The sequence below is a fragment of the Eschrichtius robustus genome, chromosome 21, assembly GCF_028021215.1.
Source record: "Eschrichtius robustus isolate mEscRob2 chromosome 21, mEscRob2.pri, whole genome shotgun sequence".
Taxonomy (NCBI): domain Eukaryota; kingdom Metazoa; phylum Chordata; class Mammalia; order Artiodactyla; family Eschrichtiidae; genus Eschrichtius; species Eschrichtius robustus.
In genome coordinates this window covers 10,771,909-10,914,748 of record NC_090844.1, presented here as the reverse complement: position 1 = coordinate 10,914,748, position 142,840 = coordinate 10,771,909, and the positions used below count along the sequence as shown (strand labels likewise).

The 142,840-nt window shown below is 50.2% G+C and overlaps 1 protein-coding gene and 2 non-coding genes across 8 annotated transcripts; 2 read left to right on the top strand and 1 right to left on the bottom strand.

Annotated features, from left to right (window-relative positions):
• The first annotated feature begins 18,454 nt into the window (after positions 1 to 18,454).
• Positions 18,455 to 18,589, top strand: LOC137756131 (small nucleolar RNA SNORA70). Its single transcript, XR_011072187.1, has one exon. It is a non-coding gene; the product is annotated as a small nucleolar RNA SNORA70 (small nucleolar RNA).
• A 30,813-nt stretch (positions 18,590 to 49,402) lies between these two features.
• On the top strand, positions 49,403 to 136,329 carry ARHGEF10 (Rho guanine nucleotide exchange factor 10). Of its 6 annotated transcripts, none has more exons than XM_068531944.1 (30): positions 49,437 to 49,485; positions 58,644 to 58,763; positions 65,132 to 65,211; positions 70,624 to 70,812; positions 71,449 to 71,727; positions 73,247 to 73,310; positions 75,758 to 75,834; positions 77,473 to 77,529; positions 79,661 to 79,824; positions 82,091 to 82,207; positions 85,002 to 85,116; positions 87,947 to 88,053; positions 91,857 to 91,934; positions 92,162 to 92,341; positions 94,034 to 94,150; positions 95,945 to 96,037; positions 98,881 to 99,051; positions 100,560 to 100,705; positions 101,329 to 101,510; positions 109,130 to 109,245; positions 109,628 to 109,755; positions 109,929 to 110,029; positions 111,386 to 111,507; positions 112,262 to 112,348; positions 113,948 to 114,153; positions 114,758 to 114,915; positions 117,084 to 117,226; positions 124,473 to 124,647; positions 132,072 to 132,194; positions 134,590 to 136,329. In XM_068531944.1, exons 2-30 carry the CDS (start codon positions 58,741 to 58,743, stop codon positions 135,099 to 135,101), a joined length of 4,110 nt encoding a protein of 1,369 aa, XP_068388045.1. In that variant the 5' UTR covers positions 49,437 to 49,485; positions 58,644 to 58,740; the 3' UTR covers positions 135,102 to 136,329. The 6 variants fall into 6 exon arrangements, with proteins under 6 accessions (XP_068388046.1, XP_068388045.1, XP_068388044.1 ...); XM_068531943.1 differs by having other exon boundaries at positions 65,132 to 65,241; XM_068531945.1 differs by lacking the exon at positions 58,644 to 58,763 and having other exon boundaries at positions 49,403 to 49,485; positions 65,132 to 65,241.
• Positions 118,825 to 118,897, bottom strand: TRNAE-CUC (transfer RNA glutamic acid (anticodon CUC)). The gene has a single exon. It is a non-coding gene; the product is annotated as a tRNA-Glu (tRNA).
• Positions 136,330 to 142,840: the final 6,511 nt, after the last annotated feature.

Sequence of the window (142,840 nt, the reverse complement as noted above, 5' to 3'; positions counted from 1 at the left end):
AAACAACCAACAGGGAGGGAACCCAGCCCCACCCATCAACAGTCAAGTGGATTAAAGTTTTACTGAGCTCTGCCCACCAGAGCAACAGCCAGCTCTACCCACCACCAGTCCCTTCCATCAGGAAACTTGCAAAAGCCTCTAAGATAGCCTCATCCACCAGAGGGCAGACAGCAGAAGCAAGAAGAACTATAATCCTGCAGCATGTGGAACAAAAACCACATTCACAGAAAGATAGACAAGATGAAAAGGCAGAAGGCTATGTACCAGATGAAAGAACAAGATAAAACCCCAGAAAAACAACTAAATGAAGTGGAGATAGGCAACTTTCCAGAAAAAGAACTCAGAATAATGATAGTGAAGATGATCCAGGACCTCGGAAAAAGAATGGAGGCAAAGATCGAGAAGATGCAAGAAATGCTTAACAAAGATCTAGAAGAATTAAAGAATAAACAAACAGAGATGAACAATACAATAACTGAAATGAAAAATACACTAGAAGGAATCAATAGCAGAATAACTGAGGCAGAAAAACGAATGAGTGACCTGGAAGGCAGAATGGTGAAATTCACTGTTGCAGAACAGAATAAAGAAAAAAAGAATGAAAAGAAATGAAGACAGCCTAAGAGACCTCTGGTACAACATTAAATGCAACAACATTCGCTTTATAGGGGTCCCAGAAGGAGAAGAGAGAGAAAGGACCTGAGAAAATATTTGAAGAGATTATAGTTGAGAACTTCCTACCATGGGAAAGGAAATAGCCACCCAAGTCCAGGAAGCACAGAGAGTCCCATACAGGACAAATCCAAGGAGAAACATGCTGAGACACATAGTAATCAAATTGGCAAAAATTAAAGACAAAGAAAAATTATTGAAAGCAGCAAGGGAAAAAGGACAAACAACATACAAGGGAACTCCCATAAGGTTAACAGCTGATTTCTCAGCAGAAACTCTACAGGCCAGAAGGGAGTGGCATGACATATTTAAAGTGATGAAAGAGAAGAACCTACAACCAAGATAACTCTACCCGGCAAGGATCTCATTCAGATTCGATGGAGAAATCAAAAGCTTTACAGACAAGCAAAAGCTAAGAGAATTCAGCACCACCAAACCAGCTCTACAACAAATGCTAAAGCAACTTCTCTAAGTGGGAAACACAAGAGAAGAAAAGGACCTACAAAAACAAGCCCAAAACAATTAAGAAAATGGTAATAGGAACATACATATCAATAATTACCTTAAACGTGAATGGATTAAATGCTCCAACCAACACAGGTTTGCTGAATGGATACAAAAACAAGACCCATATATATGCTGTCTACAAGAGACCCACTTCAGACCTAGGGACACATACAGACTGAAAGTGAGGGGATGGAAAAAGATATTCCATGCAAATGGAAATCAAAAGAAAGCTGGAGTGGCCATACTCATATCAGATAAAATAGCCTTTAAAATAAAGAATGTTACAAGAGACAAGGAAGGACACTACATAATAATCAAGGGATCAATCCAAGAAGAAGATATAGTAATTATAAATATATATGCCCCCAACACAGGAACACCTCAATACATAAGGCAACTGCTAACAGCTGTAAAAGAGGAAAATGACAGTAACACAATAATAGCGGGGGACTTTAACACTTACACCAACAGACAGATCATCCAAACAGAAAATTAATAAGGAAACACAAGCTTTAAATGACACAACAGACCAGACAGATTTAATTGATATTTATAGGACATTCCATCCAAAAACATCAGATTACACTTTCTTCTCAAGTGCGCACAGAACATTCTCTAGGATAGATCACATCTTGGATCACAAATCAAGCCTCAGTAAATTTAAGAAAATTGAAATCATATCAAGCATCTTTTCTGACCACAACGCTATGAGATTAGAAATCGATTACAGGGGGAAAAAAAAACAAAAAATACAAACACATGGAAGCTAAACAATACATTACTAAATAACCAAGAGATCACTGGGGAAATCAAAGAGGAAGTCAAAAAATACCTAGAGACAAATGACAAAACACGACGATCCAAAACCTATGGGATGCAGCAAAAGCAGTTCTAAGAGGAAAGTTTATAGCAATACAAGTCTACCTCAAGAAACAAGAAAAATCTCAAACAATCTACACCTAAAGGAACTAGAGAAAAAAGAACAAACAAAACCCAAAGTTAGCAGAAGGAAAGAAATCATAAAGATCAGACCAGAAATAAATGAAATAGAAACAAAGAAAACAATAGCAGAGCTCAATAAAACTAAAAGCTGGTTCTTTGAGAAGATAAACATAATTGATAAACCATTAGCAGGACTCATCAACAGGGAGTGGACTCAAGAAAATTAGAAATGAAAAAGGAAAAGTTACAACAGAAACAGCAGAAATACAGAGCATCCTAAGAGACTACTACAAGCAACTCTATGCCAATAAAATGGACAACCTGCAAGAAATGGACAAATTCTTAGAAAGGTATAACCTTCCAAGACTGAACCAGGAAGAAATAGAAAATATGAACAGACCAATCACAAATAATGAAACTGAAACTGTGATTAAAAATCTTCCAACAAACAAAAGTCCAGGACCAGATGGCTTCACGGGTGAATTCTATCAAACATTTAGAGAAGAGCTAACACCCATCCTTCTCAAACTCTTCCAAAAAATTGCAGAGGAAGGAACACGCCAGAACTCATTCAATGAGGCCACCATCACACTGATACCAAAACCAAAGATACTACAAAAAAAGAAAATTACAGACCAATACCACTGATGAATATAGATGCAAAAATCCTCAGCAAAATACTAGCAAACAGAATCCAACAACACATTAAAAGGATCATACACCATGATCAACTGGGATTTATCCAAGGGATGCAAGGATTCTTCAATATATGCAAATCAATGTGATACACCATATTAACAAATTGAAGAATAAAAACCGTATGATCAACTCAATAGATGCAGAAAAAGCTTTTGACAAAATTCAACACCCATTTATGATAAAAACTCTCCAGAAAGTGGGCATAGAGGGAACCTACCTCAACATAATAAAGGCCATATATGACAAACCCACAGCAAACATCATTCTCAATGGTGAAAAACTGAAAGCATTTCCTCTATGATCTGGAACAAGACAAGGATGTCCACTCTCACCACTATTATTCATCATAGTTTTGGAAGTCCTAGCCATGGCAGAGAAGAAAAAGAAACAAAAGGAATCCAAATTGGAAAAGAAGAAGTAAAACTGTCACTGTTTGCAGATGACATGATACATAGAGAATCCTAAAGATGCCACCAGAAAACTACTGGAGCTAATCAGTGAAGTTGGTAAAGTTGCAGGATACAAAATTAATGCTCAGAAATCTCTTGCATTCCTATACACTAATGATGAAAAATCTGAAAGAGGAATTAAGGAAACGCTCCCATTTACCACTGCAACAAAAAGAATAAAATACCTACCTAGGGAGACAAAAGACCTGTATGCAGAAAATATAAGACACTGATGAAAGAAATTAAAGATGATACAAACAGATGGAGAGATATACCATGTTCTTGGGCTGGAACAATCAATATTGTGAAAATGACTGTACTACCGAAAGCAATCTACAGATTCAGTGCAATCCCTATCAAATTACCAATGGCATTTTTTACAGAACTAGAAAAAAAAAATCTTAATATTTGTATGGAGGCACAAAAGACCCCGAATAGCCAAAGCAGTCTTGAGGGAAAAAAACAGAGCTGGAGGAATCAGACTCCTGACTTCAGACTATACTACAAAGCTACAGTAATCAAGACAATATGGTACTGGCACAAAAACAGAAATACAGATCAATGGAACAGGATAGAGAGCCCAGAGATAAACCCACGCACCTATGGTCAACTAATCTATGACAAAGGAGGCAAGGATATACAATGGAGAAAAGACAGTCTCTTCAATAAGTGGTGCTGGGAAAACTGGACAGCTACATGTAAAAGAATAAATTTGAACACTCCTTACACCATACACAAAACTAAACTCAAAATGGATTAGAGACCTAAATGTAAGACCAGACACTATAAAACTCTTAGAGGAAAACATAGCAAGAACAACCTTTGACATAAATCACAGCAAGATCTTTTTCTATCCACCTCCTAGAGTAATGAAAATAAAAACAAAAGTAAATAAATGGGAACTAATAACTTAAAAGCTTTTGCACAGCAAAGGAAACCATTAACAAAACCAAAAGACAACCCTCAGAATGGGAGAAAATATTTGCAAACAAAGCAACTGACAAGGGATTAATCTCCAAAATACATACACAGCTCATGCAGCTCAATATTAAAAAAAAAAACCCAATAAAAAAATGGGTGGAAGATCGAAGTAGACATTTCTCTAAAGAAGACATACAGATGGCCAAAAAGCGCATGAAAAAAAGTTCAACATCACTAATTATTAGAGAAATGCAAATCGAAACTACAATGAGTTATCACCTCACACCAGTCAGAATGACCATCATCAAAAAATCTACAAACAATAAATGCTGGAGAGGGTTTAGAGGAAAGGGAACCCTCTTGTACTGTTGGTGGGAATGTAAATTGATACAGTCACTATGGAGAACAGTACAGAGGTTCCTTAAGCTAAAATAGAATTACCATATGACCCAGCAGTCCACTACTGGGTATATACCCAGGGAAAATCATAATTCAAAAAGACACATGCACCCCAATGTTCATTGCAGCACTGTTTACAATAGCCAGGTCATGGAACCAACCTAAATGCCCATTAACAGATGAATGGATAAAGAAGATGTGGTAAATATATACAGTGGAATATTACTCAGCCATAAAAATGAATGAAATTGGGTCATTTGTAGAGACGTGGATGGACCTAGAGACTGTCATACAGAGTGAAGTAAGAAAGAGAAAAACAAATGGTACAGATGAACCAGTTTGCAAGGCAGAAATAGAGACAGAGATGTAGAGAACAAACAGATGGACACCAAGGGGGTAAAGGATGGGTGGGATGAATCGAGAGATTGGGATTGACATATATACACTAATCGGTATAAAACAGGTAACTAATGAGAACCTGCTGTATAGCACAGGGAACTCCACTTAGCTGTACAGTAGAAGCTAACACAACATTGTAAAACAACTATAACCCAATCTAAAAAAAAAAAACTTAACAAATGAGGTATCACCTCACACTGGTCAGAAAAGCCATCGTCAAAAAGTCTACGAACAAGGGACTTCCCTGGCAGTCCAGCGGTTAGGACTCTGCTTTCCCAATGCAGGGGACACAGGTTCAATCCGTGGTCAGGGAACTAGATCCCGCATGCTGCAACTAAAGACCTGGCACAGCCAAATAAATAATATTAAAAAAAAAAAAAGTCTACGAACAATAAACAATGGAGCAGGTGGGGGGAAAGGGAACCTTCCTACACTGTTGGTGGGAATGTAATTCATTTGGTGCAGCCACTATGGAAAACAGTATAGAGGTTTCTTGAAAAAACTAAAAAGAGAACTACCATATAATCCAGCAGTCCCACTCCTAGGGATATATCCAGTGAAAATGATCATTCAAAAAGATATATGCAAAAAAAAAAAAATACATGCACCCCAATGTTCATTGCAGCACTATTTACAGTAGCCAAGACATGGAAGCAACCTCAATGTCCATCAACAGAGCAATGGATAAAAAAGATGTGGTACATATATGCAATGGAATATTACTCATCCATAAAAAAAGAATGAAATAATGCCATTTACAGCAAAATGGATGGACCTAGAGATTAACATACTAAGTGAAGTCAATCAGACAGACAAATCTCATATGATATCACTTATATGAGTAATCTAAAAAGATGATTCAAATGAATTTATTTACAAAACAGAAACAGTCCCACAGACTTTGAATACAAACTTATGATTACCAAAGGGAAAAGGTGGAGGGGTGAGGGATAAACTAGGAGTTTGGGATTAACATACACACACCACTATATTTAAAATAGATAATCAATGAGGACCTACTGCATAGCACAGGGAACTCTACTCAGTATTCTGTAATAACCTATATGGGAAAAGAATCTGAAAAAGAATGGATATATGTATATGTATAACTGAACTGCTTTGCTGTACACCTGAAAGCAACCCAACATTGTAAATCAACTATATCTGAATATAAAATAAAATTTAAATTAAAAAGAAAAAAAAGAAAAATGCCCCCAAACCAAATTATTATTTACTCCTTCCTTTGATATTGTTTTATACTTTTTGCTTATAAGTTTAGATAATTATGTTGTTTTACCTTCAGTAGCAATATTTTAGTTACAGTTAAAGTCATTCCTATGTGAAATAGTATTTAATGCATGCACGTTTGGAATTAACATTATTCAACACATTCTGTTACTTACAACTAGCAATTTATATTTTAATGTTGTAAGTAGTTGTGGAGTTTAGTCATTTTATGTACATTGAATTATTTACTGTCATTAAATAAGTATCTTTTTTCTTTAGTGGCTCAAAATATAGCTTTGTAAATAAAAAAGACATAGGGTGGCTGCCTGGATTAAAAAAACAAAGCTCTTCAATATGCTGTCTACAAGAGACTCTCTTCAGGGTGAAAGATGCACAGAGACTGAAAGTGAGGGGATAGAAAAAGATTTCACACAAACAGAAAGAAGAAAGCAAGAGTAGCAATACTCATATCGGGCAAAACAGACTTTAAAACAAAGGATAAAAAGAGACAAAGAAGAGCATTATATAATGATAAAGGGATCAATGCAAGAAGAGAATATTTGTTAACAAATACACACCCAATATAGGATTACCTCATCTATATAAAGCAAATACTGACAGAAATGAAGGGAGAAATTGACAATAGGAGTAGACTAACACCCCAGTGACGTCACTGGGCAGGTAAGACCAAAAAATAAAAAATTAAGAAGGCAATCGTAGTCTTAAATGACAGAATAGATCAGTTGGACTTAAATGATATCCATAGGATATTACATCTAACAAAGCAGAATACAAATCCTTTTCTTAATTAATTAACTCATTTATTTATTTATTTACTTTTTGTCTGCGTTGGGTCTTTGTTGGTGTGCCCAGGCTTTCTCTAGTTGCAGCCAGCTGGGGCTACTCTTCATTGTGGTGCGCGGGCTTCTCATTGCAGTGGCTTCTCTTGTTGCGGAGCACAGGCTCTAGGCACGCGGGCTCAATAGTTGTGGCTCACGGGCTCTAGACACAGGCTCAGTTAGCTGTGGCACACGGGCTTAGCTGCTCCACGGCATGTGGGATCTTCCCGGACCAGGGATCAAACCTGTGTCCCCAGCATTGGCAGGTGGATTCTTAACCACTGCACCACCAGGGAAGTCCCACAAATCCTTTTTGAAGTGCACATGGAACATTCTCAAGGATAGAGCACCTACCACATCACAAAATAAGCCTCAACAAATATAAGAGGATAGAAATAATGTCAAGCATTTTTCCCACTATTACATCAACTGAAGAAAAAATGGGAAAAGAACAAACATGTGGAGACTAAACATGCCTCTAAAAAAAATATCAATGGGTTAACAATGACATCAAAGAGGAAATAAAATACCTCAAGTCAAATGAAAATAAAAACACAACTCCAGAAAATCTATAGGATGCAGGAAAAGTAGATCTAAGGGGGAAGTTCATAGCAATATAGGCCTTCAAGAAACAAGAAAAATCTCAAACAACTTAACCTACCACCTAAAAGAATTAGGAAAAGAGCAAAGCCCAATGTGAACAGAAGGAAGGAAATAAAGATCAGAGAGGAAATAAAAGATTAATGAAACAAAGACCTATTTGAAAAGATAAAATTGATAAACCTTTAGCCAGACTCACCAAGAAAAGAGAGGACCAAGTAAACAAAATAAGAAAGGATAAATAACTGACACCACAGAAATATAAAAGATAATCATATTACTATGACTAGTTATATGTCAACAAATTGGACAACCTAGAAGAAATGGACAAATTTCTAGATATCTACAGACTGCGAAGACTGAGTCAAGAAGTAGATAATTTGAACCGATCGCTAGAAGTGAAATCGAATCTGTAATAAAAATAAATAAATAAATAAATAAATACTTCCAGCAAACAAAAGTGGACTGTTTCACAGGGGAATGCTACCTAGCGTACAAAGAACTTCTATCTATCCTTCCAAAACTCTTCCAAATAACTGAAGGGGGAACACTGCCAAAATCATTCTATGAAGCCACCATCATCCTGATACCAAAACCAGACAAAGACACTACAAAAGAAGAAAATTACAGGCCAGTATCTTTCATGAACAAAGATGCAAAAATCCTCATCAAAATGTTAGCACACAAAATCCAACAATACATAAAAAGGGTCATATACCATTCTCAATTTGGATTCATTCCAGGGTTGCAAGGATGGTTCAACATATGTGAAATGAAAACAAAAACACTAGTGTGATACTTCACACCAACAAAAGGAAAGACAGAAACCACATGATCATTTCAGTATTTGCAGAAAAAGCATTTGATAAAATTCAACATGATAAAAACTCTTACCGAAGTGGAGAGGGAACATGTCTCAACATTAATAAAAGTCATTAAAGCAAACCCACAGCCAATACAATACTCAATGGTGAAAAGCTGAAAGCCTTTCTGCTAAATTCAGGAACAAGACAAGGATGCCTACTCTCACCACCTCTATTCAACATAATATTGGAAGTCCTAGGCACAGCAAATCAGATATGAAAAAGAAATAAAGGGTATCCAGATTGGAAGCAAAGAGGTACAACTGTCCCTATTTACAGATGACATGACACTGTGTATCAAGAACCCATTACAGATGACATGACACTGTGTATCAAGAACCCTAAAGTTTCTCCACCTAAAAACTATGAGAACTAATGAATTCAGCAAGCTTGTTAATATACAGAAATACACTGCATTTCTATGCACTAATAATGAAATTTCAGAAAGGGAAATTTTTTTTAAAATCCCATTTAAAAGTCACATTAAAAAAAAAAAAACCCTAGGAATAAACTTAACCAAGGAGGTGAAAAGCCTATATGCTGAAAACTATATAAAACATTGATAAAAGAAATGGAAAGATACCCCATGCTCTTGGATTGGAAGAGTTTTAAAATGGCCATAATACCCAAAGCAGTTTACACATTTAACTCGATCCCTATCAAAATACTGAGGAGATTTTTTCCACAGAACTGGAATAATCCAAAAATTTGTACGGAACTACAAAAGACTATGAATTGCCAAAGCAATCTTAGAAAAAAGAGCAAAGCTGGAGGCATGACCCTCCCAGACTTCAGAGTATACTACAAAGCTACAGTAATCAAAGAGCAGTGTTGTAGTGGCAGAAAAACAGACATAGAGCAATGTCACAGAGAAGAGAGCCCAGAAATAAAGCCATGCCCCTACAGTCAATGAATCTACAAAGGAGGCAAGAATATACAATGGAGAAAAGACCGTCTCTTTCAACAAGTGGTGCTGGGAAAGCTGGACAGCCACATGTAAAAGAAAGATTATTTTTATATGTGGTATGAGAGAACATTCTAAACTCAAAATGGTTTTAAGACCTAAAAGTAAGACAAAAACCATAAGAGAACATAGGAACACTCTGACATAAATGGTAGCACTATTTCTTGAATCAGTCACCTAAGGCAAAAGAATTAAAGGAAAACAACAACACATAATAATAATAATAATAAAGACAAATGAGACCTAATTAAACATAAAAGATTTTGCACAGCAAAGGAAGCCATCAACAAAACAAAAAGACAACCTGCTGAATGGGAGGGACTATTTGCAAATCATGCGCATCAACAAAGGGTGAATATCCAAAATACATCAACAGCTCATACAACTCAATACCAAAAAAAAATCCAATCAAAAAAATGGGCAGAAAACTCAAATTGACATTTTTTCCAAAGAAGGCACATGGATGGCAAACGGGCCCATGAAGAGATGCTCAACTTTGCTAATCAATAGAGAAATGCAAATCAAAACTACAATGAGGTATTATCCCAAATCTGTCGGAATGGCTACCATCAAAAAGCCTAAAAATAACGCATGTTGGAGAGGATACAGAGAAAAGGGAGCCCTCGTACTCTTTTCATGGGAATGTAAGTTGGTGCAGCCACTATGGTCCTCAAAAAACTAAAAATACAACTGCCATATGATCCAGCAGTGTTACTCCTGGGCATATTTCCGGAAAAAACAACACTAATTTGAAAAGATACATGCACCCCAATGTTCATAGCTGCACTATTTACAATATGTAAATAGCCAAGACATAGAAGCAACCTAAGTGTCCATCAACAGAGCCATGGATAAAGAAGATGTAGTACATATATACAATGGAATATTACTCAGCCATAAAAAGAATGAAATAACGCCATTTGTAGCAATGTGGATGGACTTACAGAATATTACACTTAGAGAAGTCAGTCAGAGAAAAACAAATACTATATGGTATCACTCACACTCACACGTGGAATCTAAGAAACACAAATGAATGTATATGTAAAACAGAAACAGATTCACAGACAGACTTCTAGAAGACAGACTTATGTTACCAAAGGGGAGATGGAAGCAGGGAGAGACACATTAGGGGTAAGAGAGTAACAGATACGAACTAGCAGATAAAAAAATAAGCAACGAGGATTTACTGTATAGCACAGAGCACTACACTCATTATCCTGTCATTTGTAACAGTACAATCTGTAGAAACACTGAATCTGAATCACTATGCTGTATACTTGAAACAATGTTGTAGACCAACGATACTTCAACAGAAAAAAGAGGACCCATGCCCCAGAGTGGGTGGCCCACAAATGGGAGAAGAGTTACAACTGCAGAGGTGCTCCCCAAGGAGCAAGGGGTCTGGGCCCCACATTGGCTCCCCAGGGTGAGGGTGCTGCACTAGGAAGACAAGTCCCCAGACCATTTGGCTTTGAAGGCCGGTGGGGTTGCTTTCAGGAGACCCCAAGGGCTGTGGGGAAGAGACTCCACTCTTAAAGGATGCACACAGACTCTCACGAGCTGCAAGACCCAGGGCAGCAGCAGTGATCTGCAGGAGCCTGGGTCAGACCCACCTGCTGATCATCGCATCCTCCTGGAGAGGCTGGGGGCTCACCCTGCGGACACAGACACTGGCAGCCGCCATTTGGGAGCCCAGTGTACCACGTGGACACTCGCTGGCAACCAGCACTGTTGAATCCTCGCTCTAGCTTCTCAGCTTCAGGACCCAGCCCCACCCCTGCCCAATAGCCTCTAGGCACCAGTACTGGGATGCCTCAGGCTACGCAGTGAACAGCCTCACCCAGCAGACAGGCTGCTTTAAGAACCCCCAGCCCATTGCCACCCCTGGACACGCCCTGCCCACCAGAGGGCCCAGGACCTTGCCCCACACACTGGAGCCCAGGCACTAGACCAGGGAGCGCCAGGCCCTGCAGTCAGAGATCCTGGGACTCAGCCCTGCCCACCAGCAAGCCTACTCCAGCCTTGAGGCCACCCTCACCTACCAGCGGGCAGACACCAGCCCCAGGACAACTGTAGCCCTGCAGCCTGCTGTGACAGGACCCAGCCCGCTGACCAGCAGGCCAACACAAGCTTCAGGACCCCTGGACCCCACCCAGGGGGGTCAGTCTGTTCAGTCTGACACCAGCTACTGAACCCCTGGGCCCTACAGCCAGCCCCCAGGACCTGGCTCTGCCCACCCGTGAGGCAGCACTAGCCTGGGGCGCCCCCGGGGATTCTGCAGCCAGCCACCTCGTGACCTGGCCCCACCAACCAGAATCCGGCAGCCTCTGTGCAAGGCAGGGCCTGGCAACCAAATGGATGCGGGCCAGCCACGCCTACCAGGGCACCCTCAGTAGTCAGACCGCCACAGCAGTAGGACCTATGCAGCCCTCACTGGGGGAACCACTAGAGCATACAGCTCTGGCGACAGGAGGAGAGTGTGCTTCTGAGGCACTCAGGATGTCTCCTACAGAGGGCCACTTCTCCAAGGGCGGGAAACATAACCAACCGCCAGATACGCAGAAGTACAGCGATTTAGGCAAGATGAAGTGACAGAGGAACATATTCCAAATGAAGGAATGAGATAAAACCCCAGAAGAAAAACTAAGTGAAGTGGAGATAAGCAATCTACCTAAGGATGAATGATCATAAAGCTGATCAAAGAACTCAGGTGGAGGGGCTTCCCTGGTGGCGCAGTGGTTGAGAGTCTGCCTGCTAATGCAGGGAACACGGGTTCGCGCCCTGGTCTGGGAGGATCCCACATGCCGCGGAGCGACTAGGCCCGTGAGCCACAACTGCTGAGCCTGCGTGTCTGGAGCCTGTGCTCCGCAACGGGAGAGGCCGCGATAGTGAGAGGCCCGCGCACCGCGATGAAGAGTGGCCCCCGCTTGCCACAACTGGAGAAAGCCCTAGCACAGAAGCGAAGACCCAACGTAGCAATCAATCAATCAATCAATAAATAAATCTTTAAAAAAAAAAAAAAGAACTCAGGTGGAGAACGCATTAACGGAGCAAGAAGTTAGAAGTTTTAAAGTGTTAGAAAACATAAAAAACCCAACAGAGGTGAAGAATATAATAACTGAAATGAATACAGTAGGAGAAATCAACAGACTGATACAGAGGAATGGATTAGTAAGCTGGAAGACAGTCGTGGAAATCACTGATGCTAAAGAGAAGAAATAAGAAATGACAGTGTAAGAGACTTCTGGGACCTCAAGTGCACTAATATTTACATATAAAGGTCCTAGAAAGGGAAGAGAAAAAGGGGCAGAGAACACGTTTGAAGAAATAGCTGAAAACTTCTGTAACCTGGGAGAGGAAACAGACATCCAGCTCCTAGAAGCACAGAGAGTCCCAAACAGGATCAACCGACGGAGGATCACACCAAGACACATTGTAAGTAAAACAGCAAAAATTGGCGCGAACATTAACAGCAACAAAGGAAAAGCAACAAGGGAACTCCCATAACGCCACCAGCTGACTTTTCAACAAACTCTGCAGGCCAGAAGGGAGGAGCACAATATATTTAAAGTGATAAAAGGGAAAAACCTACAACCAAGAATACTCTGCCCAGCAAGACTTTGATTTGATGGAGAGATCAAGGAATTTACAGATGAGCAAAAGCTAAAAAGTTCAGCACCACCAAACCAGCTTTACAAAAAATATTAATAGGACTTTTCTAAGCAAAAAAAGAGAAGGCCACAACTAAAAACACAAAAATTACAAAGGGAAAAAGCTCATCAGTAAAGGCAAATATTTAGTAAAGGTACTAAATCATGTACAAAGCAAGTAAGAAAGTTAAAAGTCAATTTATTAGTGTGATCATCTACAAAACAGATGTAAAATATGACAAAGACAGTAATCATGAGGAGAGTAAAAATGCAGGATTGTTAAAATGCGTCTGAAATTAAGTGATCAGCAACTTAAAATAATCACACATGTATATTACTATATATAACCTCATGGTAATGACAAAGCCTAAATCTATAATGCTACACAAAGATACAAAGAACAGAGGAAATCTAAACACTAAAGATAGTCATCAAATCACAAAGAACAAAAGGAATTTTAAAAACTACAAAAACAACCCCAAAACAAATAACAAAATGGCAATAAGTACATACGTATCAATAGTTACTTTAATGTAAATGGACTAAATACTCCAATAAGACAGAGTGACTGAATGGATACAAAAGCAAAACCTGTATATACGCTGCCTACAAGAGACTCACTTCAGATCTAAACACACAGACTGAAAGTGAGGGGACGGAAAGTGGTATTCCATGCACATGGAAATCAAAACAAAGCTTAGGTAGCAATACTTATCAGACAAAACAGACTTCAAAACGAAGACTGTTACAAGAAACAAAGAAGGACATTATATAACGCTCAAGGGGTCAATCCAAGAAGATATAACTGTCGTAAATATATATGCATCCAACATAGGAACACCTAAATATATAAGGCAAGTATTTACATAAAGGGAGAGATTGGCAGTAGCACAGTAATAGTGGGGGACTTTTAACACCACTTACAAATCAGTGGAGGGATCATCCAGGTAGAAAATTCAATAAGGAAACACTGGCCTTAAATGACACATTAGTTCAGATGGACTTGATATATATATATTTAGAATATCCCATCTAAAAGCAGAATACAGTAAGTCTCCTACATACGAACCTTCAAGATGTGAACTTTTAAAGATGCAAACATGCACTCGTATGTCCAATCACATAAGTTAGTTCACACGTCTGGCGTACATTGTCACGTGCGTGCATCCTCTACAAGTGGCTGTGCTTTTGTGTAGTTTACTATACAGTACTGTATAGAGTACAGTAATACAGTACCTTTATTTCAAGCCCAGGATGTCCAGAAGCAAGCATAAAAGCAGTGGTGATGTAGCTGGTACTGCTTAGAAGTGCCAGGCGATAACAATTGAAACAAAAGTGAAAACAATTGAGAGAATGGAGCAACAAGAGGAAGAAGAAGTAAGTGAAGAACCAAAGAGATTCATGATGCAGGAAATGGCATGGGGACTTTCTTTATTTGAGGAGGCACTGTTAGTTTTTGAGGCACAGGACCCAAACACAGAATGGTAGACAAAGGTTGCAGCTGCCATTCAGAATGTAATTCCATGCTACCGTGTCATCTATGATGAGAAAAAAAGAGCTACTACCCAGACATCACTGGGTCATTTTTTCAAGAGGGCAGACAGAATTGAATCCAGCAAGGAACCAGAACCTGTGCCATCAACATCAGGGGTGACTGAAATTGCAGCTTGCCCTCTGTCTTCTATTGCTGACAATCCTTCAGCTCTACCATCTCCCACCTCCCCTCCCTCCTCCAGTCAGTAACTCTTGCCTGTTCACTTGATGCCAGCCCCTGTATGCCAGCTGTTGTAACGTACTACTGTACTTTTTCAAAGCATTGTACTGTAAGATTAAAAATGTTTTAATTTTTGTGTTTGTTTTTGTGTATTATTTGTGTGAAAAGTATTATAAACCTATTACAGTACAGTACTATATAGCCGACTGTGTTAGTTGGGTACCTAGGCTAACTTTGTTGGACTTACAAACAAGTTGGACTTACGAACGCACTCTCAGAACAGAACTCATTCATGTGTAGGGAACTTACTGTACACATTCTTTTCAAGTGCACATGAAACATTCTCCAGGATAGATCACATGCTAGGCCTCAATACAAACCGCAGTAAGAAAATTGAAATAATATCAAGGATCTTTTCCGACCACAATGCTATGAGACTAGAAATCGACAAGAAAACTGCAAAAAGCACAAACACATGGAGCCTAAATAATATGCTACTAAACAACCCATGGGTCACTGAAGAAGTCAAAGAAGAAATAAAAAAGATACCTGGAGACAAATGAAAACAAAAACACAATGATCCAAAAATCTATGGGATGCAGCAAAGGCAGTTCTAAGAAGGAAGTTTTAGGGATACAAGTTTACCTCAGGAAACAAGAAAAATCTCTAACAATATAACCCTACACCCAAAGGAACTAGAAAAAGAATAAACAAAACCCACATTTAGAAGGAAAGAAATCTTGAACATCAGAGCAGATATAAATGAAAAAGAATAAAAACCAGAAAGATCAATGAAACAAAGAGCTGGTTTTTTGAAGAGAGAAACAAAATAGATAAACCTTTACCCAGACTCAATCAAGAAAAAAAGGGAGAGGGCCCAATCAATAAAAATCAGAAGTGAAAAAGAAGTTACAACCAGCACCACAGAAATACAAAGGATCATAAGGAGACTACTATGAGCAACTATACACCAATGAAATGGGCAAACTAGAAGGAACGGACAAGTTCTTAGAAATGTACAAAATCTTGAGACTGAACCAGGAAGAAACAGAAGGTATGAACAGACCAATTACCAGTGCCGAAATTGAATGAGTAATTTAAAAACTCCCAACAAACAAAAGTCCAGGACCAGATGGCTTCACAGGTGAATTCCACTGGACTTTCAGAGAAGAGTTAATACCTACCCTTCTGAAATCATTCCAAAAAACTGCAGAGGAAGGAACACTTCTGAACTCATTCTATGAAGCCACCGTCACCCTGATACCAAAACCAGATAAATCAAGGAAAAAAGAAAGTCACAGGCCAGTAACACTGATGAACATATATGCAAAAATCCTCAGTGAATTAGCAGCTGAATCCAGGAATACATTAAAAAGATCATACATCATGATCAAGCAGGGATACAAGGATGGTTCAATATCCACAAATCAATGTGATACACTACATTAACAAATTGAATTAAACCCATATTATCATCTCAATAGATGCAGAAAAGCTTTTGACAAAACTCAACAGCCATTTATGATAAAACCTCAAAGTGGGTATAGAGGAAACCTTAACATAAAGGCCATATAAATAAGCCCACAGCTAACATCATACTCAATGGTGAAAAGCTGAAACATTTCTTCTAAGATCAGGAATAAGACAAGGATGTCCACTCTCGCCACTTATTATAGTTTTGGAAGTCCTAGCCACAGCAATCAAAGAAAAAGCAATAAAAGGGATCCAAACTGGGGAAGAAATAAAACTGTCATGTTTCCAGGTGGCATGATACCACATATAGAAAATCCTAAAGACGCCACTAGAAAACTACTAGAGCTCAATGAATTTGGTAAGGTTGCAGGATACCAAGTTTATATACAGAAACCTGTTGTATTTCTGTACACTAACAAGCTTATCAGATGATGGTACAGACGAGCAGACATAAATACAGCAGCTCTTCAAGCAATTCTGTGTAACCGTATTGGAGACACTGAATTTATTATATCAATAGCATGATTTCTGTTTAATTTACATGTGTGAGATCTGCAACAAATCTTCATACTTGACCTAAGCCACTCAAACCTACCTTTAATAGGACTTGTACTAGCCGCAGCTGTAAAATCCACCCAAATTGGTCTCCACCCTTGACTCCCCTCAGCAATATAGAAGGTGCTACCCCTGTTTCAGCCTTCCTCCCCTCAAGCACAACAGTTGTAGCAGGTATTTTCCTACTCATCCGCTTCTACCCTTTAACAGAAAATAATGAGCTTATTCAGACAATAACACTATGCTTAGGGGCTAGTACTACATTATTTACAGCAATATGTGCTCTTACCCAAAATGATATTAAAAAAATTGTTGCTTTCTCCACTTCAAGCCAGTTAGGCTTTGTAATGGCAACAACCGGTATTAACCAGCCTTATCTAGCATTCCTCCACATCTGCACACACACCTGTTTTAAGGCCATATTATTTATATGCTCTGGGTCTACTATTCACAGCCTAAAGGATGAACAAGACATCCGAAAAATAGGGGGCCTAATCAAAGCAATACCCTTTACGACAACAGCCCTCATTATCGGAAGCCTAGCCCCAACAGGAGTACCTTTCTGTACTGGATTTTATTCTAAAGACCTAATTATCAAGACTGCTAATACGTCTTATACCAACGCCTGAGCCCTGCTAATAACCCTAATCACCACATCCCTCACAGCTGTTCACAGTACTCACATTATCTTCTTTGCATTATTAGGACAACCTCGCTTTCCCACCTTAACTTTCATGAGTGAAAGTAACCCATTCCTAATCAATTACTATCAAACTCTTATTAACTGGGAGCATTTCGCCGGGTTTATCGTCTCCAACAATACGCCTCCAGTAACAGCCCCTCAAAGACCTACACCCTACTGCGTAACACAGCGGCCCTTGCTGTAACTATCCTCGGCTTGACTCTAGCCCTCGAACTTAAGCTTACTTCTCAAAACTTAAAATGTAAGTATTTCTCAGACATCTCACAAGTTTTCCAACCCCTCAGGACACTTTCCCACTCCCACACACCGTCTTCCACCCTACTGAAACCCGTCAACAAGCCAAAAATCAGCATCTTCTCTCCGAGACTTAATTGGCCTAGAAAGCATTTTACCAAAAACCACCTCCCTTATTCGAATAAAATTATCTACATTAGGATCAGAACAAAAAGGCCTAATCAAGCTACATCCCCTCTCACTCTTCATTACCCTCGCCCTGAGCACGATTCTAAGTTACGAGTAACCTCTATAACAACCACACCGCCAATGAGCAGTGATCAACTAGTAACAATCGCCAGTCAAGAAGCGCCGCTGTACAACGCTGCAATTCCCACAACCTCTTCCCTAGAAAACCAGAGTCACCACCTGTGTCGTAAGTTACCCAATCCCCTGGCCCACTAAACTTAAGTACAGTTTCTACCTCCTCATCTTTTAAAACGTAAAACACCCCTGAAAACTCTGTTATTAAGCCTGAAAGAAATATACCCAAGACAGTCTCATTAGGAACCCAAACTTCCGGGTACTGTTCAGTAGCTATAGCTGCTGTATTCCCAAACACTACCAACATCCCCCCTAAATCAATCAAACAGGCCATTAGTTCGCAGCCAGTTAAGCCAACCGTGTTCCATCCCCCGTGGGGGCCCGGTGTGCAGTGGCTGCAGACAGCAGCCTCCTCGGTGGTACATGCAGCCTGTTGCCCGTAGGGGTTGCCCTCAGGGACGCTGGATTCGGCCCTTTCCAGTGGACACTCGTGACCGGCATGCTGTCCCCAATCTAGGCTGCAGACAGGTATGCGAGGTGCCTTTGGAGAGCTCCAGAGCACAGGGGCCAGGGGCCACGATGGCCAAGTCATCATGTCCATCCACACCAAGCTGCAGGACGAGGAGCACGTGACTGCGGCCCTCTGCAGGGCCAAGTCCAAGTGCTCTGGCCTCCAGAAGATCTACGTCTCCACAAAGTGGGGACTTACGAAGTTTAAGGCGGATGAATTTGACGACATGGTGGCAGAAAAGCGGCTCATCCCGGATGGCTGTGGGGTAAAATACAGCCCTAGTCGTGGCCCCTGGACATGTGGCGGGCCCTGAGCTCAGGAGGGCCTTGGCGCCGTCCCCTCCTTACTCGGGCCCACCAATACATCCTACTTTCCTGCTTTTTTTAAAAAAGAAAACACCATTAAATCTAAAAATGAACCACCAAAAGTCAACACAATCCCACAACCAGCACCACCACCCACAATCAGTCCAAGACCTCCACAGACAGGGGAAGGTTTTGGAGAAAACCCCACAAAACCACAAAGGACTCAAAATAAATGCAGTGTATCATTATTCTTACATGCAATCTAACCATGGCCAATGACATGAAAAATCATCGTTGTTAGTTCAACTATAAGAACACTAGTGACCAACATCCGAAAATCACACCCATTAATAAAAATCATCAACAGTGCATTCATTGATATTCCAGCCTCATCAAACATTTCATCATGATGACATTTTGGCTCCCTGTTGGGGGAAACTTTGATTTTACAAATCTTAACAGGCTTGTTCCTAGCAATACATCACATCAGACACAATAACTGCTTTCTGATCAGTGACACCCATCTGCCGTAAATCATAGATGAATCATTCGGTATGTACATGCAAACGGAGCTTCCGTATTCTTTATTTGCCTACTTATTCATGTAGGACGTGGGCTACATCATGGGTCCTGTGCTTTTCTAGAAACATGAAACATCGGAATTATCCTATTTACAGTTATAGCCACAGCATTCATAGGCTATGTATTACCCTGAGGACAAATCCCATTTTGAGGAGCAACAGATATGACTAGCCTCCTCTCAGCAATCCCGTACATCGGTACAAACCTTGTCGAATGGGTCTGAGGCGGCTTCTCGGTAGACAAAGCAACTCTTTACACAATTCTTCACACTCCATTTCATTCTCCCATTCATCACTGCAGCGCTAGCAGCCGTCCACCTACTATTCCTTCACGAAACAGGACCTAATAACCCCAAAGGAATCCCATCTGACATAGACAAAATTCCATGTCACCCCTACTATACAATTAAAGACATTTTAGGTGCTGTATTACTAGTTCTAGCATTGATGGCATTAGTCTTATTCTCAACGGACTTACTGGGAGACCCCAACAACTACACCCCAGCAAATCCTCTCAATATACCACCTCACATTAAACAAGAATGTACTTCCTATTTGCATACACAATCCTACAATCAATCCCCAATAAACTAGGAGGAACACTAGCCCTAATCTTTTTGATCATAATCCTAGCATTTATCCCAAAGCTCCACACATCCAAGCAATGAAGCATAATATTCTGACCCCTTAGCCAATGTCTGTTCTGAATCCTAGTGGCAGACCTATTAACACTAACATGAATTGGAGGACAACATGTAGAGCATCCTTTCGTTATCATTGGACAACTAGCATCTATTTTATACTTCTTTCTAATCCTAGTGCTAATGCCAGTAACCAGTACTGTTGAAAATAATCTCCTGAAATGAAGAGTCTTCATGGAAGATACATCATCCTGGTCTTATAAACCAGAGAAGGAGAACAACGCATCTCCCTAAGACTCGAGGAAGCAGCTCCAGCTCCACCATCAGCACCCAAAGCTGAAATTCTACTTACGCTATTCCCTGAAACTTTTTATCATGAGACATTTACAAAATTATTGAGTACCATTTCAGTATTAAAATGACCTCATTTTACAATAAACTAGGGTGTACTTCGTGCATATCTGCATCACCATATCGATACATACATAAGTAATACATTTTAGGTATAATCATACATTATTTACCCCGTGCTTATAAGCATGCTATTATTGATATTACATAGAACATATACATTGTTAATCGTACACAGCACATTAAGTCAAATCAATTCAGGTCAACATGCATATCATATCCAATAGATCACGAGCTTAATCACCAGGCCGAGTGAGGCCATCGACCCACTTGGCAGGTGTCCCTCTTCTCGCTCCGGGCCCATGATCTGTGCGGGTTTCTATTGGTGAACTTTATCAGACGTCTGGTTCTTATTTCAGGACCATCTCACCTAAAATCGCCCATTCTTTCCTCTTAAACAAGACGTCTTGATGGACTAATGACTTGACTAATCAGCCCATGCTCACACATAACTGTGGTGTCATGCATTGGTATTTTTTAACTTTTAAGGGATGCTTGGACTCAGCTATGGCCATCTGAGGCCTTAACTCAAATAAATTGTAACTGGACTTTAATTGAACATCATTTACCATCATCATCAACCGTAAGTTCAGTCAATGGTTACAGGACATGATTACACGCAAGTGTGCAAGTACAGAGTTTAATCACCTACCCAAAATTAAACAGACGAGAAAATAACCCAATCGCACTGTTGACTTAAAAAAAAAATGCACAACATGAGAGTTGCGAGTTAAGTTTTATTTGGGGCAAAATGAGGACTGCAGCTCGGGAGACAACATCCCAGATAGCTCTGAGAAACTGCCCCAAAGAGGCAGGGGGAAGGTCAGTATAGATGTGATTCTGGTGCAGGGGGAATATATGCAATCAAGCACATATTTTTTACTGAAGGTTTCTGCTAGTCTTGTGCAGGTTACTGCTAGTCACGAAGAGCAGGCGTCGCCGTGAAGGATTTTAGTGCTTTTCTAGATATAAAGAGATACAAGAATTGGGCTCATAAAATGGGCTCCTGAAAATACTAACTATCTGAAGACCTGTTCTGCCAGTTTTCCCAGCACAGAGAGCCAGGTTTCAGCTCTCCACCCTGAACTCCTTTCAGGGGTGCTGAAAGCGAGCAGCTGCTGCAGCACGGGATTTCCTCCTTGTAGAGGGCGATGGCCAGGGCCAACCTGTCCTTAACAGTACCAATAAACTACTTAGATACTCACCACTTGTATAAACAGACATCTCCCTAGATCTATCGACCATTTTTATCAAAATTTTAGTACTAAATCTGACATAAGCCGCATAAAATAATCATGTAAATATTGATCCATCACATACATCAACTTGTTAATGTAGCTTAAACCCGAAAGCAAGGCACTGAAAATGCCTAAATGAGTTCATTAACTCCATAAACACATAGGTTTGGTCCCAGCCGTTATACTAAGTTTTTAATAAAATTACACATGCAAGCATCCACGCCCCGGTGAGAATGCCCTCTCGATCACTGAGATTTAAAGAGGCAGGCATCAAGCACGCCGCACCAGCAGCTCACAATACCTTGCTCAACCACACCCACAGGAAACAGCAATGATAAAAATTAAGCTACAAATGAAAGTTCGACTAAGTTATATTAACTAGGGTTGGTAAATTTCATGCTAGCCACCAGGGTCACACGATTAACTCAAATTAATAGAAATATGGCATAAAGTGTGTTAAAGAGTAATGCAGAATAAAATTAAGTTTTAATTAAGCCATAACTAAAATGAAAGCAGACAACGAAAATGACTTTAGTATTTCCTGATTACACAGCAGCGAAGACCCAAACTGGGATTCGATACCCCACTATGCTTAGCCCTAAACCCAAATAATTACAAGAATAAAATTATTCGCCAAAGTACTACTGGCAACAGCTTAAACTCGAAGGACTTGGTGCTGCTTCACACCCCTCTAGAGGAGCCTCTTCTATAATCGGTGAACCCCGATAAACCTCACCAGCCCTTGCTAGTTCAGTCTATATACCGCCATCTTCAGCGAACCCTAAAAAGTCATACAAGTAAGCATAACTATTATACATAAAAACGTTAGGTCAAGTTGTAACCTATGGGGTGGGAAGAAATGGGCTACATTTTCTGTATCAAGAACATATTTTCGCCACACGAAACTTTTTATGAAATCTAAAAACCAAAGGAGGATTTAGTAGTAAATTAAGAATAGAGTGCTTAGTTGAATAAGGCCGTGAAGCACGCACACACCACCCGTCATCCTACTCAAGTATAATGATGATTTCCTATAATCTATTAGCAAATACTAATCATATGCAAGGAGACAGGTCATAAGGTAAGCATGCTGGAAAGTGTGCTTGGATAAATCAAAGCATAGCTTAAATAAAGCACCTACTCTCCACCCAGGAGATTTCATATCCCATGAATGCCTTGAACTAAAGCTAGCCCAACACCCCTCCCGTTATATTAGCATAAGCGGATTAAGCATTCTCTCAACATTTAAAGTATAGGAGATAGAATTTAAATTACCCTCTGGCGCTATAGAGGAAGTACCGTAAGGGAATGATGAAATACTAAAAGTAATAAAAAGCAAAGTTTACCCCTTGTACCTTTTGCATAATGATTTAACTAGCAAAAATTTAACAAAGAGAACTTAAATAACCCAAAACCAAACGAGCTACTTATGAACAGTTTATTAGAACAAACTCATCTATGTGGCAAAATAGTGAGAAGATTCGTAAGTAGAGATAACAAGCCTAACGAGCCTGGTGACAGCTGGTTGTCCAGAAAAAGAATTTCAATTCAACCTTAAAAAGTACTAAAAACCGTTTTAAGTTTTAATGTATTTTTAAATGTTAGTCTAAAAAGGTACAGCTTTTTAAAAATGGATACGACCATAACTAGAGAGTAAAAAACAAACACCACCACAGCTGGCATAAAAGCAGCCACCAATTAAGAAGGCACTCAAGCTCAACAATAAATATATCCCAATACCAACAATAAACAAATCAACTCCTAGTCTTACTACTGGACCAATCTATTAAGTTATAGAAGCAATACTGTTAATATGAGTAACAAGAAATATTTCTCCTTGCATAAGTTTACATCAGTAACTAATAATATGCTGATAATTAACAGTAAATAAATACAACTCAACACTAAATTATTTATTAAATGCACTGTTAATATAACACAGGCGTGCACCCAAGGAAAGATTAAAAAAAGGAAAAGGAACTCGGCAAACACAAACCCCGCCTGTTTACCAAAAACATCACTTCCAGCATAACTAGTATTAGAGGCACTGCCTGCCCAGTGACAACTGTTAAACGGCCACGGTTTCCTGACCGTGCAAAGTAGCATAATCACTTGTTCTCTAAATAAGGACTTGTATGAATGGCCACACGAGGGTTTTACTGTCTCTTACTTTTAATCAGTGAAATTGACCTTCCCATAAAAAGGCAGGAGTAACAAAATAAGACCCTATGGAGCTTTAATTAGTTAATCCAAAAATATATAATTAAACCACCAAGGGATAACAAAATTTCACGAGTCAACAATTTTGGTTGGGGTGACGTCGGAGAATAAAAAAGCCTCCAAGTGATTAAAATCTAGACTTACTAGTCAAAACATAGTATCCCTTATTGATCCAAAAACTGATCAACGGAACAAGTTATCCTAGGAATAACAGCACAATCCTATCCTAGAGTTCATATCGACAGCTGGGTTTACGACCTCGATCAGGTGGTTCTGAAGAACCCAGGGGCAGGACAGGAATAAAGACGCAGACGTAGAGAGTGGACGTGAGGACACGGGGAGGGGGAAGGGGAAGTGAGAGAGTGGCATGGACATATATACACTACCAAATGTAAAATAGATAGCTAGTGGGAAGCAGCCGCATAGCACAGGGAGATCAGCTTGGTGCTTTGTGACCACCTAGAGGGGTGGGATAGGGAGGGTGGGAGGGAGACACAAGAGGGAGGGGATATGGGGATATATGTATATGTATAGCTGATTCACTTTGTTATACAGCAGAAACTAACACACCATTGTAAAGCAATTATACTCCAATAAAGATGTTAAAAAAAAAAAAGTTCTACGTGATCTGAATTCAGAGCGGAGTAATCCAGGTCAGTTTCTATTATATATTTCTCCCAGTATGAAAGTACAAGAGAAATAAGACCCACTTCACATAAGCACCTTCAAATAATTAATGATATAATCTTAACTTAATCAACAAATACAAAATAGCCACCCTAAGTATCTTTTCCAAAAATCATGTATAGTCTACTTTAATAATGCACCAAAGCTCAGCAAGTAGTTTCTTAAAGGTTAGTGAAATGTGGAATCTGAAATTATAACAATGAACTTTTTGTATTTGGTTACATTAAAATCCATTGGTCTGTATTGCACTTTGAATGTACCTTTTACCCATGCATGATTTTGTAGTTTTATGCCTTCGTCCTTGGTTGTTTGGAAAATATTGGTTTAGTGAATTAGGCAGATCTACTACATATTGACACATTTGAATATACAATATCAAAAAATATAACATTTGTTAACACCACCACCAATCTCATCTGAAAAATCTCTAAACTTTGGGAAATTGTCAATCTCACTGTGGCAGATATGTTTCAAAAATTCTAATATTTGCTTAAAAGCTCAAGTTTTATCATTGGCAACAAATATGTCTTTCTCAAAATGACAGACTCACTTGTGTTATTTTCAAGAAAATACCTGCCAAAAGCCAATTCTGAATAACTACAGTTTATCTGTTAGTCTTATTTCCAAATGGTGTTCCATGAGAAAAGCAGATATTCAGCCTGCAGTTGAAACAATCCTGTCGATGCTTTTCTTGGAAATAACCATCATGCTTTGGTATATCGCAGAAGTATGCTTTATGCATACTCCCATTTCATTACATGGAATATTAAAAAGACATGGACGCAAAAAAAAAAAAAAAAAATAGCCACCCTAGACCAGGGTTTGTTAAGGTGGCAGAGCCCGGTAACTGCATAAATCTTAAACCTTTATGACCAGAGGTTCAAATCCTCTCCCTAGCAAAATGTTTACAATCAACAACTTAATGCTTGTTATCCCTATTCTTTTAGCCGTAGCACACCTACCACCAACCGAACGAAAAATTTTAGGTTATATGCAACTCCGAAAAGGGCCAAATATCGTGGGACCATACGGCCTATTACAACCCATTGCTGATGCAGTCAAATTATTCATCACAGAACGGCCACAACCAGCTACATCCTCCATCTCCATATTCATCATCGCCCCAATCCTAGCCATAACCATATGAGTCCCCCTACCCATACCCTACCCCTTCATTAATAAAAACCTGGGAGTATTATTTATACTAGCTATATCAAGCCTAGCTGTATACTCTATTTTATTATGCCGATGGGCTTCCAACTCAAAATACACACTAATTGGAGCCCTATGAGCAGTGGCACAATTTTATATGAAGTAACGCCAGCAATTATTCTTTTATTGGTTCTCCGAATAAATGGATCTTTCACTCTTTCAACCCTCATCACAACACAAGAACAATTATGATTAATTTTCCCATCATAACCCACTGGCTATAATATTTCTTTCCATTCTAGCAGAAACGAATTGAGACCCCTTTGACCTGACAGAAGGAGAAACTGATCTTGCATCAGGTTTCAACGTAGAATATGCAGCAGGCCCATTCACCATATTTTTCCTAGCAGAATATGCCAACATTATTATGATAAATATCTTCACGACAATCTTACTCCTAGGAGCATTCCACAACCTATACATACCAGAACTCTATACAACCAATTTTATCATCAAAACACTACTACTGGGCTTCCCTGGTGGCACAGTGGTTAAGAATTCTCCTGCCAATGCAGGGGACACGGGTTCGAGCCCTGGTCCGGGAAGATCCCACATGCCGCGGAGCAACTAAGCCCGTGAGCCACAACTACTGAGCCTGCACTCTAGAGCCAGTGAGCCACAACTACTGAGCCCATGTGCCACGACTACTAAGCCTGCACTCTAGAGCCCACGCTCCGCAACAAGAGAAGCCACCGTGATGAGAAGCCCATGCACCGCAATGAGGAGTAGCCCCTGCTCGCCGCAACTAGAGAGCCCATGCACAGCAACAAAGACCCAATGCAGCCAAAGATAAATAAAATAAAAATAAATTTTAAAAAAAAACACTACTATTAACAGTCTCCTTCCTATGAATTCGAGTATTCTATCCTCGACTCTGATATGATTAACACATTTACTCTGAAAAAATTTCCTACCACTAACGCTAGCCCTATGCATATGACACGTCTTATCACCTATTATATCAAGCATCCCTCCACAAACATAAGAAATATGTCTGACAAAAGACTTTGACAGAGTAACTAACAGAGGTTTAAATCCTCTTATTTTAAGGATCACAGAAACTGAACCTACCCTTCAGAGTTCAGAATTCTTCATGCTTCCATATTACGGCATATTGTATAATAAGGTCAGCTAAATAAGCTCTTGGGCCTCAAAAATGTTGGTTTATACCTTTCCTGCACTAATAAATCCCATCATCTTTATTATCATCTTAACAACCATTATCTCAGGAACTGAACTGTAATTGTAATAACCAGCTCCCACTGATTATTAATCTGAATCAGCTTTGAAATAAATATACTAGCCATTATTCCCATTATAATAAAAAAATTTAACCCATGAGCTATAGAAGCATCCACTAAATATTTTCTAACACAAGCTGCCACATCAATACTACTTATGATAGCAGTTATTGTTAACTTGCACTCCGGCCAATGAACCATCACAAAAATATTCAATCCAACAGCAGCAACAATAGCCCTAACCATAAATCCAGGCCTATCCCCATTCCACCTCTCAGTGCATCCCGTTAATAGCAGGCTCAATGCGATTAACATGACAAAAACTTGCACCCGTCAGTACTATATCAAATCTCACCATCTGTCAACCTAAACATAGTATTATCTATATCTGTTATCCATCTTAATTGGGGGTTGAGATGGATTAAACCAAACCTCATTCAACATGCATGTAGTGGAGGGTATTTTGCAACCACATGGATGTAACGGAGAGTACTTTGCTAAATGAAATAAGTTAGAGAAAAACATACTGTATGAGTATCACTTAAATGCAGAATGTATGTAAAAAATAAAACTCGTGAACAAAAAACACTCAGAGAATGAACTAGTGGCTCCCAGTGAGGAGAGGGAGGAGGAGGGGTAATACTGGGGCATGGGATCAAGAGGTACAAGCTACTACGTATACAGTAAGCTTGAAGAATGTACTGTACAACACAGAGAACACAGGCGATGCTTCATAGTAACTGTAAGTGGTGTACAATATAAAAGTTTGGACTCGCCACACTGTATACCTGAAAGGAACGCTGCTGACTACACCTCAGTGCGGACACGCAGACGTGACCGCGAGGTGACGCTGCTGACCGACTACACCTCAGTGCGGTTATGCAGACATGACCGCGAGGTGACGCTGCTGACTACACCTCAGTGAGGTTACGCAGACATAACCGTGGGGCTGGGGCAGGGAACCCATCTCCCACACTGTTCAAGGTCACCTGCAGTCCCTGCTGTCCTGGCATTGCCGGGTCTTCTTCCCGTCTCTCCAGACTCTTCTTCCTGGGCGGGGAAGCAGTTCTGGTCTGTCTCAGGCTGTTCCTCTCAGAGATGAGGCGTCAGCCTGGCCTGAGCATCTGCAGGTGACCCTTCTCCAGCGTTAACGTGGCACAGCGGGCAGGTCCGTGCTCCCTGGGCTCCGGCCCTGGCCCCGCTCCTGAGGTGGACGAGGTCTAAGCACGGCCGCATGCATCTCCCGGCCCTGTATGCCCGCCCAGGAGAAGCGGGTGGGCGGCCTGAGAGCTCCGGCCTTCGCTCTGCCAGCCGCCCGCCCACCCACCGGGCTGTGAGGAGGCGCCTAAGACCCGCCCGGCCCAGCCCAGGCAACCCCCCGACTCGCGAGCACAGTGAGCATTATAACTGAAGCCGGCCAGCGAGGGGCCGGGTCTCTCACGGCGACAGGGACCTGGGGCCAGCCCCGGCCGTGTGAGGAGCCAGAGACAGTCCTCCGCCGGGTCCCTCCTTCCCTGTGACACGGGCTGCTGTAGGGCCCCCTGGGATGACCTGCTCCAGGTCCTGCAGCACCTGCTGCATAGTACGCATTCAGTAGGCACTGCGTGTGGAGGTGACGGCATCTGTCACAGCACTGGCAGTGGCAGAAGTGTCTCTGGAGAACACTCAGCGGGCGAGGAGCAGTAGTCACCAGCTCTGCGTGTGGTCACCTCGCTGGGGGAGGGGCAGGTGGCGGTGTTCCCAGGCTGGCCTCCCCAATCGCCGGCATCCTTGCCCGCGGAGCAGAACAGGAGGCCTCCGTGCACGTGTGTCTGCAGAGGACAGGACGCAGCCAGGACCTGCAGGATCCGGGCTTTCCCAACACGGAGCCCCACGGCCCACCCTCCTGCATCCCACCACCCTCCCCGCTCAGCTTCCCCCGGGCCCCGCCCAGCAGGGTCACGGAGCTGCCCGGCCTGGGGGTCATTCCAGGTGTCCACCTCCTGCATCACCCGGTCGCTTTCTGTCAGACTGGGGAGGTTGCTCAGGAAGCTAACAGACCTGCCCCATGGCCCCGAAATCCTGCTTCTAGGTATTTATGGATAGGACACAAAAAACAAGATCTCAAAGAGGTAAAGGTTTCACCGTGTGTACACGCTACTGGGTACACAAGTGTTTACTGTGCACCCGGGGAGTAGCCTGCACCTGTGTGGATACAGGCTGGGGTTTGGGGAGGACGGGGCAGGAGCTGGGACCCACCACGGTCAGAGGCAGATCAAGTCGGCCCTGTAAGAGGAGGGTGTCCGGAGGGTCTCGGAGATCAGGGCCCAGGCGGCGGGGAGGGGAATCTGAGCCTCTGCACTGAAGAGAACATCCAGATCTTCTCACCTTCAAGTCCACCTCTCCCGCTGCCTCGAGGGCCCCGTCCGCGCCCCATCTAAGGCCTCTTCGCGCTGGTGCCAGGGGCTGTCCAGGCCTTTCTCAGCAGCCGCCCTCCCCCTGCACCTGACCGTTTCCTCTTCTGCTTTATGACGGTCAGCCCACAAACATGCAGTGACAGCTCCCGACACTGAGAGGTCCCGGGAGTTCACTCCTCCAACCGCCACTGTCCCTCTTCACGGAACACCGGGCAAGGATCTCCCATACACGCGGCCCCCCGTCCCTAGCCGCCCGCGCCCTCTGCCCCACCCCCCCCATCAACAGGCCTGGCTCCCTCACCACCTCCCGCCACCCGTCCCATGGGCACCGGTACCAGACCCTGACGGCGTTCACTCGCTTGCTCCCCCTTCACGAGGCTCCTCCTGGGGGTCCTGGACACCACCCCATCTTGATCCTTCCATCCTCCCGCTGCTTTCCCCCGTCTCCCAGCCTCTCCTCCATCGTGCCCTCCACGGGCACCCCCCGGCCCAGCTTTCAGCCACATCTGTTCCCCACAGGCTCCCAGGTTTTACCTCCGCCCCGGCTGCACAGCCAGCTTCCCTCGAACATCTTGTCCGGTGTGTTGGGCAGGCGTCGGGCTCCACTCCACCCCAAACCGGCTTTGATTTTCTCCTCAACAGCCTGTCTTCCTTCAGCTTCATCTTTACTGCCTGTTTACGTCACAACTCCTGGCATTGTCCTCGATTCCGCCGTTTGATTCCTGAACATCCACTCCGTCAGCAGGTCCCGCTGGCTCTGCCTGCAGGATGTACCCGGAAGCCACACCATCACCTCCACCCACGTCTCCCCAGCTTCCCGGCCTCCGCCGTTGCCCCGTTGCTCCCTACAGCCTGGTCCACACGGCAGAGCGACCCTGTTGCTAGAGTGGCCACACAGCCGCCCTCAGCTGAAGGTCCCCCAGCAGCCCTGCTCTCAGGGTCGGAGCTGCAGACCTCACATGCCGGCCAGGCTGCCGGCGCAGTTCCCTGGGAGTGGCCTGGGGCCCCAGAAGTCACAGCTGGGTTCCCATCAGCCCCAGGGCATTATTCCCTCCGCGCTCACGTTCCCCCAGTTACGGGCCAGGGTTCCAGGCACTGGTACCGTTACGACCAACAAATGCAGAAACAGGTGTTAACGCTTCTCGCTTCTGTCAGTCGAGAATAAGATGACAAAAATGTATTAATTTCCTCTTCTCAGTAGAGGGTTGTTTTTGGAAAGCAGTTCTCATAAAACAAGAAATGTTATACGTTAGTATATAATGGGCTTACTATATTTTAGTGATTACCATAAATGAAAACTGAGACAACTATCGACACAGCCCACCAAATCCCAGCTCCACGCTCTCCTCTGTAAAGTCAGGAGTTGTCCAGTCCTGAGACCAAACACGTGAGGACACTGCCTGACAGAACGCACGGCAGCCACCCCTCCATCCTTAGGTCCCGTCGCTGTCCCACCCAACACTTGTCAAGACGGTAGAAGATCCAGGCGAGAGGGATTCATTCCTGCCCTGGGGTTGTACACGGGGACAAGTCGGACTCACCTCCCACTGCGGGGGTGACAGCCAGGAGCAGGTGGTGCCACCAACGGGAAGTCAGAGAAAACAGCAGGGGTGGAGGTGTCTGTCTGAGCTGCTCTAACAGGGCTGGACTTGGGGCTTAAGCACGAGTCAAGTCCTCACAGCCTAGAGACTGGACGTCCAGGATCAAGGTGCCGGCAGATTCAACGTCTGGTGAGGCTTCTTCCTGGTTCACAGACGGCGTCTTCTCCCTGTGTCTTCACGTGGCAGAAGAGCTGGGGGCTCTCGGGGTCTCTTATCAGGGCACTAATCCCATTCACAGGGGCTCCACCCTCATGACATCATCACCTCCCAAAGGCCAACACCATCACTTCAGGCATTAGGATTCCACAGGAGTTTGGGGGACACACATTCAGATCATAGCACTAAACCGACGTACAGGATTCATGCAGAGGGCAGACCAAAGGGTCAGACCTCATTAGGGGAGGAAAGGGGATGAGGAATCCAGTCAGATGTTGATGGTGGTCAGAAGTTGAGCCTGGGGAGCTCTGGCTAAACTGACACAACAGGAATCTTGCTAAAATGGACAATGAAAATACAGACGCTGAAGCCTGAAGGGTCAGGGCCTAGCTGGGAACTGCTCAGAGGAGCCCAACCAGTTTGGCCCGGGAGAGACTGTGACCCTCCTCTGCTCCAGACCACGTGGCACTTCTGTCACACTGGTCCAGGCTGTCCCTTCTACAGGGTGCAGGGGGGCGCAGCGTTCCTGGAGCCCCAGTCCTGTTCCCAGAGCTCCACAGGCTCCCCTGGGGCGTGTGACAGGCAGACCTCAGACGTGAACCCAAGATCTCTCCATCACCGGAAACTGATCACAACAACACGAATCACATGACTTGGTAGGTGTTCCGGTGCATATAAAGCTTGCTTACGCTATGTTTCAATCTGTTATGTACACAGACTTACATCTGAACAGCCTACACACCTTAACACTTCACCGTTAAAAAACACTAACCAGCACCTGAGTTTTCCAAGTCAGAATCAGTAAAATCACTGTCACACATCAAATGATGAAAGTCTGAAACACTCTAAGAATAACTAAAGCATGACAAAATGAGCAAATGCAGTTGGAGAATCGGCACCAGATTTGCTCAACGCAGGATTGCCACAGACCTTGGATCTGTAAGAAACGCAGCATCTGCAGAGCACAGAGCAGTGGTCGCCGGAGCCCGTGGGGAACAGCAGAATCGTGAGCGGCAGCTACCTGGGAGAGATGTGTTAACTGACCCAGTGCCAGGAGAGTCACCCAGGGTCCCGCTCAAGGAGCACCTACCCTCAGTGCAGGACCAGGCGGGGGTCTCACGTGCAGGAGGCACAGCTGCCCATTGCCCTCTCCTCAGCCCTGCAAACGACGGCATTTCCCACAGTGGTCGGGGGACTCGGCCCTTGTCCTTCACGTTCAGAGCCTGCCATCTCTTGGAAAAGTGTTACTGACCCTGGGTTTGCCTCGTACCTGGTTCCTCAGGGCTCCGTCCTGCAGGTCGGCCCCTTGGGTGGATCGGGAGGGGCTGCACAGGCCAGACCCGGGCCAGCCCTCTAGACCCCAGAGGCCTGGGCCACCTTCCTCCCCTGCTGCCCAGGAAATTCCAGAGAACTCGGTGCTCTGACGGCACGGGGTCCGCTTCTTACTTTTAAAGGTGAGCAGTTTCCCCCGACGGAGGCTTTGCTGGGGTGAGACCCCCTTTCCAGCTCTGGCCCGGTGGTCACGCAACAACGCCCCGGGATCAGCCAGGACGTGACAACACGGTTCCCTGCGTAGAGTCTGAGTGTCTTATCCTGATCCCCCCCGGAGGGGATCCTGCCTGTCGCATCTTCATTTTGAAGTGGCAGCACAGGCGACCTATGTCTTGTGAAGTGACCCCACTTCCTCACAGCTCAGAAGACACTGAAATACATACACCTGTGGTTTCTATTACATTACGTTTAAAACTGTACCATCAGAGACTTCTCTAGTGGCGCAGTGCTTAAGAATCCACCTGGCGGTGCAGGGAACATGGGTGCAAGCCCTGGTCCGGGAAGATCCCACATGCCACAGAGCAACTAAGCCCGTGCGCCACAACTACTGAGCCTGGGCTCTGGAGCCTGTGAGCCACAACTACTGAACCTGCGTGCCACAACTACTGAACCTGCGTGCCACAACTACTGAAGCCAGCACGCCTAGAGCCTGTACTCCGCAATGAGAAGCCACCGCAGTGAGAAGCCTGTGCACCACAAAGAAGAGTAGACCCCGCTCGCCACAACCAGAGAAAGCCCGCGCACAGCAACGAAGACCCAACGTGTCCAAAAATTAATTAATTTTTAAAAACCTGTACAATCAGAGAAAGGAAATCCTGTGTCACAGCTGCTGATGAAATCCACAAACATCGTCTTACCGTGTTGAAGCCCCAGGCTGAGACCCGCACTCCGTCCGCTGCACCAAGGACACACCCGCTCAGCCCGCAGCACAGGATGGCGCGTGGGGACAGAGCCCGGCGCCCCGGGCCTGGATCTCAGCGGCGACGACTGGCCTTGCGGCCACGCGCAGCTGGCCCCTCCCTCCGGCTTGCTCCTCCATCTGTGAGCTGAGCCTGGTCCTCACGGCCCCCGAGTTGCAGGCTCCACAGCCCCACCCCTTGGCTCACCCGAGAACAGCCGGGTAGGAGTATCTGTGCTGCCAGGGGCAGACAGACATGACCCAGCCTGTGTCGAGGGTGAGGGGCTGCGGACAGGAAGAAGCCTCAGGTCCCCAAGCGGGCCGAGCGCAGATGAGGTTCCCTCAGCAGGTGACCTCCGTCCCCCGGGACGGCCTCCCTCCAGCCCACAGCTCCGCCTGCCCTGCGTCAGCCTCCCCCGCCAGCTTCATCTGCCGTGAAGGGTTCGTCGTTAGGAGAGCCGTGTACTAGTCCTCTCCGCCGAAAGCTAGACGTTTACCTCGGGCAGTCACCTCCTCGCTCCGGGTCAGGCTCGCCTCCCTGGGAGCTGAGATGCTGGACCGGTCCACGGGACCAGCTGGTGTCTGTCCTGGCGGCGGTGTGGGGGGGTCTACACCCACCAGATCCGGAGGCCTGGGCTCCTCCAGCCTTCGTCCTCCACTCAGGAAGTGCTCTAGCCAGGAGGCAAGGGAGGACTGTGGGCCTGGGAGGAAGGAGCTGCCTCCGAGTTCTAAGAGCTAAACAACTGAAAGACTAGCTATTTCTGGTAACGAGTTACTTGCGTTTTCAGACCAACTGGGAAGGCCCGACGTCTGAGGGTGCTGAGCCCAGCTGGACCAGGTTTCCCATCAGGGGCTTTCTGGAGATGGTGCATTCGAGCACCCTCCTAGGTGACATGTCACAAGTGAATTAGTGTCACAGTTACTGAACCAGGTTCGTTCTGCCTGGTGCAGAGCCAGCCAAGACGCTGAGCTGCCGAGGTCTGCGGCAAAAAGGGCTTAACTGCAAGGCAGCCAAGCAAGGAGGCTGGAGAACAAATCTCAGATCTGCCTCCCAGAAGGCAAGGGGCTGGGGTACTAATGGGACAGCGAATAGGGCTGCTGTGATGGGCAAAAGGTGTGTAATCGTCCTTCTGCGCAGGCGTAACTAGGCTCCAAGCCTCTGCACGTTCACAAGGTCTCCAGTGCAGGCGCAGGCCCAGTTAAGGGATCGGTGGTCTGACCCCATCTCAACTAGCTGAGCCCTAACTCGACACAGCTGATTCCAAGTTCCTGGAGAACAACTCCGACAAACACTTACTGATTAGGCTGCCTGGAGGCCACGCAAGTCTTCACAACCTTCGTTAGGGATGGCAGGTGGAGTGCGTCTAACCCACGGGTTCAAGGTTCAGCACTGCCATCTTCTCATCGTTCCTCAACCTCCAGGGAGAGGGGTGAGGATGCTTTTGGCTACTCCCTGCTGCTAAGGGGCAGAGAGCCAACAAGCGCTTGAGAAGTCAAACTATCAAGCACTCATTTGAGTGTACTTTCTTGTTTCTGGTTTGATGTTAACATAAATACCACCCAGGCACCAGCTGTCAAGGCAGCCACGGGACCAAGATTGGTAACTGAAACTGCAAAGACATACCCCTCAGGGACACAGAGAATGCCAGCCATGGTTAACATTTAGGATTTTTAGGGATCCAGGGAAAGACAGGGGTCAGGTGATCAGCCTGATAAGTTACCAGCGCAACCAAAGTAGAAGTCCTTCCAAACCTAGGAAGTTAGAAACAAAGGACTACCACGGGAACAAATCCTTCTTATAACAAGTTATTTAAATTGCCTTCTGAAGCGTCTGATGTGACCAAAGCCACCACTGCAGCAAACCCACTCACCTTGATTTCTTTCTCGCAGCTTCTGAAAAGCAGCTGAAGATCTGTCGGGGTTCACCTGCCCCTGAAAGAAGTCAGTGTCGGGGTCTGAAACCAGACAAGGTTTGGATGATCTCGGTCGCGGTCTTCCTTCTGCAGCGTGGTTTCCGTTTCCCATCGCATTTCTCACAAGGTCCCGTCCAGCAGGAATGAAGCCGGTCTCCTGGATGTTTATCCTCCAAGATTTCAGCCTGGGGTTTCTGTGTAACTGCCTTTAAAAGCTTCATTAAAAGGGTTTTGCTACGAGTCCAAACTTGGGGGTCCAGGTGTAGCAGCACCCAGTCGCTCCCAGGAATCCCACAGTTGCCTCCTGGTGGCAACTGCAGTCCTGGCTAGAGCTTCCCTCCCAGCAGGGAGCAGCTCTCTGTCCTTGAGTTCAAAACCCCAGAATATTTAACAAAGGGCTGAGAATCTACCTTTTTCTTGGACACCTTACAGCCTCGTTCAGCCAAGAAGGTCGAAGTCAAACCCATACCTTGGTCTCAGGAGTCCTTTGTCTCACTGGTAATCAGGGCTCCCCCGTTTAGTTCAAGGTCCCTCAGGTCTCGCCACGACTTCTCCAAGTAGTGTGAGAATTTTTAACTCCCTGAGGAAGCACCGTCCAGCAGTACTGGAGTTTAACTCCTTTATCTCGACCTTCCCATTCGAAAGCAGACAACTCTTGGGATTCAAAACTCAAGAGTGTGCAAAAAAGGCCTCCTTCAAGTCCAAGGTGGTAACCCAACAAGAGTCTGTGGAGAGAATCATTAGCAGAGGATGGTTAGGGGCTAGGGATGAATTCCTACAACTTGTTAATTGCTCTTCAATCATGTACACACATTCACCTGTGGACCAATCACCAAGTGACCAGGAGAACATTGGGTCATAATGCAGGAAGGCTGTGAGGACTTCACCCGACGCTTTGCTGGCTACTTTAACGGATACTGCATTAAGTTTGGCGTGTCTGCCCCCCTATAGAGCCTGACCCGCACAGGTGTGGCCACCTCCGCTCTTCCCAGCACCCCCCATCCGCCCATCCCCCAGACTCACCCTCCGTGGTATCGCTCCGGGAATCACTGTTTTTGAGGTTAGAGTGATAGAGCCTGCAGCGTGCAGGCCTGCTCTGGTGGTGCTTTAATATCCACTCAGCGTCCAGGTGCAAAGGCAACCCTGGTATTTAATTAAGTCAATCTCATCCCAGAAGGGGAGTGAGGCCATCAGGCATGTACGGAAAACTATCAGTGGTTCTTCCCCAGCCGGAGAAAAGGTTTTCTTAAGGGCTCTCTACACACCCCTGTTACTAACAGTCTCAAGACAAAGTTTAGAAAGCCGGATATTTAAAACCGAGTTCCCCCCACCTCCTGTGTTGATAAGCCCCACCCTTGACTTCCCACTGCCACGTCACCCGTATGGAAGACAGTGACAGACTCAGAGCGATCATTCTTGGTCACTGGCATCAGCAGTTACCTGGGGCACCTGAGCTGCCACCTGCTTACCTTCAAGAGTCTCAGAATGGGGCACTCTTCCAGCGTCCCTCCTGCCCGCAATATCCACATTTGGGGGGGCGGGTCCCACTATCAGGCTCCGCATTCAAGGAGGGGCGCTTGAGGCCTCCTACCTTTTGCCAAGTCCCTCATGGGGGCCTCCGTTTGGTCCGGCTCGTCCCTGGGTTCAGCCGGCCGCCAGCAGAATAGCCTGTTGCATTCTCCTTTGTTCCCTTTTCTCCTGAACCTGGTCCCTGCGATTAAAAACAAGACAATGAGACACAGACAGACATGAACACATGAGACCAGAAACCAGAGCCCCAGCCTCCAACCCCGGTACCTCAGCAGCCGCGCGACCTTTCCTATTGTCCCCCAAACGCCCGCCAGCCGGGCCTCCAGCCACCATCGGGTCAGGACCATCCAACGATCGAGGCACAGGTGTGTTTCTTTAACGAGATCACTCACCCAGACGACGTCTCCCTATCCAAACCCCAAAACCGTTTTTCTGGCACAAAACGAAACAAGCACAGAAGGTCGGGGTGCCCGGTGGGGAACTGGGGGACGGCCCTGGAGCCAAGGGACCCGAGGCTCAGGCTCGGCCACCGGCTCCCGGTACCCAAAAGGGGCCACGACCCTCGGGCCAAGGTTCCTCCGGACTCCCTCCCGACCGGCTTCCAAATCTGTTACCAAACCAAGTTCGTTTTGCTCAACGCACAGCAAACAAGTTTAGAAGCAAGGAGAGGTTTACTCACAGCCAAACCAAGAGAAAAGAGAGCGCCTCAAACCCCCCTCAGCGAAGGCCAGGCTTTGCCGGGTCAGGAATGAAGCGGCCGGAAGGGGTGGGGCCTGGGCGGCGTGGGGCACGTGGTGGGCGGGCTGAGGCGGGGGCGGCGTGGGGTACGTGGGGGGCGGGCTGAGGCGGGGGGAGGGGCGTGGGGCACGTGGGGGGCGGGCTGAGGCGGGGGGGCGGCGTGGGGGACGTGGGGGGCGGGCTGAGGCCGCGGGTGGGGGCGTGGGGGACGTGGGGGGCGGGCTGAGGCAGGTGGTGTGGGGCACGTGGGAAGCGGGCTGAGGCAGGGGCAGCGTGGGGCACGTGGGGGGCGGGCTGAGGCATGTGGCACGTGGGGGGCGTGGGCAGTGCGGGGAGGGTACAGGGAAAGGGGTGAGGAGAAGGTGCGTAAGGGTCCTTCTGCGCAGGCGTAACTAGGCGCCAGGCCTCCCCAGGGTCACCAGGTCTCCAGTGCTTGGGCGGGCCCAGTTGAGGGGTCAGTACTCCTCTCCAGTCTCAACCGGCTCAGCCTAAGCTCGAGGCAGCTGAGCCTCCAAGCTGCTGGAAAACAGCTCAGGCAAACAGCTTACTGTTTAGGCTCCCTGCCGCTTGGAGGATATGAAGTCTTAAAATGACCTTGATTAGTGACGGCAGGTGCAATGCACTGACTCATTACCCACGGTTTCAGTTTGAGCCTCAAACGAGGGATGTGGCTGTGATCCTTGACTCTAAAGGGGGTTTTAAAAATGAGATTGATCACAGGAATAGAGCCGCCAGGAGACGTTCAATGGCTCACGGTCAGTGTCCGAGGTTGAAACCTGGCCCGACTAATAACAGGGTCTGGGTGGGGACACAGAGTGTCTCGTGCCCGCTGAAACCCGGGGCAATGCCTCTGACGAGTGTTGAATGACTTAATATAGGAAAGCAAATATCTCAACTTAATCTCATATTTTATTTTAGACTGACAGCCAGCCCTTCCGAGGATCAGAACCTCAGGAACGGAAGTGGCCTTAAAAATCATACAACCCAAGTTAAGAATGTGTTTTAGAGCATCACATAAGCAAACAACCTGACCTATAGGGGTTCAGAGAAAGAAGAAACCGCTAGGCGGCAGGGGCTACAACGGAGACAAGTCTTAAGCCCCGAGTTAGATGGGAGCTCTGAGGGCACAGGTGTGGCCTGTATGGACGTGCAGGTTGTTGACTGCACGAGGGACTTGTGGCAGCTGAAATCCAAGAGCTCCACTCACCAAGCCCTGTACTTCCACTTTGTGGACCGGTAGGAGAAGGGCAGTGATGAACCTCGTTCAGGGGGCAGAATCTATCAGTGTGGGTTTAAGGAGAAGGGCTGGACCACCTTCTAGAACTGGGGCTTCATGGAGGGAGAAGCGAGCAGACTGGGGGCCAGTTTCAGCGGAGATGAAGTAGGAATCCGCCCTGCTTTCCTGCGGTGCCTGGCAAAACAGAATCCCTCAGCATCCGCTGGATGCAAGTAACAGCAGTACAAGCAATAAATAGTGATACAAGTAATAAATAGTGATACAAGCCATAAATAGTGATACAAGCCATAAATAGTGATACAAGTAATAAATAGTGATACAAGCAATAAATAGTAGTATAAGTAATAGTGATACAAGCAATAAATAGGGATACAAGTAATAAATAGTATATGTAATAAATAGTGATACAAGCAATAAATAGTATAAGTAATAAGTAGTGATACAAGCAGTAAATAGTGATACAAGCAATAAATAGTGTAAGTAATAAATAGTGATACAAGTAATATATAGTGATACAAGCAATAAACAGTAGTACAAGTAATAAATAGTGATACAAGGGATAAGAGCACAGCCACCACCACTCTTTTTACTTCCCCTGTGTCATTAAAGGCTTCATTACGTTTACAAGGAAGTTCGGGCTTGACTTTTATTGTTTTTTTACAATTTTTTTAAAAAGATATATTTGACATATAGCATTGTATTAGTTTCAGGTGTACAACATAATGATTTGATATATGTGTATATTGTGAAATAATCATCACAGTAATTCTAGTTAACATCCATCCCCTTACATGGTTACACAATGTTTTTCTTGTGATCTTTTAAGATCTACTCTCCTAGCAACTTTCAACTATACAATATTGTTAACTTTAGTCACCATGCTGTACATTACATCCCCAGAACTTATAACTGCAAGTTGGTAGCTTTTGACCCTCTTCACCCATTTTGCCCATTCCCCACCCTCATCTCTGGCAACTGTCAATACAATCTCTGTATACACATATGTATACATACATATATATATATACACACACACACATATATACACACACATACACACACACACACACACACACACACTACACCTTCTTCATCCAGTAATATGTTGACGGACACTTGGGTTGTTTCTATGTCTTGGCTATTGTAAATAATGCTGTGGTGAACATGGGGGTGCAGATATCTTTTCCAGATAGCAGTTCTGTTTCGTTTGGATAAATACCCAGAAGTGGAATTACTGGACCATATGGTAGTTCTATTTTTAATTTTTTCAGGACTCTCCATATTATTTTCCATAGTGGCTGAACAAATTTACTTTCCCACCAACAGTGCACAAGGGTTCCCTTTTCTCCACATCCTCACCAACACATTTCTTGTGGTTTTGATAATAGCTATTCTAACTGGTGTGAGGTGATGTCTCATTGTGGTTTTGATTTGTATTTCCCTGATGATTAGTGATGTTGAACATCTTTTCATATGCCTGCTGGCCATTTGTATGTCTTCTTTTGAAAAATGTCTATTCAGTTCCTCTGCCCATTTTTAATTAGATTGTCTGTTTGTTTTTTTTGGCTACTGAGTTGTATGAGTCCTTTATATATATTTTGGGTATTAACCCCTTATCAGAAAAAGAGGCTATCTATTCCCCATTGTATAACCGGGGGGAAGTGTGAGATCATCCATCCCAACTCACAGGGCTGAGAAATTAAACACTTTATCCAGTCATCCAACTAGTTGAAGCATGGCTAAGGTGAAGACATACATCTTTCTATTTTCAGCCAAATGCACGTTTTATTACCCCAGGGTGTTGCTTCTTATGAGTAATGTTTAACTAGCTTATCATTTTCAATTAAGATTCCCATGTCTGTTTTCAGAAAAGGAAATGCTTAGGAGAGTTCAGAAAATGGTATCATTTTCCCCCTCAAATTAGTTTGTTGATTTTTTTCATCTTCGGCAACATGGTGGTCTTGTCTAAGTTTCATTTGGGAAGGAAATAGGAAAACAACAATACTGTGAGCATACACTGAGTCATAGCTTTTTCTCAAATGCTTTCAAATCTTGGCTGGATCTGACCCAGCAGGGGCCAAGAACCAGAAAGGGTGGGGCTCTTTGTATTTGAGAATAGCTTCTTTGTTGTCTGCTTGTTAAATAATTCAGTCAGATTTAAATCTGGGGATAATTAGGTGAAAATCAAAAAAGGTAAAAAGTGATAAAAGCTAATTAAAATGTCTGATTTGGGATGTAGTAAGAAAATTGAATCTATTGGTACTAAGGGCTTGCCAGTAAAATTGGCACCTTATGGGGGAGTGTCTGGTAGACCCAGTGTCCCTAAGCTGAAGGTGGCTTGTGACACAGAACTTATCCTGATCATTAGTTGAAGTTAATATCTGTGACAGTATTGCTCTGATTGATGCTTTATACCCAGGCAAGCACACAAAACCTAACAAAGCTACAATACCATCCATCTGGAACTATAATATAAAACACAGTGTTTCTATCCGCATAAGTAAACCAAAGAGAAAAATAATAGAATTGAACATGAAATTATTTAAATTTTATATCAAATGCTGCTGCCCCCAAAGAAGTAAGTTTAATTAGAGAGGAAGGAGGGAGAGCCTTGAGAGTCTGAAAGGAGGCCGCAGGGATGATGAACTCTAACATTCACAGTGTTTCTTTATCACATTAAAACTCACTTCAGGGATTCCCTGGCAGTCCAGTGGTTAAGACTTCGCCTTCCAATGCAGGGGTACCGGTTCGATCCCTGGTCAGGGAGCTAAGATCCCACGTGCCTTGAGGCCAAAAAACCAAAACATAAAACAGAAGCAATATTGTAACAAATTCAATAAAGACTTTAAAAATGGTCCACATCAAAAAAAAAAATCTTATAAAGAATAGTCTCTTTAAAAAAAACTCACTTCAAATTCTGCCTCTTCTTTACCTTGATATCTGACTCACTTAAAAAAAATGAACTCGGGGCTTCCCTGGTGGTGCAGTGGTTGAGAATCTGCCTGCCAATGCAGGGGACACGGGTTTGAGCCCTGGTCCAGGAAGATCCCACATGCCTCGGAGCAACTAAGCCCGTGCACCACAACTACTGAGCTCGCGAGCCACAGCTACTGAGCCCACGAGCCACAACTACTGAAGCCCACACGCCTAGAGCCCGTGCTCCGCAACAAGCAAAGCCACCACAATGAGAAGCCCACGCACCGCAACAAAGAGTAGCCCCCGCTCACCGCAACTAGATAAAGCCCGTGCACAGCAATGAAGACCCAACGCAGCCAAAAATAAATAAATAAAATAAACAAATTTATTTAAAAAAAATGAACTCCCTTGAGGTACAATTTACATACTATAAAGTCAATGGACCCATTTAAAATATACAGTGAGATGAGTTTAGAAAAATGCATACACCTATATTACCGGCACCCCAGCCAACACATCCATCGCCCCAAGTACCCTGGGGGGGCTCCTCCCAAGCCATCCCCCCTCTTGCCCTAGACTTCACTGTAGATTATTTTGCCTGTTCCAGAACTTCATGTACCTGGGAATAGACAGTTCTACGTGTCTGACTTCTTTCACTCAGTTAACCTTTGCAGATTTATCAATATTGTTCTTTTTGATTACCGAGTAGCATTCCGTTGTATGGATGTAAAAGGATTTGTTTATCTAGTCACCTATTTATTGATGGGTTGTCTCCATAGGGGCTGTTTTGAATAAAGCTGCCAAGAACATTCCTTGTACAAGTCTTTTTATGTAGTTGGGATAAATACCTAGTGGAATTGCTGGGTCAGATGGCACTTATACACTTAATTTATGAGACTGCAGGCGGTGTTCCCAATACAATGTCCTATCTGTGCCCCCATCACCAACATACAAGAATTCCAGTCGTCCCACAGCCTTGCCGACACTTGGTGTTGTCAGAATTCTCCACTTTATCATTCCAGGAGCTGCCTCATGAGTTAATCTTTCGAATAACTACAAGAATTAAACTGTAGTGTGATCTGCTAACACGGTCTAGTGGGAAAGGCAGAAACCAATGCAGCTGACCCTTGAACAATGGGGGGGTGGGAGCACTGACCCCCAAGCCATTGAAAACATGGGTACTGCTATCTCTGCCTCAAAAACAAAGGAAATGGTCCATGACTCAGCCAAGGGCAGGAAACTGAAACAGTCTGGATGGGATCAGGACTCAACCCCTAGTTCTTTTGATTCCACATATTGTGATCTCTAATCAAACACAAACTTTCCCCAAACTTAGTCAACTTAAAGATCTGTAAAATGAAAATACAGGTACTATGCTTATAGAAAAAAAAAATTCGCATATAAGCAGACCCTTGTAGTTCAAACCCGTTCAAGGGTCAGCTGCAATTATATACTCCAAGCTGCCCTTGATCTCTGCAGCCTGCAGGTAAAGAGCAAGGCAGAGGCACAAGCCACCTTCCACCTGCTTTTGCATCTGTGTGCTCACCTGAGCTTACATTTCTGTAAAGTAGAGGTTGGGACTTGATTCTGCTGGAGGTCGGGAGGGAACCATCCTAGGTCTCTGAGATTCGGCGTGACTGCATCCGATCTGCTTTCTGCATCCTCTGGCCGCTGTGCACAGGCTGGCCGTCAGGAGGATGAAACTTAAAAAGGGAAAACAGAGACACATGACACAGCCCAGCCTCTGATCTTGAAAGCTGACTGTAGGGCGGGAGAGAGTGTAGGCGGAGAAACGGGCAGGTCTGAAAACACCTTAACCAGGAAGGTACCGTGTCAGCTAAGGGAGAAGGCAGCTTCGAGCAGCCAGGCCTCAGGGTGCAGAGCTCGGCACAGAGACAGAGCTGCCCGCTCGCTGCCCGGGGGCAGCAGCCAGGGACCAACCGGGTCCTCAGCCAGATATTTCAGCAGAGTGATGGCAAGAGAAAGAACTTCTACTCACAACACTTCTGACACCAAGCGTGTGGGTTTTTCCGCACGCCAACCAATCCTCCGACACCAGCTGGGTGTGCTACCAATCCACACGGAATTAGCATCACATCCCGCAGTTGAGGGCTTGGTGCCACGATGCCCAGCTCCACACACCAGCCCAGGTCTCTCACACTTCTGACTTGGGTCCCCACAAGCCCTTTCTTGGGTTCAGGGATTTGCTCACAGAACTCAGGCAAACACTGCTTCCGTTACTGGTTTATTACCTACTAAAGGATAAGATTAAAGGATACGGACGAACAGCCAGATGAAGGGGCACAGAGGGCGAGGTCTGGGAGGGTCCTGGGGGCAGGAACTTCCGTCCGGTGGAGTTGGGGATGTGTCCATCCACCTGGAAGCTCTCCGAACCCCATAGTTAGTGAATTTGTATGGAGGCTTCATCACGTGGGCATGATCCATTGTTAACTCAATCTCCAGCCCTCTCCCCTCCCCGAGGATGGGGGTGGGGCCGGAAGTTCCAAGCCTCTCATCCTGGATCAATATTTCTGAGCCATCCGGGAGCTGCCTCACTAGAACAAACATGCTCCCATCACCCAGGAAGCCCCAGGGGATTGCGGAGCTCTGTGTCGGGCACTGGGAGCAGACACACATCTGTCCGCTAGGTCACAGCTGTGTCACAACAGCCAGGCGGGAGGGGGCGCAGCGGGCAGGGGAGCTGGGAATTGAAGCGGTGAGCATCTCAGGTCAGGTTCTGCAGACACAGACCCTCGTTCAGAGTTCACGTGAAGGGTCCCAGAAACAGAGGTGGGGCCCGTCTGCAGGCACCGTGATGAAGGTCTGGAAGTTGGGGTGGGGATCTGTGGGGTGGATGGAAGCAGAGACAGGGCAGAGGTCTGAACCTGGACTACAGAGTAGCCGAGGTGGCCTTGGGCAGGAGCAGGGCTCCTCGTCCCCGAGAAAGGCGTTCACGTCCTTCTGGTGTGATGGGAGTGGGCACAGGGAGGTCACCCTCTGCCTCAGCAGTTCTAGATACAATGGGAGTCAGCGTCCTGCTGAGAGGGAGAAGCGGTGGTTGGGGGGGGGGTCAGCCCCGTGGGATGGTCAAGGCTGGGATCATCCCTGTGGAGATGGGAATGAACCCGAGCAAAGGAAACATCCTCGAGGTTCGTGGGTGACGCAGCTCCAGAAACGGGGGAGAACTAGAAGCAGGGACTGTGGGTGGGGTCGGTCTGAGCCCCTCTGTCCACTGCAGCCTCCTTCCTCTCCTCCGCTGCTCGGACCACTCGGCACCAGAATTCCCAGAGCCCAGACACGGCCCTCCTCCTCCCCCTCCATTCCCCCTCCCCCTGCTCTTCCTAGCAGTCCTGGATGATAATAAGGTCAAGGTGGCTGACTGCCCAACCCTGAGGTGTGCTGGCCTCTTACAGGACGGCAGGGGCTGCAGATGCCCTACTTCTCACCAGCGGAGAAGCTCAGGCCACCAGGACAGAAAAACAGATGTACCTACACACAGGAGTGGGGTGCGGGGCGTTCCTTTGGGCTCCTCGAATCATGGCACCTTCCTGACTGCGTGTCTCCTCGGCACCGACGACCCCTGTGCTCACCCTGCTGAGAATTAGAGCTTATTCTGGGCAGGACCAGGGCTCTCCGAGCAGGAAAGAAGCTTCTAGAACACCCGTCCTCCTTCTCTGTCCCTTCTTGGACATTCCTTTCCAGCTCCAGCTCCCCAAACTCTGAACCGTCCTGCCAGAGGAGAGGAGGGGAGGGGGCATGGAGGGAGGGAAGAGACACAGCGCTCCAGCCCACACAAGTCCAGGTGTCACCTGCCGGCCTCAGGAGAGCCTGCCTGTGAACCTGAAGCCCTGGGATGGAGGCCTTGCACCCAGCTCCCGACCCACGTCTGCGGCTGGTGGGCGATGCCTGCCCTTCTCAGGGCCCTTCGCCTCCCCCGCTGGACACGGAGCAAAGCGAGAAAACAGCTCGGGCCTCGCGGCAAGGGCTCTGGGAACAGAACAGCCCTGTCTCCGCCTAGAACAATGCTTCCTTCTCGCCCTCCAGATTCCCGTGACGCCAGAAACGGCAGCCGCGGGACCCGCCTCACTGATCTTGCCGGGTTCCTCCGCCTCGTCGCCGCTTCTTGGCTTTGCTTTCCCTCCCCCGCCCCCTCGTGTCCCTTTGCCCTCGGAGGGGACGCGGGTAGGGGCGGGGCGGAGTGGGCGGAGTGGAGATGCTGCAGCCGCGGAAGGGCGAGCGAGAGCGAGTGAGGGAGCGGCCCGGATCAGGGCACGGGGGCTGGAGCCCCTCCCACTCGCCAGCCGCCTCCGGCCCAGCCCGCTGGTTTGGGGCTGAGCGAAGGCACCCACACACCCACCCCGGCGGTCGTTTCTGTAGAGAAGGACACGCAGCTCTGGGCAGAGCGTGTGCTCCAGGTCTGTTCTCTTTTCATGCCACGCAGTGTGTTTGAGGTTCATCTCAGCCACTGAGTGCAGTTTCTTTCTTTCTGTTACTGTCCTTTCTGATGCTGTTACACGCAGCGCTCTCCTGTGGGACCAGACCACACACTTCGTGGCTACAGCCACCATTTGATGCAATTTGACTTGGCCCAGTTTTGAACTATGTGCACTGTTTTGAACAGTTTGAACTGTTAACGAATAAAAAAATTCTTCTAATGGTCTTTGTACGGGCCTATGTTTTCCTGTACCTTGAAGGAATACCTAAGAGGGGGGTTGCTGTGCTTATCCTACGAGAAACTGCAAAACAAATGTTCCAAGTGATTGTACCATTTTACACTCCCATCAACAATGTGTAGTTGTGATGGTTAATTTTACGGGGCAACTGACGGCCATGGGTTACCCAGATTGAACATTTTTTCCAGGTGCTTCCAGAGAAGATTAGCGTTTGAGCCCGTGGACTCAGTAAATGGCCCCCACCCCATGTGCGTGGAGATCGTCCAGTCAACTGAGGGCTTGAATAAAACAAAAGACGGAGGAAGGAGGAATTCCCCATTGTTCTGCCTCATTGACGAGCTGGGTCATCTCAGGTCATCTTCTCCTGTCCTCCAACTGGGATTCACACCATCGGCTCCCTTGGGTCACCGGCTTTCCTGAGTCCCATGGCACATCTGGGGCTTGTCAGCCTCCATACTTGTGTGAGCCACTTCTTCATATTCAGTCTCTTTCTCTCTCTCTCTCTCCCCCTCTCCCTCTCCCTCTCTCCATATATGTATATAATATCCCACTGGTCAAAGAGGAAATTGCAATGGAAATTCTGATCCTCTTCCACATCAGGGCTTACAGGAAATGGTGATATATCTGAAGAACACTAGAATAAACTAGACAGGACTGGAGGCTTCAATCAGAGTTCTTTCTGCCCCAGCACCATGCCCCACCCACTTCAGCACTGCCCTTCCTGGTGGCCCTGAGCTTAGGGGGTCAACACAGCCATGGTGGAAATGGGGAAGCTGCACTCTGTGCTTCTAAGTTATGGTGCTGCTACTGTATTGTCCCCATGGTCCAAAATAACATGATTTCTGAGTGAAAAATGATGACAATAGCAGCCTCCTGAACTTCCTTAAGTTTCTTAAAATGAACTTGTGAGCCATCTATTAGAAATAGTGATTCAATATGTTTTCTTGCTCCTGAAAAAAAAAAGTTAGATCCAAATTATATTATGGCTTAGTGAGCATCTACTCTCCCCAGACATCATACTGCGTTCTTTGTATAGTTCTCCCTTTTAAACATCTTATCTATGATGTAGGTATTATTAGTCACATTTTCTAGATCGTGAGATGGAAGCTCAGAGACCTGTGTAAGTCACACAGGATTTTGTTAGTGTTAGAAACCAAAATAGGATCCCCAAATCGACTCCCAATCCCTTGTTTCATCCATACACAGTATAATTTCCCTCTTATCTCTGCTCCACTAGATCAGAAACGCAACACGTATCAGGATTTTCTTGTTGTGTGGTGAACTAGAACTAATTCACTTGGTCTTTCTACCTCTGTCCACCATGGCTACTAAGAAAATTGGGTAGGAGAACTTTGAATAAGCTACTCAAAGAGCCCTAGGAAAAGAGACCCCAAATAATGTTTCTGCTATTAAAGACACTGAGAGGAAGTATCTTTTTCAATTGATTCAGGCTCTAGTATCTTCCCAGGGTGCTCTAAGATAGGTCTGAAATAGTATTTAAAAACAGCTGAGTCTTTTTCCATAAAATTAGAGAATGCTAATAATAAACATTGCTAAAATATTCCCTTACCTACTATTATTTTTTCCCAACCATTGTTGGGAAAACATAGCTTTATATGGTAGCTATGATTTATATGAGTCACAATTTGCAGGGAAAGAAATGTTACAGAGCGTGGGGGCTTTAAGGGCACTTAATGTTCAAATTAGCTTTCTGACATTTAGCTACATTGTCTTCCTTCTATAAACCTAGTGAATGGTACCCTAGATCTTTAAGGTGTCTGGCAGTTCTAACATTCTGACTTTAAATTACTTCTATGATTGAGAGATTTGGGCAGGAGATGGGAGAGGAGCCTAGGGCATGACTCATCTGTTTACCTTGTTGACCAGGTAACAGGCAACATTCTTCAGCTGTCGTTTTGGTTTGTATTCTTGTTAAAGATGCTTTGTCTCGAGTTTTGTCCTATAGCAGAAATTATAGCAATAATATGCTTCCTTTTTTAAATTATAAAACAAAGAAATGCTCCTGGCAAACAATTCCAACAGCACAGAAGGGAATTCTTGTTTATCTTAGGCGCTTCTGTGAGGAACCAAGCATATGCGTGGATTTTTAACCTCAAATGGGCTCGTAGTATAAGGATGCTTTTTAGGCCCAATAAGCGCTGTCCATTCCAAGGGTGAAAACGCAGGGTCAAGCTCTCCCTCTTACAGCATTGCTTTTTGGCTCTTACAAGATACAGAATTCTAGAACCTATGTTCACCGTCAAGGTAAAGGTGAAAATGAGCGCTTTCCTGTAAAAGGCAAGCTTTAAAAATTGTCTCGGCAATGTGTGAAATCATTGCATTTCCAAACTCCAAACACTTGGCGGGCCTCGGGGCAGCTGACCTTCTGAGGAGCCAGGAACGCCCCTGCTGGCAGGGCCAGCGAGCGAAGGGAAGGGGTGGGTGCTCTGGGGACAGCGAGGGGGATGGGGAGATCTAGGGGTGTGATCTGCCCGGCGGACTCTGCCCACGCGCGCGCAGGCCGAGGACTCCCCGGGGAAGAGATGGGGGTCTGGGGGTCCGGGGGTGTCCTGCCGGGCGCCCCCCCTGCCCACGAGTGAGCAGCCCGAGGGCTCCGTGGGGAAACGACACGGGTCTAGGGGTCCTGCCGGGCGCCCCCAGCCGACGCGGGCGCAGCTGAGTCGAAGGAGGGGGTGCGGGTGGCCACGTGGCTCCGCAGGAATGCGCGGGCGCGGGGGCGGGGCGCCGCCGAGGAACGAGCAGGCGCGGCAGCCAGTGGGCGCCCGGCACCGCCCAATGAGGCCAATCACGGCGTGTGGGTGGGCCGGCCTCCCTGTGGGCGGGGCCGGGGCGCATCCCGGGGCCGCGGACAAGAGGAGGGGAGAGGGGTCCTCGGAGGGACGGCGGGCCGGGGTCCTGTCCCGGCTGCAGGGTGAGTGCGGGCCGGGGATGGGCGGGGGTCCTGTGGGTTGAGCGCGGGCGGGGGGCGGATGGCGGGTGGGGGTCCTGCGGGGTGAGAGCGGGTGGGAGGCGGGCGGGGGTCGTTGAACTGCGCCTCCAGCGAGCCCACCTATCGCGGGGATTCGGAGTTTCCTTTTTTTCGTTTGAAAGTTGCACTTCTGCCTAACTCCCCCGAACTGGCCAGATCCCACCGCTCCTTGAAGTCCGGGCTGCCCGCCCGCCCCAGGTTTTGGGTGACTGTGCGAGGGCCACTCGGGGTGCACCCTGACCCCGGGCACTGACCGTGCAGGTGGCGGAGCTGAGGCCCGGGACAGCCCCCGTTTACCGCGAGTCCCGGCGGTAACGGGAGCCGGGTCGAGACCCCACCGGCTGTCAGGAGGGTGCAGGAGGGACCCCAGGCCGGCGCCCCACTGACGTTGCAGGAGGAATGGCGAGTTGGGGTGTTTAGGTGGGGAGCAGTCATGTATATTTTCCGATAGAGGAAAAAGTCTTTGGCCCACTTTAGGGTGAAAATAATTACTATTGTACTTAAAAATCCCCGTACGTGTTTCCTCCCCCTCCCCCATCTACCATTGTTGGGGAGACTGAAGCGGGTGTGCTGCCAGTGGTCGGCAGGTGCCTTGCTCATCCCCACCTGGCCACACCTCCCCTCTGGGAGACCCTCGGTTTGAACGTAAAAATCTGAGTAAATGTTTCAGCTTTTAATAGGACGTGAACATTCTGAGAAAGCAGCAGGCGTACAATGTAATATTCTTTTCAGTTACTAGCAGTAAAAATTCTTATTAACTCAAAATGCAATGGATTTTTAGCTCTTCTTTGGTTGAGCCACAAAGTAAAAATAAAGTAGTCATCAATGTTCTGGATTTTGTGCAAGAGTTACTTAATATCCCTCCAGGTAGAACATTGGGAGGGATAACGTTTTCACTGTTCATTTATTGCTTAAAAAATATATTTTGGACATCTGTTTTCTAGGAAATAACTTTTATTATAATGGAAAGATGAGATATACTCTGTGTAATTTTAAAATGTAATTTACCCCTTAAGCTCGCAGAGTGTTTACTTGATTGGCCCTGGGATATGATTTAGTGGCCACATGTGCAGTTAGGTGACTCAATGACTCTTTATGGTTTCTTGATTTCATGTCCATAAGAAAAATTACTCATAGAAAGTGGTATTTCATAATAGATTAGTCTCTCCATACGGGCCAGATTCTATCAAAGCTGTTACAGACATTTAGGGATGAGGTAAAATCCAAAGTTATTCAAAATAGCTTTTTATCTTTTAAAAGTCGAACTTGAGTTTCTCGTTTTACCAAATTTGTCATCTTGATATTTTGACGTGCCATGTTTTCTCTGCAGTTTTTCTGGTGGGGTTAGAAGAACTTTTTGACTCTTTGGGAATTCTTGGAGATCGAGGGGTTCTGGTGGCATTTGGACCCTGGGCTGAGTTCTGGAACTGCTCACCGCCCCCCCCCCCCCCCGGGGAGTCAGGTCCCCACAGAATTTGTTTACTCACTTTGGAAATTGCTGGAACGCAAGTGTGTGGAAATGTGTTTTAAAATAATGATGTTCTGCGTAAGTTAGAGCAAAATAAAAATGCTGTGAGTTTGGCTGTATTACTCTGTAATGTCAATAATGTAGACCCCTGTTGAAAAATACAATGTTCTTATTGCACAAGGCATGATAGAAAAGCTGCAATGAAAAATTCACATCTTGTGATATTCAGAGCACATTCGTGTATACTTCATACATTATTCATAGTTTGCACAGGTAGAAACATACGTGGAGTGAAACAAGATAGAAGGGGAACATAGATGTTAAACATTTATGGGGTGGGATTACTGCTCTCTCGGTTAAGACTTCTGGAAGTGTAATTTGAGAAAATGAGGGGGGAAGTTCTGGGAGCTTTGCGGTACAGAGGGACGTGGAGGTCTGCGGGTGGGGGGCAGGGCCAGCTCTGGGGTGATGGCTGTGAGCAGGGAGGCACAGGAGAGCTGGCCAAGGACCCTCTTATCTGCCACCAGCCCCCACCCACCATAACCCCCCTCATTGTCTCTCCTTCCCAAATCAGGCTTTTCAAAGATCCAGACATCAAAGTTTGTTTTTGCTGCTTCTTTGTTTTTGTGTGCACGGTTTCAAAACTTTGATTATAAAAATGAGCAGTCATGGCACTGGTGTTATTCTTTCATTTCCTGTTCTTTATTATCGTGAAAGTAATGCGTACCTGCTAGTAGAAGGTGCTTTCTCTGGGTTGTTGATGTTTTATGGTTTCATTAAAGAATGTTCAAAAGATTTTTTTAAAGTTTTTATTTTATTTTTTTAGGTTTAAAGTGTTTCTCTTCCATGAGCTACGTTCTGATACTAGAAATTACTTTTTGAAGTAAAATGCAGCGCCAAAAGCTTCTCCAGCCTTGCAGTGCCCTTGGGAAAGGGAGCTGTGAAGAAAGGTCATGGGTGGGTGAGGGTGATGCTTTGCGCTCCCACACAGATGGCTAAGCTAGCCTTCCACCGGGGGTGGGGGGGGGGGCTGGTGACCTGGTGGCCTGTCCGAGGCTCCAAGGTCTTGACTCAGTGAGTCACCTGTGACCCTGAACTGGGCATTTAGGAAGAAAACAAAAGGAATAGGTGAGGATGCCCGAATACTCTGTACACTGATAGCTACATGTAGCAGAGGACCTTTTCACACGCGAGGTGTGTCAGGGTCCTGAGGGCAGGGCTTTGCTTCCTGGGCTGTGGTTTCGCTCTTTTTCTTGGGCCGGAGGCCAGCAGGCTGTGGGGAACCAGAGCCTCATGTGTGGACATCATCTTTTTTTTTTTTTTTTTTAAGAAAGCACTGTGGACATTCAGACTCCAAAGTCAAACAGATACGAACTTCGAACTTGAGTCATTTCTCAGTGGTGTGGAGAATGGGAGCTGACAGTACAGGAAAGCTGAGGAGTTTTATTTTGATAAAAGTGTTCTGTGCACACCTAGTGTTTTATTCTGTTATTCGCCTTATTTCTCTGCAGGGAAGATGGGGGGTGACTTTAGCTGGTTTGTGACTTCAAGGAACGGAGAACATTGAGCTGAAAGGGTAGCGTCTGTGCTGAGGCCGTGCTCAGTGCCCATCTCCACTGGGGTTGGAAGGCCTTGGACCCCCGGAAGGATGTGGGGGAGTCGCTTGGCCGCTCTGCCCTCGGGCCAGGCTCTGCCTTGCTTCAGCAGCGGCTTGCAAGGGCTGCTCGAAAGTGTAGGCATCTGCCTAGTGGTGGGGATGGGATGCCGCTGTGGGCCACTGTAGATACTGCCCAGGGATTCCAGAGTTAACCGTGATCCCATTTTGGGAGCCAGAGCCTGCTTCTGGGTGAGGAGCGCTGAGCTCTGAGGGCAGGAATCCGGCGTGTCTCTTCCCTCCCTGTGTGTGCAGGTCTGAGCCTGGCCGGGTAGCGGCGCCTGCTCCGGGCTGGAGCTCGTCGTGGGGCTGGCCGCCTGCTCCCTCCCGAGGATGTGGACTTGGCCCCTGGCCCCGGCCGGCCGGCTCTCTTGCCGCAAAAGTGATAAGACGTTGACTCATGCTTTGTTCTCAAGCACTTGACTCCGCAGGTCGCTGGGAAGCGGCCACGTGGGCGGCACCGATTCACGTCCATCAGAGAAGCTTGGGCTGGACAGCACCTGCGTGGCCAGGGACTCAGCCAGCGGGGCCCTTCTCCCAGAGCAGTGCCGGGCATGGGCCTCCGTCTCAGAGTTCTTGCCCCGGCTGGCGTGGCCTAGATCGCTTTTCAGTTGGAACTAAAATCAGACTCAGGCTGTTGGGGTCCAGGGTCTGCGGAGGACAGAGTCCCCGTTTCGGGTCCAGAACCGGGGTCTGGAGGGCGCCCACTGGGCCTGCCGCCAGCCTCTGTTCTGGAAAAACGTTTAGACACGCGCTGCTCCTGGTGATTTAATAGGAAGGAATGAAAGGTGCAGCATTTGCCAGACGACAGAAGTATTTGGGAAACGAATCCCAGGTGGTTGCAGTGGGGAGAGATTGTTTGCAGGGTGTGCAGCCGCTGCAGCCAGTCTGGGCCGAGAGGAGGGCCTCGGGACCCTGCCTCATCTCCTGCTCGCCCCGGAAGAGCCGCCCCCTTCTCCACCTTCGTGGGAGGAGGGTGAGGACCCCGGGGAAGGTGAGGAGGGTTCACACCAGGGTGCTGTGCCCACGGCTCATTCCCTGCTGGCGCCTGGGCGTCCTCCATGGCCCCGTTCCCTGGGCGCGCCTGCCGTCTGTCCGGAGCTTCCAGCAGGGAATCTAATTAAGGCCATCGCCTTAGGCTTCCGTCTCTCCGCTGATGAAATACATTCAATGTCATTTTGTTTTCATGCGTTTAAAAAATCAAGTTCTTGTACTTAAAAAAAAAGGAACAACCTTTTTACAGATGGGAAGAGGTGCAGGTGGTCACATGATGCAGCAAATCTGGAAGGGATTTATTAATTTGATGGATATTTAGTGAGCACCTACTGGGTGCTGAGTACCAAGTGCCCTCAGTCCCAAGACTAGGCAGTGAGCAGGTGGACCCGGTCCTGTTCTCATGGGGCTTGTGTCCTGTGCCCGGGAGAGACTATAGACAGGAAAGTAGGTAGTGCTTTAGATGATGATAGAAATAAAACAGGAGACAGGCCTGGGGGTGCTGGCGGGAGGGGCCTGCTACTCACAAAGGTGGCAGGTAAGGCCTCACCGGGAAGGTGATGTTCGCGTGAGGACCTGATGGAGAGTGACAGCTGCGCTCATGTCCACCCAAGAGCATTGCGGGCAGAAGGAGCAGCCCGTGCAAGGGCCCTGCGGCAGGAGTGTGTTGGGAGCAGCAGGAAGGCTGGTGGCTGCAGTGCTGAGTGATGGAGGCTGAGGCAGGGCTCAACCTTGGGAAGGAAACAGTGACAGAAAGGGGTGCGAGCGCCGACTGTGCTTTCACGGGGCCTGCTGGGTGCAGCCTTGAGAAGTTTACGGAGGAGCAGGAATGGGGGAAGGGAGGCCAGTTACGAGGCTTTTACAGAAACGTAGGCAAGAGACGGATGGTGGCCATGGAGGGCGGGAGAGACGGCTCACCTCGTTGGGGATGTGCTCTGAAGGTGGAGCTGACAGCGTTTGCCGGTGGATTAGATGGTGAGGGGGGGGAAGAGAGAGAGAGAGAGGAGGGAGGGAGGGAGGGGGAGGAGAGAGGGGGCGTGGACAGATATCTTTGTGATATCCTGTTTTTATTTCCTTTGAATAAATACCCAGAGGTGGGATTGCTGGGTCATATGGTAGCTCTATTTTTTATATTTTTGAGGAACCTCCATACTGTTCTCCATAGTGGCTGCACCAATTTACATTCCCACCAACAGTGCACGAGGGCTCCCTTTTCTCCACATCCTCACCAACACTTGTTATTTCTTGTCTGTCTTGATGGCCGTTCTGAGAGGTTTGAGGTGATATCTCATTGTGGTTTTGATTTGCATTTCCCTGATGATTAGTGATGTTGAGCATCTTTTCATTTGACTTTCTTCTTTGGAAAAATGTCTATTCAGTTCTGCCCATGTTTTTAAAAATCAGATTGGTTGTTTTTTGGCTATTGTGTTGTATGAGTTCTTTATGTATTTTGGACATTAACCCCGTATTAGATAGATAATTTTCAGATATTTCTCCCATTCTGTAGGTCGTCTTTTCACTTTGTTGATGGTTTCCTTTGCTGTGCAGAAACTTTTTAGTTTGATGTGTTCTCACTTGTTTATTTTTGCTTTTGGTGTCAAATCCAAAACCTCATCACTAAGACTGATGTCAAGGACTTTATCACCTGTGTTTTCTTTTAGGAGATGTATGGTTTCAGGCCATACATTCAAGTCTTTAATCCAGTTTGAGTTAATTTTTGTGTATGGTGTAAGGTAGTGACCCAGTTTCATTCTTTTGCATATAGCTGTCCAGTTTTCCCTGCACTAATCATCGAAGAGATTGTCCTTTCCTCTTTGACTGTTCTTGCCTCCTTTCTTGCAGGTTAATTGACCATATACACATGGGTTTATTTCTGGGCTCTCAGTTCTTTTCCATTGATCTGTGTGTCTATTTTTATGCCAATACCATTCTGTTTTGATTACGATAGCTTTGCAATGCAGTTTGAAGTCAAGAAATGTGATGCCTCCAGCTTTGTCCTTCTTTCTCTTGGCTATTTGTGTGTTTCCATACAAATTTAAGGATTGTTTGTTCTATTTTTGTGAAAAAAACCATTGGAATTTTGATAGAGATTACATTGAATCTGTATATTGCTTTGAGTAGTGTATAGACATTTTAATGATAGTAATTCATCCAGTCCATGAGCACAGAATATCTTTTTATTTATGTGTGTCTTCTTCAGTTTCTTTCATCAGTGTCTTATAGTTTTCCGTGTATAGGTCTTTCGCCTCCTTGGTTAAATTTTTTCCTAGATTTTTTTCTTTTTGATGCAATTGTAAATGTGATTGTTTTCTTAATTTCTCTTTCTGACAGTTCATTATTAGCATATAGAAATGCGACAGATTTTTGTATATTGATTTTGTATCTTGCAACTTTACTGAACTTGTTTATTCTAACAATTTTTTTGGTGGAATCTTTAGGGTTTTCTATATATAATGTCAGCAAATAGTGACAGTTTTACTTTTTCCTTTTGATTTGGATGCCTTTTATTTCTTTTTCTTGCCTAATTGCTCTGCCTAGGCCTTCCAATACTATTTTGAATAAAAGTGGTGAGAGTGGGCATCCTAGCCTTGTTCCTGATCTTAGAGAAAAAGTTTTGTGCTTTCCATTCTTGAGTATGATGTTAGATGTGGGCTTGTCATAAATGGCCTTTATTATGTTGAGGCACATTCCCTCTTCACCCACTTTGTTGAGAATTTTTGTTTTGAATGGGTGTTGAATTTTGTCAAATGCTTTTTCTGCATCTATTGAGATGATAATATGATTTTTATCCTTCTTTTTAAATTTATGTTTTATTTTATATATTTTTAGAATTTATTTTATTTTTGGCTGCGTTGGGTCTTCGTTGCTGCGTGCGGGCTTTCTCTAGTTGCAGTGAGTGGGGGCTACTCTTTGCTGCGGTGCGCGGGCTTCTCATTGCTGTGGCCTCTCCCGTTGCAGAGCATGGGCTCTAGGTACGTGGGCTTCTAGTTGTGGTTCGTGGGCTCTAGAGCGCGGGCTCAGTAGTTGTGGTGCATGGGCTTCATTGCCCCATGGCATGTGGGATCCTTCCGGACCAGGGCTCGAACCCATGTCGCCTGTATTGGCAGGCAGATTCTTAACCATTGCGCCACCAGGGAAGCCCCTGTCCTTCATTTTTAAAAAAAATATGGTGTATCACATTGGTGGATTTGCAGATGTTGAACCATCCTTGCATTCCTGGAATAAATCCTTTTAACATAATGTTGAATTTGGTTTGCCAGTATTTTGTTGAGGATTCTTGAATCTGTGTTTATCAGGGATATTGGCTTATAACTTTCTTTTCTTGTGACATCTTTATGTTCTGCAACTTTAGTGAATTGTATGAGATATGTACAGAACATTCCATCCAAAAGCAGCAGAATGGACATTTTTGTCAAGCACACATGGAACATTCTCCAGGATAGATCACGTTAGCCAACAAAACAAGTCTTGATACATTTAAGAAGACTGAAATCATATCAAGCATCTTCTCTGACCACGATGGTGTGAAACTGCTAATCAACCACCAGAAGAAAGCAGGAAAATTCACAGAGAAGGCACCCATCCCTGTAGCTTGGCTGCCATAGTTGCACCTTCTGTGCCGTCTCCTGTGCCTCCCCCTCCTCATTCCCGTCATCATCGTGGTCATGAGCGTAACCTCTTGCCCCACAACCTCCTGGGGGATGGCCTCCATCCACCTGGCCCTCCTCCCCGATGCCCTGTCCACCTGATGCCAGTGTGACCTTTTAAAAAGGCAACTCTGGCCACATCAGTCCCTGATCAAACACCTTCCGTGGCGCCCTCCGAGTTGAGGACAAGGCTCTGCCCTGGACAGGTCCCCACCTCAGGCCAGCCTCCTCTGCCTGCCCTCCCCTCAGTCTTCCTCAGGAAAGCTCTCTCCGCTCCCCACACTGAGGCTGCACTCCGGCTCTGTCCTCCTTTCTCCCGTCCTAGGGGAGTCTCAGCCCCCCTGCAGCAGGGCAGACGTGATTGCAGATGCTGCCTGGACACAGCCCTCCTTCCCGCCCCCCAGTGGTCCACAGTGTGGCCCGAGCCAGTGCTGGGTGTGTGGGCAGTGCCAACATCCCAGGGGATGGCGTCTGTAGGGTGGGACCAGGTGGAGCCAGGCCGCCCCACACCTGGGCTGAGCTGCTGTCCCGGACGTGTGATGAAAGGCTCCAGGGAGCTTTGCGGGGACAGTGGCTTCGTCTGCATCCGACTGATGTAATTACACATTCGCACAGCACACTTCCTTCTCTGTGGAAGAATTTCATTGTGTTTCCTGTAAATAATGGGAACTCCTGCTGGAATGTGAGCCCCTTGGCCAGGGCCCTCACAGTCCGTCACCCTTGACCTTGACCCAGGTGCCCCTGCAAGGAAGGCAGGGGGATGGACTTCAGCCCCAGGGTTTTCCCAAGTTCCTTCCATTCCTGAGGCTGGATGTCCTTGTCTGTAAGGATGGTTTTTGAAAGTTGAGATTTACATCATGCAAGAAATGGCTGCGCGTGTGGATCATAGGAGGAGGGGTGGGGCGTTTCCTGCCGTCTCCTCTCCTTGCCGCCCTCCTCCCCTGATTCCGTGGGGTGATTTGGTGCCTGTTTGCTCTGCGTCCTTGGTCAAGTCCTGAACTGCCAGCGGCTGGGGTGCTCTGTGCCTGTCCTTGGAGGGGCATGTGTGGCGGGGGAGGTGACAGGGAGGCCTTGGCAGACAGAGGACAGGCTGCAGCCCAAGAATTAATCGGAGGAAGAGATGCCTATCAGCCGACTGAGAGGGCACAGAATGTCACACACGGAGACGCAGAGGCCAGTCCGGTGATGACCCCCTCGCAAGAGTAACTTTGTCCTGTTTTGTTTTATGAATATAATACCCCCTTTGATGAAAACATTTCTCAAAGACACTGCCAATTAAAGACAGAATTAACTTCGTCCTTGGTAAGTTTTGAAATGAAGCCACTGTGCTTTTGTCTAGGTGGTTTTGAGGTTTTGAGAGAAGGCTCTCCGGCTGGATTGTGTGGCCATGGACAACCGTGTTGGGGGCCTTGGATGCGGGCAGGCTTCAGGAGTCCATGGGGCGTGAAGCGTTTGTGCTGTGAGTCTCTGGGTGCCTTGGTTCTTGGGGGGCAGCGGGGCAGCTGTCTTCCTGATGCTTGAGTCTGGCTCAGGGTGCATGCATTCCGGCTGATGTGGACCTGCGCTGGGGGCAGGGCCTGCTGGATTCTGGAGGGACCTGGCACAGAACAGCAGCAGTGCAGGCCAGTCCGGTCCAGGCCAGGCCAGTCTGGTCCAGTCTGGTCCGGGCCAGGCCAGGCCTGTGGTCCAGGTGTCTAAGGGATGGAAGAGTGAGGGGCAGAGAAGGTAAGGGAGAGTGGGGGCAGGAGGGGCAGGGACATCACCCAGCCCCGCCTCCGCCTCCCCCTCCCCCTTGTCCACCCCCGCCCCCCACAAGTGTTCTTCTGAAAGCAGACCCCGTGTCAGGCACGGTTCTGGGTTTTGTTCCTTATTAGGAGGCCCTAATAAATAATTAAATGCATGTTTTCACCCCATAGAAGTGCAGATTATGGCCTGGGCATCAGCCAAGCTTCCACGTGTTCATTCTTTTGGGCCCGTGTGTCGCGGCCTGTGGTGTTTGCAGGGACAGTGTCTGGGAGGTTCCGGGGCTGTATCCCCCTCCCGAGCCACGTGGACTCCCCAGGGGGTGGGCACACCCACCAGGGGCGGAGCTGTCACCACCCCGTCTCTCTCCCTTCTGTCTCTGTCTGAACAGGAGTGAGGGTGCTCCTGTCCTCCTGGAGTCTGGATCCCGGGGAGGCCGGTGGGGCTGGAGGCCGCTCCCCTCTCGTCAGCTGGGGCTCCCTTTCCTCAGACTTCCAGCCGGACCTGCATCCCCACCGGCCGTCTGTGCGCCGCTCCTCCAGCTGTGGTCCCCATGCCACCCCCCAGGGTCCACCTCTCCCGTCTCTGCTACCCGCCCCGTCCCGGTGCCCCAGGATTTACTCCTGTCACCAAGCCCAGGCGGCCCCACGGGGCGGGGACAGGCTTCCCGAGGAACATGTGTGTCCCCTCCTCCCGGCCGGGAGCAGAGAGCAGGCAAGTGCGGGAGGGGGCAGCAGGGGGAGGGAGAGACACACACACAGAGATACAGAGAGAGAGAGACACAGAGAGACACACACAGAGATACAGAGAGAGAGACACAGACACACAGAGATACAGAGACAGACACAGAGAGACACACACACAGAGATACAGTAACAGAGACAGAGAGAGACACACACAGAGATACAGAGAGACAGAGAGACACACACAGAGATACAGAGAGAGAGACACAGAGAGACACACACAGAGATACAGAGAGAGAGACACAGACACACACAGAGATACAGAGACAGACACAGAGAGACACACACACAGAGATACAGTAACAGAGACAGAGAGAGACACACACAGAGATACAGAGAGACAGAGAGACACACACAGAGATACAGAGAGAGAGACACAGAGAGACACAGAGATACAGAGAGAGAGACACACACAGAGATACAGAGAGAGAGACACAGACACACACAGATACAGAGACACAGAGAGACACACACACAGAGATACAGTAACAGAGACAGAGAGAGACACACACAGAGATACAGAGAGACAGAGAGACACACACAGAGATACAGAGAGAGAGACACAGAGAGACACACACAGAGATACAGAGAGAGAGACACACACAGAGATACAGAGAGAGAGACACAGACACACACAGATACAGAGACACAGAGAGACACACACACAGAGATACAGAGAGAGAGACAGAGACACACAGAGATACAGAGACAGACACAGAGAGACACACACACAGAGATACAGTAACAGAGACAGAGAGAGACACACACAGAGAGACAGAGAGACACACACAGAGATACAGAGACAGACACAGAGACACACACAGAGATACAGAGACAGACACAGAGAGACACACAGATACAGAGAGAGAGACACAGAGAGACACACACACAGAGATACAGAAACAGAGACACAGAGAGAGACACAGAGAGAGACACAGAGAGACAGAGACACACACACACCACACACACACACGCAGAGGTGACCCGGGAGCTGTTCGCAGGGTGAGAGTTCGGGTCGGGAGTATGCAGGAGGGAGTTGGTTCATCAAGATTTGCAGGCAGGGCAGCAGGGCTGAGGCAGTGCGGGTGTGGATGGCAGGGTGTGCGCTGCCTGGGGCGGGGGGGGCACGATTCCCACCCTCCGTCCAGGTGAGCACCCCGCCAGGAGTTCTGAGGGGTTGATCCCCTGGACAGGGGACCATTTGGAAAAGATAGTGAGCAGGTGAACATGTGTGGGTTGGATGCTGTGTAATAGCCATTGCCACACGGAATAAATCACTTCTATTCACTTTTTTCCTTTCTGAGGGGAGGGGAGGAGGCCCCATGGAAGTGGCCTTAGTCTGACGTAAGCAGAGAAACACGGGACACAGGACACACCCCCAGCGAGGCCCCATGTGTGCTCTGCACTCCTGTGCCCTTTGCGGTCCAAATTCGATGAGCACAAAATAGACGTCCCTGCCGGCTAAGTTCTGTGCGCGGCTTAGGGAGAAGCTGTGCTTTTCTTTCTTTCCCCTCCCTCTCTCCCCACTCCCTTCCTTCCTTCTTGTTTCTGTGAGCATTATGTTTACTTAAGAATCTATGAAAATGTTCAGTGAAAAGGGTTGGTGTGTTTGCTTTGCCCTGGAGTTTGTTTGGTTAAACTTAGGTGGAGCCTTTCCAACAGGACTCATACCGTAAGGTCCTGTGAGCTTTCAGTTCCTCCTTCCTGGCTCTCCATGTGGAGATAGAACCTTCCTAACGTGAGGTCGCTGGGAAGCTCGTGGTTTTAGGCAACGGCGGACCCAGCGCCAGCGGCCCTGAGCCATGAGGATTCCTGCGTCCCCCGCATCCCCGGGCTCTGTCCCCGGGCTTGAGGTGCACTGGCTCCCGCTGGGCTCCAAGTGGACATCCAGCCCTCGTGCGGGACGCTGGGTGCCCCTGATCTACCATGGCACAGTCTCTGGTGCGTGGACTCGACGGGTCCTAGCTGGGTGGGTCGGGGGCAGGCTCAGCCTGTAGTCTGTCCCCCAACTTTTTGTGACTGGTCAGCGCGGAGGCCGGGGTGGGAGTTGGGGAACCAACCCCAGTGCTGTCTGCTCCTGGTCCCATGGCCGCCGGCAGAGATGTCCCTGTCACCTCGGTTCACAGCGAGGACACCGAGCTTGTCCAGCCAGAGGGTCGGACCCGAGCAGGGTCTCCCCGGACTGGCTCCCGAGTCCAGGCTCCCAGCCCCGTTTACTCGTCGTGCTGCTTCTCAGCGGAAAGGACCTTGTGGAGAGCGCGCTGCCTTCCTCACCCTCAGGACCCAGGGCATCCCCTGCTCAGGGAACACCTGCTGGGAGGGGCGGCGGGTCCCGTCCCTCAGAGCGTCCATGCGTCCACGGTGCTCTCCCTGCAGGCCTGCAGAGACGGCCAAGATGCTGGAAACCTCGCTGGAGCAAAGACTCAGGCTATTTCCATGAAATTAAAAAAAATCAAGTGACTGGGGCACTTCCGTCGCCGCCCAGGCTCTGAGGCAGAGTCGCAGCCACACTGCAGGGACCGTCTCTGTGCCCGTCTCTCGGGGCTGCTGCTTCTACCGCATGCGTCATCTTTTTGTTGGAAACCACAACCTGAGTGCACAACGAAATCTCTCATTAGGATGCTTAAATTGGAAAATGACAGTGATAATCCCCACAGCCCTGCAGCCCAGGTTGGCATTATTTCCTGCTGCTCGTCTGCCGGGGAGGAGGCTTGTGAAAGCGAGACTTGTCCTCCATCCCGAGGTCGGTCGTGGGCCGATCAGGCTTCATCCCGTCCCTAAAAACACCTGGAGGGCAACCAGGAGACGGCAGGTGCCCAGCGTCGGGGAGCAGGCTTCCTAGGGCTGCCGGGAGGTCCAGGGGCTGAAACTTCAGTGCTGGGTGTTGCCGGCATGGAGTGGAATTCAGATCACGGACACCCAGGCCCCCCAGATCCAGAGGCAGATCCTGTGTGTGTGTGTGTCAGCTTCCAGGAAGGCAGTTCCCCATGGATGCTGATTTTGGAAGAAAACAGTCCCTGAGTGTCGTGGTCTGACTGAAATTCATATGCAGTCACACACACAGACCAAGGCACCAGGGGCCTGGATTCCAGTCCCACTCTGCCTCTGGAGACAGGAGCCGTGCTCTCGGCTTCTCAGCCTCGGGTAGGACGACGAGGACGGCTGCGAGGTCCATCTTGGCACCCTGGGAGCGCCCTGAGGGTGAGCGGTGGTTGTTTAATAGGGTCAGGCATCAGAGTAAGAAAAAGCACAGGCATAGTCTTTCTTTGTTTTGTCCCACACGTTAGCAATGGGAAACGAAAAGTCAATTTGACTCTGTTTTGTGCATTTTCAGTAGAAACAAATAGCATTAATGAGACTTGTCCAGCATGGTTTAAGGTGAGTAAATGACGTGATTCAGAAACCCGAATGTGTAAGACACGGAAAGCCACGTGGCCATCAGGTCGCGCATGCCTGTGCGTCCCACTTGTTCTGGACGAGCCCGGGCAACATGCCAGCAGTGTCTGCGAGGGACGGTGCTGGGGTCACACGGAGGGGTGCATGGGGGGTGCTCTGCTCTGACGCCCAGCTCCCTGGCAACTTGGGCCCTGTTCTCACCGACCTGGCAGGTCCCCGGACTGCTCTGGACTTGGCTGGGGGAGTGAGGCACAGCCTCCGTCCTCAATCGGTGGTGAGGATGTAAAGTAACATGGGAGCCCTCATCGCCCTGGGAGCCCCGACCAGTTTCTTCTTCCTCGCTTCCTTCCAGGGTGGGGATGCACTGCCTTCCTCCTGCGGACCCATGTCTGTCCTGCCCAGCAGTGCCTGTGGGGTCCTGGCACCAGGTCCAGGGCCGCCCAGCGGCCCCACCTGCTTCCTTCTCGGGCGTCACCTAAGGCTCAGCACCGCGGACGCGGTCCGTGTGTCTGTGTCGTGTCACTGCTGGCCTGGCGCCACATGAAGCCTATGTGAATCCAGTGGGATGTTAAATACGCACTCGGGTATTTTGATTTACTTCTTGGGAGAGGACATGGCAGCGGACATTGCCCCCGTTCTGTGTGCTTCTGAGGCCCCGAATCCTCCCTCCTGTTCCCTTCCTGCAGCCCCCTGGGCCTCCGTGTGTGTGTGTGTGTGTGTGCACATGTGTGAGCATGTGTGTGTGCACTCACCTCTGCGTGTGTGTGCATGTGTGTGAGCATGTGTGTGTGCACTCACCTCTGTGTGCATGTGTGTGCACGTGTGTGAGCATGTGTGTGTGTGTGTGCACACCTCGGTCACGTGGCTGTGCACGTGTGCATGCGTGTCCCCTTGTTGTGACTTTGCAGACCAGGATGTGGCAGGTGTTGGTTGAGGGTTTGTTGACTGAAACGGAAGCAGTCGTTTTACGTTCGCTGTCAAGAGCCGGCATGTCTCCCCGTGGAGAAAGGTTTGGTCGTCCGTCCGCTTACTGTCTCAGTTTCTCCGGGACTCGAGTTCCCTGACCCTTGTGGTCTGAACGTGTCTGTCGTAAATGTTTGGAAACAGCACTGCAGTTTCTCTCCAAGAGGGTGAACCGCCTCGGTTGGCGTCACTGAGTGTCATGTGTCGTCCGTGGGGCTAGGGTGTCACCAAGGGGTTTCCCTGGGCCTCATCTGGGACCCCGAGAACCGGCAAGGTGCTTCTGCAAAGTGTGGCTTCCCGAGTGAGGTTTGCTTTCCTGCGACTGTTCTGGAAGAATCCAGGCAGGTACTGGTGGCGTGAACACCCATAAACAGGGACCTTGGTTCACAGGATGCTGAGGAGAGCGGGACCAGCCTTCTCACGGCCTGGTGGTTCACACTCATTCTTAGACCAGCGTGTGAGGAAACAGGAAGAGCAGAAAAGAGAAAGAAAACAAAGCAGGATGCAGGCATCCGGCCCAGACCCAAGGGTTTACTGACCCGCTGGCTCGAAAGGGCTTGAGGAAACGGTCAGCCTCCTCCTTCATCCTCAGAAATTAATCCTTCACTCAAAACTCTTAAAGATTTAGTTGAAGGAGGAAGAAAAACGATTGGACTTTCGTGTCTATTTCTCCCCTTAGAACATGTGTGAAATTAAGCAGAGAATCAAGGCGTCCTGGGCCGGGAGGGGTCCGGCCATTGAATCCAGCTGCAAAAATCAACCCCTGGCTGCAATTCAAGGCGACGTCGAGACACCGGGAGTCTCCATTTGGCTTTGCCCTGAGTGTTATTTCAAGGCGGTTTGCGGTCCTCACGTCCTTAGATCTTTCGCTGCAGCTATGGATGAAATCTGCGTTTTCCTTCTCTCAGGCTGTCGGCGGGGTGCCTAGAGGCGTCCAGGGCCACCCTCCCCCCGACCCTGACAGCGTGTTTCATCCTCGCAGGTCCCGGATCCTCCTAGCCCAGGAGCGAGGTGGACGCGGCAGCATGGACCAGCCGGGCCCGCCGGCTCCCGCCCGGGAAGGTAACAGGTTGCAGGCCGGTGGCGGGGCAGGTGAATTGGGGCTGTTTCCCAGGCTCCATGCTCTGGACGTCACTAACCCGCAGCCCCCGGGGTGGGCCCTGGGCTAGGAGCTCCTGGGGAGGAGGAGGGTCTACCCAGACCCTAGGGGGCGGAGGCCTGGGGGTCCTGGCCGAGCCCCTCCACCCGTCCCTGCGGTGCCCACACCAGTGTCTAGGGTCTCCTGTGTTTCCTTTCACCCGACCCATCAGAACCCCCTGGAGGTGGTAAGGGGGTGACGGCCCATTTCAGAGACGAGATTTAGGCCGAACCCTGCGGCCACTGGGCACCTGCCAGCGGAGCTTAAGGTGGCCTCCTTTTCGGCTCCCTCCAGGTCTGCCAGGGGTTCTGGGGCCTGTTTCTGGGCCGCAGTTTCATCTGCGTGTGAGTGGCTGGCCTTTGGGGTCTTCCAGGCTAGACCCGACTTTGATTGTTTGAACTGAAAGCGAGACAGACCAACACCGCTCACCACTTTTCATCCCCGTCAAGGAGGTGATGCCCAGACGATGCTGGGCAGCGTGGCCTCTGTGGCCTCTCGGGGACAGGCCTGGGGTCCCCACGGCCCCCTGTGCGCCGGGCCGTCTCCTGGAGCTGGCCGCACGCTCCCGAGCGTGGCCCGGGCAGTGGGCTCCCCCTCCTACCCCCCGACTGCCCTCCAGCCCCTTCCTTCCTGGCCTTTCCCTGAAACCAGCCGTCGCTGTCTTCTGTGCCGTTTCCCTGTTTCTAAGGGGTACCGGCACCCTTGGCACCCATGCAGGAAAGGGAGCTGCCGGGCTCCGAGGTGCTCAGGGGGCATCGGCTACTGGGGGCATCAGAATACAGAAGGCAGGCCCAGAAGCACCTGCACCTGGTTTTTAGGACTGTGGGTGACGTGCGCGCTGCTCAAACCTGGTGGCAGGTGCGTTGTCTTTCCAGGACACAGGGTCTGCTTTCCACAGAGGAGGCCACGCCTGCCTGCCCTGCTCTCGGCAAACGCCCAATGTCGGCCGGTGCCCACCCGCCATGGACTCGGCCTCCCAGTCACGCCCCGAGTTCTGCAGAAACGCCCGTCCACCTTCACCCCTAGAGGCACCTCTGCGCTTGGCCCCGGGAGGAGAGGGCCTGGCCCAGCAGCACCGCGTCCTGGCGGGCGGGCCTGCAAGCCTGGGACAGGCCTCGGCCCAGGGCGCACGGCCAGACGTCCGGGCACCACGAGGTGGCAGCCAGGCCTGTGTGGGGACACAGCTGGCAGGAGGCCGCGTCCGAGGTCCAGCCACAGGGATGAGATGCTTAGGCCTGTCTGCTGAGAGGGCAGCTTACGTGTTCTGCCCACGGGAAAGGCAGAGTAGACAGAAGACGGTACCTGTGTGGGGCGGAGGCTGCGGTGATTATTTCACAGGGTACAGGTGGATCACATCATCCAGTCCTGCGCCGTAAATACACAGTTTTTATTTGTCACCCATACGTCAATAAAGACGGAAGAGGACGGGCGCAGAGAGCGAAGGGTCCCTCGGGGGGCTGGAGGGGCGCTAAGGGTCCGAGCAGAGTTCACCGCCTTTTCCCACGAGAGCCCTCCGTCCTCTCCCCGCAGTGGGCCGCTTCCCACCCCACCCCTTCCTGCTCCAGCACCAGATGCTCCTGGGCCCTGCTGGCCTGCTGTCTTCACGTTCGCGAGCGAGTCTCACTGGCAAGGCCCGTCGCTCCCGGGGCGCAGCCGGTCCTGCCAGGCTGTTCACGGGTGACTCCCCCGACCCTGTCCCCAGGCAGGGCCCCTCTTAGCTGGGAAGTGACTCGCAGCTGGGAGAAGGTGGGACCTTCTACGTGGACCACCTTCTACATGGCCCACCTGGGAGGTTTCCTCTGGGGAGGTCCCGCCGACGTGGGGTGTTGAGGATGCCGGGAGAGGACCAGCTCCATCTCCCCGGGCCGATGGCTGTTTCCTGGCTGACAGCCCAGGGCTAAGACCACGATTTAAACATGTTAGTACCATGCCTTAAACACAATAGTACTCTGATACAAGATTTTCTGGGTAGTTAACATTTGTGACGATTAGCAATGGGGATAACGGCTTGGCGTAGCTTTTGATGATTCAGTGATGCTTTAGGTATAATTTCCCCCATTGTGAAAATGAAACTGTCCTCTTAAAAATTCCCTTGAGGGACTTCCCTGGTGGCACAGTGGTTAAGAATCCACCTGCCAGTGCAGGGGACACGAGTTCGAGCCCTGGTCCAGGAAAATCCCACATGCCGCAGAGCAACTAAGCCCGTGCTCCACAACCACTGAGCCCGCGCGCCGCAGCTACTGAAGCCCGCGTGCCTAGAGCCCGTGCTCCACAACAAGAGAAGCCACCACATGGAGAAGCCCGAGCACCGCAGCAAAGAGTAGCCCCCGCTCGCCACAACTAGAGATAGTCCGTGCGCAGCAACAAAGACCCAACGCAGCCAAAAATAAATAAAATTAAATCTTAAAAAAAAAAATTTCCTTGAACATGACAAAGGGGCTGGAAATCACCGAGGTCCATTCTCCCCAGCACCACTGGGACACTTGTGTTTTCATCCGTTCTCTGTCTTTTCCCTCATATTTCTTTTCTGCATAATTGCAGCCATTGAATTTACATTTTTAAGATTGTTGAGTATACATTTTTATGTCATGCGTGAAACTTTACAAGTATTTTCCGTGTCACCACATAGCTTTCACAGCTGTCATTCTCAGTGGCTGCATAGTATTCTGTGCACGGTGTCATTACGTGTTCAGGTGAGGTAACTCTATCCATGTCCATCGTTACCTGTCATCAGGCACCTGTGCCTTTTCCAGAAGCTTCCTTGGCGACAAGTCAGATCGTCCGGGTAAAGCGGGATTTGGGAGGAAGTGGGGTGCAGCGGAGAAGCCTGCGGCTTCGAGGGCTTTGCGCACGGCTGCTCGGCTGTGAGCGTGGTCCCTGAGGTGCACGAGCGGATAACCGGGAGCATGTGTGCATCTCTCCAGGCCTCGGTTTCCTTCTCCTTTGGCATAACGGAGCTGGAGCAGCCCCGCCCTCAGGAGGTAACATCCGCAAAGCTCTTAGAGGCGGGGCCCCTGGAGGCTCTCAGCGAGTCGAGTTAGAAGATGTTCCGGGATGCAAACACTGTATTGCAAGACGGTCCAGGGTGTCTCAGGATGCAGAACTCAACACTTTGATGGTGGTAAAGTCACTACCAGCTAAAGCTTTTCTATAATTAATAGCAAAACAAAAAAAAAAGTGAGTCCTGGTGGGGAAAGGAAGTCAGCACTGTCACCATGTTCCTGCTGATTCGGGACAGTCCTCACCAGGTGCCCGGTGACGAGCTCGGGCAGAAGTGAAGGACAGCGGGTGGCGTGCCAGCGGGCGACAGGGGCCGGCATTGTTCCGGGACCCTGCTGCTCTGGGACCTGGTCCCAGCTGTGACACGCAGAGCCTAGAGGCAGCAGAGGACGGGCTGTGAATAGCCCCTTGTTGGTGGGGCTGTTTGCAGTCTGGTGCTTCTTAAAGCTCTCCTTCATAACAGTAAAAGGAATTAAAAAACAAATAGCCTTCATTTGAAGTAAGAGAAACATACCTTGGGTTAAGCTTGCATATTATAATCAGCTATGGTCTTACAAGCCCCAGGAACAATATGCCTAGCTCTGATCTCTGAATTTACAGATACTCTTTGATTTTTTTCCCTTAATGTGTTGATTTGTGGCATATCTTTAAAAGGTGTTAATGGGTTTTCAGCTGTCCTGGAGGGTTGTCTGCTCACAGAGGAGGGATGACCCCAGCGGCAGCCTTCCCGGGCTCCCCCTCGCCCTGCCCTTTGTCCCGAGCCCTGCGGCTAGCGCTCTCCCACTGGGAGTGCCAGGGACCCGAGCCAGCCCATCCTGATTCCCGGGGCTCCTGGTCAGTTGTGTGGACTGTGGCCTTTGGTCCTAACGTCTGCCAGGAGTTGCGCGCTGCCGGGTTGGGCTGGGACTGACGGATTTCTCCTCCTCCCTCTTCCCCTGCAGCTGCCTGCCTTTTTCTTTCCTTCTTTTGTTGCTAAATCATTAGGTACTCAGTTTATTGACTGAAATAAACCGGCGAACACATATTAGAGCAAAAAATCTCTTCAACAGAAAAATAAAACTTTCCAGAACGTTTTCCAAATACAGTTGTCATCATTTTCTTAAATTCATGTTTGTCAAATACATGTGACAGGGAAATAATACCAATTAAATACCCTGACAAAAGGGATGGGGAAAAAGTAGCTTATGTTTTGACTTAGTAACAACAAATCACGTGGGGCAGTGTTGAGATTCTTGAGAGCACGGACTCCAAACCACATGCTGGGGTTTTCTCTTGTCAAACCTCCTGTTTGAGATTGTATCGTACAACTGCCAGACTTTGAGAGTTAGATAAAATATACCTACAAGTGAATTTATGAACATTGTTAGAAAAAAGCTTTACAATATCTCGCATTAAATAGGCTCTAAAATATCTGGGAGGGGACAGAACGAAACATGAACCATGGGACCTGAGACACAGGCTCTCCCGTGACCACCTTCACCCATTTCTTTTTAGAACAAAATATTTGTAAGTGTAATTTATTTAGTATATATATACATACTGTACAGAAAACTCAGGTAGACCAGGATTTTAATGCCATTTCACATTTTAATTCCAGCATATGCATTTTTTTTTCCTGAAAAAAATTTTTAAAGAAAGTCACCCTCTAGTGATTTGAGATTATGGCAGGTACAATGTTCTGATCCTTTAAATTCAACTGACTTTTTTTCTTTTAAAAGTCTGCATGAGAGATCTTATTTTTGTCACGTAAAAACCCTTATATCAGCAAATCCTTGCATCCCCTCTCACTTTCCCCCAAAGAGAGCAGTGTTGGAAAGAATTCCCATGACCAAGGTGACACAGGTAGCTCACAGCTGCGGATTTTAACCGTGAGGATGGTACGCAGCCCGCCGGGATGAAATCATTATACTGATCGCGTAGGAACTGCTGAATTAAACGTTGCTCCTCGCCTGGTGGTTTATTTAATGTTATTCCAAGTTGATTTTTACTAATGTGGTTCTAAGTCCAGGGTGTAAAACGTGGGAAGCGCTTTTTCTCTTCCTTTCTGTCTCTCCTGCTTTTTCTTTCCAGACTGTGAGTTGTGGGTCCTTTTGAGAGGAAACCCAGATCGCTGCCCCAAAGCCTGATGGCACGAACTCTTCCCAGCAGAAAGGCAGTGGGCCAGCCCGGTGGGGGGCGGCGGGGGGGAGGGCGTGTCCTGGCTCCGCCAGCACCTCCGGGTGCCCATCTGGGTGGTCGTCGCTGGCTGACTTTGGCTGCTGTGTGTTTAGGAGCGTGGAAGCCGCTCTCCCGGTAACAAACGCTAACACTGTGGTTGACGTTACCTTAAACTTCAGAGAGTGAAGTCAAGTACGACACTAACAACAACGAAGAAGAGGAGGGGGAACAGCTGGATCTCGACAGCGGAGGTGAAGCTCCAGAAGCAGACAGACGGGCTCCGGGCGCCCCCGAGGCAGGGGACACGGGAGCAGACAGCCCCGCCGCCAACACCGCCATCCCCGCCACCGACGCCGCGGCCGGGTCAGGTGCGTCCTCGGGCCGCCCAGCGACCAGCCGGCCCACCTGCGGGTTGGAACGTCCCGGGGAGGTGGGGTCCGGGAGCCCGAGATTTGTGATGTTTCTGTGATACGATGTGAACTGAAATGACTTAACTCAGGGTTGGCCGAGATTCTCTTATTTGTTTTCTATTTTCCGTGATTTTCAGTCTTGTCTACCTACCTTTCTATTTATATTTTGGAGGAAACAGGTATTGTTATTTTCTAATGAAAATGGCCTCACCAGTTTGTCACTGTGTTGCATAAAACTTTTTTTCAAAAGAATGCCATTTGAGATGAAATGTAGAAGTTTAATTTATATTTTAAAATTTGGGGGTGGAGTCGGTGACTTTTATTCACTCGCCGATGGTCTGGTTGGGACCGTCACCACCTCTCTGCGTGGTTAGTGACCCCCCACTTCTGGCAGCTTGTCACCCGTTCGCCTCATTCGAGGAGCCTCCCTGGGCTCAGCCAGGCTGCGTGCCGCCCCCCAAGGTCGCGCTGACCCCACCGATGCCCCAAAGGACAGTGCTTCCAGGCCTGGGGGTCACCTGGGGGCCCCCGGCCCAGCACGGCGTGTCGGCCCTTGACGGCCGGGTGTCTGCCACGGTCTCCTCTCACCCTCAGGACACGAAAATGGGACGGGAGCGGACGCAGACACCCTGGCGGAACCACTGAGACCTGGGGTCCCGACAAGAGTCAACCCCTACTCCGTCATCGACATCACACCCCTCCATGAGGACCAGCCGCCGCCTCCGGACGTGGAGGCCGAGGGGGAGGGCGGGGGCCTGCACGTGCCCAGCGGGTACTCGGTGCCTGTGCCCTGCGGCTACGCCGTGCCCTCCGGCCTGCCCCTGCTGCTGCCCGCCTACTCCAGCCCCGTCCTCACCCCCGCGGGCCCCGCAGGTAGCGCTGGCTGCACCTGTGCCTCACCTCGCGGGGCGGGGGGGGGGAGGGCAGAAGGTGCTCTCCGTCTCTCAGGGCAGACTGCACACCTGGGGCATGCGTGTGTGCGCTGTGTGTGTGCACGTGCGTGCCTGCGTAGCAGGCACACTGAGGACCCGGGAGAGGGGGCAGGAGTCGGGAGAATCAGGAGGTTGCTCAGGAAGCCGGGCAGGTGCAGGGAGCCTGTCCCCGCACCTGTGATATCGGCTGTCGGGGGCCCAGCTCCGTGACCGGGGTTTTGGTTTAATGAGCCACGGCTTTCACCTCCACTTAGCGGGAAGGAGCAGGCGTGTAGCTTCGAGGACGTGGTTTAAGCAGCCGCCTCCGTCATCTTCGCAGATGACCCTTGGCTGCGTTGCTTCAGCATCAGCTGTTTCTGCAGGGCTTGAGTTTTTAGGTTTAAAGAGAGAGTGTGTGTCTCCCCGAAAGTCACATGTTGAAACCTAACCCCCAAGGTGATGGTGTCAGGAGTGATGAGGTCATGAAGATGGACCCCCATGCATAGGTTCAGGGCCCTGATAAAGGACCCCAGAGAGCCCCCAGCCCTTCCTCCAAGTGAGGACACAGAGAGAAGATGGTCTATGAACCAGGAAGGGACCTCACCAGACACCGCATCTGCCGGCGCCTTGATCTTGGACGTCCGGCCTCCAGGCTGTTGTCCGTAAGCTGCGCAGACTGCGGAGCTTTGTGGGAGCGGCCGGAGCCCGAGTGTGCAGCCCACCGTTGTCCCGCCGAAGCCCATGGGCACTTGCCACTCCCTCCTCCCCTCCCACCCCCCGCACGTCCAGGTCAGGAGGGCAGCTGAAGACACAAACCATCCCTCCTCTGGAGAAGTGCAGTCGGTTCTGTTCAGAATGAGCCCAATAAAGGCATCTCGGCTGAGTTGTCCCTTCTCTCACCTGCTCTGCTTCCGTGTTCTGTGCTGGGACGCACCGTGAGGACCGTCGCAGGTGTGGACGTCCTGATGGGCAGGAGTAGCCCCGAGGACACTGGCGTCACAGAAGCATGATCAGGACATATTTGTGTGAAACTTCAGTAAGAGGGTTCTTTCCTTCCCAGTTAAGACAGTTGAGGAAAACAGGGAGTTTGGTTATCAGATATCCCCAACTTCAGTACTTCTTCCTTGAGAATCTTTTGAGCTTGTCATGTAGACACATTTTCAAGTAAATCACAATTGCAAATTCCCATGAAAACTTAAGAAACGGGAGATAATTATGGTGTTTCTCTAGCTTGGTTTCTTTGGGCACTGTTTTATTTCAGGTAGTTTCATAAGACCTTTGGGTGTCACTCTTCATCATAATCCTATTTTGAATACGTTTGATCTAAAAACTGAAAATCTTATCAGTTGATCATCTTTACGATAAGGTAACCCCCTCATTGATAAGAAAGGAAAATAAGAAACCATTTTGAGGATAAAAAGCACTTCCTCAACATTTCTTTAGGGCGTAAAACAATGTGAACTTTTTCTCTTTCCTGGCAGAGACACAGGAAGGAGTAGAAGACAGCCAGTTGGATTCCTTGAGTTCTGAGGATCCAACAAACAGGTATCTTTACTAATTTTCCACGGATGTTCTGAGTCCCTGACCTTTTCCTGAAATGTCGTGCACAGTGATTCTGAGGCTCTCACTGCCCAGGCCCCTCTCCCGCCCCTTGGTCTTTCTGTCCTCCATACCCTCTGCCGTCTCGCCCAGGGACCCCAGATCGGGTCTTCCTGAACACCAGGACTCTTTAAGATGTTAACATTATGCTTTGCAGAAAAAGAGAAAACTGCGGGTCCACAGCCAAAGAGAGCTGGATGATGCGCCACTCCCGTCTCCCTGCCAGAGACGCTCAGAGTGCTTAACCTTGTGAAGGTTCTCAGATTCCCGAGGGGGAGAAAAGATCTTTAACTTTGTCTAACCCAGCTTTCATCTAAAATTCTTGAAACTGACTTGATCATAAGCCTTTCTTTCATGCCACTTGCCTTCACAAATGCTGTTGCATCTGCTTGAGATTCCCAGGAAAATCCCCTCCCCTAGGCAAACTCCTACTCACCCTTCAAAACCCAGCTTAAATGTCTCGTTTCATGAAACTGTCCTCCTCTGCGCTTCCAGAGCTGTGTGCACACACCTGCATTCTAATTGATGGCTTTGTGCTCTCACTGTTATTTCTGTGTCCCTTTCTGCTACTAGATTGAATTCTTCAAAGACAAAGACCAGGTTTTACCAAGTCTTAGAGCACCTACCACCTAGCATGGGAACATGCTTGGTGCATGGTAGGTGTGTTTATTTTTTTGTTTTTAAACGGCTCTATTGAGTTATAATTCCCATACCATAGTACATTTCACCTATTTAAAGTGGACCATTCTGTGGTTTTTGGTATACTGCATTATTCGTTTTAAAATTGTGGCAAAAATATATAACCATAAAATTTACCATTTTAACCATTTTAAAGTTTAAAATCTGGTAGCATTAAATACATTTACATTGTTGTGCAACCATCACCACTATCTGCTTTTGAAACTTTTTCATCATCTTGAACAGAAACCCTACCCACAATCCCCCCTCTTCCCAGCTCCTGTGACCTTTATTCTGCATTCCATCTCTATGAATTTGCCTACTCTAGGTAACTCATATAATTGGAATTGTACAGTATTTGTCCTTTTGTGTCTGGTTCATTTCACTCGGCATCATGTTTTCCACGTTCATCCGTATTGCAGTGTATGTTGGAATTTCCTTCCTGTTTAAGGCTCAGTAATATTCCATTGTGTGTATATACCACATTTTGTTTATCTACCCATCTACTGATGGACACCTGGTCATTTCCACCTTTTGGCTACTGTAAATAACACTGCTGTGAACGTTGGTGTACAGGTATCTGTTCAGGTCCCTGCTCTCAATTCCTTTGGGTACATACCTAGGAGTGGAATTGCTGGATCACACAATAATCCTATGTTTAACTTTCTGAGGAACAGCCAAACTTTTTTCCGTCACAGCTGCACCATTTTACATTCCCACCAGCTGTGCGTGAGGGCTCCAATTTTTCTAAGCTTACTAAACGTACTTCCTGCTTTTTAAAATCATCGCCATCCTGGTGAGTGTGAAGTGGTATCTCGTGGTGGTTTTGATTTGTGTTTCCTTGATGACCAATGATGTTGAGCATCTTTTCATGTGCTTATTGGCCATTTACATGTCTTCTTTGGAGAAATGTTATTCAAGTCCTTTTGCCCATTTTTGAATTGGGTTTGTTGTTGTTGGGTTGTAGGTATTTTTTTATATAGTCTCAATATTAACCCCCTATCAGATAAGTGATTCGTGAATTTTCTCCCTTTCTGTGGTTTGTCTTTTCATTCTCTTGATAGTGTCCTTTGAGGCACAAAAGTGTTTAATTTTGTTGAAGCCCAGTTTATCTATTTTTTCATATTATTGCCTGTGTTTTTGGTGTCCTGTCCAAGAAATCATTGGCAAAACCAATGTCCTGAAGCTTTTTCATCGTTTACTTCTAAGAGTTTTATAATTGTAGCTCTTAAGCCTGGGGGGTGTGTTCTGTAGAAGTCTGGTGGGTCCAGTTGGTCGGTAGTGCTGTTCACATCCTCTGTTTCCTTATTGATCTCCTGCCTGGTTTTTCTATCCAATATTGAAAGTGCTGTACTGAAGTCCGCCCTGTTGCTGGAGCTGAGAGGCCCAAGTCTCACTTGGGTGTGTCCGTACAACCCAGCATCGTTTGGGGCACGTAGTGGACCCTCTGCAAGATCTGAGAAACAGGAGGACGAGTCAGGCCTCTTGGGACAGGGACTGCATTGCTTCATGTCCTGTTGCACTGGATGCTGTGCTGGACGTGTGGTGTGTGTGTGGTAGGCGTTCAAAAGCACTTCTTTATACATGGTTGTGGAGGAAATCTTGAACCTGGCGTATCCCGTACTGCTACCTGGGAAAGTGCCCAATTTGCACGCGCAGTGACTTTTTCATCACTGATTCTCAACATCCTGATGTTCTGGTGTGTTTTCTTTAAGTGAAGATCCAGCCCATAAGGAGGACAGTGCCCTCGCCCGGTGGGTTGCAGATCCGGCCAATACAGCCTGGATGGAAAGTGAGTACCACGGCCGCCGGGAGCCTGGAGGGCCACCCCTGTGCCCCCCGGGGACAGTGTGTATTTGTCAGCCTCAGCCAATTATTCTCCTGTCCTGCGTCCATTCACCTGAAGTACTGACCAGAGCTGACTGTGTAGATGCTTCCCCAGGGCCCCGTGAAGCTGTCACTTTGTCTCCCATCAGATCATCTCTGCTCTCTGCATCGCAGCATCTCCCTCTTCCTGATTGATTCTTTCTAGTACAGATCTTGGTTTTTGTCATAAAAGTTAGCGATTTGGGGACTGAGGCATTAGCAAGGCATTCTCTCTTGTGATCCCCGATGAGATGATTTCTCATGGTGCCATTTTGAAGAGGGAGTGGTGGATGATTAATGCAGGCCACTGAGCAGACGGTACAGCAGACCTTCTATTCCATGTGTGCTGCAGAAAGCAGAGCTAATCTTGTTTTTTATTATTTTTTTTTTTAAGTGAAGCTTGCTTTTCTAATTATCCCTTTTACTATCCACTGGCTCACTCATTTCTGTGTAATTATCTTATATGATTGACTTACAAGGTAAACCTCTTAACAATCTCCTAATGATTAAATTCTCCCCTGGAATGTTTCATTCTGGTTTTAATTATGACATTGTCAAAACAAACAACTCAGCGTAAGTAGATGCTTCTACTAGGGGGCTATTACCTCTGGATTATTACAGGATTAAGTTGTCACCTCACTATCCTCAAGCAATTTTATTTCCCAAGTAGAATCTGACGTTCTCCCATGACTCGTTTTTATTAGTAGAACAGCTGTATTTGAAAGTAAGGTCTGTACATCAGCAGCCCCCGACACTGTCTAACGGGGGTGCAGATACCGTGGTCGCAGTCGAGAAACATTATTGCGGGACAGCAAGCCTCTCTGACGTGGGAGCTTGAGCGCAGCACGAGAAGAAGCTGGGTCCTGGGAACGTGGGGAGGGGACGGTGGCCGCACGTCAGAGGAGGACGAGGCTGTATTTATGTCATTTTGTCTCCCATTGGTTAGTGACCAGTCACCTTCGTGGGTTCCAGGATGGAGGACCCTATCGTTTGGTTGGCTTCCCTGTAGAGCATGGAGCTCTTAACGAATATGTGCATGAACTTCCAACCCCATTGCTCTCCTGTAGGACCACTGACACGCACACGGAGCATCTGCCCGTGGAGGATTCCCTCCTTTTTTTTTTTTTTTTAATCTATTTATTTATGGCTGTGTTGGGTCCTCGTTTCCGTGCGAGGGCTTTCTCTAGTTGCGGCAAGCGGGGGCCGCTCTTCATCGCGGTGCGCGGGCCTCTCACTGTCGCGGCCTCTCTTGCCGCGGAGCACAGGCTCCAGACGCGCAGGCTCAGTAGTTGTGGCTCACGGGCCCAGCTGCTCCGCGGCATGTGGGATCCTCCCAGACCAGGGCTCGAACCCGTGTCCCCTGCATTGGCAGGCAGATTCTTAACCACTGCGCCACCAGGGAAGCCCAGTGCTCATGCTTTGGTAAGGCCCAACGAGGCATCCTTATCATAACACTAACTTCTTGAGTAGCTGTAGCATCACAGGAGTCTGTAGCTCCGTGAAGCGCAGGATGCTCTCCCTCGGTCGGGGTCGGTTTTTAAAGTTTCCCTTCCTTTTCTTCCAGATCCGGAAGAAGCCATTTATGATGACGTGCCAAGAGAAAATTCAGACTCTGAGCCAGGTTTGATTTTTGTCTGGGGTGGAGTTTTATGAGGTGCAGTTTACCGTCTTTCCCTCTGGATGTAGGCGGGCAGGCAGAAACCTTAGGTGCACAGCTCTCTGTGTCTGTCATCACGTTTTGTAAGCTTACGGTGTCTCATCGATGTTGTGCGGTACAATTTTGTGTGTGCACATGTTTATATCCCAGCCCTCAAGGTAGGGTAATTTTCTCAGTTACCCTAAAAAAGAAGCAGGAAGAGTTAAAGATGTGAAAAACATGAATGGAAAGGGAAGAAACATGGAGGCTTGAAGTGCCAGCATGTCTCTAATAAATGATATACAGGAAGTCATGGAGGAAGGAATTACTAAGAATTCTCCAGAATTACAGATGTAAGTTCCCGGATTGTAGAAATACGAATTCAAAGCAGGTTGAGCATGAATCCGCCACGAGACGTGTACAATTCCAACTGCCGAGCACAGCCCACTGTGAATATCTTAACAGCAACAGGAGCGAGGGCGCAGTCACCCGGGAGGAACTGCAATTTGGGAAAAACAGCAGCTTCTCGACAGGCTGGGACACAGCAGGATAATGTTCCCAAAGTGCCGAAGAAAACTCGGTGTTCCAGCCCAGAACTTCACATCCAGCCAAAGTCTTGTCCTTTAACAAGAGAGAAACAGGCAACCTCAGACGCAGATTGGAGAGCTTGACCGCTTGTAGACCCTAGAGGAATAGTTCAAGGAAAGGGGTACTGAACCCCATAGAAGGCAGGAAGGAGTAGTGAGCAAGTGAACTGACCCCCTCTGACCCCCCTGAGGGTGTTAGCACAAACTTAGAGCCCCCTTTGCCCGAAAGGCGTGATGCAGAACACCCCAAATGAAATGTCAGGAAACCACGTCTGGCAGCATCTCAGCAAACAAGCCAAAGCCCATCCTAACCCTGGAGGTTTGTCTCCAGAGTTCAGGTATCTTTCAACATTGGCTGGTTCTTTAAATGTCATTTCCCACAGAACCAGGCGAATGACACAAACCATACGCTCATCCTGATACACGCTTTGAAGGTGCTTGGTACCATGCCTTCCAGTGTTAAAAACTCCTGATAGGAGGGAACTTTCCCGGCCTAATAGAGGACATGTTCTTAAAACCGACAGCAAACTTCCTAATTAAAAGCGTGGATTCATTTATTCATCCCACAGATGCTTTGGACGCTGTCAGGTCCCCAGCACTGTTAGGGCCTCAGCTAACGGAGGCCACCTCCCGAGATTCCTACATGACAGGAGACCAACGCTTACCTTCGGCCGTCTTTCTACATAAACCTGCCAGGTCCTTAGAATAAGTGTGCTCCGGGGTAGTTATTTAAGTACCTGCTGCAAATAACGTGGACACTAAAGGCAGGTTGCTGTAAAACCAAGTTTGAAATGCATTTTTGAGTAATTGATCCTCCCTGGTAGACCTTTCCCAGCGCAGATGGGCTGATCTGGGGTCTCCTGGGGTCTCAAAAACCAAACGGCAACAGAAGGTGGGCTGGCGGTGCCCCTGCCGAAGGTGACAGCTGTTCTGTTAGACCGGTGTGTCCCCTCTGCAGGCAGTGCCTTTGGCATTGTATCTGGCGGCGTAAACAGATGTGCTCTTCACTAATTCTAAGATGACTGATGTGATGAAGATATTTAAATACAGTCACAGGTTATAGGTACTATGGGCTTATTTTAGCCCAAAAGCAACAATTATAGTTGTTTGCAGTAAGCTTCACTTGCATTCATATTTGAATATCTCTATCATCCATCTGTCTGTGATCTATGAATCTGTCTGTATGTCTAATCTGTTTCTATTCCATACATGTATCTAAAGAAAAATTTTCCTTTGTCAGAGGTTCTCTATGGGCAAGACATCATTTGGTATAATTGTGGTGGCTTCTCATAGACCAGTGGTCCTCAGGACGCGGATGGGGCTGGGGGTTTATCAGAGCTTTGTCACCCCACGCCCGTCAGTCCAGCGCCTTTCCGGGGTGGGGGGGGCCACACTTGAGGTTCCGTTCCTCCAAGCTCTTCCGAGGTGCCAGCTCCCAACGATGTGGTCAGATGACGAACGTGCACAGACAGAACAATAGCCAGCGAGGGTCTACGTTTTAAATTTCCTTTTGGCATTTGTGCATTCAGATGAAATGATTTATGATGACGTTGAGAATGGAGATGGAGGTGGAAACAGCTCCCTGGAGTACGGGTGGAGTTCGAGCGAATTTGAGAGCTACGGGGAGCAGAGCGACTCGGAGAGCAGAGCCGGGGCCCCCCAGCCCTTCCTGCGCAGCGACCACAAAAAGCAAGTACGTGTCCCGTCTGTGTGCCTGAGAGACAACACGTTCGCACGTGGACCTGTGGACGGGACTATAAGATGTCATTTTTGTTCGCGTACTATTTTAAACAGTCGTTTTTTAAGCTGCTGATATGTGCTTCGAGAAAAGCACTGGATGTTGGCAAAAGAGAAGGCGCCCCTTATTTCACATAATAGAATCTCTCGGCAGGATGGGAAAATTAAATTTATATAAACTAAATCCCTCCAAAGGCCCTAAGCGGGTTCGCTATCTTGAATAATTTACGTAAATAAGCATGCCCTGGATATTTGTGTTGTGTACCCATAATGCTGTCTGTGCCCAGCCCGCTGCGGGGATGGAGCCTGGCCGGGTGGGACACAGCACAGCCCTGCTGTCCTTTACGGGATGTTTTGACCCTCAGTGTTCCCAACACAAACAGGAAGATATAAAAATAGAACGTGGTTACAAAAGGATGTTACAGGACGAAAGCGCTTGAGCTGCCCAGGAGCACCCGTAAAGGGAGGGAGTGTGTGTGTGTGAAGCTCCCGAGATGAGGGTCCAGGGAGAAGCTCCAGGTTGCAAGAGTGGATTCCAGGGCTGGAGGTTGTAGGGTGGGGACCTGAGAGAGGCTCTGCTGAGGGAAATCACCCCACTGACGTGGCCGGTGTCCAGTGGTGACTGGCCAGCCCGAATACTCGTGTCGTTGGGTGTTTTGGCTATTGGTAAAGGGGTGATTCACACTGCCGTCCACGGGCACGTCAGCGCGCTCCGTGTCCTTTCTGTGTGAGGTCTAGATGCAGGCTGCACGCTGGTGGAGGCTGTGGCTAGTGCCTCGTCATCACGGCAGAATCGATATGTCACGGCGGGATCGATCAGTAACGCCTCCCCCCGCCTGCACCCCCGTAACCAGGCCGATGGGCCCCTGGACGTGGCCTCCGCGTCGGTGCGGCTTACAGATTACTGCGGGTGCTTAGTGTTCACATAGTCTGTAATCTTGTCCTGAAACTCAAGAAGAATCTACCCGTTGGTGGTGGTCAACCCAGCTACTCAATATTATTAACAAGCTTTCCCCAGAACTTAGCTGTCTTCTGTCACCAGAGTTATTACAGCTGAGACTTAACCAGTGAATGAAGCTACAGCTGTAATTTTAAACGGAGCTGGTAACTAAGGTGACACTTGGCTTGTTACAGCCGAGTCCAACATTCCAGGTTTAAATGGAGGTTTTAAATATGGCACTGGGGCCTGATTTCAGCAGGATGGGGCACCCAGTGGGGCCTTGGAGAGCGGTTAAAACACTCCTCAATTTCGTCTTCAGCGGGCCTGGTAGATGACGTGCAAACTGGGCTGGTCAGGCGATGGCCCCTGAGCCGTGGGCACGATTACTGAGTGGAGACTCTGCCCTCTTGGCCGTCCAGCTGGACCCGTGTTCCCAGATGCACCACCAGCAATGCCGACAGAGGAGGCCGGGTGGCCCAGCAGCAGAGACGGTGGAGGGCCAGCCCCGGGCGGCCGTGAGTGCAGAGTCTTCACCGGGTCCAGCACGCATCCGTCCTGTGGGGCAGAGTCCCGAGGGCAGCTCTAAGGAGTACCAAGTTTCCTAGTTTAAAAAGTCATATTTCAGAAGCTGCCAAAATAACACCGTTAAGTCGTTTGAGACTCACCTCATAGTCTCAGATTTTATAAAACAATTGCTGAGGTGTCCTTGTCTGGGTTGACATGGGAAACACTCACTAAGGAGCGGGGGCCTCGGCTTGCGTATTGGAGACGTTTGTGATCACGTGAGGAGTGAATTACAAGATTTCACCCCGTCCCCGTGGGCTGCAGAGAAAGTTATGTCAGTTCGGAGACTTAAAAATCTACGTGGTCCTCCCCAATTCATTTCCCCCATCAATACAATCTTGAATTCAAGCTTCTTTCGCTTTGGTGCTGACACAACGGAATAATTTTATATATAGTTCTACAGTTTTGATCATTTTAATTTCACCAAAACGTAAAGGCGTGATGGTGCCCACATTCTTCTGTGCATTTACTTGCTCTTGTTTAGCATAGAAGAGTCTCCAGTCTGGCTCACCTGGAGTCTGTCTTCTGATGATGTGTTTTCCTCACTCATGTGTTTATTTCTCGAGAGCCGGTGGGCTAGGAGGGGGGGCCCGGGGCAGTAGGACCTTGGTGCGTGAACATCACCCACCAGATGCTGCTCAAGTCCTTTCAATGTAAGATTGTCTCAAAGCACCGGAAAGAGCGTGTTGTGAAAAGCTTGTATCTCTTTGTACTGTAGCTTTCCCATGACCTAACCCGCTTAAAGGAGCACTATGAGAAAAAGATGAGACATTTGGTGGCAAACGCGGTGGGCGCGGTAGAGATTCAGCAGCTAAAGCACAAACATGAACTGAAGGTAGTGTGGTTCACGCTGAAAACGCTTCTGCAAAAACAGACTGTCCTTTAACGAGAAAACTCAGCCCCAGAGCTGGCCAGTTCTGCCGGGGTGGTGGTTCTCACGGTGCGGTCCAGGGAACCCCAGGGCCACCCGGGCAGTGGCGAGTTCCTGTCAATTCTGGGGCATCCTTCGCCTCCGTCCCCCCCGTCCCCCCACGTGTGGAGGGAGGCCCCAGGACGTGACCCACGCCTGCTGGGACGTGGGATCCACCGTCTCCACGCCAGACGTGAGGCAGGTTCCCCCAAGTGCAAAACAATGCACTTTTTTTGTTGTTTTAGAAAATGTAGTAATTTTTCAGAAAACGTTACCTGAGACAAAATGTAATAGGTTTAATATTTTTAAAATGAATATTAATAAAAATATTCAACATTTTTCTCAATTTTAACTCCTTATGTAGTATAACATAGATAAAGCAGGTAAACCAAAGCCGTTTGGGCTGCTCGATGACTTTTCTGAGTGTGAAGGGCTCCTGAGACCACAAAGTTGAGAACTGCTGGGTGTGAATGTCGTGGTGTCCACTGTTTGAGATGTTTTAAAAGGGCACTGTCAAGTAACCTTTCCTTCAGTGGGATCTTTGTCCTTCTGACGTTGTGATTTGTTCACACGTGTTGAAAGGCACTTACCTGAGGCAGGTGTTCACTCAGAAACGTCTCTGGAACGTCACGGTTCTGTTCCACGCTTTTCGGTGCGGGAGCGAAGCCCCCGGAATCACGGCATCTCCTCCGGCTCGGCGTCGGGCTGGTTCCGTGCAGGAAACAGGCGGAGCCCCTGGGATAATCTGGAGGCCGGGGGGTGGTTCCAGGGAGCACAGGGCCAGGTGGTCCAGGGAGGGGTACGAGACAGGCCAGCTCAGCAAAGGGAGGGGAATGTGCACGATCAGACAGCTGGCAGAGTGGCGAGGAGCAGGTAGGGTGACTCGTCTGGGGCCGGCTGCGCGCTGCCGTCCTGTGCAGGAGAAGCAGGGCCTGGCGTGTCGCCGCAGCTGTGCGACCCGGGGCGGCCGTTCCCTCCGCCCGGAACCCGGCACCTGTGTGGCTTCACCTGGAGCCGGGGCTCGGCCCCCTGCAGGCTCCCTGGCCATCCGTCTGTCCCTAGTTCTCTGACTCCTTGGAGGGAGCGTGGACAGCGTGTGCAGCCCGGGTCTGGGTGGCGGGATCTGGACGACTGGGGGGGAGGGGGCTAAGGAGGGGCGCCCGGCAGCCGGGCGGGCAGGGGCGCACAGGCAGCGTGGGGCACCAGCGGTGGCTGCGAAGCGGGGACGGCGGGCTGCCGCCCAGGGTTGTCAGTGGACGAAGCCGCGTTTGGATGAAGGGATGCAGGAGTCGGAGCAGGCAGCGTGGCTTTGCCGCGTTTGACCTGGTGGGTAGAGTCGGAGCAGGCAGCGTGGCTTTGCCGCGTTTAACCTGGTGGGTAGAGCCGGAGCAGGCAGCGTGGCTTTGCCGCGTTTAACCTGGTGGGTAGAGCGGTGGAGAGCGGTTGGGCGTCCGAGTCGGGGTCAGCCAGGCAGTGTGAGGTGGATCTGGTGTCCGTCGAGGTGGGTGGTGGCCCAGGGGCACATCCTCAGGGACGCAGCCTAGGGCGCGGGGACAGCGAGGAATTGCAGAGTCGCTCAGGGCTGGAGTTGCGAGTGTCCGGCGCCAGTCTGCAGGCTCCCCGGGTGGGAACCCTCCAGGGGCACAGCCCCCGAGTCCAGGGTGCACTCAGCCGCCGAGAGCCCCTCAGCCGGCGCGGCTCTGCACAGACGGGCAACCGGGCAGTGGCCCCGTAGAAAGGGCCGGCGGAGGGAGGCCAGGCGAAGCCCTGGAGGTGAGCGGGCGGGTGTCGAAGCCTCTCCCCCAGGGGAGGATCACAGGAGGGCGGGGAGGCCGGCACCTAGACAGACCCGAAGGGTGTTGGCTTGTGTCATAAGAGGCCATCTGGGTTTTCTGTAAACGATCAGTCGCTCGGTACCCAGTGGCCAACATCTCAGACGTTAGAGTCTAAAGGATAAGAAATGTGGGTGAAATGCCAAAGCACGTCATTGGAAGCTTTTGGCACTAACGGCCAGTCTAAGTGTTATGCCAGGACCCTGGCTTGAGAAAACCAAGATGGACAAACTCCCCTGTGGGGGCCGGTGGTCTTTCCAACCCTTCAGTCTCCATGAAGGAGGGGGTCTGCCGACCCCTCCCGCGGGCCGTCCCTCTGTCTGTATCCTGGCAGGTCTCTCCATCTGTCCATTCCTGTGACCATCAGTACGAAGGGCCCGTGAGCCGCTGACCGGACTCCAGGGGGAGCCCGGGGGAGGCTGGGGAGTGCCCAGCGGCTGAGCCGGCTGGTGGGTCTCCAGCCAGGGGCTCCACTGCTTCCTGCCATCTGTCCATTGACCTTGGGCAAACTGTTCACACCTGTGGCCTCAGTTCTCCGCACTCGGCTTCTGCAAAGCTCTTTGCCAAGTGTTTGTAATAAAAACGAAGACCGACTTTTAAACACAGCAGGAGACTTTTTAAAAACTATGTTAAGGAAGGGCTCTGTTTGTAAATTTGCTTTTCCTTCTTTTTTTTTAACCAGCAAAATCAAAACCAAACAGCCCCAAACCACACACACACACACACGAGTTTCACAACAGCCAAGAAAGCTCTCCCAGATCAAAAAGCCAATTTCAGATGATATTTCAAGAGCAAACTACTTGACAGTATTCTTTTAAAATGGAGGAAAAGCAACGAGGAGGTTTTACCGAGTCACCCCGCCCTCACCCGGCCTCCCTTCCCCGCAGATGCAGAAGCTCGTGAAGGCCGCCAAGGAGGGCACCAAGGATGGCCTGGAGAAGACAAAGGCTGTGGTGAAGCGGGGCCGCTCCTTCATCAGGACCAAGTCCTTCGTCTCTGCAGGTCCGCGGGGCGCGGCCTCGGGGAGGCTGCCTGGGCCCAGGGCCGGCGCGGGGCAGCGGGGACTCCGGGGGCGGCAGGAAGTTGAGTGAACTCTCGCAGGGGGTGGATTTCGCCCCCCCTTAACTGGCTCCTCCCAGCAGTCGGGTGATCGGGGGTCCCCCGGGGGGCTTGCTCTCCCCCCGCAGAGCCCCAGGATTCTCAGCAGGGTCGTTGATAATAGAACACAGTCACGGGGGTGCGTTCACAGTGCCCGGGGCTCCTGGGCACGTTTCCTGCCCCCTCACGGCTGAGGCTGAGTACGGTGGGCTCTAAGTGGGGACTCAGGATCCTCTGTGCTGGTGAGAGGATTCCAGAGTTCTCAGGTTTTGTGAAACATTTCACTCAGGGGCAGGAGCCCATGCCGCTTGTGTGTCAGAAAGATAGAGCCTGTCTGGGTGTGTTCACATCGGCAGCAAGCTCCGGGCGAGGGTTCTCCAGCGTCTGAGCACGTCTGGGCACTGGTGTGGTAGGAGGTACCCCGCTGTGCGGTAGCTGAGGGTTTACGTGCGGATTGACCGTCCTGACTCTGACTTGGTCCTTTAGAAGCGCGTTTCTTTGTTGCCGCTACGAACTTCTGATGTGCAAAGCCGGTGCCGGCTCAGTGCAGGGCTGCTGATAACCGTGCAGGGAGAGGACTTTAAGGTCACGTGTTTCCCCTGCGAATGGCCCAGGAAGACTGTAATTGGCCGTAAAGCCACCTGGGCCTTTAGAGAAGGTGTGATCCTCACGGAGCCCCCAGCCTCTTCGCATAGGACGGAGAGTGTGTCAGGGGCGGAGACGGGCATGTGGATTCTGATAGAGTGTGCTCCCTGGTGGGGAGCTGGCAGCGGGGCAGGTGCCCCAGAGGGGGCCCTTCGTGGGAGGGCACACGGGCAGAGCCCCACAGGTGCAGAGGTTGGGATTAGGGGCCCCGGAGCCTGGGGGCTGCTCAGAAATGCCGACTCGGGCTCACCCGAGACCCCTGAGCCAGGATCGCAAGGGAACGGGGTCCAGGTGCACAGGGCAGGCCGGAAGCCAGCTCCAGGGGGAGAGTGAGCGGAGTATCACAGGATCGGCCCTGGTTTGGGGGGAGGGGGCCCATTACACACACCCCTGAACCCTGTGGCCTTAGCTTCCTGAGCTGTCAGGTGGGAAGCCTGGGCTAAAGTCGCGGCTCTTAGCCCTGGAGTTCACAGGGAGGAACCGGGAGATCTTACAAATAGCGTGTGCCAGGCCTCCACCCCCAGACCGTCAGTGGACCTCTGAGGGAGACGTCCGCACACTGGAATGTTGTGGTTTTTTTAAAGACTAATTTGTTTTTAGAGCAGTTTTAGGTTCACCGCAAAACTGAGTGAAAAGTATGGAGGTTTCCCATAAACCCCTAGCCCTACTCATGCACAGCCTCCCCTCCCCCACTGCCACCATCCCCACCAAGTGGTCCGTGTGTTACAATCGTGAACCTACACTGACACATCACCATCACCCAGAGTCTGTGGTTCACGTCAGGGCTCACTCTTGCTGTTGTACGTTCTGTGGGTTTGGACAAATGGATAAGGAAACATATCTATCATTATAGCATCATAGAGAGTAGTTCCACTGCCCTAAAAATCCTCTGTTCATCCTTCCCTCCCCCCAAACCTTGGCAACCGCTGATCTTTTTACTGCCTCCATAGTTTTACCTTTTCTAGTTGGACCCATACAGTCTGTAGTCTTTTCAGATTGGCTTCTTTCACTTAGTGATACGCATTTAAGGTTCCTTCATGTCTTTTCGTGGCTTGATAGCTCCTTTCTTTTTAGCTGAATAATATCCATTGTCTGGATGGACCACAGTTTATTTTATCCACTCACCTACTGAAGGACATCTTAGTTGCTTTCAAAGTTTTGGCGATTGTGAATACAGCTGCTGTAAACATCCGTGTGCAGGTTTTTGTGTGGTTATTAAGTTTTTGGCTCCTTTGGGTGAACACCAAGGAGCGTGACTGCTGGGTCATGTGATAAGAGTATGATTAGTTTTATAAGAAAGCACTAAACTGTCTCCCAAAGTGGCTGCACCATCCTGCATCCCCACCAGCGATGAATGAGAGTTCCTGTCACTCCACATCCTCATCAGCACTTGGTGTTGTCACTGCTCTGGATTTTGGCCGTTCCAATAGGTGTATAGACACTGTAGGTTTTTTAAAGCTCCTCTGACAGTTCTTCTGTGCAGCTAGGGTTTTGTATCTTTGAATTAGATAATCTCCAGGTTCCTATTACCTAAAAATTCCTGTGCTTTTCTGGTTTCTAGCTGTTTTGTGAATTCTTTAGATTACTTAGCTGCATCTAAGTTTTTAGAAATGAATTTACTTTTGGTCTAGAATTTTTGATCTTGGGGAAGTTGTGCTTTTTCAGATTTCTAGTGAGAAAGGGAGAAAGTCAGGAGGTTACTAAGTCTCCCTTCGTTTTCCCTGACTATTGAGTGTTGGTTCTTAGTCACTCATAGCTGCTTTTCTTTGTTTCTGACTTTGATATGTTATAGATTAAGAAATTGAAATATGTATTTCTACTCTGCCATCTAGGTGTTCAAATGACACCTCTGCTTTTTGAAGTTAGACTTCAAGTATTGAAAATCTCAAATATCGACAACACCACATTCCTCTTGTGGGAAGGATATTTTCTTGGGTTTGTTAAAACTTCACTTTACTCATTGCTGGGTGGAATGGAGACGTGGAACTGAGGTGTCTGCCCAAGGCGCTGCTTTGACAGCCAACTTTACTGCGCTGTGATGTTATATCCTGTTTCAGTGTCAAACAAGCACATTCTGTCTTCCTTTAAGACCACAGATCCTGTCTTGAAGAGGAGCAGAACTTGTTCATCGACGTAGACTGCAGGCACCCGGAAGCCATCCTCACCCCGATGCCTGAAGGCTTGTCTCAGCAGCAGGTAGGATGCGTAGGGCGGATACCCCCGTGTTTGTACCAGGACAGGTGTGCTGGCTGGGAATTACCTGCTGGCACAGACTCCTAGCCATTCCATCCACTGGCCTCTCCTGGTCCAGCAAGGAAGGGGTTAAGCCAGCAGCGGGCCTAAATATTTTGAGTATCAGCCCCAGTGTAATTGTGAAAATGTGTGGAATGTCTGCATTCTTTGTGAGCGTCATTTATACTCATTCACACTGATGGGACGTCTCTACAAAGGGACTGGGTGTGACTGTGTAAAGTGTGTGTATGTGTACATAGTGCCTGAGTCTGAGATTAAAAGATAGATTTCCAGCAACTCACGAAGTCAGCCGAAGATCAATGAATTTCTTCGTCTCTGAAAATACTGTAGGTAGCAGAGGGAAGATATTTCGTGGTTTCCATTTGATTATCTTTGGGTAAAAGGAAAGGAAAGCTTCAGAAACAAGGGCGTCAGAGACAAGGGCGTACCACAGAGTTGGGGGCATTGGGGGGCGGGGTTGATGGTTTTGGGTGGGGTGTGATTTGAGTTTTTCCCACGTGGGCAGCCTGATGCAGGTCATGGAGACGGAGAGAGATGACAGATGATGTAAATAGATGATGTAGGTAGATAGACGTAGGTGGGTTATAGGTATACAAGGTGGTTGATAGATGCATGCATCATACACACGACACGCGTGCACAGATGTGGCGTGCAGACAGAACCACATAAAAATCCTCTGTGGTAAGTTCAGAGTGTAGTAAGAAAGATGACAAGCTGTGTTGAAAAGGCTGCCAAGGGGCTGTTAGCCATAGGTCAGGCTGGAGTAGGAAGCTGGCACTTGGTTGGGTTGCAGGGGGCAGGAGAGCAGGGTTGAAGGTGCTAGTGAAGTGTCTGGTGTGTGGGTGCTGGGCCGTGAGAGGCCGGGCTCGTGTGCTCAGGAGGGGACACGTCAGGCAGGTGTAAGAGTCACTCCCCTCATCCTTGCATGCCCCCTGTGGAGTGCATTCACATGAGGACACCCAGGTCCAGAGGGGCCTCGTGGTCAGGCAGCATTGGGCAGCGGGCGTGGCCGGGTCCGGGGCCCCCCCGGATCCCGCGTCCTCAGCTCCCTCGCGCTCCTGGGGTTGAAATGTGGCCGCGTTGCTGGCAGGGGCGGGTCGATGGTTTTTGCAGGAGCAGAGAGGCTGCTCTTCACTGACCCCCTGCTCGCTGCCCAAGTTCCTGGCTCGCCCCACCTCATTTTAGCCTCACAAGTCTGAAGAAGGGCATCGATTGCTCAAAAATACTCTTGATGTTCCTGGAGGCCTCCCCTGGGGCTCCAGGACTTGGGTCCTCTTCCTGGACAGCGTGGGGTCACGTGGTCGGGAGGCACGTGGAGCCTCCCCGTGGGGGGCCCCGCGGGTGAGGGACTGTGGCCGCCTTGCAGACGCATGTGGCCGCGGGGCGTCCCCGGCCAGGCCGAGACTTGGAGACAGCAGGGGCGTGCGGGTCGGCCAGGGGACGGGGGACAAGGGAGTTTTGAGCCCGCAGGGTCTCAACAGACACACACACCTGCCAGTCAGTTTTGTCCCCCAGAGGGCCGGGTGGTGACAGCGAGGACGGGTCCCTGGTGCAGAAAGGGCACCTCTGTAGGCGCCCCCACCCCGGCCCAGTTCCCACCCCGGGCCCCGCACTGGGGCAGGGGAGACTCCGGCCAGGCTGCTCACTTGTTCCGCGAGCGCCGTCCTCCTTCCCATGAAACGGGGACCTGGCGTCTGCGGTGTCTCCCTCGTGGCCCGACAAGACAGTGACGCGACGCGTGTGGTGGCCCTCAGGGCTGAACGCGCCACGCCAGGGTCACGACGGCCGACGGCCGGAGAGGGTTTGTGTCTCGGTTTCTGCGCTGCTCCCGGCAGGCTTCCTTCTTATCCCCTGATTCGCAGAGGTTGCTTTCCCACTGGTTACTGCTTGTTCTCCGGGGAGTTTTCCATTAAAAGATTAAACCCGGATGTCAGTGCTCTTTGATTTTTTTCTTCCAAAGTTGAAATAAGGTAACATAACTGTCAGGAAAAATGCTGCATGTGAAGCGTTCTTTACATGCCCTGTTTGGTGGGAGGAAAGCCTTTATTTCCTGGGTTGTCATTTACTTGAAAGGTAGCACTGAAGCTGAAGGATGAGGCCAGCATCCTCTGCCCTCCGGCCTCTGATCCAGGGTCCAGGCACAGGGAGGGGCTGCTGTCCTCCTCCTCCTCCTCCTCCTCCTCTCCGCCCCTCCCCTCCGCTTTCCCCCTCCCCTCCCCCTCCCCTTTACCCCCTCCTCCTCTTCCCCCCTCCCTGTTTCCCTCCCCTCCCCCTCGCATTTACCCCCTCCTCCACCTCCTCCTCCTCTCTCCCCCTCCCCCTCTCCCCCTCCCCCTTTACCCCTCCTCCTCTCCCCTCCCCCTCCCTGCCCTCCCACTCCCCTTTGCCCCCCCCACCTCCTTCTCCTCCTCCATCGCTCTAATCACCTCCTGGCCCAGGCACGTCTCCCGCGCGTCCCCGTGGCCTCGTAGGAAAGCTGGTCCAGGGCTGAGGTCTCCCTGCAGCCTCGGGGTCAGGGTCCCGGGAAGCCTGAGGCCTGGGGACCCGTGTTGGCTGTACTGTCCACGCACTGAGTTTAACCGAGGGGCTGACCCGACCTGCGGGAGCCCTGGGATCCGGGGGAGATTTGGGGTTTTATTTTGTATTTTTCAGTAATACCAATTCTAGGTCCTTTGACCTGATACATTAGTGTTGTCTCAGGACTTAAAAAAACATATTTAATTCCTAGGTTAGACGCCCCCCCCGCAAATCCTCAAATATCCTGACCCCAGAGTTGAGACAGCGTGTGGGAATCTGAATTTTGGGAGAAGGCTGGCCCAAATTTGACCATCCGCAGTTTGGGGGTGTCTGGGTCGTGGGGTGCCACCCTCGTTTCAGAGGGAGGGGTCATCGCTGCGGCCGCGTGTGCTTGTGCTTTAATTCCGGACTCAACTGCCTTTTACACACATCACTTTCTTCCTTAAGTGTCCTTGAAGGTTGCTTTTCGCCTTCATTTTGTGAAGGAGCGGCCCTTCTGTAGGGAGAGGAGTCGCTCCTTGGGGATGTCGGTGACTTGACGAGAGGTGCGCCCTCAGAGGATGTGCCTTCTGCCGCCAGGTGGCGCCGCGGTTCCTGGAATGGGGCTGCCGGGGGTGGGGTTAGGAGCAGTCTTCTCATTTCTATGCTCCGCTCTCCGGAGTTTTTGCACCTGGACTTGACGTTGGTAATTTACTCTCTGCGTTCTTAGCCTTGTAGGCTTCGAATGGCCTCAAAACAAAACAAAACTATACCTCCACCTTCCAAAAGTTTTTTTTTTAAATAACTTTGGAATAATGATTTTAGATATGTTGGTAATAGCATTCTTTGAGTTAAGACTGGAAGGTTTTTTTTCGATGCTTAATGTATACGTGAAATACCATGTAATTCCGTGCTCGGCACATAAAATACAATCCGTTAATTCAGTCCATTACTGTTGGATGAGTGAATGAAATTGTTGTCAATGCCATAATTTAACTGTGTTGCTGTAGTTGTGGTTTATAATTTGAGGTTTACAAATAACAGAATTGTAGTGATGGGGGACCGACGTTTTGTGCCCATAATGGTAGGTAGTTAATGCACTAATATATTTTAAGGCCTTGGGAGTTTTCATTTATGTACTGTCTTGAAAACAAAAAACTTTTTTGTCCACAAGCCTCAACAGAAGTCAAATTTATCTGTTGTGTTTTCTGAGGCAGGTTTTGACCGTTGTCTTTTCAAATTCTCAACAGGTCGTAAGAAGATATATTCTGGGTTCGGTTGTTGACAGTGAAAAGAGCTACGTGGACGCTCTTATGAGGATTTTGGAGGTATCTAAATGCCACATTGTATAATGGATATGTTTCGTGAACCTATGAATTATAAGATACTCAAATTGGCAAAATTCTTAAAAGAGTCTGAGAATTGTGTCTGTGTATTGACATCAAAAGTTGCGTGGTTTGTTTGGACACAAACGTAGTTGCACAGGTGAGTTTCTCCATGTTCTTTCACGAACCCTGAGAAAAGCCTGGGCCGTCCTTGTGCGTTTCTGCCTCAGCAATACGAGAAGCCGCTATCTGAGATGGAACCCAAGATCCTGAGCGAGAGGAAGCTGAAGACGGTCTTCTACCGGGTCAAGGAGGTCCTGCAGTGCCACTGCATGTTCCAGATCGCGCTGGCCAGCCGCGTGGCCGAGTGGGACTCGGTGGAGATGATCGGAGACGTCTTCGTGGCCTCGGTAACCGAGCCAGCGTGCCCAGAGGGTCTGCGGGGCTCCCCTGGGCTCAGGGCCCCTCCCTTCTTGCACGGGTGCCTCAGGGTGGGTGTCCTGCCGGCCTGAGCCCAGCTGCACCCCACGGCGCCCCGGCCGACACTGCGGAGCTCTCCGCGGGGGCCGGTCTGAGGTCAGGAAGCTGCGCACGTGTGTGCGCCCAGGGGAAGGATGTAGAGAGAAACGTCCAGAGGCTCTGGGGGAGCTGCCCCTGGAACACTTCAGACTACACACCGTCTCAAGCTCGGGAGGCATCACAGGCAATTTAATGATGGTTTTGTCACCGAGTCAGGGCCCTGCTTGTGAACGGTTTTGTGGGGTTGTCGGCTTTAAGCCCTCACAGGGTCCCACCCCTCCTGGGAACCGCCTTGTGGGAAGATACCCACCTGTTTCCCTCAGCCCTGTGCTCCCTGACCTGGTGTCCCGTTGTGCGGACGCAGCCTCCGGGCCCCGCGGTGACACAGGACGCGAGGGGACACGAGCTGGTCCCACAGCTGCGCTTACCTTTCCCAGCAGGGGCCGCCGCAGCCCTGAGCTCCAGCGCTGGGTGGCTCCGAGCCATTTATCTTCGGCCCATTTGTGAATCATCCACACTGTGGACTGGCTAGTTTTCCATCTAGAGGTAGCAGAGGGATTCTGAAGTTGATTGAGGGCAGCGCTGTCAAGGGACAAGAGCTTGAAAGATTTTTAAGTGTCCGTATACTTAGAGGAATGCTGTCATGTGATACGTGAAACCTTTTTTCTGTATATTCTGTGCGTGTGCTTAATGAGGTATATAAAGTATGCTTTGAACATAATGTGGAAGGAGAGTTCTTACTAAAATTAATTTGCATAATCCCCTTCAGTGATCTTCATGAAAAACAAAAAAGAGGTATTGGACATTTCCTTTTTTTTTTGCATTTCTGCCTATTTTATATATTAGTTTCAACTCTTAGTCTATCCTTCTTAAAATGTTTACCTTGGGAACATTTTTTTAATGTAGAAGAAAATCTTTTTAAAACATATATAATTTAGATGAAAGCATTTCTTCTCTAAGTGGCCACACATCTACTTATGGGAATTGCTGTCCGTCCTCAAGAATATGTGGGATCTTAGAAGAATAAAAGGGAGTGAGGCCAATGTCTCTGCCTCTGGAAACGTTTGCGCTTCTGGGAAAATTGGGCAGTGGACCTATGTGGCGTTGCCCCTCAGCCTGGGGAAACAGGTGCGGTCAGCTGTCCTCCCCTGAGCATCTCCAGGGGATGGTTAGGTCAGGATGCTGGGGCCTCCACGTGCTGAGGTGCAGGACATTCCGTCCTGGAGGTGAAATCCACAAAGTGCCAGTCAGCAGGAATTTAAAGGAGGATGTCTTTCAACACCACCTTTATACGACTGTAGTCAGGAACATTGCTTAACTGAAACCCAAACTGCCACAGTTTTGAGCAGGGCAGCCCTGAAGAGCATTGGCACATAAGATCAGCCAGCCATTGAAAAATTCCTAGCAAGTCTGCTTAAAGAAAACAATGATCACACACAGTCATAATGACGTTTATCCTATGAAAACATCACAGTGACCGAGAGGTTATCGTTAGCACAGGTTCCAGCCTTTCATTGCAAGCTTGGGGAGGAAGCAGTTGGACTCTGCGTTATTTACATTGCTCAATTTCCTCTGTATTTCAGTTTTCCAAGTCCATGGTGCTGGATGCTTACAGTGAATACGTGAATAATTTCAGCACAGCTGTGGCAATCCTTAAGAAAACGTGTGCTACAAAACCTGCGTTTCTTGAATTTTTAAAGGTAGGCGCTTTAAAAATTTTTTGTGTGTTTTATCACCCTCTGATAACAGGTCTGATGCCAAAATACTTTGTAGTGAAATTTCACCAAACCTTTCCTCTAAATGTATAATGTTATTTATTGTAAAGATTTTAGCACCAACAGGACCCTAGGTGTTGGATCAGTGCCAGAAAGGAAGATGAAGTTTTTAGTGACAACACAGCTCTTTGAAAATAACCTTCATTTGCACATCCTTAGACATATGTGGACAGATGGGAGGGGTCAGAAACTGGAGGTCAGACCCCAAACCAAGTAGCCAGCTGTTGCTCAGCACAGGGTTAGGAGTGACAGAAGGTGGCTTCGGAGTCGGTCGGGGGCTCCTTGGCTTCTTTGGGTCAGGCCGTGAGCAGACCCCCTAAAGATGAGCCCCCGCGGTGGGTAGGGGGGCTGCATGGTCTGTTCCTCCTCTGACGTCGGGTGGGGGGCTCCCCATCCTCCCGGGAAGGGCAGCTGCGGAGAGTCCCCGGTGGGTGTCGATGGGTGACATTGAATCAGCGGCATCTCCGTCAAAAGACGCCCGTCACAGGCTGGGACGTAAACGTGCCCGGAGGGCTCGCCGCCCGTGGAACCAGGATAAAGTTCCCCTTCAGATACTGAGTCCCCGGGGCCGGAGTCTCATCTGCCTGGGGCTCCAGTTTGCATTATGACCTGGGACCAAAGCCTGTTCCTGTTACTTGAACTGTGTCCTTGGAAGGTTCTGCCACCTGCACAGTGAACCCTGGGGGGTATCCTCGCCCAGGGTGAAGGCTTATTTAGGCTGAGCTATACCCCCCTCCCTCTCATGTGATATAGTGGCTCCCACTGAGGCAGGACCGGGTGGAGGTGGCCCGTCCTGAGATCGACCCCACTCTGGAAAGCTGCGGTCGGCGCTCTGGCCTTCCCCCGTCACAGCAGGAGAAAGGAAACACGGGACGATCTAAAGTGTGCTTTTTCTGAAGAGTTTGTTGTGGTCCTGCTGGCCGACAGTACCTGACAGGAGGCCACTGCAGCCCCACCGTCAGGCCGCCAGCCTCCGGCGGCCTGGGAAGGCAGGCCATCCAGTCTCCTGTCCTACCCCAGGCGCCTGGTGTCCATGAGGTCAAGCCGGGCTCCGGGCTCCGCACCACGCGGCCCCTCAGCTGGAGAGAGCTGGTGACTCCTCCCCAGTTTGTAAATGGTCAGCCTGGGGCGTCCCCTCCTGCCAGAGAAGCCCCCCTGCGGAGGGAGGGGGGCGCCTGGCCCTGGACTCCCTCCCCCCTGGCCTCCCCTGGGGAGACTTGCCAGGACACGGACACGCCCCAGCCGCGCCCCGAATCTTCACGGCAGAGCGAGGGCTGAAGTGGGGAGGTTTGTCCCAATGCGGGACAAGCCGTGGCGGCCGCAGGGACTGCGCCCCAGGCGCAGGGCAGGTGCCTTTAGGGGCCCGTGCTACTCCAACTTGGGATTCTGTCACATTCTTCTTCTTTCTTTTTTTTTTTGTAGCTGCACTTTGTTGTGATTGTAGAATCTTAGAAACTAGTTTGACTCTTAGAGTATTGAAATTAGCTCATAAATGGCTCTTAACGCATCACATAAAAACATGGAAGGTTTCAGTTCAGAAAGCAGCCAGGGCTCGCTGCAGGCTGAATGACGTCAGCGTGCACTGGCGGCGTGTGAGGTGTAGACGGTGTTTGGAGCAGGTTTGGAGGCAGCCTCTCCGTGGAGAGGAGCAGGTGCGAGCTCCCCCGGGGGCTGCGTCCCGGCGGGAGCCGCGAGTGCCGGCCCTTTGTCACCCCGCAGCAGTGCCAGGAGTCCAGCCCTGACCGCGTCACGCTGCACAGCCTGATGACGAAGCCCATCCAGAGGTTCCCGCAGTTCATCCTGCTGCTCCAGGTGAGGCCTCCTGCGCGACTTGGCCAGTGGTCCCGTCCTGCCGTCGTCCGTCCCTCCATGTCCAAGCATCTCCTCGTGCAGACGCCGGGCTCTCAGCTGCCCCCGCTCCCGGGTCGCTTGCATCAGGGCGGGGCCGGGGGCGGCGAGACCCCAGCCTGCAGGTGCCGGTCCCTCCGGCCCCTGCCCGTCCTGAGCTCCCGTCCTGGGCCCCTCATCAGCATAGACTCTGGGGGGGTGAGAGGGGCTTGTTAAGAACACCAGACCCCGCTCCCCCCATCACTCAGGAAATTCCGAGGGCTTTAGGGGCCCCGGGCCAGGGGCCTGAACTGGGGCAAAGCCAAGTGAGTTTTCATTAACCTCACACGCTCGTGCACTGGGGGGCCGGGCTGGTCACCAGGCAGGTAGACACCAGATGTCCAGGGTCCTGCTCTGGGGTCAGGTGTGTGCCCAGAGGGGAGGGGCAGGCCCGGGAAGCTTCTGGTCAGCGGCGGAGCCGACCCGCTGCTTGGGGAGCGGGAGCTGCGCAGAGAGATTTCCCAGATACTCCGACCCTACGTTTTCTTAGACCAAGAATTCTCAGTTAGGTGCGTGCGTTGATTTAAAGAGTAGAGCTGGCTTTGAGTGCAGATATAAAGCATCGTCGGATCAGGAAGGCCTTGCCCTGCCGTGTGATGTGCTGTCAGGCCCCCGAGACCTGGGACCCGCGCGCCTTGCGGGCTCAGGGCTCACCCTCCTTAGATGAGCGTCAGGCGTTTGAATCGGTTATTTCCGAGGAGGGTCTGCGGTTGCCTCCGCCTCTCCTGGTTTCTCAGTGACACTCAGCTTGTTTCTATAGTTAAATCAGGCGACTTGTTGGCTCGCCTGGTCATTAGAAGTGATGAAAGATGAGCCGTGAAATCATCCCCAGGGACAGGGAGGGTGCATCAAAGGCCTGAGGCCTCAATGGGCCCACCCGTCACACGGTTCCAAATTTTAAAAATTGGTTCTTGTAAGAAGTTTGCTCTTTCCTTTTATTTTTATTTTTACTTACCTCTAAATGTTTCAGTTTGCTGAGCAGTAACAAATGAAAATTCTCGAAGTCCGAATCCAGTTACGATAGACTCCAGGGTTTTGGTTTAAGCACACGTCCTTGTGGACAGATGCGGCCGCTTGGCCTGGCCCTTCCCGGGTTCCTTAGAGCTTCCTGTACAGCTGGTCCCCTCCGCCCACTCCCCCTCGCCCCACCTGGACGCCAGCCCCCGACCCTCCAGGGCAGAAAACTGCCTTCACCCCGGCCTGATGGTGGCACAGCACCCAGACGGCTGGTCCCAGGTTTGTGTGAACGCGGTTCCCGCGGACAGGTGTTCAGTCCTTCCTGCTCTCTGAGCACAGGCAGTTCACAGGGGCAGGGGGCTCAGAGAGGGCAGGACTGGTTCCTAGGAGAACGCAGTGGGTGTCAGAGAGGGGCGGTTTCTGTACTTCTGTATTTCCATACTTCAGAGATACCTACAGGTCCGTGTGCAGGGACCCCGCTTTGCACGTAAGATGCTCCTGGGAGTTGTTCCCGGAGAGGAGTGGGGTGGAAGATGGGGCAGGCGCTCCCCTCCCGCCGAGCTCCGAGCCCTGCTGCGTCCGCGTGCGCCGAGGGGGCAGTGAAGGGGGATGGCGTGGAGGGGCCCGTGCCTCTGACCCCCGGCCACTCCCCTGCCTCTCCTCATCTCACCACACCTGACCCTCCTCGGCTCTCGGGGCCTGTTACCTGTAGTTGCGATGACCCTATAGCCGTCCCCCAGAGCTCGGGAACAGGCTGTGCCCCTGGCTTTTCTGGGCCTGCCGGTTTCCACTACGTGGTCCCCAAGGAGCCTTTGTCTTTTTCCAGACTCCCGTGTTCTCCCCCGTATTGTACCCCGATGAGTAACAGCCTGGCGGCCGCCGCGCACCCCCCTTTCCTCCGCTCAGCTGTCCATCCGCGTGCGGCGCTGGTTCTGCGAATGGTGCTGGGATCCGGGCGGGCGCGACCCGGCTGCCCTGCTGGTACCAGAGCTTCTGTGAAGATGATTCATTTTGCCTTGTAGGGTTTGATGTGGTTCACGGGGAAACGATCGCGTGGAGCAGTGTGTGTTGTTCATTCACATGGGGAACGTGCGATCGTTCGGCGAGTTCTCTCCAGACCGAAGAGAACAACAGGGCTCTGCTGCTGAAGCTCCCGGGGGCGGGCGGGCCGGGTGGCCCGGGCAGGGAGGCCTCGGTCTTGCTCGCCCTTCTCTGCGAAGCCGGCAAGGTGACTGCACCCGGCGCGTAGACGTCCCCCTCGAACGTTGACTCAGAGCCTGGAGTTGGCTCTCACCACGCTCGTGGTGCCGTCGGTGCCCGTGCTGTGCTCCTGCAGGGCCTCCCCGCTCCGCCCGAACCAACGGCTCAGAGCTGGGCGCTCAGGACGCAGACCCGCCGGCGGGAAGGGGACTCCGGCCGTCTGTGGGTCCACTGGTCTGGCTCACGCTGAGAACAGCAGCCTGACCGTCACCAGAGAGCAGAGATTTCTGAGGTCCTGGCGAGCTCGCAGTAGGGATGGGTCCCTTCCTGGAAAACGGTGTTTTGTTTCCATTCCCATCCCCGTTTAATAAGGCAGTTTTGTTTTTGCAAAAGGAGCTTTGAACGTTCAGCCAAATTGTGACTCACTGAGTTTGTTACCCTTTCCCAGGGCTTACTTTATTCCTCAGAAGCAGCGGATGCCAGGGCCAGCCTCTGGCTGCCAGAGTCGCAGGATGCTGTCAGGGCGTGGGGGGTGGGGGGTGTGGTGACCACCCGCTGCTCCCATCTCTGCATCACACGTCCGCCTCCCCTCTGCCTTGTTTCTCCTCAAGGACATGCTGAAGAACACGCCCCGAGGACACCCCGACCGGCTGCCCCTCCAGATGGCGCTGACGGAGCTTGAGACACTGGCAGAGAAATTAAACGAGAGGAAGAGGGACGCTGATCAACGCTGTGAAATCAAACAAATAGCAAAAGCCATAAACGAGCGGTACCTGAACAAGGTTGAGAGTTTTCCACTCTGTGCTGGGGCTGTTCTGCTTCGTGCTAATGAGCCTTCGCTCTCTGAGCCACTTATTACTAACCTCCTGGAACCTCTCTGCGAGTCCCTTGGCCCAGAGTTCTTGACCGAGGGTCCATGGAGAGCCTCGGGGGTCACGAATGCTGCAAAGTGTGCACAAAGCCTTCGTAGTCTGTGCATTTTCTCAGGAAAGGGGCTCGTAGGTTGACTAGGTCCTCAGATGGACCCAGGACCCCAAAAAGGTTAAGAGCCACTCTTTTAGCCGAATTTTACTTTCAAAATGCAGTGTTTCATCTTAGTCCTACTTGAAGCATAGACATTCGCATGCATTCTTACTTGTATCCACGGTGCGTGCACTGGGCTGTATTTATCGTGAAGAAGGGATGCAGAACACAGCATGAAAGCAGTTCCTCAGCAAAGCTGTACCTCAGCTTCATATTTACAAAGCCATTTTCCTGCCACCATAATCCAACTAGGCTTTGCCATTTTTATCTGAAGCTGTAGTCCACAGGAAGAGGTTAATGGATGTGAGCTGTGTTAAATAATTTTGTTTTGTCGGCAGGGGTACTCTCCTACTGGATACTGACATCCAGTGATTTAACTACAAGAACTTTATTGTCACGTTTTAAGCTTAGGTTTTCCCTGATTCTCCAAAGGATTTGTACAGGAATTTTTATAAGCAGAAAATTCCCTTCACTGATATTCTCGATTCTCGAGGTGGCTCATGTTGTTTAAAATCCTGCTTCCCTATGGTACCCGAATGTCTGGGAACCCCCGACAGTCCGAGGGCCCTCAGAGGTGGCGCATTGCTCGCCGTTGCGCTAGTGAGGACGCAGCCTCATCCCCGTGAGGTCGACCGGCCAGTGTGGACGTCTGGGCCAAGGACTCCGGATTTCCTGCTGGGCTGAATGGCTAAAATAAGTTCTGTATGCCCTATGTCACTTTACTAATTAATAGGAAGCCTCTTTCCAAAGAACCAAGAGTACTTTGTTTGGCTCAGAGAAGTAAAACATGGCAAACCATGAGCAGTCAGGACGTTTTCTTCAGTATGCTGTCCTCGGGAAAAGTAAAATCACAGAATAACGACTTTCGCTTACAGACATTCCCGGTTGATACGGTGTCCTAAGTAACGGAAAGGTTGGGGTGACCGTCTGTAAGGATTGGAGCGTGTATTCCGAGGAGTCACTGAAAGAGAGAGAGCACGTTGAGTGACAGGTGAAAACCAGCGGAGCCCTCGTGGCTGCGTCAGCATCTCATAGCTGGAGAAACTGCTCACATAAGGAAATGAGATCCCTGCCACTGTGTAGATTCCTTAAAAAAAAAAGCCCCTTTTTGAACTCTATACCGTACGTGCATGAAGCGTGATTGGGAATAGAGGGATCATCTGTAGAGAAAAAAGAGTCTAGAAAACCTTGACGTTGTCTGCTCGTGTATTTTGCCAGGCTTCATTCTCATCGTTCTTCTTTTTCTCGGTGGTCTTTGAATGTCCAGCTTCTCAGCAGCGGGAGTCGCTACCTCGTCCGCTCCGACGACGTGATAGAAACCGTCTACAACGACCGGGGGGAGATCGTGAAAACCAAGGAGCGCCGGCTCTTCATGCTGAATGACGTGCTCATGTGCACCACGGTCAGCGCCCGGTAGGTCAGTGCCCGGCAGGTCAGCGCCCAGTAGGTCAGCGCCCAGCAGGTCAGCACCCAGTAGGTCAGCGCCCAGTAGGTCAGCGTCCAGTAAGATGCACGGCCCAGCGGGGAGCTCCGTGGTCACAGGCGGTCTGTGTCTCGGTGCACGGATGCCTTCTCTTCCCCTTCACTCTGTACAGATGTGTGTGCAGAGCTCAGCCTCTCATCCTGTGACTTGCGTGGGTCCAGGGAGGGTCCCCGACTCACTGCTGGTGGAGCTGAGGGGCGCGTGGGTGGGTTTTCTCTGTAAACGTCAGGCAGGTGTCAGAGCTGGAAACTGAACCGAACTCCGTTTCTAGCTGTCCTGAATCAGCTGTGGTTCCTGTCCGTATCATCGTTCAAATCCTTTCTCATTAGTTGTTCCTCTATAAGTATGTTTTTGTTGGTTTTTCTTATTAAATTTGGGTATATTTATACTCTGTGAAAACCCACTGTGGAACCGCGTGGTCAGTGCTGGTGAGAACGCCAGAAGCACTCAAGCCCGCAGTTCAGAGGCGTCTCTCTTGAGTCTCCAAGGGATGCGGCGTCCCGTGACTGATTCCTGTGGCTGTGCCTGACACGAGGGTTTCTGCTCCTTGCAGCACCTCCCATGACAGCGGCGCCCTGACATCGACCGGCCAGAGGTATTTGTTGAAGTGGAGCGTCCCTCTCGGGCACGTGGAAGTGATAGAGTACGGCGGCAGCGAGGGCTCGGGGGAGAATGGCAGGGGTCCCGTGGTGCCCGCGTCCGAGAGCCTGGCAGTGGTGGCCGGCACCAAGCCAAGTGAGTGATGCGTCACGGACGCGCTTGCGGGTCTGGGGCCGCCATAGCTCTGATGTAACCTGCTCGGTCCTCAGCCCCTCACCGTGTCAGGAGACCTGGTTAAGACGGTGAATCTGTTGGGTGACACGGTCCTAGAGCCTGTGCTTAACGTTGGCTGGCGCACGTGGACACACGTGCCATCGGGGAGGCTCCTCTCTGAGCCTGTCCCGTCGGGGTCCGGGGGCGGGGGCCCTGCCCTGGGGATGCATTCCATCTTCCTGGTTCGCGTCCTGTCCTGCGCTTCCCGCCAGCAGCTGCGGCGGGGGCCCTGCTCTCTCCGGAGGGTGCGTTGAGTGGATGCAGAGAAGGTCCCAGAGAGCGTGGGCCTGGGTGGTGGTCTCAGCTCTGCCGCCCCTTCCTCTTCTGTCTCCACGGAGGTGGTACCCGCCTGTGCCTTTCACAGAGAATCGGGGGAAGGGGGTCCCAGCACTTGCTCAACAGTCTTATAATACAGTTATTGTTACTAAACGGTCTGAAGATTCTAGATTTTGAACTTGGTGTCATAATCATTACTTTCTTCTTCTGTTTTCTTTTTGTTTTGCTTTGTGTTTATCCAAGAAAAGCCTGGCTAAATTTTACTCACTCACTGGCCTTGGCCCCTGAATTGTGGAGCACTTAAAGTACAGTGAATGGGAACTTTCCATAAATTGTTTTATATATAAAATGAGCCTTTATATTTAAATTTATAATATTAAAAATAAGTGTGTTCAATAACCTTTTAGACTGTGTTGTTTCTGACACGTTCAGAAGGGGCTGCTTTTGAAAGGTGCAGCTTTTCTGAGCGAACATGCACGTTCATTTGGGTTTACGGGAACAGGTCGCAGTGACTGTTGGGTCCCATCTGATGTGGGGTCTCTTTTATTGTTTGTTCTTCTTCCTCGCCTGATGTTAACAGTCTTGCGGTTTGGTGGTCTGCTTGGGATGCTAGTTCCTTGAGCATATGCTCCTAAACTCCTGAATTGCTGATGAGAAAATCATGCTCCTGTTTAAATAACGTGCATACCGTCTCAACTAACAACCGAAATACCAAACTGTATCACGGATTTTCGTAAGGAGGGACCAGCTGAGGAGTGGTTTTGGGAGGGGGACAGAGTGGGAAAGGGAGGGAGGGAGAAGCGGTCTCCAAGTTGACTTGATTTATTAAAATTTTACTTAGTAAGAGCAACGTGAAGATTTTGTGTGTTAAATGTTCTTAAAAATCCGTTAACATTACTTGGAAGTATAGCAAATCCTATTTATGTCTTGGTTTTGTGAACAAAAATAATGCCTTTGTGTGTATTACAATGGAAGCAATCCCAAGATGGGTTTGTGATCAAGATTGCCTCATTGTGTTCAGATCTCCAAGGACGCCTTCAATCCATGAAATAGATGCTGTGTTACAGGGAACACTGCGTTCTCACGTTCAACTTCTAATTTATGGTTCGTACTGAGCCAACTTAGAATAAGATTCGAGTCAGCAGTATTAAAAAGCAGAAAGCAGGATGACTTAATTTGTAAAATATTACACGCAAGAAAGAACCTGGACTAAGTTTACTGCTGCATTTGAGCCCTAGATGTTATCACGAGCTCCTGTCAGCTACGGCAGATGCAGATACGCAGTCCCCATCGTCCCTCAGAAGAAAGTGTGTCACTCTGCAGAGCACATCTTCTTCTTCATTCTGAGTTTAAGGAGAACTTTGCTTCCAGGATCTAGCTGCTCACTCTGGCTTTACAACTGGTGATACTGCTAAGTCCTTAAAGGCAGGACCGAGACCACTGAGTGGTCCCCAGATAGACCTCAAGACCTGAGAAGTTGCTGTAGCATCGGGGGTCCTTGATCCATCTCCAACCAAGGATCCTCTTACTCTTATGGTTTCCATTACATGTGTGGTCGGACGCCAGGAGAACAAAGGCTAAGGTCAGAGAAGGAAAACAAAGCAGTTGCTGATAACGCAGTAAAATATCTGTCTCTTGGAATAAAGGAGAGCAGAGTGAAGGTGATTGTTAATGTTTAGGCAATGCTGGCTTCTTGAGGAGAAAGAATTAAGGTGCCCATTCGTCCCTTAACAGGTCTGTATCATCAACAGATTGTGACAGTGGGAGTTTGACTGGCTGGTGTCTTGGTGCAGGTTTCCAGGTGGGGAGACTCCCGGGGAGGACATGTTCTCGGTCCAGGTGTCCTGGGAAGGGCGCTTTGCAGAGCCGCTGCCCATCCTGGTGATCACGTTGTCCAAAACTCTTTTAATAGTCCTAGTTACATGTTACTTCTTTTTAACTTTTTATTTTATTTTGGAGTATAGTTGGTTAACAATCTAATGTTGTGTTAGTTTCAGGTGTACAGCAAATGATACAGTTATACATATACATATATCTGTTCTTTTTGAAGTTCTTTTCCCTGTAAGATTTAACCTTATAGGTTATTACAAAATATTGAGTATAGTTCCCTGTGCTACACAGTAGGTCCTTGTTGGTTATCTATTTTAAATATAGCAGTGTGTACATGTCAATCCCAAACTCCCTAACTGTCCTTCCCCCCCGATTCTTTCCTCTGGTTGACCTAGAGATTGTCATACTGAGTGAAGTAAGTCGGAGAAAGAGAAATATCATATGATATCACTTATATGCGGAATCCAAAAAAAAAATGATACACATGAACACAATTCACCCATTTTAAGTGCAGGGTGTTACCAGTCGAGGTGCCAAGTGGACAGACAGTGCGGGGGGGCGGGGGCGGGGGACAGGAGGCTCTGGGTACCGAGTCTGGAGATCAGGGGCGATGCTGGCAGATGCAGTCAGCGCCGTGGGCGCAGATGTTTGCCTGGGATCCTGGTTTAGTGCGTGCCTCTGTAGTTTCCTCATCCTTAAAGTGGGTTTAATTTTTAGCTCTGAGCTGTGAAAGGGGAGTGTGGAGTAGATGGTTTTCAAAATGCCTTCTAGATTAAAAGAAATGGTTTTTAACAAACTAAAGTGTGCTAATTCTGTATGTGCTGGAAGACGGGACTCAAGGCCCGTCAGTTAAGTTAGAAGTCCTGTTCCCCGTCGATATTCATGTGACTGTTCTGCTGTTTGAACGACTCTGTTCTGAAGCTCAGTGCTGCAAGATTGGGTCTGTTAACTCAGCAGTGGAGACAGCGTGGCCCCTGCTGCGTGCCTTTGCTTTGCACCCTCCGTGTCCTTGAGTTGTGACACGTGATGACCTTAAACGTTTCCCTCTAGTGCAGGGCCCTGCAAGCCGGGGTCCCTGGGTTGGTTTAAGCTTCCAAGCCCCGGAACTGACTTTGCAAAATTCTGTGCTAATCGCATCTTATTTTCACCCTGCTCCGCGCTGTCTCAGGAGGTGGGTTTATGAGAAAATAAATTTCCCTTTTGCCAGAAAGAAGGTGACACTGTAGAGTGTTTTCTTCATTTAGTTCCCACAAGTGGGCCCTAAAGAGCTCCCAGTTTTCAAGGAATTGTGCCAGGTGGGCGCCGTGGAGGGTGTGAGGGGCAGTGGCCACAGTGCCAGCTCCGCGGGTGCCTTGGGGGGATGAGCTGCCGGACCCTCAGAGAGTCACGTACACAAGAAGGAGAAACCTTCACCACCCAGCAGCAAACGCTTCCCAAGGAGAGGTTCCTGAGACATTTCAACAGGTGAGAAGCAGCTGGATCTGGTTTAAAGGGAAGCACTTTTTCATGTGCAAATACTGATACGTGCCATCTCCTAAAAATCGCGCCCATTGCTCTCCACGTCGTTACTTAATCCTTAAAATGGGCAGTAAAAGCCAGACGCGTAGCTGGGCCTCTTTGTTGCAGAGTGAGACACACTGTAGGGGCACAGGACCGGCCTGGGCTCTGGGGGGCTGAGCGGCTGGACCAGCGTCCAGCTGTGGAGCTTTCCTGTCGTGGGGCAGGGACGCAGGCCAAGGAGAACCGTGGTGGACACGGCGCTGACGTGCGTGTCGGCGGCCATCTGCCCTGTGCCCACCCCCCCGCCGGCAGCCTGCAGGGGAACAGATGGCAGTTCCGGGGAGCCAGGCGCCCCTGTTTGGAAATGGGGCCCTTGTTTGCCATCAGGAACTTTGCAGAGAGAATGGAAGGCCAGCCTGACAGCCTGCCTGGACCAGTGTCACTTGCCATCCTGAAGCATTTACTGCGTGTCTCCTGTAGGCTGAAATCTAACACAGGTGACCGGATCCCTGCCATCTGGCTGTGAAGGGGGAAGCTGGGGCAGTGGGTACAGCAGCTCAGGAACGAGGGAGGGGGCTACTGCCATGATTAAAAGCACGCTGGAAGAGGGACTTTCCTAGCGGTCCAGTGGTTGAGACTTCGCCTTCCAATGCCGGGGGAGCGGGTTCGATCCCCGGTCGGGGAGCTAAGATCCCACATGCCTCCTCGGCCAAAAAACCAAAACATAAAACAGAAGCAACATTGTAACAAATTCAATAAAGACTTTAAAAGTGGTCTACGTCCAAAAAAAAAAATCTTAAATAAAAAAGCTGGAAGAGACCGAAGCATCCTTACCCTCCAGGGAACGGCATCCGGGCAGGGGGTGAGGAGGACTGAGCCCCTCGGGGGACGCGGGAGGGTCTCCACAGTCACGTGCAGAGCCTGGGGTGGGAGACGAAGACCGGAGAAGTGAACCCAGCTGAAGACGAAGTGCGAAGAATAAACAAGAAGCAAGTGCTCAGGGGCAGGGAGGAGGCGCTCTTCATGATACAAACGGAAGTGAAACCTGCTTGAGGTCGGCTTTAACCTTGCATGTGAGGCCAGCTCTGCTCCTTCTCAGAGGCAGACGGAGGGGGCCTGGACCCGGGGTCCAGGGCCGGAGCTGATGCTCGCCCTGCAGGGCGTCACGCTTTCTTTCAGCTGCAGATGCGACTTTGGGTCGACTCCGTTCTGGAAGGGGAAGGAGGGAAAGTTCCCTGTTAGACCCGGGCTCCTCTGTAGGCACCAGCCTCGCCATCCGAGGAAGCAGAGAAGTGTGTTCCCCATGCGGAAGCAGCTGCCCGAGAGGGACAGGGTGCCCGGCGGGGGCTGGTCTGCCGGGCAGAGGCCACCGCGCGGTCCAGGCGGGAGGCTGGGAGAGAGGCTCCCACAGACGTGTGCCTATCCAGTCGCCAGACTGTGCCCTGAAGATGCGTAATTTGAACAGTCCGTTCTTCCCCATTAAAAAAAAGTCCTTGATCTGTAAGCTATCAAACTTTTCTGAATGAAAGGAAAGTTCTGGAAAAGAGAGCTTGTCCCGAGGCCTGCGGACTGCTGGGTGGGGCAGGGCTGCCTCTCTTGTTCAGCGGGGTGTTTACTCAGCCGCCGCCCTGCGTCCCCCTCGCCACCCCAGGACCGCCCACCGTCTCTGGGTTGGATTCCGTCTGGTCTGCGGTGTCTCCGCACCCTGTTTACTCCTTCTCGCCCCGCCTCCTGCCTGGAGACCCCCGGCCCTGGACTCTCCCACCACCCCGGTGGCTGGTGTTGCGCCGGGGCCTCGGCCTCAGAGCTGCAGCCGGTCCGCCCCCGCCGGGGCCTGACTCCGCACCCCCGGGAGCCCCTGGGCAGTGTTGCTGTTTCCTTGGCCACACGGACTCCGCTGAGCTTTCAAACCCTGCATTTTCAAGCCAAATTGCAGGGGTTTCCATGGAGACGGGCGCAGTGAGAAGCCGTCTGCTCCCAGAAACCCAGGGTGCTGGGCATTGTGACCAGATGGTGGGAAATCCACCCAACAGAAATCTTGATTTGCAGATCTGTTGTTTATATGAATTTAGCCAGAAAAAGAAATTTTCCTAAACTGAAAGTAGCGTTTGGGAAAAGAACGACGGCTCTTTGTTCTGTTTTGTGTAACTTGAGTGGATGCTGTGGTTTTTCGTGCGCGTCCTCTGGGTTCATTAGGATCTTATTTGCTGTTTGTGTGTTTGTGTCCCCAGCGTGCCCTTCCATAAAGCAGCTCTGACGCTCACCACGTGTGTGAATTTTGAGATGTTTTCACGTTGGGTAAAGGCAGAGAAACTCTTTCTAGTCCCAATAAGGAAGATTCTCTAACCTGCCAGGGAAAGTCCTCTTCTCCCTCCAGGGATGGGGTGACTCAGGCAGCGTTGGTTTTATCCCTGATGAGCTAGGACGGGGCTGGTGGGGCCTCGTGAATGCAGCTTTAAGGGGGAACCAGGCCCGGTCCTGTGACCTCCCGTTTCCTGTCCTTCCCCATCTCCAGAGCCCGTCCCGGGCGCCCGCCAACCTCTCTGCTCTGACACGTGACTCTAGACCACCCTGGACGCTGGGCCTCGTCCTCCGCAGCTCCCACCCCGCCCTCCCTCTGCTTGGACAGGCTGGGCCTGGCGGGTCCCAGCTGCCGGGCGGTGGACGGCATCAGTCCAGTGTGTCGGGTTGGCAGGAGGCTCCTGGTGACCCGGGAGTCCGAGTGCGGCTGCCCTGGGGCTGCCCGAGCCCTTCTTGTTTTCACACTGAGGACCATCCGCCCACCTCCAGGGCGTCCCTGTGTGTTCAGAAGGTGCACAGAGGAATCTGCCCTTTCCTTCCTTCCTTCCTTTTCTTTCTTGTTCTGCCGTCTCTGTCTGAACCTTGCACTTTACCTACTCTCTGATAAAGAGTAAAGAGGCTTTACAGGTACCTATTCATTTGTGATCCTCTTGGTTACAGACACAGAGTTCTAAATCAGCTCCAAATCTCTGCACTGTCCCCCTGGGATGGCTGCTCACACAGGGCTTCCAGATGACTCCACCGGTCAGGCAAGAGTTACACTGAGGTGCGTAGAAAGTCACCATCCTCACCACCCACCCACTTCACTCCCGAAACCCTCCAGTAGCTTCAGAACTCTTTGTGTGCTAACCGTTTGCTTAATGTCCCCCCAGACTTAGATCATTTGGCTAAATGATCAGCCCGAGTCAGCGGTGGGTGCTGTTCTCGCGGGCGCTGGGAGCCTGTGCACCCACCCAGCTCATTGCAGGCCTTCTCTCCATCCTTTTTAAAAAGCGTTAGAGAAGGCTCACGGGGGCACTCACGTTGGTGTTGGGAGGAGCGCGGTTGTTGAAACTTTGGTTGCGATTAAAGGTCGTTTCTAGAGACCAGGGACCTTTTACTAATAGTGATTACATCAACAGTGCTTTAAAAATACAAATTGTGACACATCCGATGGACTAACTCACCAGCGTCCTTCAAAAATGTCAAGGTCATGAGGGAGAGATGGCCTGAGGCACTGACCTAGCAGGTTGGAGGAGACTTACGGAGGTGTGACAGCTTCATGCGTCGTGGGGCCCGCCTTTGGGTCCCTGGGAAACCGGCCTCCGTGGGGAAGCCAGTGAGGTCTGAGTAGAGCCCGCGCTGGCCGGTGTTGCTGCAGCAATGTGAATTCCTGCTTTGGACGATGCTTCTGTGGTTCTTCGAGGTTAATATCCAAGACCTGGTGCAGGGAACTCTGTGCTGTTGCAGCTTTTCTGTAAAGTCTAAAATTATGTCAAAATGAAAGGTCAGAAAGGGAAAAGCATCTACTTACTTGAAAACGTTCACTTCTAGAAAAATCTGGATGAACTAGACTCCCTTCTTGTGTCTCCTTCCTCAAGCCCCGGCGTGAACATGCTTGAGATTTGTGCTCTTTTTGTTGTCTTGTTTTGCAGACAGAGTTTACATGGGGCCGGGGCAGCTGTATCAAGATTTACAAAACTTGCTGCATGACTTAAATGTCATCGGTCAAATCACTCAACTGGTTGGAAACCTCAAAGGAAACTATCAGGTGACGGTCGAAGCCACTTGGCTTAAAATTCTCTCTTAATTTCTAAGTTGTTGTCAGCTGTGATCCCACCTCCCAATTCTGCCAAAAGCGAGAACTGATGTTACTTTAAGAATCGATCTGATCGTGTATTTTCTCCTATTTCGGAGAAGGTGAAGCGCTTTTGGTGTAACTTTTGTTCATCCGGAGGCTGACTTGAACGTCAGTTCTCTTAGGAACGTCCCAGCACCACGTGACCTGCCTCCCAAAGGTGCTTTTCTCCTGATCAGATGAGTGTTACTGGTCTCCCTGGGTTTTTCATGTCTCGGCATCAATTTTTTTCTCTCCCTCGGGATGGTCCTGTCTTACTAACATCTTTATGTGTGCTTGTGCATTTCCTTCCTAGAACTTGAACCAGTCGGTAGCCCACGACTGGACCTCGGGTTTACAGAGACTTATTTTGAAGAAGGAAGAGGAGATCAGAGCGGCCGACTGCTGTCGGATCCAGTTACAGCTCCCGGGGAAGCAGGACAAGTCAGTAAACGTCGGAAGGGAGCCTCCGGGCCAGAACTAAGAACAGGGCCCTTTGTCATGATGTGCATGTCTTCGCGGTTTGGGGATTGTATCTGAGGGGCAGGCCCCGTGATTGGGTTTCACACGATGGAGCCCATTGCGTGGAGTGAATTGTCTTTTCTTCTCCCCGGCAGGTCCGGCCGGCCAACTTTCTTCACCGCCGTGTTCAATACCTTCACCGCCGCCATCAAGGAGTCCTGGATCAACAACCTGCAGATGGCCAAGCTCGCCCTCGGTAAGAGCCGGTTGATCTCAGCTAAATGAGGCATGTTCAAACAAGACACCATGTCCGTTCCTATTCTGTGATGAAATGCACGCCCAAGAGGATAAGGTCATGGCTGAGAAGTAAACTTTACAATAGGTTCATCCATTCACTTGAAAGAAGGTTTCCACGTGGGAAAAATCAACCCTAGTGCAGTGATTTTTAAGACATTTGTATTATAATTTAAGGGTTGTAGGGAAAAAACCTCACTTTTATTATAACAAAACATTAATATTAGTTGAGATGGTTCGACACAAGTGAAAGTCCTTTGAGTCTGTGGCCTGTGAGGCAGGACCCAGCCCTGGGCCTGGCCCGCAGGATGAGAAAGTGATGGTTCATCTCAGCCTGTTTCCTCACCCCTCGCCTGTGAAATAAAACACAGGAGTGGACCAAATTGTCCCTGAAGACCCTCTAAGCACGAAAAATAAGTCCTGTGGTTCTATCAGAGATGGGAGTGACTCTGATTATTTTCTTGTCCCTCCGTCCCTTTAGCCTTGCAGTCTTTTGATCTGTGTATCAAACATTTAGATAGATGGGTGGGTGGGATAAGATACATGGATGTTATTTACACACACACAGGTCTGTTACTCAGAACACGGGGATGTCCTGCGTCTGTGTGTGTGTAAAACTCTCATGCAGGTGCAAAACAATCCGAAATGTTAACCGAAAATAAAATACGGAAGAGAAATAGGCCTTGTGATCTGAGGCTGGTGGCAGGAGGGCCATCCGGGATGGCCTGCGATCCTCGGAACAGGGCTCCCTCCCTCCCTGAATGACTCAGCGGTTTATCAGGCCAGGTTCAGGGTGACCCCGTGAACAAGGACACGGATAGGCTCTGAGGATAAGCTCCTGTTTATCTTCAGATGCGTCACGTTTTCAAAGCTGAGATGGACGACTTGCTTTGCGGTAAAACATTTCTTCATTTCGTCGTACTTTTTTATCCCATGGTTTTGTGCCATGTTAGAAAACTTCTCACTCTGTCCCTGGTGTTTGAATCTAAACATCTCAGTTAGTTTGAAAAAGGGACGGAGGACACAGACCAGACCCAGGTGGTTTATGCTTTGATGGTTCGCAGTGGCCCTGCCCCCAGCCGATGGCTGGTCCACGAGGCGGGAACGGGGCAGTGGGCATCCCTTAGACTCGGGCCAGAGCGCTCGCCTCATAAAGCCTCAAGTCTGCAGCCTCCCCCGTGAGCAGAGGCTGTGCTGTTTTCCAGAAGGAAAACCCTCAGTTCTCCAGTCTTACCCAAAGTAGGGGCCAGGCTCTCCCCCTGCCCCTGGGCCTGTGCTCGTTGCCCACCTCTGTTCCCTTCTCCCGGCGCGGGCACAGAGGAAGAGAACCACCTGGGCTGGTTCTACGTGGAGGACGACGGGAATCAGATCAAGAAGGAGAGACACCCCCTCCTCGTGGGACACATGCCCGTGACGGTGGCCAAGCAGCAGGAGTTCAAGGTGACGGGCGGCAGGCGGTTACCAGGAAGGGGCGCCGGGGCAGCCTTGGGTGTGGCCCCTCCAGGGCCCGTTTGTGGAGAAGTCATTTAGGAGGGTGGTGGTCGGAAGCCAGAGGCTGCTCATCCGGAGCCGGAACCGGTGCTGGGCCCTTCCTCCAAGGCCCCGCGATCAGGCCCCGCGGCTCAGGTCCGGCAGCTCCGTGCCCCTCGCTGGGCGGCTCGGCTTCCACGTGGTCATGATTGGAGACCTTCCGGTGGCCCGAAGCATGGTGCCCACTCTTGGCTGAAGCAAAGCCCTTCTGCAGGTGGCGTTTTGTCAGTGTCCCTGTGCAGTGGACTCTAGCATTGCGGCCGGTGTCCACACAGACTGCAGAGACATGTGGGTGTGTCTTTCTCTAAGAAACACATTTTTCTTTCTCACTTTGGTCTCTGGCCGACACTCAGTCCTGGAGCCTGGGCTTCCCTGGAGCTCCCTCAGCTGGTGGGGACCATTCCCGCTGGCAGAACCTGCTCCCCGGGAGAGGCAAGGGCCCTGTCGGTGTGGCCTCAACCCAGAGCTGCAGCTGCCCGGGGCACACTTAGGTGTTGCTTCTAAAAAGCAAATTTCTGAGACTCATACGTCGATCTTTTTCTCTCTTAGTCTTTGGAGTTGCTGTGGTTTATGTCAGAGTGCTGTCATCCGTGTAAGACATGCCTTCTGGCCGCCTCTGTGTCCCATTTTAAATTCGGGCCTTTGATTTTTTTCTCCCCTTTAGATCGAATGTGCCGTTTATAATCCTGAGCCTTACCTAAATAATGAGAATCAGCCAGACTCGTTTTCCACGGCTCATGGTTTCCTGTGGGTAAGATGCTTTTGTTTGTTTTTAATGCAAGTTCACGAAGAATCCATATCCACAGCTAATGAGAAGAGAAATGGCAGATCTGAGTGGTCCGATAGCTCATTGTTAGTGGCTGGTGTGTCCCAAATTGTGTTTATAAACATGGGGGTCACAAACAGGAAAGGGGGCTGATCACTTTTGGAAAAGGTGTCGAATTCTAAGGCATTGAAACATTTCTCTCTTTTCTTTTTCCTGTAAAACTTAACCAGATTAAATTCAGTCCAAAGTCCATTAACTAATAGAAGCATTGAAAGATTTTTTTCTATTTGGGCGGTTAAATGGCATGGAGTTTTTTCTCTTCCAAGACCATGCTGGCTGTTTATGCTGGGAACTTAGCAGTTAAAATTAGTTTCTTCCAAATGAAGCGCTGCCTTTGAACGGTCCTGCGTTTGCAGTAGACATTGCTGGCTCGTGCAAACCAGAGGAATTGCTCGTGTGGTGCGTTTTCAGGTCTCCTGGTGCCCCCCTCGCGGGGAGCCACCAGACCTCCTCCACGATGGGCCCTCTGTCCTTTCCCAGCCCCACCTGGCTCTCTCCCGGGTGTCCTGACCCCGCTTAACTCCCCACACACCCCGCCCCGTCTCACAGCCAGAGCGCTGGCCTGCTTGAAGTCCCTGGTTGAGTTTTGGAAAGAAGACAGACTGATGAGCTGATATCTCTCTGCACTCAGCCCAGAACGAAGGGATGGGCTGAATTCCCTCAGGGTTTTTGAATTTTAGAGGAAGTTTTTTCCATCTCAGGACCTGCACCTGGTCAGACCCCCCGCTTCCTGTCGGCCCGAGCGGGCTTGGCAGTTTGACATTGTCCCAGGAAAGGCAGGATGCTTATTGATCAGAAGGGAAAAATCCGTTAGAATAAGGAGAGGGTCACGACATCCTCAATATTGATGGAAAAGGAGAGGAATTTGTGAAGAACCCGGAACCAGGCGAGCGTTCTCTTGTAGAGCTGGGCATGCTCTTCCCTGGTAACAGGATCCGGCTCCTTCCCACTGAACAGACAATCAAATTTAGGTTTAAGTTGGGAAACAAACCTTGCTGAGTGTTCCTAAGTGATCCAGCAAACAGGGGGCTCATAAATATCATGGCAGCAGTAGTACAAGTTCTAGAAAAACAACAACACTCCCTGATGTGTTAAATGCTGGGGACCCACTTTGAGATCCATTCTCACCCCTTTTTGTCTCTTTTTAAGTCCTTGTTTTTTCAGGCAAGGCCTGGTTTAAAATTGATACCAGCCTGCTTTTTCAGACTTTGAATTGTGCACTGATAGGCCTTTACCATCCTGTGGTGCTAGGTGTCTGGTTTTTAAAGGATATAAATGTGACTTTTACGAAAACAAAGCTGTGTTCTTGTTATTAAAATTAAAAGAAAAAGATGACCTCATTAAACACGTTGCAGAGGGAACGGGGCTCTGTGAGCAGACTGCTTAAAGGTTATTTGGTCCTCGTCGGCGAGCTGGTTCCCACGTGGGAGCCAGATCCTGCCGTGGCCGTGGCCGTGGGGTGTCAGCTGTGCATGTGCTGTGGAGCCCCTTCCAGCCCACTTCTTCCCTCCCGAACCCCCCCAGATCGGAAGCTGCACCAGTCAGATGGGTCAGATAGCCATCGTCTCCTTTCAAAACTCCAGCCCCAAGGTCATCGAGTGCTTCAACGTGGAGTCCCGTGTCCTGTGCATGGTGTACGTGCCCGCAGAGGACAGGCCCCGGGAGCCCGAGAGCACGGGGGGCCGAGTGCTGGGCGTCCCCACCATCTGCCTGGGGACGGAGGAGGGGAGGTGAGCGTCGCACACGGGCCCCGCGGCTTTGCCAGCCGCGAGGCGGCGGACTCCGCCGGCCCCTCCCTGACCCCCCTCCGTTGGGACGCGGGTGGAGACTCTTGGGTCCAGGACTTTGAAGGAGCCAGTGAGTGAGGAAGTTACCCTAGGAAACCCCGGGGGGCAGCAACTCCTTGCGGGGAAAGTTCTAGTTCTTCCTGCCCTTTGCCGTGGACACACTTCATTCTTGTTCACGCTTTAAAGTGCACGTCACTCTTACACTTTGGAATGAAACAGAGCCTTGTTCTGTGTTATTCTCACAAGGAACATGGTCAGAGTGTAAAGGAGAGTTACGATGATTTTCCTGATGTGAAGTTCCTAGATCTATAGGAAGAACTAAGGTGTTTGTTTGTTTGTTTGGTTAATAACGCAGAACTTCTCTTTTAAAAGAAAAAAGAGGTCAAAGTGGTAGCAGTCTCTACAATACGGCCAAGTGGGATGTTTCTGGAAGGCGTGGGAGGATGCGGGGACGGACAGGAAGCTTGAACGTGGTTCTCCGGCTCGGCAGGCTGGCACTTTTCCTTGTGAGCGAACGTACCCATGAGCTGACATTTCTCTTTTCCAGCATTTCCATTTATAAAAGTAGCCAAGGCTCCAAGAAGGTGCGGCTCCAGCACTTCTTCACTCCCGAGAAATCCACGGTCATGAGCTTGGCCTGCACGCCCCAGAGCCTGTACGCCGGCCTGGTCAACGGGGCCGTGGCCGTGTACGCCAGAGCGGACGGTGAGCGTGGCGCAGGCGCGTCTGCAGGGTGGCAGGGGTCACTGGGGTGGGGTGAGGGAGTTTCACTCTGCACCGAGCCTCGCGTTCCATCAGCTTTTGTCACCCCTCGTCCCGAGGCACCTGTGGCTCGCTCGGTCCTGAAAGGAGGGTGTGAGATAGACAACCACCCGCCAAGAGCAGCGCAAGTCGTTGCAGAGTCCGTCCTCCTGCTGGCTTCTCTGTGTTCCTCAAAGTAATGAGTTCATTGCAGGCCTTTATCCTGCCCTTGCTCAAGGCCCTCGGGGCTTCTCTTTTGGGATGGAGTGAAGTGCATGCCCCTTCGGCGTGGTGTGGCTGTCACCAGCCTGGTGCCTGGGACCCCCCGGGACCCCCCCCGCCCCCAAGGCTGGGGGCCCGGTGTCATCATCACCACAGGGAGAATCTGATTGTCAGCTTGGTTCAGGAGACCCTGGGCTGATCACCTGTGGGCACACGTTCCAGCGGGTCCTACTTCTCACACCCTGAGGGGTTGTACCATAAACAGACCATAAAACTAGGGCTTAGGCCAGCCTGGGGGGGAGACTGGGGGGCTCAGGAGCTCTGGGAGGAGCGCCTGCAGGCATTGGGGTCCAGGCTGTTTGGAGGACGGCAGTCAGGCGAGCCCTGGAGGATGAGCATCCATCCTAGGAGTCCTGAGGCTGGAGCCTCTGCAGGTCCCTGGGACGTGAGGGGTTGGAAGGGCAGAGGCAGTTCCTTCTAAAGGCGGATTCCGGGGGTGGGGGGCGGGTGTCAGGATCAGGGGCACCTCGGGGCATGATTACTCTGCGGAGGACGCGTTGCTTCTCCCCTGCTGGATGTGATTTGTGTTTAGAGTTAAATACACATTTATTTAGAATCATGTGAGTGTTTATCGTGGGATTCTCTGTTTCTCTTCTCTGCAACCTTTGTCCAGCTTTGGTAGCACGGCTTTGCTCATTCAAGTTGTTTTTTCCACTGCTCCGGTAGAGATTAAATTTCATGGGAATTATTAACTAGTTGAAATTTTGAAATTACTATAGTATGTCTGGTCTAGCAAGCCTCCCAACTTGATTTGGAGTGTTTATGTCCATTTCTTCCAGTGTTACCAATTTATTTAGGCTTCATTTTGATTTATTTAATTGGGGAGGGGGGTATTTGAACCTTTTTTCCCAGCTTTATTGAGCTATAACTGACATATAACATTGTGTAGGTTTAAGGTGTACAGTGTCTTGATTTGATACATATTGCAAAATGATCGCCGCCGTCTGCCAGCTCACACCTCCATCACATCACATACTTACCGTTGCTTTTTTGTGGTGAGAACGTTTAAGATCTAGTCTCTTAACAACTTTTAAGTGTATCATACAGTGTTGTTAACTGTAATCATAATGATGTGCACTAGATCCTCAGAGCTTATTCATCTTATGACTGAAGTTTGAACCCTTTGCCAACATCTCCCATTTTCCCACCCACAGCCCCTGTCAACCACCCTTCTACTCTCTGTTTCTATGAGTTTGGCTTTCTTAGATTCCACATAAAAGTGAGATCATACGGTATTTGTCTTTCTCTGTCTGACTCATTTCAGTTAGCATAATGCCCTCAAGTTCCATCGTGTTGTCACAAATGGCAAGATTTCATTCTTTTTATGGCTGAGTAATATTCCATTGTATATAGGTACCACATCTTCTTTATCCATTCATCTGTTAATAGACACTTAGGTTGCTTCCAGGTCTTGGCTGCTGTAAATAGTGCTGCATTGAACATTGGGGTGCAAGTATCATTTCAAATTAGTGTTTTCGTTTTGTTTGGTTATATACCAAGGACTAGAATTGCGGGATCATATGGCAGTTCTACTTTTAGTTTTTTGAGGAACCTCCATACCGTTTTCCACAGTGGCTGCACCAATTTATTACATTCCCACCAAGAGCGCACGAGGGTTGTCGTTTCTCCACATCCTCACCAATACTTGTATTTTCTTGTGTTTTTGATCATGGCCATTCTGACAGGTGGGAGGTGATATCTCACTGTGGTTTTGATTTGCATTTCCCTGATGATGAGTGATGTTGAGCACCTTTTCATGTACCTGTTGGCCATCTGTGTTTCTTCTTTGGAGAAATGTCTGTTTGAGAAACTGAATTTGAATGAAATTGAAAGAAATATCTTCTTTTAAGATGGATCCTGGAATTCCGAGCCTCAAACAGTGATAAAATTAGGCGTCCTCCCAGTTCGAAGTCTGCTAATGATGGAAGACACACTGTGGGCGGCGTCTGGAGGTCAAGTGTCTGTAATCAGTGTGGAGACTCACGCCGTGGAGGTAAGTCATTTTAAGTGGCTACACAGTGCGGGAAGATGCACTCCAGAACCAGTCCGACTAACTTCCGAGGCTGAGGTCGAAGATCGCCTCTCGCGGGTAGAAAGCTCAGGCAGTGTCCTGCCTGCGGCTCTGTGCTGAAAGAAAATCCCTCCTAGTGTGGCTTAGAAGGAAGGATTAACTCGAAAGTCCCACAGCCCTTGTCTAGCCACATCCATGGACTGATTGTCCGTTATTTACCTGCTGTTAATACAAACATTACTTTAAAAGGTGTATTCCGTATGAACATACTAGTAAGTCTTCAAGGACATGTGGAAAATTAGTGTTTGGTTGAAGAGGCGTTTCAAGTCAGTGTGATAAATGGATTATTCAGTAGAGATCATAGTCATTGGGAGAAACCAGAACTGCGTCTCAGGCCCCAACTCTTCACCGTTGTAGGCATTCCGGAGCGTGGAATGTTAGAATACAAACAAGGCCACAGACTTACAAGGTACAAACAGTAGGATGGTTCCGTTACTTTGCAGTGGGGGGAACTTTCCAGATACGTCGTATACCTAGAAGTTGCCATGGTAAAGAATATGATAAATCTGGTAAAGTTTTAGAACCTTTTTTTTTTTTTTTAACATCTACTATGTGTTGTTTGTATTGAAACTCTCGTAAATGAAAATTGGTAAAATGTTTGCTGCATCTGCCACCAAGTGTTAATGTTCCTATATAAAGAGACTTCTTGCTAAATTAAAAAGAAGAAACCAAGCCAATAGAAAGTGTTCAAAGGACATGAAAAGGCAGCTCACAGAAGAAGAAATACAAGTAGGCGACGTACTCACAATACACACACACAGATAGTGTACTCACACGTGGGTATACGTAAACATGTAGACATACACGTGTATATGTGTATATACATATATACACATGGAGAAGATGAATTTCAGTTCTCATTGGACCTCTTGAATGTTTTAGCCACATTACTAAAACATGCGATACACGTGTAATATGTTTAGCCATATTACTCCTTTTATTGTTAAAAATGAGACAGACCTACTTATTTCCTGTCTGTTCATCACCGTGTCTTTGCTCCGCGCTGCCCTAAGGAAACTCCTCTAACACGGGTGCTTTTGCAGACAGTGAACTACCTCACAAGTGAACATCTCGCGACCCTCACAAGGAAGGTGGTGGGAAGAAAAGTGTGTTCAGGTGAGGGTTGCAGGGGGTGGGCCCATCTCTCTGTGGATCCGGCGCCTCTTCACATGCTGCCCCAAATCCCTGTGGGCGGCTTGGGGAGCAGGTCCACGCCCGGGAGCCGAGGTGCTGCGGCCAGGAGCTCGGTCCTGCATGGACTCAGGCTGGCGCTCTCGCTGTCGGACCGCACACCGTTCTTCCATCTGTGTTGTTTCCGACGTGACCTCCCCAGGGGCCCGCAGGACGGAACCTCCTCAAGTGACAGAGGGTCAGCCAGTCAGCCGGCCAGCCGTACAGGAGACGGGGCTGATGTCCAGAACAGGAGGCAGGAGACAAACCTGTGAAATTGCTTTTGCTCGTTTTTTTGTTTTTTTGTTTTTTTTTTCCCCCACCGCCCAGCACGGCTTGTGGGATCTTAGTTCCCTGACCAGGGATTGAACCCGGGGCCTTGGCAGTGAGAGTGCAGAGTCCTAACCACTGGACCACCAGGGAAGTCCCTGCCCAGTATTTTTATGGGAACTTCTTGTTTCTACTTCTCTCCACCTGCTCCTTTTTACTTCACTTGCCTCAGACTAACAAGAAGCCCTCAGTGGAGTGTGGAGAGGTTGTTAACCACGGCCCCTGCGCAGGGCACTTTATAGACGCTGTAACCGCTGCTGGCTTGTATTTCACTGCCTTGTACACCAGCAGTGTCGCACCTTATCGGTGACGTAGTGAGGGTCCGAGTCCAGATCCTAACTCAACCCTGCACTGCACGGTGGTCGCAGGTGAGCCACTTACCTGGGCCTCAGGCTCTGATCCGTAAGCTGGCAATCAACCAACTTCCTCGTCAAAATGAGAGGTCATATTGCTAGCAAAGAGCGCCCCAGTAGTGGTTGCTATTTATTACTAGAAAAAATTATTATTAGAGTAAATATACAAGAGCCAGAAATAGCATTCTGTTAGTCTGTATTTCAGTTTCTTTTCACAGAGAAGGAGTAATAACGTAACAATCTTTCTTTAGAACATCTCTCCAAAACCAATACGTTAATTTTGCCATAAACTCGTACCGAAAGCCGGAAGGATGGTTTCTGTAGCTGCCACCAAGGCAATTCCAGACTAAACGTACCGTTATGACCTTATTATCATTAAAGGGTTATTTGCACATGCTCCAAAGGATGTATATGCTGTAAATCTTGAAGACTCAGAAGTAACATATTTGGATTTAAATAAAAGCCTCCTTTCTGTGCATTTTTAGTACCAAAATGAGCAAATGTATTTATAGAGAGAAAAGCAAAATCTACTCTGTTTTTAAAAAAACGTAATTTATCCAGTAGTTCCGCCGGGCAGGGAAACCACGGTGGGGGTACCGGTGCAGCTCTGCAGGTTTGAAACCGCAATGCGTCTGCAGCCTCTTTGGTTGGGGTGAGGGCGGCTGCTACAGGGAAGCTCCCTGAATGTGCCCTGTCTGTAGGGCCAGCGACGTGAGGCCACGAGGCTGCACTCGCTCTGCGTTGGGCTGAGCAGGGTGTGAGGTCTGAGGTCCAGAGGCGTGAATGTTCTCGCGGTGGCCTCTGCAAGGCAGTGGTTGGCACAGCTGCAGCGGGGACAGCGGGGCTGCAGTGCCAGCTCGGCGTCCTGATGGGGCAGCGCCGAGCACCTCACCCAGAGATGCCGAGCCAGGCGGGCTGTGCGTGCCCAGCGCAGCAGGAATAAAACCCCCCGCCTTCCCGCCAGGTCAGGGAAAGCAGACGGGGAGACGTAAGTGTTAAATGCACGTAATGAAGCTGCAGTCACCTGGATCTGGGGCGGGGGTGGGGGGCGCCTTCTTTCTTCCTTCCCAGCTACGTAGGGCCTTCTTCACGGGGTTTATTTCATGCCTTTTAAGAAAACGTTGAGCTTTAGGAACATGGACACAGCTCTGAAAGCAACCTGACGTTGAGGAGCAGGCCGTTTGTTGTGGATTCTGCGGGTGCTGACCTCACAGCTTTGTTTCTCGGAGCCCCGATTTCACAGGTAGTTTCGGTTTAATTACTGGAGCTGTTTGAAGTAAGACCTGTTCTTCCTTACTCTCGATTTTCTGCAACGTGCAGTGTTCCTGACTCAGGACAGACAGACAGAAGGACAGGAGAAGAAGAAAAAGCTTTCCTTCCAACCCTACCCCCGACGTTGAAGAGAAAAATAGAATGAAACAATGAAATGGATAAGATACTAAAGGTGACCTAGTAGCAGAGCGTTTTCTGAGTTGATGCATTTTTTTCCTGATGAGATAAATTCCCGTCATTGTATAGAAAGACACGAATGCAGGGCAGAGAGGCGACAGGCCCAAGCTGGCAGGCGGACCGGTTCTTGAACACCTATTGCCAGTCCCAGCCCTGCTTCCCTGCAGAGACCGTCAGAGCCGCATGATTTCAAGGTGGCAGGAGACTTAGACACCCTGTTGCCCAAAGTTCCTGTTTTCACACAGAAAACCAAGCCTCTGAGAAGGTGGGAGACAATGGCCAGCATCCCAGAGATAAATTATCGTTCACATCACCCGTCATCCAGCACAAACGTGTCACGCATTTAATAAGTACAGGTGCTGTAGAAAAAACCCAAAGCCCAGGAAGAACTCACAGGCCAGGTGCGGTGCCAGAACAGGTGAGGGCAACGCCAGCTACCTGGCCCCTGCGGGCAGGTCTGGGGTCAGGACTGGCTACGGCGTCTGCAGGGCCCCACGTCCAATGTCAGCCCGGATTCCGAGATGCCAGCAGCAGCCAGAGCATCACGCTAGGTGCGGGGCCCTCTGAGCCTGAGACCCTGCGAGGGTCACAGGCCCGTGAAGCCGCCCTGTCTGGGGAGAGGAGGACTTCAGCAGGTGGCAAAAACGCATGACATCTCAGAGGAGGAGTGCTGTGTGTGAGGACGTGAGAAGGCGGTTCCTGGAGGACCTTTGCCCGGAAGCAGGGTGAGTCCGAGCGTGGGGACGTGGGGTTGGCGCAGGTGTGGTCAGAGGGCACCTGGTCCCTCGCGCGCAGGAGCGTGCGGTCCCCTCCTTGGTTCCCGGGGTTTCCGCCTCTGTTGCCATGAGCGATCACGGGGCCCGTCTGGGCAGCGCTGCCGAGGCCGAGGCCGTGACCGTGAGGGCAGCCGCGCTTGGCTCCGTTCCCGGGGCAGATCGGCGCGTGACGTCCTGAGCCCCGCCACGCTGTGCGCGACGGGGGCCGTGTGGGGATTTAACCAAGGGACAGACGCCAGGAAATCTGTCTTCTCCGAGGATTTTTTTTTGCAAGGAGTTGAAAGGGGGGTGAGATTGGAGACTGAAGACTCACTGAGAAGGTTGTTCCAGAACTCTGTCGGGAAAATTCCACTCCCCGTGGGTGGAGGACAGAGAGGGAGACTCTGAGGTAGATTTTGCAGAATGAGGCACTTCTGTAAAGAAAAACAGCCGGTTGTGAGACGCCGAAGACCCGTGAGCAGACACTGGTGCACCCAGGCAGCCGCTGCAGCGGTGGAGGTGGCCACAGGACGGCCGGGAAGCAGCATGCAGGACGCATGGGACAAGATAGCCCGCAAGACAGAGGATGGGAGTGGGGTGGCCAAGGCAGTAACCGAACGGAGCCGCCGGAGGGCAGGGAGGGGTGGACCCCAACCAGCAGCGGCTCTGAGCTCCCTCCTTCCGGGGCTTGCTGAGTTCTTAGAAAGAAACCGGGGTTGAGGACCGGCAAACCGTGACTTTCTCGCTTCTTCCACAAGAAGTTTCGACAGTAGCTGTGAAAGAGCCAGCAGCCAGAAGGAGAGCGAGTCCTGTGCTCCTTTACGCTCAGGTAGTGCGAGGGCTTCTCAGCGTCATGTGACGTTTTTCTTACCTTCTTAACCTCTCTTTGGAAGCCGCCTTGCTCTGCCAGAGATGGCCTTCCGGGAGCAGTGAGCGCCTTTTCCTGAGCTGACCTGGAGGACCAGCCGGGCTTTTCCTCTTCAGAGACGCAGAGCTGTGAGGCCGTCTCAGCACACGTGGGAGGGGTGGGCCGCTTGCCCCATTCCTCCCAGTCGGCCCCGCTCTGCTGCTGAAACCTTAACTGCTCGGTGATACACGGGGCAGTGGGACGTGAAATCGTGCTCCTGCTTCCTGCGGCCCTGGTCTCGGCAGTGGGCTTCCTCCGAGGGGATCTGTACCGGTTCACGAAACAGCATGGGAGCTATTCTCCATGAAGCCTGCCAGAGAGGAAAGCCATGTCTGTTTCTGTGGTACAGGGCAGCCCAAGCCACCTCCACAGGCTGTCCGCAAAGTGAAAAGACGACCCACGGAATGGCAGAAAATACTTACGAATCGTGTATCTGCCAAGAGTGCATAACAAACAGCTTATATAACTTACAGCTCAACGATCAAAAGAAAAATAGTCCAGTTCAAAAACGGACCAAGGATCTGAACGGACATTTCTACAAAGAAGATACACAGGCGGCCACACAGGGAAGGGTGTGCACCATCCTTAGTCCTTAGGGAAATGCAAACCAAAGCAACCATGAGACACCACGTCACACCCACGAGGATGACAGCAATAGAGAAGGGACATTAACAAGTGCCAAGAGGACGTGGAGAAGTCGAGAGCTGCATGCATCGCTGGTGGGGACGTGAAACGGGGCAGCTGTTGCAAAACAGTCTGTCCTTCCTCAAAAGGTGAAACGTGGAGTTGCCATGCGGCCCAGCGTTTCCAGTCATACGTGTTTACTCAGGAGGACTCACTCTGTAAGAACTCGGGGCTCCTTCCTAACCGCCGGCACCGGCTCGTCCCCACTGACACGTGTTTAAATTAGACCTGTGATGATCGAGGTCGCTTTGTGGGAGGGTGGACACGTGCGCGGAGGGAGGTGCCTGTGGAGGTGAGCATAGCACGGGCGTCTCGGAGGAAAGGGTGGCCCCCCGGCTTTGGCTGCAGGAGGGGCCGAGGGCCCAAGCCAGTTGCCCGCCCCGAGGGCAGTGTCCTCGTGTTCCCTCCCGGGAGGTGCGCGGGGACTCCAGAGGGAACGTGCGGCCCCGGGCACGTGGTGTTGGCAGGACTGGGTGCTCAGGCCGTCGGGGCGTCCGCCAACTCCAGAATCACTGTCACGCCTGAGTCCCGGCTTCAGGGCGACCCCCAGGCCGCTCTCCAGCTTTGCCTGTCCAGCTGCAGTCTTCACTTAAGACAAGGTGTGGTGCCCTTGGACGGGCAGCCTCCCTTCCGATAAAATCAGAGACTCACGTGTCCCCCTCGGTCCAGCTCGGCGGTGCAGCGTGAGGGGCTAACCGGCGAGCGCTTTCCGCGCGGGTCGGCGTGCGAGGCTGGCGCCTTCGGCCCCCTCGGCTGCGTGGTGGGTCGTAAAGAGCCTCCCGCGCTGTTCTCAGCCCTGGAGGAAGGGGACAGAGGTGTAAGCCTGTTTTTTTCCTAGGGGGTTTTCAGTTACCTCGTTTCAGGCCAGACAGCTGTGCAGGACTGGGACCTGCTGTGGGCTAAGAGGACTTCTTTGAGGGTAGTGTTTCTTCTCACTGTGTGTCCAGCTTCACCCCACCTGCCCCCCGCCAATCCCTGGTAGGCAGTGACCCCAGCTGCCCAGCGCCGGCCCGTCCACCATGGGGACAAGTTCCAACGGTTCCCTCTCGGGGGCCCCGTGGAACAGGGTTGTCAGGATGGAGACCCGGGGCAGAGCACAGCCCGGAGGCTCGGGAAGGACCTGGTCAGACGGAGAAGCAGCAGGTGGCCACCCGGGGACCGGACGGGGCTGGACGCCGAGGGGACCCTGAGAGCCCGGCGGGGGCTTAGCTGCCCGTACAGGCCTCCTCGCAGGCAGACGTGGCCCTCGTTCCCGCTCAGGCTTGGGGGTGCTGACGGTCCACAGGCATCCAGGGGCGCTGCTCAGCACCTGCGGACCTGGGGTGACGGTGCCCTTGCTGTAGCTGGTTGAGGGCAGGTGAGATCCGGGGCGCCAGCTGGACACCCTGGCACGGTGGGGACGACGGCGCCACCCGAGGCTTCACGCGCAGCCCAAAGGGCGGGTCCGTGACGGCGACGTGGGGTGCAGCTCTGCGCTGTACCCCCGACGCCCCGCCTTCCCTTCTCCCTGGTCTCCGCAGAGCCAGCTGGAGGCCCACCAGGAGGAGGGCATGGTGGTCTCACACGTGGCCATTGCCGGCGTGGGCATCTGGATCGCCTTCACCTCGGGGTCCACGCTCCGCCTCTTCCACACGGAGACGCTCAAACATCTCCAGGACGTCAACATCGCCACCCCGGTCCACCACATGCTGCCAGGTGGGCCCTGGGGCGCTGGTGGGCGGTGCCACATCCCCCGGGGCCGGGGCTCGGGGCTGCCGGGTGACCCGGAGTAAAGCGCCCTTCTTAGAGGTCAGAGCCGCCCATCGCAGACGGTTTAGTGCTGTTAATAAAGCACTGGGGCGGGGGGCGGGGGCAGGGATCTGAGGTTGAAGGGCAGAGAAAAGGAGACTCTCTGGTGGGGGGGGCTCCACGGGGCTCCGCCAGCCGCACGCGGGAGGGGTGTTCCCGGCAGCGGGAGTCAAAGCAGCCAAGGTGCAGGAGTGGGGTGTGGGAGCCGCATGTGGCTGGTGTGTGCACGCCCGGTGTGTATAGGCGTGTGGCTAGTATGTACACGCGTGAGCTTGTTAGGTACGGGCGTGTGGCTAGTATGTACACGCGTGAGCTTGTTAGGTACAGGCGTGTGGCTAGTATGTACACGCGTGAGCTTGTTAGGTACGGGTGTGTGACTAGTATGTACATGTGTGGCTTGTTATGTACGGGCATGTAGCTAGTATGTACACCTGGGCTTGTTATGTACGGGCGTGTGACTAGTATGTACACGTGTGGCTTGTTATGTATGGGTGTGTAGCTAGTATGTACACCTGGGCTTGTTATGTACGGGCGTGTGACTAGTATGTACACGTGTGGCTTGTTATGTATGGGCGTGTAGCTAGTATGTACACCTGGGCTTGTTATGTACGGGCGTGTGACTAGTATGTACACGTGTGGCTTGTTATGTATGGGCGTGTAGCTAGTATGTACACCTGGGCTTGTTATGTACGGGCGTGTGGCTAGTATGTACACCTGGGCTTGTTATGTATGGGCGTGTGGCTAGTATGTACACGCGTGAGCTTGTTATGTACGGGCATGTAGCTAGTATGTACACCTGGGCTTGTTATGTACGGGCGTGTGGCTAGTATGTACACCTGGGCTTGTTATGTATGGGCGTGTGGCTAGTATGTACACGCGTGAGCTTGTTATGTACGGGCATGTAGCTAGTATGTACACCTGGGCTTGTTATGTACGGGCATGTGGCTAGTATGTACACCTGGGCTTGTTATGTATGGGCGTGTGGCTAGTATGTACATGCGTGAGCTTGTTATGTACGGGCATGTAGCTAGTATGTACACCTGGGCTTGTTATGTACGGGCGTGTGGCTAGTATGTACACGCGTGAGCTTGTTATGTACGGGCATGTAGCTAGTATGTACACCTGGGCTTGTTATGTACGGGCGTGTGACTAGTATGTACACGTGTGGCTTGTTATGTATGGGCGTGTAGCTAGTATGTACACCTGGGCTTGTTATGTACGGGCGTGTGGCTAGTATGTACACCTGGGCTTGTTATGTATGGGCGTGTGGCTAGTATGTACACGCGTGAGCTTGTTATGTACGGGCATGTAGCTAGTATGTACACCTGGGCTTGTTATGTACGGGCGTGTGGCTAGTATGTACACACGTGAGCTTGTTATGTATGGGCGTGTAGCTAGTATGTACACCTGGGCTTGTTATGTACGGGCGTGTGACTAGTATGTACATGTGTGGCTTGTTATGTATGGGTATGTGGCTAGTATGTACACCTGGGCTGGTTATGTACGGGCGTGTAGCTAGTGTATATAAGCATGTTGCAAATGTGTGTATGTATGTAACTAGTATGTGTATGCGTTGCTTGCTGTGTACGGGTGTGTGTGCCTGGTGTGTATTGACCCACGTCTCCACGGGGCTTTTAAGGACCAGGCTCACGCCGCACGGCATTCCCCTCCTTTCCCACGTTGGCTGCGTCTCCTGGCTCCCGGCTGGAGAAGAGAAAGATCCGGTGTGCAGCGCGTGGGCTCCCACCCACACCGCGTGAACAGACCTGTGCAGGAAGCCCTCCCAGGGCGCTCGAGTCCCCAGTCCCTGTTGGACCAAAGCCCAGGGGTTACGTACCTGTGACCACGTAACCTGTTTGCACCTGGGCCACTGGCTGTACTTCATCTTGTTTTCTTTCCTTCCTTCCACCCCCCAGTTAACGACTCCCTTGTTTCTTATCCACCGGCGTGGCTTTCACTGTTCAGGTCAGGATCCGCCTGGGTTCCTGTGGAGCCAGGAGACCGTGTGGTCAGGTGGGGACACCTGGCGGCCCCATGTCCCCAGGCCCCTTGGCAGGTGTGCCCCCGCCTGCTGTCACCATCACCACACACAGTCCCTGCCCCCCTCCTCGGGGCCCCCGCCGCCCTGGGCCTCCTGTCCCTGTGCCAGGACTTAAGGCTCTTTCTCCCGAGCCCATGTCCCATGCAGAAGGAGCCTTTGGGTGGCGTGTTCTCCCGCATCTGCCTGCTGTATGCGAAATACCTCCAAGTTCACCAGTATCCGGGGATTTTGTGCTTTGTCTGCATCTCATACTTTACTCCCAGGTTTGTAGCCGCTGAACCTGGCGGACAGTTAGAGCAGAAATCAGCGACACTCAGAATGAGAGTCCTCTTGCTACGCCCGGGCAGTGGTTCTTGAATGTGGTCCTCGGAAAGGCGTCTGACGTTGGTCTGATTTTCTTGCATTTTGGGGAACGGGGAGGCCAGATACCATGTCTTGTCTGTCCTTCTTTTTTATTTTTATTTATGGCTGTGTTGGGTCTTCGTCTCTGCGCGAGGGCTTTCTCTAGTTGCGGCAAGCGGGGGCCACTTTTCATCGCGGTGCGCGGGCCTCTCACTATCGCGGCCTCTCTTGTTGCGGGGCACAGGCTCCAGACGCGCAGGCTCAGTAATTGTGGCTCACGGGCCTAGTTGCTCCGTGGCATGTGGGATCTGCCCAGACCAGGGCTCGAACCCGTGTCCCCTGCATTGGCAGGCAGACCCCCAACCACTGCGCCACCAGGGAAGCCCTGTCTGTCCTTCTTTGAATCGTCTTACCCTTGGGCCAGTGTTTCACGGTGAGAAGTGTTTCACTGTGTCCTCTCTGACACTTAGATACGTGTGTCAGTGCGTGTTTGCACCCTGTGTGAGCCTGTGGAATTGCAGGTCCTTGGACCACCGTCATCCTGGACACATGTATGTAAACCTCATTCTAGAGTTGTGTTCGTGACGTTGCCCAAATGGGTTTTTTACGTATATATGGCAATAACGTGTAGACGGTCCTTTTGTGCTCTCACTGGAGTATAAAATTCCAGTAGGTTCTAGAGATGAAGACTTCGCAGGCCAGAAAGAACACAATTTGAAAAAAAAATTTACTCTACTCTACTGTGAGTCATGCCTTTTTTGTAGCAGAATTGAGAACCCTGTTTAGTTCCCTAGAGGTCTCAGCGTGCTTTCCCCTGTAGACTGCATCTTTCTGTCCGGTTTGGAGCTCTCTTCTGAGCACCATTAGCTCCAGCGCTGTGCCATAAACCACATCATACTTGGCAGACACAGTGGATGACGGCGCCTGGGGTCAGCACGCACATTTCGAAGGGCCATCGGTCAACCTTCCTGGCCCCCGAGGTGGTTACAGCCCGTGGTTCAGAGGGCGGCATCTCCTCCGGGTCATGAGGCTGCATGAGTCAGGTCAGGATGCAGCTGTTTCCTCTTCGTCCAGAACAGTCAGGGGAGGGTATTTGGATGAAAAAGTGTTGAGACCCCCGCCCCCCATCAGATTAGCCTTCCCAGGTCCCCGCTGAGTGAGCACGTTGCTTTCCAGGGGTGACGTAACCAATGAAGTGGCACAACTTTCTATCTAATACAAAAGTCAGTGTAACTCTAAGTACCATCAACCACATCATAAGGGAATTCAGCAACTTAAACTAGACTCAAGGTTATGAGTTAGGGAATAGACCGAGGAGTGGGTTTCGTGTCCCCTGGGCTCTGGTGGCGTCCTGTGCTAACCAGCAGCTACTCAACCAGCAGTTGGTCCTGCACTAACCAGCAGCTCCTTAACCAGCAGTTGATCCTGTGCTAACCAGCAGCTCCTGTACCAGCAGATGATCCTGAGCTAACTAGCAGCTCCTTAACCAGCAGTTGATCCTGTGCTAACCAGCAGCTCCTTCACCAGCAGATAATCCTATTACTAACCAGCAGTTGATCCTGCGCTAACCTGCCCGCCTCCCTGGTCTCTGTCCCGGGTGGGAGCTGGGAGTGGGTTCCAGTCATAGCCTTTCCAAGCACACTTGGAAGGCTGGCTGCTTCTCCTACTCTCTCCCCTGTTTGTGTGTTTCTTGCGAGCATTTGAATAAACCTGGCCGGCCTTCCCCGTGCTCCTGTGTCCCCGTGTGAGAGGACAGCGGGGTCCCCGGAGAGCGTGCATCACACAGCGGCCAGCTCCCTCTGCCACTTCATGTTGATAACTCACTTCCGCCCCATGCCAACTGCAGCCTTTGTCGGCATCTCTGCCCCACCCCTCCCGCCCTGCCTCCCCCGCCCCGCCTCCCCCTTTGGTGCTGAGTGGGTGGCCCTTCTGCCCGCAGCTTGGCCAGCTCAGAGCGCTGTGGTCCCACCTGGAAGGCCACAGCTGGTGCTTCCACAAGCAGTAGCCTGACGCCTCTCAGCAGCTCTGTCTGCAGACCCTCCAGAATGGGAAAATCTCCACGTTCCCTAGTTACCATTCAGTTAAACTTTCATACGTGAAATTAAAGAGGAATCCTAGACTACTTTGAAAATGGAACAAACCATCATTCGCTGGAACTGAAGGCTTTTAAACCAGTTAGAAAGAAAAACATCCCAGTTTTCCCTGCTTTCGTGTTTGTTATGATGAAGTGAAAGTTTGGGGGGGGTCCTCCCAGGAGCACCTCCCAGAAGCCCCGGGGTTGTTTCCTTTGGTCTTTCCCACTGACCGTGTAGTTTTTCCCCTTCTCATCATGTTTCATAACCTTTCCCCACACGATGACTTTTCCCCATCCCGACACCACACAGGGCACCTTCTGTGCCTTTGAATTGTTTTGTCCTTTCTCTTTAGAAAGATCCACTTCTGGAGAGAGGAGTTTCTTTACAAAGACTAGAGAGTTTCCCAGATTTTCACTGCATATGACGTAACACAGATGTAAAAGCTGGAGACAGGACGAAAAGTCAGATGTTCCTAATATGCTATTTACAGGCAAAGAGGCAGGAAAATTCCTAAGGGGGATAAAAGGTCACTTTCAAAATGCATTTATGAATGAAAATAAGTAGTAAACTTTTATCCTTTGTAATTCGAAAGTAAGATCTTCTTAATGCTTTTATTAGCGGTTGGAAATATTTCACATCATATTTTACGAGGATCTGTTAACCCTCAGTGTGGAGGTGGGCTGTTTGAAATTCCCTTTTCCTCATTAGTTTTCTTTAAAGCCAAGTGGTAGATTAAAAGTATTTCAGATGCTTCTTTAATAGTCCTAGGCCAGTATTTTAAAAATGATATATTATCTGTGAAAGAAAATTTAACTCACAAATTCCTTTTTTGGAGAAGAATTAAAGGAAACTCAGTTTCCCAGACCAAAATATTTCAGGACGATCAAATAAATCACAAAACAATTTATTCATGCAAATAGTTTTCACTTATATGCAGGACTTGGCTACCAAAATGAGGGTGTGGGTGGACTTACATGATATAAAAACCCACAGCCAACCTCTGAACCGAGCCCTGAGATCACGTCATGAGAGTCTGCTTGTTTTTAGTGTTCCCAATACTTTCGTGTGTTAAAAAGGAAATTTATTCACATCTAGGACCACAGGGCTATACCACTGCCCCAGTTTCTATATTCCTTCCAGGAGGGTGGCTTCAGAAAGTGGCTGCAAAAGGGAAATAATAGCTCTGTCCCCTGTCCATCCCGTTGTCATGACATTCTCCACGTTGGTGTTGAGAAGTAAGATATCCAGATGGGAAGTAACCTGCTGTCCCTGTGCACCAGGGCAGTGGTGGAGGCCGTACTTCACTGGAAGAAAACAAAACACAGAGCAGTGAGCCAGTTCCAAAAGTCGCCTCCACCAGCTGCTTCCACCAAAGATTCCAGGAGGGTCTCAGCTTTGCGGGTTTGCTTTCTGTCTCGAGCGTAGCTGTGGGGAATCTTCAGGTCACGTGGCATCAAGTGAGGCTTCTGCTCTGGAAGGCGCACCCGTGTGTCCCGGGACGTTCCCTGGTCCACGGAGCTCCCCTCTGGAGGGCTGCCCCACGACGGGACCACCTGCCCCTGGATAGCAACCATTGTGAGCTGTGCCCAGAGCCGTGTTTCTAAATGGCTTCTGCAGTTCTCCCTGGCGTTTGGAAACGACAGCTCCCGGCCCAGGTGTAGACAGACACGCAGGTCCCAGGCGTCTCTAAAGCCCCAGCGGCTCCCATGGGCACGCATTTGGATTCCTGGGAACTTAATACATTAGCTTTTCTTCAAAAAGTATGCCTGTATTTAGAGGTAAAACCAGATCTTTAGTTTTTGTAGCTGTTGTCTTGGTTTCGTTTCAGTGTTCTGCTGCCTAAATAATCATAAAATAACTTCAGTGGACATGGTGACCTGCCTTTGGCTTTGGTGTTTAGACCGTTTGTTTTCATGCTTTTTCTAAGATGAACTTAGGTCAAACGCAGAGATACTGAAAATGACTCATTTCTAGAGAGCAGAAGAATGCAGCTGTTTTGAAGTGCCCTCCCTTCCTTCCTGGGAGCAGCCCGCATGACCCTTCTCTGCTCTCGAGCCTCAGTGCTGAGCAGAGACGCCAGGAGGGGCTTAAAGCCCCTGCTGAAGGTGGTGGAGCTGTGGGCAGGGTCAGGGCAGGGGTGGGATGCGCGGGGCCCAGACTCAGTCCCTGAGACGAGAGTCACGGGGAGACACGCACCTTTCACTCCACTTCCTAACCTTGTCAGGCTGACCCACCTCTCTGGGCCTCAGAGCCTCGACTGCAAAGCAAAACAAAGCAGAGCAAACAGCCAGAAGCTCCAAAGCCCTTGGACTCCAGTGTTCTGTATCCGCGTTTCCCGGACTTGCCCACCGAGGCCGTGAGAGGTCTCCTTCCGACGGAACCTTGGATGGTCGCTTGCGTCTCTCCCCTGTGATGCTGCGCCCGGGCTGCACTGGGAGCCCGTCCTACCTGTGAGGTCTCTCCTTACCTGCCTAGGTGGGCTCTTGCTCGCACAGGGCTGCCGTCTGACAGCCTGATGTGCGTGTGTGCGCATGTGTGTACGTGTGTGTGTGCAGCTCTGCCTGGAAGTGCATGATTTACATGGACGGTTCGGGGCGGGGGTGTGTGATCGGCTCTGGAAGGGCCGCCCCAGCGGTGCTGAGAGCACCGTGCAGGTGTCCTGAGGCCGTGGCCGTGCTCTGCCGGGGTGCAGCCAGGACGCCCCCCAGATCTCTCTCTTGCTCGTCCGGCTGAAAGAGTCGCAGTGTGTGGCTAGGGCTCCGGGGAGCATTCTGGCGGGTCTGTAGGGTTTCCGGGCAGTTCCCGGGGCCCCTGCCCCAGTGTGTGGGCTGCAGAGGCCAGACTGCGGGCCACAAGCCTCTTCTGTCCCCCAGGACACCAGCGGCTGTCTGTGACCAGCCTGCTCGTCTGCCACGGCCTGCTGATGGTCGGCACCAGCCTGGGCGTCGTGGTGGCCCTGCCCGTCCCTCGTCTGCAGGGGATCCCCAAGGTGACCGGTGAGTACACCCCCCGAGTGCCTGCGTCTCCCAGGCCTCTGTCCTGTACTGTACTCTCGTCAAGCCCACGGGTCTGTGGTCAGCTGTGTCTTTGCTTAAACAGTGTAAATTACTTAGGTGGTTTTCTCTCTCCCTTGGTCCCTTCCCTTCTTCCTTCCTTTCTTTCCTGCTGTAAAGGCTATGTCTATTCATTTGAATCATCAGGTCATACTTCTGTCTTCCTGTTTCTGACGTCAGTGGTCCAGGGAGACCCTTGTCACCAAGACGTGCTGTCACATTACCTTTTCTGCCACCTGTTGGCTTTGATCATTCTACACAGTTTTGCTGTGAAAACGGATGCTTTTTACGTTTTGCAAAGAAGGGGGCCCAGCATCTGAGAAAGCTCAGTTGTGCTGTTTTGCAGTGTTGCGGGGAGTTGAAATGGGCACAGCCTTTTTGGAAAGCACTTTGTTGTTCAGGACTTGAAGATGCTTTTGTGTCAGGAGTCAGGGTTTCCAATTCAGGAGTCTGTCTCGTGAAGCAGCCAAATCTAGGAATAAACCATGACGCAGAAAGAACGGGAAACAGCCTAAAGGTCCAAAATTAGGAGTAGGGAGACGCTTAAGACAGTGGTCGCGTTGCCATTTTAGAACGTAACACAGCCAGTGAAAATGATGTTTGCAGAGAGCTTGGAATGATACAGAGAAATGTTAATTCTGTAAGTTAAGTAAAACCAAGATCTTAAAATTTTATGTCGATTATGTAATAACTCTCAGAGAAAAAGATTTGTAGGAAACTCATCGAAACGTTAATGAAGATCTCTGTCTATAGTTTCTTCCTACTGTCAACACTGGAATATTTCACTCTGACTGCAGGCAGCCCTTCCTTCCCTCAACAAGCTTTCACGGGTCTACTGCAAATAGGTCTGTGCTTTAGATAAATTCCTATTTTGTCACGATCCACCTGTTAGGATCATGGAATTCCAAGTTGGTTTATTCATTTCTTAACTGCTGTCTTCGTTATGACCTGCCTGTGATACATGCAGAAGCTGCACATGATGACCACGGGCAGTTTGAGTGGTAAAGGCTCAGGAGTCAGAAGCCCTTCCCGTCACAGCTGGGGACGCTCCTCCCCGACAGCCAAACATAACCGTTCTCCTGCAGGGTCTCACGTCACCGTTCCGTTGGTTTTTCTCCATAGTTTTGCTAATTTGTACCTTTTTCAAAAAAGAAGTCTTTAATTGTGCCATTTTAGCATTTTCTGTAATTGTCTCGTAGCGTACGTATTCCTCTCCGACGGCTTTCTTTCCACATTATTTCTGAGGCGCATCCTTGTTGGTCACGTGACTGTAGCTCATGGTGTCACTGCTGTGTAGCGTGGCTTTGTTCCCCATGTGACGTACAGTGGGTATTTAGTTGTTTCCTGTTCTGTGTGTTACGTGCTATGCCTCTGGGGGGGTTCCTCTGGCCACCCCTTCTCATAGGGACTCGGGTTCCTCTGGCTGTGTGTCCAGGAAGGGACCACAGGTGTGTAGGAAACACTCACGTTCAGGTTCACCAGGTGGTGCTGGGATGTTCCCCTGGGCTGTCGCTTCAGATCACACCTCCATGCCCGGTGTCTGGGCGTCCCCATCCCTCTTGACTTGTCCTTCAGCTCACTGAGGAAGTCACCTCGCCCAGCTGAGGAATCCTGTAACGTCCTCTGCTTAGGCCAGAGTGGGAGGGAGGCGCTAGGGCCCTGTTTCAGCCTCAAAGCATTTGGTGAAAAGGGCATCTACCCCCCATTTCTGTCACCTCACCTGCGAGGCGCTTAAAAATGGACATCCCATGCCCGCCTGGCCCTTGGAGTCTCGGTGTTATGGGGGAGTCTGCATTTCATAAAAAGACCTACAGGGAGTTTCTGGTGCTTCTTTTAAAATTCAATTCACGTCATCCTTGAACTGAAAAGCCCCCATTTTAATCAATACCATAGGACTAAATTATTCTAAACCACAGAATCTTTTTGAAATGAAAAATGGCAGGAAGCTACTTATAGTTTAGGCATCTTATTCCTAAAATTGACATATTTCAGGCATTTAAGTTTTTAAAACCAAGATTTAGGAAAACTTTTCCTAAATATATTATCTTAGAGCAGGCGAGAAGGCATTTATACAGAGAACAGGAAAATAGCTACTTTATCACTTTATTTAAAAGTACAATGCAAGTACCAGAACTGAGATACCGCTGACGAAGACCACGGTTGTATTTTAGACCACGGTTTTGAGAGCATTCTTGGACTTCACTAGAAATCCACGAGAACGTGGTCTGGAAGCTGTTCTCACTCTGAGCTGTCGAGTGCGGGGTTTTGCCGTGTGGACGGGGGGTGCCCGGGGCCCTGCCCGGCATGCGGGGCCCTGCTGAGCGCTGTGCCCTTTCAGGACGAGGCCTGGTCTCCTACCACGCTCACAACGGGCCCGTCAAGTTCCTGGTCGTGGCCACAGCCGCCCCCAAGGCAGACAGAGACAAGCCCAGGGACAGCCCGCCCCCCGGTGCCGACCCCCAGGATGAAGACCAGAGGGACGCGCTCCCCGGTGAGGGGCCCGGGCCCTGCCCGAGCCGCCGCGGCCCCGACGCCATCTGGCTGGGGGCTTCGCTGGGCTCCCTCGCCCAGGCCAGCGACGTCTCCTCCACGTCCGGGTCCCCGACGCCTTCCCAGGGCTCGGGCTCCCTGGGGCCCCGCTCAGAGGAGGGCTTCGTCCAGGACCCCCTGCGGCTCCCCTGCAGCTCCCCCGGCCGAGGGCGGCGGGCCAGGAAGGCCAAGGCCAGCTCCGTGCTGGTGGCCTGCGGGGGACAGGGCCACCGGCGGGTGAGCAGGAAGGCCAGGCAGCAGCGGCCGGAGGAGCTGGCCTCGTCCGTCATGGTCTGGCAGATTCCCCTGCTGAACGTGTGAGCCCAGGCCGAGATCCGGGGGTGGCCTTTCGGCCGAGTCAGACACCCCGAGCGGTCCCGCCACATCTGCGCTGGCTGGGGATGAATCGCCCACCGTCTCGGGGCCGAAGAGTGCAATATCGTCAAGGGGGCGTCTCCGGCAGCCCCTCCCTCCACCCCACGCAGGGGAGCCCCGTGTGGACGCGCATGAGGAAGGGGGGTGGACGCCACGTTTGAGTGGGTGGGGGTCCCGGGAGGATGCTTCACCTCTGACCCCCGTGGTCCTTAATAAGCACGGGACGCTGCAGACCTGTTCTCGTAGCCTGTCACCTAGAGAACTCTCAGACTCAGAACTCACGGGGAGATACAGCATATTCACTGGTGGGGGGGTTTATTAACAATTCTTAAAGTAATTGTACTTGATTCAGATTCACTACTTTTATTTATATTGTATATCTTTTAACTCCAGAATAGAATTTGTCACAATGAAGAAAGCCAGGTGACACATACCAGGCCGGGTGGTGTTACATGCTTTCTGAGTTGAACTGAGTTTTCCAAAGTGGTATAATGCGTGTACTGTATATTTTTAACAAAGTAGTATTTTTGTATCGCATTTTTCTATTAAAAAAATTAACTAAGTTTTAGTCACTATGTTATCTGTAACATTTCACAAATAATGTTTGCTTTGAACCAAAATCCTCAGTGCCTATCAACATTTAGACCCAAGTGTCAATGCCAAAATATTCACGTTGGAGATGTGTGTGTTTTAGTGTCTCAGGAGACGTAGAAGGTGTCTTGCTTGGTCCATCCTTTCCTGCTGTGTTTGCATCTGTCGACCAGGAACGCTTCTAGCTTTGAATGCATGTCCTGAAGGACACACGGTGCCGGTCAGGGTGGGCGCCGGTGCTGGCGGCGGACACAGGACACAGGAAAGGTGGCCCTTGGTCGGCAGACTGGCACTTAGGGCCCCTTCTGCGGGCGTCGTGCACGAGTGATCCGAGTTCACTGTGCTCCACGTGTAGTTATCTATCAATGTTCTACTTACTGGATGGTTAAAACAATGCAGGTCCACCCGAGATTAATGTCTCAGCACTTTACAGGTGACTAAAAATGCTAATTTTATGACTCTGCCAAATATTTTCCAAGGTGCATATGTGCCCCCATGTGAAAGAAATATCTCCCCCAGGCTTCCTTAAACTATTAGCTGCTATCTTATTTCATGAATAAAGTCTTTTTATTTAAAAATACAATATTGTGAGTTGCCTTTTTTCCTGTAAAACGCAAAGGGGCAGTTAGGTTCGAGGGACGGTCAGGTGGTCCTTTCCAATGTGGCATCCCCACGTGCTGGTTTGGGAGTTTACGTGTGGATTCCACAGACGGACACAATGTATGTGTAAAAGAGTGCTTTGAATTCCAAGTCGGTGCTGAGAAACTCTCTAGAGGCGCGTGTACTTGCCAGTTTTTATTTTGAGTGACATCATGAGTTGAATTAGTTTAATATAAAATATAAAGAGAAGTATCTAAAGTCAGCTCCATACTGTTTGCCCTGATTAAAAATATACAGTTTCTCCATGTTTTCAGTGTCCACATGAAACAGAGGTACTTGGATATGCCTTTTACTTAAACCTTGATGCTCAAAGCCTGTTTGGTCTTCATCAGTACCTCAAAAAACTCAACTTATGACTACCACATTTTCTTATGGCATAAATAACTAAAAAATAAAAATAAAAATTGTGCCAGCCGAGGTTTCCACTTACATTGTAATAATGGTGACGTATTTAGGAAAGCCTTGCTGTCACTCACGCCCATCTGTCACTTTACCAGGTTTTACTTTCCAGCTGTCTGGTGAAGCTTTCAATATCACTTTATTCTATTCCCATCTTTTAATTAAAATGTGAGCAGTCACTCCGGGACCGGCCCTGCCGAGAGGCCCTGGTTCCAGCCGGCGGAGGGACGCCGTGCCTTTTGAACCTGCAGTACTCAGAGCAGGAGTCCGGACCCTGGAGCCCGGAGAGGTTTCCTTCCAGACGGTCTCTTTCCAGTGACAGGACTCCGGGCCTGAACAGAATTCATGCTGGGCTGGAGGACTCCCTGAATTAGTACATGTAACTGCTTCGCTCTCTGACAAGCTGCGGGAAATGGGATTCTTTGCAAGTGGAATCATCTGATTTGATTTTCTAAATCACGTCCCAAAGTATCTTTTTCTGTAAATATTTTCATATATTGAATTTGATAAAAATATTCTAGATCCTGGGGACAGAGAGAGAATTTATAGCCACAGTTTTCTCACCTGTCAAATGGACATAATTTAAGCCCTAGCGACTGCACATTTTTTTGGTGGCTTTTAGATTTATACATGCATGAAAGCATTTCATAAAACTGGATATTTTTCAGGCATAAAGATTTCAAAGTAGCGGGAGCTCTGCGTTGACATAGAACCGCCATCAGATGCCAAGTCATGGCTCCTGAGGGAAGCAGTGTGTGGAGATTGCAGCCACTTCACTTTTTTTCTTTTAAAAAAAACCTGAGTGAATGTGGAAGAAAAAATGAGTAGATGATTGCGTGGTGCTCTTCTGGAGGTTTCCTTACCGTGTGTCAGTTCTAATCCAGGCCGAGGGCGCTTCCTGCTCCCGCTCAGAAACCTGTTCTCCCTTCATCCCCTCCGCCACCCTGCTGGCAGGCGTGCACACCCCTGCGCCCCCCTCCCAAGGTGGCCCTCAGAGTCTGAAAGAATTAACCCTTGCAAAGTGGGTTAGTGAGCTCTTTGCTGCCTGACAGCTTCTGGGGGATGAAGGCACATTTCTGCAGCATCTTAATGGGGGAAATGCCATTCTGGTCCTTCCAGGCAGATTCCTGATGCCTCCTTTGCCTTCCGGGCCCGTATCTGGCGACACTTCTGCCCGGTTCTGGTAAGAACAGGCCGAGTCCTGGTTCCGAGGTAGACAGGGGCCGAGTCAGGGCAGAAACTTCCGTTTTGTCACCTGTAAATGGAAGGCTGTGACCCTGGAGCTTCGCCTGTCCCCCGGGCCCCCCTGCAGTGTGGGGCCCAGGGCAGCTCATTGCAGCCTCGCAGACACGGGGCCGGGACCGCTGTGCTCACGTCCTCCTGCAGATGGACACCAGCTTGGAGAAGGGCCAGCAGGCTGGGCTGGGCAGCGGGGAGGCCAGTTGGCAGGTGCACCGAGGCTGCAGGAGATGCCAGCAGAGGGACTGGAGTAGGCCCGCGTCCTGCCCCGAAGTTACCAGATCTTGGATGACAGGGCTGGACCCACAGAGGAGGAAGGAGGGAGACAAGGGCTGGAGCCTCTGCTGGGAGGCTGGGGCGTGGCCAGGACTGTGTGACCGGCTGCCTGGAGCCCAGCCAGGGCACGGAGCAGGCAGACCAAGGGCTGGGAGCACAGACCTCAGAAAAGCCGCCCACGGAAATCGGGGATCCAGGAGCTCTTCCCTCAGTGTTTCCTGCCACTTGCTGCGATAATCGAGCACCCGTTAGCGCGGCTTGCCTCCTGGAAATTCCGAACCCGGTTGCGTCCACCTGCATCCAGAGGGTCTTGGTAAGTCGGGGTCACATAGACCACCTTGTCTGGCGTGTACAGCAAAGGATGTAGGGCTGCCTTTTAGGGGGTGACCTTCCTGAGTGTCCGGGATGCTGTCTGCTGCCTGACGGCAAAGCCAGAGCGTGTGTGGAGTGTGGGCAGCAGGCTGGGGGCAGCAAAGCCGAGGCCTGGGCGGTGGGGGCCTGCCCTGCTGCGCTGGGGGGCCTCCTTGGACACAGAGCCAGCGGAGCCCCAGGAAGGGATGGTGCAAGACTCTGAGATGCAGCCAGGAAGCCTTCTTCCCCGGCGTCCGCAGGTGAGTTGTCAGGGCCGGATACCTGCGCCAGGTGAGGAAGGGGACAGCGCGTGTGACGCTCCAGTCCGTAAGTAATGGGGGAGTTACCTTTATCTTCTTCTGCTCATCAAAAACAATTGCTTCTTTTCTTTTTTGGTGCTAGCATATGGGATTCCTGTTCTGTCTTCGGTTCAGTGGTTCTCAATCGGGGTGAACTGGCCCTCCGCCCCGGGGGCCGTGGGGCAGTGTCTGGTCACCACCTGTGCGGGCGTGAGTGCCACAGGCATCCAGAGCATAGCGGCCAGGGATGCTGCCAGACACCCCGCAGGGCACAGGACGCCCCGAACATCCCCGGGGCTGAAGTCAGGTCCCGGAGGTTCCTCCTTGTTTCCTTTCAGCCCGTTGCAGACATCACACAGTGTGGTGTCTTTTGTGATGTGAACATACAGGATTCCCATTCTGTTCTCAGATGTCCCCGACTTCTCACTGGTCTGTCTCATTTTAGCACTGTTATTCTAATTTGAGTATAAAAATACTTTGTTTAGGTCCTGAAACAGAACTTTTCCTGCAGACTAACAGGTGTGAACAGGGGCAAACAGCCCACATTCAAACACCCTTACTTAAATTGGTCTTTAAGCAAGATTCACTGTAATGGCTAGTCTATAGCCTGAAGAAGATATGGATTCATACTTGGCCAAGAGAGAGAAAGAGAAACCCGTGCTGGCAGGAGACACCTTAATATACGATATTTTAAGCAAGTTCAGCGTATGCGTATCCAGATTTACGCAAGCGACGGACGTGAGCTCTGGCTTCCCACATACTCACACTCACGATAGACGCGCTGTTGAATTCCTCAAGCACAGAACGTGTTTAGACGAGGATCCTTCGCCTTGTCTTCGTGTCTCCCTAGGGTCCACGGTTGACATCAGGGGCTGTGAATTTCCAGAAAGAATATGCTGACTGCCGCGCTCTGTGCTGCGTCCCCGCCCCCCCGGGCGAAAGGTCCATCCCACTGTCCAAACTGATGATCAGGAAACTACGTGAAGCCACCTTCCTGGTGCATGAAGTTTGTGTTGCATCTGAATTCCATTTCAGTTAGTTTTCTAGAAACACAAAGCAGGGGTAAGAGCACAGGCTTTACTGCTGTGTTTACCATACGTCCAGCCAGGGGCTCGTTACTTCTTAGAACCTTCGTCTTCTCATCTGTACACAGAGTTAGTAGGAGCTGACTTATGAAGTTGGCAGGAGATTTAGATGAAACAACGGCTGGAGGGTCTTCATTCAGTGCCTGGCATACAGTCGGTATCAATACGTAGCAGCTGTTTCTCTTCGTACTGTTCTCCTCTGGACCTGCAGTCCTGCAATTCACAATTATCCTCATGAGCCCACCAGTTTCTCCCTTATTTAGATGTTTTCACCCTTTCAACACATACGTGGGGTTCATGTGCAGTGGGCCAGGCGCTGTGCTGGGCGTTCAGGGCAGGTGGGGCCTCTCCCCGACCCGGGTGACGTGCTGTCCCCGCTGGGCTGTTCACTTTACTTCTTGAACAACCCCCATCTCAGTAACTTCTTGTGCTGGATGCATGATGGCCCCAAAGGTGTCCACATCCTCGTCATCCGCTACTGTGAATATGTTACCTTGTGTGGTAAAAGGTACTTTGCAGCTGCAACTAATTACAGATCTTGGGATGAGAATTTGATCCTGGGCCATCTGGCTGTCCTGTGTCATCACAGGGGTCCTTACAGGAGAGAGGCGGGAGGGTCTGGGCCAGAGAAGGAGACCTGATGACAGAACAGGTCAGAGAGAGGTTTGAAGGTGCTGCCTGCCAGCCTTGACACGGATGGAGGTGCTACAGGCCCCTCTAGATGCTGGAAAGGCAAGGACGCGGATTCTCCCCAGACTCTCCAAGCAGAACCGGCCCTGCCGACATGTTGATTTCAGCCCGATGAGACCCGTGTTAGGTTTCTAACCTACATAACTGCAAGGAATAGATTTGTCTTGTTTGAAGCCACTGAATTCATGGCAGTTTGTCTGAGCAGCCACAGGGAACCATGCAGTCCTGCAGACTAAAGAAAAAGTCCCATTTCGTTAGGAATAGACACCACGTAGGGGCAGTCAGTGGGGCCACATTGGGCCGGTCTCCGGGGAGTCTGGGGAAGCCCCCGCCCCCACTGTGCACCGTTGCTGAGAACAGAAGCCCGCCAGGGTGGAGGGAGGCCTGCCACCAGGAAACGTTTTCCGAGGTGTCCTCCTTAGGCCCGGGTGCAGGAGTGAGTATGGGGGGCTGCTTTCACCTGCGGGTACAGGTGCACCTGGGGCGGCTCACTTGATCTCTGCTAACGTGGGCCGTGGGCCGGGGTCTTTCCAGGCTTGGGAACCGCTCCTTACCCTCCTGCCTTCTGCAGCGAGGGAGGGGGTGGGGGCCCCAGGGCAGCAGGGCACCCCGAGGGCACCCAGCCCCTCCCCCGGGCACACACAGCTCCCCTGGCCCTGCCCGTGTCCAGTGCCCGAGGACAAGGCCAGAACCCAGATGCAGGCTGAGGTCCCTGAGCCTGGAGGTGTGGTCAGGAAGCTCGCCCAGGCTCCCGACCCCCCAGCTCCCCCCCCCCCCGCCTGCTGCATTTCACCCGCAGGGAGACCCCGGGGGGCGAGGGCAGTAAACCCGGGGAGCCGGTCAGATCTGTCCTTTTATGGACTCTCTCCAGTTCCTGGGGGGCCTGAGGACAGGCTGCCTGCTGTCTTGGGCAGGAGGAGCCGGGCGCAGGGGGAGGCCTTGCTCGGCAGCAGGACGGGAGGAGGGGTTCCTAGACGGGGCGTAAGGCCAGGCCTGCTGACTGGGGGCCGATTGGGGGAGCGGTGACAGCCGAGGGGCTAGACGCTCAGCAGCGTTCCCGTGGGGCGTATTCTCCAAACAAACCTGTCGGAAGTAAGCACATTTGCTGTTTCTCTCCAGTGATAAAAGCAAAACCACATACTTTCGGGGGGAGATAAGAAAAAGCACAGAGAACAAAATACTCAGGCAGAGATGGTCCTACATGGTGTACGACCTTCAGCTCTTCTCTGAGGCTGAGCTGTGGCCTGTGTGTGTCCCCCCATCCGTACCCCAGTGGGATGGTGTCAGGAGGGGGGGGCGCTCAGGAAGGTGGTGAAGTCATGGGGGGGGCGCCCGTGATGGGATTTGTGTCCTTAGAGGGAGAGGAGGACACCCGGAGTGTGCTGGCTGCCTGCCGAGTGAGGACACAGGGAGAGGGTGCCGTCCAGACCTCCAGACCTCCAGGACCCTGGTCCTGGCCGCCAGAACCGTGAGAAGGAACGAAAAGAAACAGTCGTATTTTACCGCAGCCTGGGCCGACGAAGACAGGGTGTGACGTAAATACGCAGCTACAAACACGGATTAAAAAGTGTTGTCCACGCAGCACCTGTGCGCTGGGAGCTGGGTTTGCAGAGGAGACCTTGGTAGGGGGACGGACCCGGAACCAGAGAGCTTTGGGCCAGCGCACCAGTGCAGCAGTGAAGCTCTGAACAGAGATGTGGGCACAGAGCGGGTGGGAAGCCCCCAGAAGCGGCTTCACCGAGGGGGCAGGCCTTGAGCAGAGGTGGGAGAAGGGTAGCTGGGCCCTGGGGTGGTGGTCCCGCTGGGAGAAGTGGTGACTGCAGAAGGGCCATGAGGACTGGGAGATGCTTCCTGGGGGTGGAGGACAGGGGGTGGGGATGAGGGTGAGGCCGGTCCCCCCACCCCGAGAAGCCTCTTTTCTGTGTTGAAAGTTCAGATAAACAAACAAGGAGTTTATCTGATGGCTTCGAAAGCACCTGACAGGGCCTTGCTGGAAGCGGGCAGAGGCACGCACAGGATTACGGGTGGTTTCCAGGAAGAACAGGCCAGGCTGGGTGGCACTGTCACCTTCGGGGCGGCAGGAAAGGGTGGCCTT

What these genes read in the sequence shown, in the direction of transcription:
- ARHGEF10 (XM_068531943.1), top strand. Translation starts at nt 58,741, where the DNA reads ATGGGGCGTGAAGCGTTTGTGCT. An exon ending in TCTGAGGATCCAACAAACAG is followed by an intron (nt 73,311 to 75,757) that starts GTATCTTTACTA and finishes GTTTTCTTTAAG; the next exon opens with TGAAGATCCAGCCCATAAGG. An exon ending in TGCACCACGGTCAGCGCCCG is followed by an intron (nt 100,706 to 101,328) that starts GTAGGTCAGTGC and finishes TGCTCCTTGCAG; the next exon opens with CACCTCCCATGACAGCGGCG.